A 144,179-nucleotide genomic window follows, 5' to 3' on the forward strand; every position below is an offset into this window, starting at 1 on the left:
TTTCTCTTGACTACTTTGTTGTACAAAAGCACTTTCAGTTTTATGAGGTATTGTTTGCCAATTGTGTACTTTAATTTCTGAGCAAATTGAGTCCTACTTACAAAGTACTTTTCTATACTTATGGCTTGTAAGATACTGACTATTATTTGTTCTAGAAGCTTCAGTGTTTTGAGTTTCACATAGAGATATTTGATTCATTTGGACTTATTTTTAGCAGAATTATAAATACTGTTATAACTTCATTCTTTTACATATTAGTATCTTGCCATTACCATTTGTTTTAGATGCTGTCTTTTCTCCACTATCTATTTTTCACTTCATTGTCAAATATCAGATGTCTATTTTTTTGTTTACTTATGTTTGTGTCTTCAGTTTTATTCCATTGATCTATTTGTCTGTTTCTATGCTAGTGTCGTGATATTTGTATTACTGTGGCTTTATCACCTACACTGAAATCCATTATGGTAATCCCTCCATCATTGCTTTTTTTCTGGATTGTTTTGGATATTGAGGTATTTTACTATTTATCAATTTTAGAGTACTATTTATGTGAAGAATATCCTAGAGATTTTGTTTGAGATTAAATAGAATCTGAAACGTGCTTTTAGTAGGATGGTCATTTTCACTCTCTTGATTCTATGAATCAATGACAGTAGGAGGATATTTCCATTTTCAAGGATCTTTATTAATATTTTGATGGGAGATTGAAAGCTGTCATTGTAATGGTCTTTTTCATAAATGTTTTAGGCTACTTTAAATGGGAATGTTTTATGCACTTTATTAATGTGTTTGTATATAGAAAGACTACTGATTTTATGTTAATTTAGTATTCTGCCAATTTGCTGAAGTTGTGTAGAATTCCCAAAATTTAAAAAGTCAATCTACTATCTGACCCAGCTGTACTACTCCTTGATGTACGTCCAATCCACTTGACAACCTAACCCACAGTCTGTCTCAGCCATGTTCATTGTTGCTGTATGCTCAACAACTAGGAAAATGAAGCAACCTAAATGCCCTTGAGCTGAGGAACAGATGATAAAATATGCTACACTTACACAATGAATTAACATTCGGTTATAAAAAATAAAATTGATAAATCTTCTGATAAATGTATGGAACTAGAGTATATTATGCTAAGTAAGATAACCTAGATCCAGTTATGCTCGCTCTTATTTTGAGGATGTTAGTTCTGAATCTTTACATATGAGCACATGAGTATATTATCTGGAGTATTGGAGTATCTATCTGGAGTATCCTCAGAAACTATGAAAGTAAAAAGTGACCATGGTGGATGGGATAGGGGAAAAGAAATTTAGAGAGTACATAAATATAAAAATATTTCCATTATTTACTCATTACTTAAAGAACTGCACAGTTTCTTTATCATATCTATTTCATCATGATCATCATCATCATCATCACCACTACCATCATCATCTTTAGATTTTAGGATTGTATGTGTGCTAACTTGGCCTTAAATTAGCTGCATTGCTAAGAATGCCACCATGCCTAGCTTATGAGGTGCCAGGGCTGAAATTTGGATTCATGTATGCTGTTATCAAGTACAATTCCAAATTAACTACTTCAGTTCCACATCTTTTCTTTTACTTTACATTTAGATATCTTTACTTCTAAAAGTAAACTGAGACCACCAATTTTTGGAAATAAATGAGACAAATTAACTAATGTTTCCAGAGTCAAATATCCTTAGTTCAATTCAGTTAAGAGAGCTGAAGTAAATGAGAGCATTCAGAATAAAAATGAATGGCTCATGCACTTAGTCCACTAGGCAGATTCATTTGTTTTTTTTTAATTTATTATATTTTATTCAGATTACATCCTGATTGTTGTCCCCTTTCTGGTACCATCCTATTCCCATCCTCCCTCTCTCTTCAACCCTATTTGCCTCCCCTAGACCTCAGAAAAAAGGGACCTCCTCCCTTACCATATGGCCAAAGCCTATCAGATATCATCTGGATACCCTGTGGCCACTTCCTCTGTATGACTGCCTGGCTTCCCCACCAAGGGGAAGTGATCAAATTGGGGGCACCAGAGTTTATGCCAGAAGCAGTCCCTGCTCTCCCCACAACAGTGGAGAATTAGCTATCTATTGGCTATATCTGAACAAGAGGTCAAAGTTACGGCATGTATTGTCCTTGTTTGGTGCAACAGCTGTGCAGGCCACAGTAAGATCAGATCTATGGACCTTGGTTATCTCCTTGTGGGGCTCCTGAACCCTCTGGGTCCTTCCATCTCCCCAATCTTCCATACCACTCTCATTGCTCTGTGCCCCCACCCCCACCTGCCACAGACCAGCATGGAGTCCCAGAATCTTTCCTGATCCTATGATGCATGGAGTCTCTCAGGTGACATCTATACTAATACCACTTATAAGTGAGTATATACAATGTGTCTTTTTCTGGGTCTGGGTTCCCTCCCTCAGGATGATAGTTTGTAGTTTCATCACTTTGCCTGCAAACTTCAAGACTATCTTGTTGTTAATAGCTCTGTAGTAATCCACAGTTTCTTTATCCATTATTCAGTTGAGGAACATCTAGGTTGTTTCCAGATTCTGGCTATTACGAATAAAGCTGCTATGAACAGAGTTAAGTCCATTTGCTTAGAATACCTTCTTCCAGACATTTACTCTCAGGTAATGTCTATTTTTGTGGCTGGTGTTTTTCTTTTATTCAACAGAATGTTGGTTTTTTTTCTGGCCCACCACTCCCTCTGAGACCTTGAGCTCAGAAGCTGTGCACCCCACCAGGCCTATGGCTAGTCTTGGCACCTAAACCTGTGCCTGCAGGGAACCAGGGACTTTCCTATGGATTAGCCTGGTGGCCCAAGGACAGACCCACCCATGCTCCACATAGTGTGAACCCCTCTTGCCTGGGTATCATGAGCATTGGTGTTTTGTAGTTCTTTGTTCAGTCCTTAGGTTACTGTACAGTCACTGCTTTCACAAGCCATCTTGGATCCTCTGAGAAAACTTTCTGGGAGATTCATTTTGACAGGAAAGAATGAGTTGTTTTTCAACAACAAAACTAATATGGTTTAGTAAGAAGAAAAAGAAGACCTTGAGAAAAGAACAGAGTATTTAGAGGATACTTTGACAAATAACTCAAGACATTTTCCAAGAATTGAAATGCTGCTAGCATGGTCAGAAAACAGAAATTGTGCAATGTCACAATAATCAGGAGACAGGAGGGAGTATCTTTTCAGAACTAAAGAATGTGCTTTCTCTCTGGCTTCTTGTCTAGGGAACACTGTACTTTTGCATCCTACAACCTCCCCCTCCTGTCAACACCTTTTATTCCACTGTCAGCAAATCTAAACCTCTTTCCATACCATAGTACTTTACAGATTATTCTTCTACACCTTGGTTTTTGCTTGTTTTCTACTTGAACTATCTATATAGTACATTTATTCCCTTCTCTTAAGGCCTTTCAACTTTGAATAAAAGATCAGCATGTGATGCAGTCTTTTGTTTCTGTTAATTTTCATTTACATTAATTATATGCCCTATTTTCTGCAATATTATCCTAATAAAGATTATAATATTTATTTATTTATTATTATGAACATGGATGTATTGGATGATAATTATTAATATCAAGCTTTTACTATGTTATTATGGATTTAAATCTAACCTAGCATAAAATAGAAACCATAAATGCATTTTAATTAAAACAGAGACAGCTCAACCTATACTACACTTAAGCATGAGTTTTTATCCAGAACACAGCTATTGGTGCTCACAACTACCTCCAACTCCATCTCTAAATGAATGTAACACCTCTGGGTTTCCCACTTATGTTATGTGCACTCAGGTACACATAAACCATCCTAAGACACACGTATAATGCACAAATGCACACATTTAAAACTAAATCCTAAAAATATCCAAAATACATAAAAGGGAGTTAAAAAAGAATGAAAATTGCATAGATTAAGTATGCAACTTCACTGTGGGCTAACTTGTTCAGGGAGTAAATGTTGAATGAAAATTCCTAATTGATATAAGATTCATGAGCACTTGAGGATCAACTTAAAAAGTCATTGTGCTTTTAATGGATGTATTATGTTTTAACATATTTAATCAAATATTTCTGCTAAATTTTGTTCATAAGAATGTCTGTAAATGTATTTCAACATGTAAGATATAGGTCCCTCCTCAAAACAATTGTACAAGATAGTCTGCTTTCATAAGAATGGATTACTGACTGTAAAAAAAAAAAAAAAACAAAAAAAAAACCTGCTTTCATAGTCACATTGTGTATTTATGAATGGTGTTAAATGAATATATCTAAAAATGATAGATCATAGTTATAAAATACTTACAACTTGACTAACTTTTAATATTTACTGTTAAAATTTGATGCACATATTTATATTTATTTGGTCAATATATTAAATGTTACTTTCCATAAATTTCTTTTTGTATTAGAGTTCCTTATTTTACTTAGCATTTTTTACATATAAAACTTCAATTATTCAATGGGTCTATTTTAGAATTTGAGAGAAATTTGGTGTTAGAGCAGAAGCAAAGCATAATTATCTCTATTTCATAATAGACTTGTGGGACAATTTAAACAGCTTTCATTTAAAGACTCATTTATTTCCCATAGGGATTTTTGAATTCCCAGCTTTTGCTACTAAAATGAAGATTAATGCAGTGGGCTACAAAGTCATGACTAGGATGAAATATTAAATGAATTATTTTTATTGGATCAGGATTCATACATAACGCTGGCCTGTTATTGTTCATAAACACATACAATGTGCACTGAATTGTTTCTTTCATTTTTTGTGATTTTTTTATTGCTTACATATGACTGCACAGTGAAATTTTACATTTGTAAAACTTACTTCATTACAGTTTACATGTATAAGCATTAGTAAAACACTGAGTCCCCTTGGAGGGAGTTTTAGGGTGGCACTACTCTAACAGTAATGAGGTCTAAAGGAAGATGGAGTAGAGGGAAAGAAGAGGAAAAGGAGGAAAGGGAAGAAAGGGAAGGTGAGAAAGAAATAATATGAAAGATCAGGTTCAGTGAAAGTTCGGTGAAACTATATAAGCACCTACAGATATGCAAGGATCACAAGCATAGGAGGAACATTTAAATCAACTGTTCAATCTCACAAAAAGGAATATAACCAACGGTATACAGCAATGAGAAAGATAAATGACTTGAATATCATGGACCTGCCAACATAGACCAATGCAATGAACCTCTGCAAGGCCTGAAGATTCAGTACCTGAACTAGCTACAGCACAGCCTTCACACTCGCCCATGTGCAGTCCCTGGGAATGGCGAAGAGTCAGACGGACAGACATCCACTGCTTGGGAACCCTTGTCAACAAGATCAGTTCATTCTATTGGCCCTAAGCCATCCAGAGGTGTACTGTGGTTTAAGAGTAATAGAACTCGAACCAAAAGTTCATAAAAACCAAGATGTAAGTATGGTAAAAGACTAAATTCAATGATTCTCCTTTGCATGAAAAGCATACCTTTTTTTATTGTGCATGCAGTTTATTTTTTAATGTATTCCTTTTTTTGAAAAATTTTTATTAATTTATTCATATAATAAGCATACCCTTTTAAATCACCAAGAAACAGAAATTTTTGTATAGCAAAGATTGTATTCTGTATGAGTGCAAGTGAATATATATCTTTTCTTTTACCATTAAATTATATACTTTCCATACAAAAGCACATAGTGTTGATTTATAAAATGGTATCCAGGTGGATTATGATTGTTTTTTAATGTTCCCCATCTAGATTTTAAATATTCTAATAAGTAAAATAATACACTTTCTTTTCAAAAGAAGAATAAAACAGTGAGATGAAAGCCAAACTCCCCTGGAGGAGTTTGACTTTCATCTCATTGTTTTAAATACCCGCACCTGAAGTAAGTTTCATTTCAAGCATGAGCAGTTTGGAACTTGAGGTGGTACTTGCTTAGTACCAACCACTCACGATGCTAACATGATGACATGACTTGCAGATCTGCTATTGAATCATTTCTATGTGCTTAAACAAATGTGTGCATCTCAAACATCTCCAAGCAAAAGTGTTGTAAAATGTTGATTCTTGAAAATGCACTGAAGTTCAACCAAGGCACAGTTTTGTTATGACATTTAAGTTAGTAAAGATAAGGAATGAGTCATGAGTCAAAATTCAAGCATTCCTTACATGTCGTGTACCTTTTGTTCCTGTTATATTGGCTTTATTTTCAAAATTGTAGTTTATAGTATTAGTTTCCTTCTAATGGTATTCTTGCATATACTATTCATTCAGTAATTGAGTTCTGAATTTCAAAAAAGTGGACAATAAAAAGGGGAAACAAAAATGAATAAAGTTTAACATGAACTGGTGGCACATGTTGCTTGGTGTGAGGGGAAGCTATGGTGATATCTTCAGCAGAGGACTGCTCTTCCAGTGGAAGCCGAACTGTCCCTCCATAGAGATGCACACAAGTTTTGGTTCACATCTTACAAATTAAAAGGTTCACTGGGGAAATTTTTTACAATGCAGACTTAAAACAATGTACAATATAAAATGTAAATTAATTCATTTAAAAACCTGAAATGTATAGACTCTGCAGAGGTGAAAAGGTGGCTGTTTTAAATGTCTTTCCTTTTTTATATTAATTAGATATTTCATTGAATTAATGGAGTCACAGCAAAATACAAGTATAGTTTCAAAGTGCAGCCTGTAAACTAACACATCATATGTGAAAAACACTGCACCTTTCATACTCCAAGAGTGAGCTCTAAAGGGCTCAAGGGCTCTTTCTACTTGAAACAGAAAACACAATATCATAAGACCAGTAAGGCCTGGCCTGTTTCCACATGGGAACCTAGGCATGAATACTATTCAGCAGACATTTTCTCTGGCTGTTACCCTAGAAATGCTAGGAATGCCTGATGGATGTTACTACGAAAAACTGATGAAATGTCTACACAGATCATCTGAAGCATGGGTGTAGAAAGCATGAGAAAATTTGCAACCTTAAAGGAAACAAAGGAAATTCATTGCCAAGCTGTTGTGGAGACACTTAAGAAATATAGTAGCCACTTCATATATTTTCGATCTCTTTTTAAAAGTTATGTTTTTGCAAAATTTAAAATATACTATTTAATGGCATAATGTGAAAGCAATACATGTTCAATTTATAAGCTAATAGTAACCTCAAAACAAATTAATGTGGCATAAGTCTATCTTCAGAATTACTGTAACTCAGAGTCCCTAAACTTGTAATACAACATGACAAGTGTTGGTTAGAGATAAATCCCATCACAGTTCAGGATTTGTCAGTAAGCATTATGCAAATCCTGAAAACTCATCTTGGCCTTGCTTTCAGACTTGAAGGCCTTTTTAAATGCTATAGTCTTCATAAGCCAGTCACTGTGCACACAGATCTGGAAATTTCATCTCATAGACAGGCACAGACTGGTGCTGGACATGGCCCAAAGTAATGGTTGGTGTTCCGCATGGACTGGGAGGAGGGCTTATGATGAGCTCCAATATTTGAGAAAGTCTATCATGAAGCAAATTTGCTTTGGATTCACACTGTGCCGCTATTTCTCCAAAAGGTGCTTTCTGCAACTTCTCAATTACAAGACAATCTCTCTTATGCTTTCCCTGTTCTTCCATTCCATTGATATCAGCTGCTTTCTTCAGTGCTTCACAGGTGATTTCTTCAGTGTTGCTGATCACATCGTCAAAAGGCGCACTGCTGGACACGATGTCCACCTGTATATATACAGTGTCCTCAATAGTTTTTCTTCTAGTAAGATGATCTTCATTTGTCACCTGTGGTACATAAAGAACTGACAGCCCTCCACACTGTGCCAACTTCCACCCAGGAACTCTGCAATGTTGTTGGTCAGAAAATATAAACATTTGTCATGCTCCTCTAAAGATTTTGGAAACATGCACTTATTTCTGAAGATAATGCTCTGGTAGAAAATAAGGCACTTCCATGGTTCAAGTTTCAATAACCTTGGTAACATGCTGGCAGAATGCTGGAAGGCTATCATTTGACTCACAAAGTTAAGATATGCTGCAAAAGTGCCATGACCCACAACGATGAAACATTGGCAGGTTAGCTTCACTGATAATTGCGCTATCCGGTAAAGCAATGGCCAATCAACTAAGGTCAATAACCACCACTTCATTGGCTAGCTCAATAGTTATAAGGGCCAGAGAAGTATAAAGGAGCTCATAGTTTTTCTGAATATTGATTTCCTCTTTGCAGCTCAGATATATGTGTCTATATAACAGTCGTCCATTATTTTTCATGAGGTTTGTTTCTTGCCTAAAAGTTTTCTCTTTTTTAATCTTCAAGTCAGCCACATCTCATATTATTCTGATGCCACGGAGCTTCATCCTATTGTCATGGTGATCCCTTAGGTTGTGCACTACTTACAAGACTAACTGCCAAGTCTCATCATCTTCCAGTAGGGATGGCAATAACAGAGGGTCCAGAAATGACCCAGGCAGTGCAGTAACATGCCATAACAATTGTCTTATCTCTCTATCCAGAAGTCATCATAAGCAAAGACTTCAGCAACATTATCTGAATCCTCCTGGCTCCCAAATCTCGTAGTTGATTATTATCCAAAGTATGAGTGGACATTCCAAAAACAGGCACTTTCCCATGATCTCTTGACCTCTGGTAGTCTGTTGTTACCTACCAAAAAAAAAGCCTATTGTCTGGATAGCAGCATTCTGCATAATCTTCTCATCGTTGTCTTAGGAGCTTAAGGTGACTCTGCCTACAAAGCCCCTCTGAGAGGTGTTGGCTTCCAATTCCACACTGCTTTCACATGGTGTAGAAAACTTCCAGCACTGTTAGCCCTATAGACACTTCAGCAGTAGTAGCTATAGTCTCTAACAGAACCTGAATGATACCTTCTTGAACTTGTGGAGAATACTTCTTATGAGCATCAGGGTGTCTAGGAATTTCCTGAATTACATGATGAGAATACTGAACCTGAATAGAACACATTATAATCTTAAAGCGGTGAACTGCAAATTCATTAGGATCCCACAGCTTGTGATGATCTAAATGCGCAAAAACTGGCCTAACAGCATTATTCACATTCCCAAAAGTTGCTCTGTCCAGCAGTTCTCTGAAACAGCTCTCAGCCAGCACCACGGTTTCTCTTTGTCAGCTGAATGAGGGAAAGAATGTGGGCCTAGGTGACTGTCAATTTCTTCTATCTTCTCCATGTTAATCAGAATGGATGAAACAAACTTGTCCGTACGCTGTGGCTCCTAAATGGTGGGAACCACACCTTGAGTCCTTCCCATTCCATCAATATGAATCTAAGTTTGTATTTCTGAATCACTATGGCAAGAATGACACCTGACACTGAATCAAGAGACAAAGAAGTCATGACGCCGATGATAGAACGCTGTGTCTTCTTCAATATTTGCAAATTTGACAAATGAATTTGTCCCAAGAACTTGAAGTTCTGGTTCCCCTCGTTCCTGGAGCTTCTCAATTGTTTCTTTGGCATTTTACTTTCATATTTATTGAACTTTTAATGGTTATATAGTACATTTATGTGTGTATGGTGTAACTATGCATGAGAGTGTGTGTGGTGTATGAGGATGTGTGAGGGAGGTGCATGTACCCATGAATGTGCGCAGAGACAACCAGAGGACATCAGGTGACCTGCTCTATAACTCTTGTACCTTTTGGATAAGGTATCATTGAACTCAGTTCTATATTGGTGGCCAGAAAACCCCAATGGTTCTTCTACTGTAATCCCTTGACATGCTTTAGTTATAGAGATCATGCCTAGCTTTTTATGTAGGTTGTGAGGATTTGAAATTAAGTCCCCATTCCTCTGAAGCAACTACCCACATAGCCATAGCTTCAAGTTTTAAAAGAAATAGGATGATTGATGTTTCTATTAGTGAACAGTAATTCCAAAGACTGAAATACTTGTAGATAATCTGTTGAGATTTTGAGGATGATAATTAAATGTATGATATGACAAAACACTCTCCATCCCAGTGAAGTACCCCTATGAACAGAGGAGAGGCACGGAACCACCAGCTGACATGGGACCCTCAAAACTGCCCAAGGATAAGCAAAAGCAAGAAAAGGCACATCCTGGAGGAAGGATATGGAAAGCCGTCCACTGAGGTCAGGAAGCACATCATGAAACATAATTTCCAGGGCCATCTGTGTCCTTATGCTTAAATTATGTCTTTAGAAAGGTTCACATAAATGCAATGTCACAGCTTAGGGACAGATAATTTTGTAAAATATGAAGCATTTCTATCTTGCAAATTATAAACTCATTCTCTATTGGATTACTTGTTCCACATTAGTTTCTTTTGAGAGTGATAAAAAGTCATATACATACGTAAAATCTTTACACGTTTAATTACTTTAAAATCAGTTGTCTGTACAGAAATGTAATGCTATGAACTATTAATAATGCCCTAACTGTGTGGAAATAAGATACAAGTCATTCCTTTAACAGAGTCCTGATAAAGTTAAAGGACTATCAAACAAATAGATAAAAATCAAGGTAGATGCAGGCAATGTTGGCAAAAATATTAACATCAACAACCACCAGAGAATTAAAGTCACTTTTTAATTTTGGTTCCAAGGGATTCTAATTATGAATTGCTGGTAAATTTCTACAATATATCTGTTTAAATCTGTCAGTAAACATTCTTCAATAAATATTTCTAAAGTCACTTATTTTGGGTTAAAGTTTCCTCAAAATAGGTCTTATATAAATGTGTCTTTCTATTTGCCCAGAAGAAGACTTGGGTTTATGAGCTTAATGACATGTTAGTGTTAGTCTAAAAGGCAATGACTAGCTATGTAGCACTACAGACCAGTCTAACCGCAGCAATGGAATACTAACAGTGCTCCAATTTTATTCATCAGTTAGCAGTCTGCTGAAGAAGTGTAACAACGTTAATATGTTTTGAATTTTTTCGAGAAATATAGGTATGTATTACAAAATAAAGTGATAATAGAGTATCATTTACCTGGTTGTATAACCCTTGAACTCTTCCTTGTCTGAGGCAGAAACCTGTAAATGAAAGTTAAGGAAGTAATTGACCAGTAACACCTGATGAGTCAGATGATTAACACAGGTTTATATGTAGCCAAGTGTTTTACTGGAGTCAATAACCCTACTTTTTCTAGAAATCAACTCACTTCTTTCCAAACTTAACACACATCACAACACACACACACACACACACACACACACACACAGAGTGAGAGAGAGTTTTCCTAACATGAATACAGCCTATTTCAAGGGGAAAAGATAATAGAGTTTAGTTATATTAAAAATATCTTAGTATAAAATATGTTGAGCAAATATATTTTTGTTTATTGTTAAACTATTATATTTATATACTTTATGTAGAACAAACAGTATTTTTTAGATCCATCATTGAAAAGACACAAACTACAAATAAACACAAAACAAAAAAGACTGGGTTATTTTTTAACAAATTTATTAATTTAAACTGTAATTGTAAAATGACAATTAAGGGTTATAGAAATATTTCAGTTTATAAAATTCTTGCTTGAGATCATTCCTCAGAGCCCACCTATAAAAGCTGGGTGTGATGACTTGTGATTGGAATCACAGGACTCAGAGGATGCTTGGGGCTCCCTGGACAGAGAGCACAAGACCGCAAACTGCGAGGTCAAACCTAATGAGAGACCATGTCTCCACAAACAAAGCAATAGGCATTTTAGGAACTACACTCAAAACTGCTAGCTTACACACACACATACACAAACACACACATACACACACACACACACACACACCACCTTTGGAATTGTAACTCTTTTTCACAGTCACAAAATTTAGATAGATGGAGTACCAATTTTTTGGAAATTTGGTTCTGTTCTAATCATTTTTTAATAACTGGTACTAGCCTCAAAAACTAATAAAAGGGAGAAAAATGACCACCAGGAGATACATATTTTACATTCCTAAAATATCTGTTAAATCAACTAAAAATACATTAGCAAATATGAGCAAAATTGTCTAACATGAACCCTTGTACAATGTTGAAAGAGAAGTACACATGAGGCATCAACATTAGAAAGCAGCATACCAGTCACCAGTTATGTGGTAGGAAAGACTGTGACCCATATAATTTTTCATTTTAATCATCATTAGGTATAGAATTCAGCATCAATAATAATTTTCATATTACTGTGCAATTACCAATGTTGAATTTTCATATTTTGAAAATATGTATTTCCCTAAAAGTAGTGAAAACAAGGATAGAACACATATTTTTAGACCCATGCTCAATGCAGCATTATTAAAACAACTAAGTGGCGGAGTTACCTCAAGAGACCACTGATAGATGAGTTGGCAAATAATATGATTCAGACTAAAAATGACATTCTGATACTTTGTAACCATGTGGATGTTCCTTAAGAATATGCGCTAAATGAAATAAGGATAACAAAAACAGAAACAAGAAAAAAAAAAAAGAATAAAAAAGGGGGAAACACTAAAGAGTAATTCAGAGAAGAAAAAAATAAAATGAGACCACCACAGAAGGTCAGATATTATTTACTAACTCTTATTAGTTTCATATTAAAATAAAATTACAAAAAAATCTTGGATAGTATTCAATAGAAAGTGAGTAAAGGGGAAGAGGAAAGTTGGTGTAAGCTTAACAGAGGCTCTCAAATAAAAGTAATATAAATTTTGTGAACATGGATGACAATTATTACATAATGACGTGAAAGCTGTTGCTACTACAATACTGATGAAATAAATATCAATATGGTAAATTTTGTTATATACATTCTGCTGAGCGGATGGTGGGAAGACACATGGGCAAGAAAGGACAAACTTAATAGCAAACAAAAATTTCAGATTCCTTTGTTACATATTAGGCAAAAAAACAAAACAAAACAAAACACTTCTCTCATCTTAATATAAATATCTATGTGTTTCTTTTTGTCTTGATTTTATTGTATTCTTTGAGATTACTTGCCGTCTTTCTAAAGGAGCTTGAGAATATTAAACTGCTTCTTGCCTCAGGTGTGGACTATCTCGTTCCAGTGGTTGTTCAAGTAACGAGACAGCCCATAACTAAAAAGCACGTGCAAGCCTAGCCTGGTGCTGCTGTTTTACAATCTCAGTTTCCCAAGAGACTGAAGCAGAGGGATCACAAGTTCAAGACCAGACTGGCCTACAAACAAATTCAAGACTGGTGTGGACCGTGTAGTGAGAACATGTCAAAGCACAGACGGACAGAGGGCTTATGTTAGAGCTCAGGGTCATGACTCCTGCCGATCATGTGCAAGGCCAATTATGTGCAAGGCCTTGTGTTCAAGCCTGAGTACTGAAAACACAAGGAAAAGGTAAAGTCTGTGTGGCTTCTTTCTACTACATGATTAATCTCTATAAGTAGGGATCTTGCTTTCTTCTTAAAATTTATGTTTTCTGATTTCCAAGAAGGTAATTTTATCTGAAAGTCTTTCAAAAATATATTAGATATCTTTTTATTTTATGATTTTAAAAACTGAAAATAAAAACATTGCATGATAGGAAAACCTTTTCTTATGGTGCATAATTTTTCCTATAAGATGAAAAATATCATCTATTTTTTTCACTCAAAATACATCTTATTTTCCTACATAACATGAACAACTACATCTAACTAACTAAACATGTGATGAAAATTGGGTTTATCGTTTTCCCACCAGATATAAACTATGTTTTTAATATTCCCTATTCCTTATTCATCTTTTATATAAACGCTCAATAGGGGTTTAAATACTTTCCCCCAAGCTTCTCTTTCATCTTGTTCCTAATTACCAAACCAAAGTGCACCAAACCTGTAGATATTTATGAACTTTTGAAATATTGTTTTCTTTAATTATGAGCCTTTCACAAAAAAAGTCCTGCCTAATGAAAGTTAAATCTGAATACTGAATTATATTAAAGAGGCACAATGAGGTAAGATAAATTTATTGAATATATACAGTATGACTTTGATAGCACCTGTATATGCAAGTCATCTGCTACTGTTAGTACAGATTCATAGTGGTCAGTCTTAAAAGAAGATTCCTACAATGCACAAATATTGTAGTGTGAAAAGTAGGACCCTATGACTTTGAATTTTCAAACCATATGCATTCAGATATTGTCAAAGACTAAATAAGAATCATTTAGCAATTCAGATGCACATTTTTTTCTGATATACATGGAACTCTAATTTGAATCTTAAAATGACTTCAGTGATCAGCAGCTTTGAGGCATGGTTGATCCCCTTTTAGGAGCTGGATTCATATTCGTACAATAAAAGTGATTTTAAGCAAAGTTGATAATGTAAATACACTTTATTTCATATGTTTGTGTTTTCATGATTTTAATGAATATAATATATTTATATTTTAAGTTGTTTTTATCAACAATGCAATCAAACTGTAGCTAAAACTGAGCAATGGAAGCTAATTTGAGATAGCTATGGTGTCATAGACTTGAAGTAATTAATTATTTTCAAACATTTAATTATATATGAAGGGTCTGGGACATAGGATAAAAATATGTATCTAACCTTGAATATTCAGAGGGCAGTATTCGTTAAGTGGGTACTTAAATGTGTTCAAAATGTCCGCTAACAAGTTGTAAAGACCTAAAATACGATAAACTCTGTAAGGTCAGACAGAGGAGAAAACTTAAAATACCTAAATGATCAGAGGGAGCCATGACTTAATGATTATTTGCAAGCTACGGCTTCAATCTCTCTTTTAGGATAAAGCAAAATGAACCTTCTCTTAATGTGATCAATTTTTTTTAATGATTGGAATTTTCCTCTTTTATTATTTTCTTTTTTTTCACTCTTTAAAAATATATTTTATTTTAATTTATTCATATTACATCTCAATTGTTATTTCATCCCTTGTATCCTCCCATTCCTCCCTCCCTCCCATTTTCCCCTTACTCCCCTCCCCTATGACTGTACTGAGGGGGACCTCCTCCTCCTGTATATGTTCCTAAGGTATCAAGTCTCTTCTTGGTAGTCTGCTATTCTTCCTCTGAGTGCCACCAGGTCTTCCCATCCAAGGGCCTTGGTCAAATATAGGGCACCAGAGTTCATGTGAAAGTCAGACCTCACTCTCCACTCAACTGTGGAGAATGTCCTGTCCATTAGCTAGATCTGGGTAGGGTTCGAAGTTTACTGCAACTGTACCACTCTTGTGAATACTTTTATTCCTATAAATAATTTAAACCATCGAGTAAGATCATAACCCTTATTATTTAATTGCCTCTGGAATTGCCTGCCCATGCACTGAAGTGTGCTTTATTAATCTCTTAGGCATCTTTCTTTTTTTTTTTAATTAATTTATTCTTGTTACATCTCAATGTTTATCCCATCCCTTGTATCCTCCCATTCCTCCCCCCCCCCATTTTCCCATTATTCCCCTCCCCTATGACTGTTCCTGAGGGGGATTACGTCCCCCTATATATTCTCGTAGGGTATCAAGTCTCTTCTTGGCTACTTGCTGTCCTTCCTCTGAATTATTTTCTTTCTTTAGATATACAATTATATTATTACACATATACACAATAAACTACCTACAGCAAGAAGAACCATGAAACAATAAGGAATTACATAAATGCCACACATAGTATTTTGGCTATTTGTATTTGGCAACCTTGAAGAAAACAGATTTCCTGTCTTGATGTGTCTAAAATTCTGAATGGAAATCAATATCTATTGTATCTCATATCTACCAACTTAAAAATCTGTCTAAACTTAAAAAAAACTTAACTTTTAAACAAATAAGTTTAATTGTAAAAAATAACTATCTTGTCTTCAATTCCATTAGAGACTTAAGAAGGAATAAAATTAATTATCTCAGTAGACAGAAAGTGAAATTTCCAAAAAGAGAGCATAAACAGAGACAATTTGCTGTCTGAACATTCACCCATAACATTGAAGCATCACCTTCAGCCTTGTGGCCCAACATATCTGATAGACATGTTTGAGAGTCAGGAACTATTGAGGAGTTAATTACAGTGTCCTGGCAGAGTTTGTCTGTCGATTCTGCCTGCATCCAAGCTTGCCCATGTTTAGGCAGAATTCTGTCTGTGTCAGAAACAAGGACATTTTGCCCCAAATGTGGCTTTTTTTGGCCACATTTGAAGTCATCATAAGGAGGTTCATAGATGCTCATCTTCTTTGAGGTAGGCTGGGTGTTACCAGGAGTTAACCTGTCTTATTATCAAGGAATCTTTAAAACAATAAAAACATTATTAAATGCCATATTCTGTATGTCTCTGAGGTTTTTGAAGACCTTATCTAATTGTTTTACCTTAACTTTCTATAAAATCATTTCTATCTGTTATACCTAGGATGTATATTCTTGTGATAAAAATAGACTAGTAATTGACACGACCATAATTTGATCAACTAGAAATTAACTTACATAATTTACTTATCCTAAATAGCCTGCAATAGCGGTTTCAAATTTTTGAAGTAAACCTTATATTATAGTTAAGTTGTATGGATACAATACTTCATATTAGAGTAGAAATATATATAATGTTTGTGAAAAATAATCTTAAATTTGAATTCTATACCAATGTATCAAAATTAAACTTGTTTTGTCTCAATATACAAAGTTCTATACCAGTGAATTAAAAATAATCTTGTGATTAACAATTAAGGCCATAAGTTGGAGAGTAGATTCACTAATCTACTTTTTGTCCTATTATTCCTATATATTTCTATATTCTCCCTTCTTTCTTTTTAACCCCTATCTCTAAACCTAAGGAAGAAAGATGAAGGAAAAGAGAGACATCCATGATTCCAACTTTGCTTTCTCTCTGAATAAGACCAATAATAACTTATAACTAACTCCCAATGAAAATAAACATCTATAGACCAAGAAAGCAATCTTCCCAACCCCTACTAAGGGAAATGGGTTGTCATTCCCTTAATGTTTCTTCTGGTTGGCTTGCAGCAAATAATACCTTTGTAAGGGCCCAAATACCATTGGAGAATTTGGTTAAACAATTAGGAACAGCATTTGTGTTTCTAAATGTCGAGAAATTCCAGAGTCAATAAAGTTCTGTGTGGGACAATCTGAATTGCTGGACGGATTGGGATCAGAAGCCTTCTTTGAAGCTGTCCTAGGAGCTGTCTTTTTTGATGAATAACAGCAACTGAAGCACTTGGTCCTAGGGAATAAAGGACATAGGATGTCACTGTCCAGCATGCTGAGAGGAATGAATACTGTCAGGTCAGATAAAGAGTCAATGTCCAGTTCTTTTGTTCTTTACTCACAAGCATTATACAGTCCTAAAATTATAAATATATGATGTGTACATGATTCACAGAACATTTAAGGCTGTTTCCCTACTCTTTCTATGAGCAGAATAAAGACATCTACAAATCTTCATTCATGCCATACGAAGAACGGCATCTAATAATAAATCACAGGAATATGATCAAATTTAAATAAAAAGCTTTTAGTGTTTATTGAACCTGAATTCAAAGCAGAATGAATATTGTCTTCATGAGGATGGAGTCATTTCCAGAAGGCTTTGGCAATGGATGTACAGGCTTATTCCAACAAATTCCCAGGTGCACATCATGGACCCTGTTGCTATGTCCACCAACTGCTAAGTTGTTTGTATTTACTACCTCAAGCATATGGGGCTATAAATAGGAAAGAGATAGAGGCATATATTTTCTCTTTCAGGTTTTCAATCAAGAAATACTTGCCAAACACTTGCAGACTAGATTCTGATCCCACACAGAACTCAAATGAATAACCACTTCAAGTCCAAGAAGGTCCATCTAAAATTCAAAAGAATGAATTATCAGACAGTTATTTGGATAAAGTATAATTTGACCTATGTAGCAAATCAGTAAGTCAATGTACACTTTATATTAAGCACATTACTATAAAAATATAAAAACCAATTTCAGAAACAATAAAAACTTGACATTTGACAAAATTTTGGTAGATAACCAGGATCACATTTGAACTGCGATTTAGTCTCTCTACCACATAACTTCAGTAACATAAGCTATTATATTGTAGAGTATTACTCTAGTTTCACTTACCGTTTGGTGGTATACATATAAATACAATACTTAGTTTCATACACATCAGAAATGATTATCAAGTTTCTTAGCAGCTCAATGGATTTCTTGTATGTGCATACTGTTCTAGACTCTAGATGAAAGTTGACACTAACATAGAACTCACCACATTGTACTTGGCACTGTAAGTGTAGCAGCATATTCACACCCAGGAAAGCCCTGGGGAAGCACCACGGCAGATCACTCTCTCAAGAAGATGCTTCAGATTGTAATAGAGAAAGAGTTTATATGATGACAATAAAGTAACAGAAAGACTGGCCCTGGGTGACCTGTACTCCCAAAACATATACAGCAAACCAACCAACCAAGCAAGAACAACAACGACAACAACAAAAAACCAAAAACCAAACCAAACCAAAACAAACAAACAAACAAAACACCATGGTACCAGATTACCAGTCTTCCTCCTTTGGGTTCCATATTCTTCCCTTGCCATTTTCCTTCCCCTTCCAATTCTACAATTCTGAGAATAGATTTAAAACCAAACAAAAGCAATGGTTTGTACTTCAAGTTACACCCTGCTGTGTCTATAATGTTTGAGAGTAAGCGTGTTAACCTTTGTTTAAAAGCATAATTATCTTTCATATATAACAAGAGGGCAAAATTAATAAATTCTCTTTAACAGGGAAAAGATAAATTTGCAGAGTCTCCTTGTCAAAATGAAAGATGAGTGTTATTCTATAGCTGTGCTTGCTACATTGTAATTACTTTCTCAGCAGTATATTAATTAGTCACCTCCAGTAGTCTAGAACTCTTTGATGCTAGGTAATGAGATTAATAAAAGATCTCTATCAGCCCTCCGGAAGCTCCCACAGGCATCAGGTACTATAACCTGTATTGCCTGTATATGGACATGAAAAGCCCTTTAGATGTCAGCAGCTGAGCCAAAACCCTGGCAAGCATTTCACAGTGCCTGATGCTTACAAGAGGAACATCTATGAGAGTAGCAAGGCTGTAAGCCAAGCCATCCCTGGAGAAAAACTTTATGAGAATTATCTGATGCCAGTTAATGCCTGAGGGTTGCAACTTCCAAGGGACAAACAGTCTTGAATATAGACGACATTAAGCAAAATGGCTATAGCATTTATTAAGAAGCAAGTATTGTAAAAGAGAAAACATCAGAACATTCTTTTCTGCAGACAGTCCTAAGTTTGTGAAAAGTAAACTGTTTTACATAGGGTGATATCATTGATTCATAGAAATATTAAATGAAAAATAAATTGGACTATGCACTGTATCTTCCTAAAATGTGTATATGGGGCAAAACTCTTATCCCACTACTTTTATCAATTTCAATATGCTTTCTAAATTTTTTGGTTTTTTTTCTTATATTGCTTTGTTTTTTGTGTTTTTAAATATTCTTTTATTTTATATATACATTTCTATTATTAAATATATTATAAAATAAACTGCATTCAGCAAGAAGAACCACAAGGACTTGGAAAATATATAAATGTTACATTCCTAGTGTTTGGCTGTTTGCAGTTGGCAACCTTGTAGAAAACATTGTTCCTATCTTGGTGAGTCTAAAATTGTGAATGTAAATCAATATCTAGCATATCTCCTCTCTATCAACTTAAGACATGTATCTAGAACTAGAAGCATCTTAATCCCTAAACAGCTAAGCTTAATTGTAAAACTAAACTATCTGGTCTTCAACTCTATCAGAGACTTGAGAAGGAATAAAATTAATTACCTGAGTAAACAAGAAATACAGATTAGCAGCTTCCAAAAAGGGGGAAAAAAGACAAACAGTTTACAGTTGTCCAAAATTCTCTATAATGTTGGAGCATCATCTTCAGCTTCTTGGCCCAGTATATCTGACATACATTTTCTTTATAAATGTTCCTTAGGAGGAATCTGATCATTGTCTGTTTCTTTGGAGAGTAATTATGCTCATTAGAATGCCAGAAGCCTAGTAACAATGCCTCCTCTCACACACACTCTCTGTAAGTAAAAAAAAGACTGTTGGAAACCAAGCCATAACATAGTGTTTCTGTTGTTTCAAGAGAACATCGCTAAGGAAGTATTTGTACCAGAGTAGAAGCTATTCTAATATACTTATGGATATTTTACCTATAAAAAAATTAACTCCATTCCAGTAGATGGAGGCTCAAATTTCTGCTTCTAGCTCTTATCCTCCACAGAATAATGTGGTGTCAAACAATTTCTTTTAAGACAACAAAAGAAAAAAATCAACAATTGTATGTTTCTTCTATTACTTCATTATTTTTACCACATTTTTCTTGGTAAAGTTGATTTTGTACCAAAAGAAGCACTTGGTATTTGCATAGCTACAGATAGAAATGTGTCCAGGAATGCTCTATGCAACCACTGATACTGCAGATAGGGAAACCTGCACAAAAGACTCCCCCAAAACAAGCCAAACCAGGCATGACTGGACTTTCTGGAAGCCTGGTGTCTGTGTCCCAGGAGAGACAACAGAAAGTGTGTCCCCAATCATAGGGAAGTACCATGACTAAGAGCACACTAGAAGTCCCATTAAGAGGTTCTTGAAGCCAATTTAATTATATCTGAATGGCATGTAAAATTTGTATTTGAATATAGCAGATCAATAAATATAAGGTATTTATGTCCCTTAATGTTCTAAAGTACTGGCATTATTCTTTATTATTACACATAAAAACAGAGTTGGACTAAGGGAGAGAGTAAGGCTTGTTTTTTAATCAGTGGTTCAAGATGTGAATTTCTAACTTGCCTTGACTCGGACTGGAGACTGCAAGCTGTAAGAAGCACTAGATGAAATGCGGTTCTGTGTGTTATGGAGTCAGTAACTTTGTGCATCAATAGTGCATTACTGTGAGTGCATATGTATAGCAATGTAGTTTGGGAGATACCACATTTAGAACGAGCTAGCCATGTTACTTTTCTTTTCCACTATAATCTCCTTTTAACACAATTAGCAACATCACCGCCATTCACTTATAAACTGATGAGATTCCGTTAGTAACCACACTTATGTCAGTTTTTCATACTTGACTTCTTCGGCTATTTTATACATACTCTGGTGCTTACGATTAAATTTGAATTAATGCGCTAAATTGAAACTGTTAAGCTACTATTCTATTGTAGGAGTATGCTTTGTTGCTGTATGAAGGAACCTAAGAGAAATTCTAAACCTTGGGCGTTAAAGTTCAGCCCCAGGTAGGGCAGCGTTTAGTTCCTGTGACACTGCTGAGATAGCGAGACTAAAACTGGGAGCACTGGCTCTTTTGCAATGATTTTGCTAATTCTCAGTATGACCTATGACCTCCGATGACACATACCTGCTTACCTTCTGATTGAGTATGCTCCAGAGTTTTTTTGTTCAAGTAACTAAATCTGTGCTATTCTTTAGTACTTTGCCTAGGACTATTTATGCATGATAGAAGCTTCAAGTATTATTTCAGAGCCGAGAAAAGGCCTCACTTTTAGTAACTCTCACTGTTAACTGTTGGTGTCTTACAATTAGATTTAATAATTTGCCCTTTAAAAAAATCCTCTGGTAAGTGAAGGCTTTCGTGGGACATGCCCCTTGGGCTAGTATGCAGATATAAGTGAGTATATACCATTTGATTCTTTCTGCTTCTGGGTTAACTCACTCATTATGATCATTTCTAGCTCAATCCATTTATCCACAAATTTCGGGAATTCCTTGTTTTTAATAGCTGAGTAGTATTCCATAGTGTATATGTACCACAGTTTCTTTATCCACTCTTCTACTGAGGGACACTTAGGCTGTTTCCATGTTCTGGCTATTATGAATAAGGCTGCTATGAACATGGTTGAGCAAATTTTCTTGTTGTGTGCTGGAGCATCTTCTGGGTATATTCCAAGGAACTGGGACAGAGGGGAAGGCATCCTATTGGGACTCTAAATGAGAGACGCATGGGAGAACAGCAAAATAAAAGGATCCAGAGGGTCCTAGAAATCTACAAGTAGAACAATATGATAGGCAGATTTGGGCCCAGGGGTCCCGCTCAAACTAAGGCACCAGCCAAGGACAATACAGGAGGTAAACTTTAAACCCCTACCCAGATCTAGCCAATGGTCAGAATATTCTCCACAGTTGAGTGGAGAGTGTGATACGACTTTCTCACGTACTCTGGTGCCTCGCATTTGACCATGTCCCCTGGAGGGGGAGACCTGGTGGCACTCAGAGGAAGGACAGCAAGTAGCCAAGAAGAGACTTGATACCCTATGAGAATATATAGGGGGACGTAATCCCCCTCAGGAACAGTCATAGGGGAGGGGAATAATGGGAAAATGGAGGGGGGGAGGAATGGGAGGATACAAGGGATGGGATAAACATTGAGATGTAACAAGAATTAATTAATAAAAAAAAAGAAAAATTATTAAAAATAAATAAATAAATAAATAAATAAATCGCATGGCTTCAAAAAAAAAATCCTCTGTATTCTAAAATCAGTGAAAAACAATGTCAACTGTCTACATTTATTTGAGCATATAGTGCTCTTTGTAATAGGAATATATATATATATATATATATATATATATATATATATATATATATGTATATATTGTACATTTTGAAGTGTCTAAATGCTGGCTGTCACTCTGAGGTGCTACAACAAAATTATTAGTAAGAGTGGCTAGTAGAGGGAAATTGAATGTTTGATGATTCACCTATAAGAAGATATTGAGGAGGGACCTTTTGTAACAGCCTTCCTCACCTGTCAGAAGGAGCATAGACACAAAATGATGGATCCATTTGACCACACACTTAGCCCTCTGAGACCATGAGAAAATCTGTTTCTCCTCAAACTTGATTGTGTTAGGAATTAATTTTTTCATAGTGATAGAAAGGTCACTATTCGGTATCCCTTAGAAAAGAGGTTCTCAACCTCCCTGGTGCTGTAAGAATTTAACATACTTTCTCATGTCTTAGTGACCCCCCTCAACCATAAAATTACTTTTGTTGCTACTTTATAACTGTAATGCTGTTACTGTTATGAATTGTAATGTAAATATTTGTGTTTTCCATGGTCTTGGGTGATCCCTTTGAAAGAGTCAGTGACCCATAGGTTGAGAACCACCGCCTTTGAATATCAGTATTCTAAAAATGAGGTTGAGGAATTATGATTTTAGGTTTTGTATTTTAGTGAAATGCAAATGAGATAGAGCATTAGACTGCATTTTACTATGTATATGTCTGACTTATTAAATAATATTCTAATATTAGAAAAGAGTAAAGTAAAAGAAATGAGAACAAACCCTTAGCCTAGTGGGTAGTTCTTCTGTCTGGGCATAGTCTAGAGAACATGGTGAAATCAGGGGAAGAACGGTTTTCTATAGCTGAGACTATGGATATCTGGAATCATATTTGAACAGATCATTAAAATACTGAAGCCAAGGAATTCAATGGGTTTTCTATGCCCTGCTTATTTCCCTTATTTTCCTGGGCACTAGAAATTTTATACATTTACTATGTAACTTATAAATTACAAAAGTTAAAATCAAGGACTCAGAAATCATTGTAGTTAGTCACAAATCTTGCAAGCTCGGTTTCTCTATTATTATGATTGTTGCCACAATTATTTCCTTAAATAATGTCCCAACAGCATAAACTTCCATTGGATTTTCTATTTTCATAGATGATATTTTGTATTAACTGAATTCTATTCTCTAACCAATCCTGATGTGTTGAAGGCAACCCCACCTCATTCTTCAAAGCACTGACTGTAATTGGAGGCAAATCATTCAAAGAATTACTACGTTTAAATGACTTCATGATAAGCAGCCATAATTCAATGCACTTTCTTATAAGAGGAGTTTGGGATCTGGACACAGAGCTAACTATACGAAAGTAAACCGAAGAGAGACCATTTGTCTGTGCTCTTTTGTTACCACAGCTCCAACACAAACTTTTATCCTGTTTCCTCAGACTGTTTCCCATTTGGTCCTCTAGATCTCATCCTTTCTCTATTCCTACACTGCTGGTGGCTTCTGAATCCTAATGGAACACATCTACTAACCAAAACCTTCTCTAGGTCTAAGCTGATGCCACTGCAACAAAACTTCAACAAAAGTATGGATGCATCCAGAGAATAGTTGCTAACCCAGGGTCTCTACAGTCAGGTCTCCGTTTTCCCCTTTGGTCTATATAGGTGAGATTCCTCGGGTGGTGTTTCTGCAAACCTTGATTGTATTTCAGCATGGTCTCTCTTCTGGTTGTCTTCAATGACTCCATTAGAGCTCCTCAGCTGCTCTTGCCAGGATGCAAAAAGCAGCAGGCTGGCATATGTGAAGAAACAAGACAAAATCAGAAAGCCAACATTACCTGGTTGAAACATGCCAGTTGCGATAGTGCATTGTCTCTTCTGTCCCTTTATCTGAAGTCTGAGAATGCCTTAAGTAGATTGCGTAATCAATGAGTAATTAGTGAACAGCTATCTTATAATACTTTCAAAGACGTTCATCTGCTAGAGTTGGTGCTTCTAATCTACTAAAAGTAATTATAGGTTGCTGAGGGGAATCAGAGAGGCAGAAGTAATGTTAGCATTTCTTAATTCACACGATCTCAAAATGTTTTCTCACTCAACTTCACCCCTGAAGTGCACTCCTTATCTCTTTCTTTAATGGGGAGTTTAAAAGCATTTGCAATGTTGAGAAATTTAGAAAAGTAAAATCTGGGGGTCAGTATACATAAATCATATTAAATTTATTAAGTTATTGCTTATACTGTGGTTTCATGAGGAAAATAGTAGAATATATCACAAATAGTATAAAAATAATTGCCAGAAATCATCAACACACACACACACACACACACACACACACACACTCACCAGATTAAACTTTATAAAGCTTCATTATCAGATTTCTAAAGTTATGCATTTTTCATTAACAGCTTGTCAATATAGTGCTCTAATAAAGTTTAAAATTGCACCTCTGCTGCCATCTAGAATCAGAGCGGGAGAACTGCATGCAGTCCTCTTGGTACTGGATGTATGAAAATGAAGTGACACAGAAAAAGATTAGCTGACAAAGTCAGATCTTATTAATTTTGAAACACTTCCCCAAAAATGTTTGTGGAAACCTTTAAAATCCATATAGTTACCAGGCAGCACAAATATACATATTTTATTATTTAACCTTTACTGAAAAAACAAAAGAAGAACATATATACATATAATAAAGCATTGTATTATTTCAGAACATTTTAAGCAGCACAGGAATTACTAAATTAGTATAATCAATTAAAGTTTATAGCACGTGTATTTACTCTTTTAACACTGATCTCTCCAATTAAAATGAATCTGCAGCCATTAATTTCCCTTTTATACTATATCCACTCCCACCTATTAACATATGCATAAATTCCCTTGGGAAACAGCAGTGAATCTGTTGCATGCCAAGGTCTGCAGAGACTCAATATGAGGTTCAAATCCTAGTTCTGACACATACAGGCCATATCAAGTTGAGCAAGCCGATCAGCCTCTCAATGTGTCATGTTTATCAGTGCTAACAAGGAGATACTAACACTGGCCAAGTGGTAGCTTTGTTTTGAAGGTTAAATTTGATAACATGATACTCGTGTTGGACACAATGTTCAGTACAGTCTGCTTAGCTGGACTCTTGTCTTTCTCTGCTCCAAAGACAGCAACATCAGTGAAAATCCACAAAGCTTACAGTCCTTCCCCAGACACCTAAAGAGATGTTCACTATTCACCTGGTATTATTTTTTGTTGTTCTGTTTCACTGAATAGAAAGCTAATACACATATAAAAGCCAAAATTCAAACACTGGATAAATATATACAGAGAGATATTATTTGTTCCCTGTATTTCCTCTCTTCTTCCTATAATAAAATCTACTGTCCAAATTACTATGCATACCACTCTCATTTTTCTTTTGGTGCACATACTATTGCCTAGATTTTATTATTTTTTTACACTAACAAGATCATCCTGTGCGTTTTCTTGTAAGCTGACACTTAACTGAAACTCCCTTACTGAATTCCACTCAGCTTGACTCATATTTCAGAGTGTTTCCACATCTGAGAATTCAATTTTGCTTGGGAAATATTGAAAAATAATGCAAAACATTGCAGAAGTTCTCTTAGAAAATAGAGATTGCTCCAGAGAAACCTCTATTTCTTTAGTCATTGACTTTCTTTGTCTTTCTCTGTCTCTCCTCCTGCCCTGTATACCTCAGGCTTATGCTGCCTCATGCCCCATCCATAAGTGTTGCCACTCTCCAGAAATTCTTCAGTTACTTTAAATAATTTTTCTTTCCATTGATTGATCACATAAGCTAGAGATTCCTTCTGGATTCTCTAAAATGAGAGAGAAGTGTTAAGGATCTAGGAAGATGGAGTTGTAAGTAATTCGGTTTTTTGTTTGTTTGTTTGTTTTAACTATACTACTTTTCAACAATCATTTTATTAAAAAAGAGAGAAAAAACCCTTTTCTAGCAAAAAAGAAGCTTAAATACCAATCCAATCACAAGCCTGCAGGCTTAGATTTTTCAAAAACCAACTTTATTTAGGGTTCCTAAATGCTTCTACCTCTCTTCCTACCCACCTGCAGAGATAGAAAGACGGTTAATAGGAAAAGGGTTGTGGGACTTTTTAAAAGTAGTTCCTTGGGGTGATTACACTCTTTGTTTGGGGGATACCAGCAATCCAATCAAATAGGAAACACCAAACGTCAAGGCAAACCAGCAGCAGAGGCAGGATCCAGCAGAAACAGCAAGAATGAATGAGCACAAGTCAGCGGAAGCAGCCCCGAGTACCAGGAGAAGCTCTCCATAACGTTCCTCTCTGTGAAGCGAAGTGTAGAAAAAGGAAGACCAACAAAGCAGGGTGTAGGGATGCAAAAGCATTGTCTCCCTGTCCTTTGTCTTCTATTTATCCATTCTCAGAGTCAAAAACCATGCCCCTTGCATGAGGCAGCTCCCAGCAAACATCATTTGTCCTTTCACAGGTCTGCTTCCTGCTAACAAAGGCCATGAGGCTGTCTTCAGGTGGAAAAACACTCCCACATCCCATACTTAGGACCAAAAAAAACCACATTCACATGACATAACTGAGTCTTCAGAGAAACCAGAAAGTTCCACTTACAAGCCCTTTCATCTACAATGGTGTCCTGCCTACAAGATATGTTAGCACAATGGCAGCACAAAGCTACCAATATTTGCTTTGACTAAAGGCTCACTCCACAAGATGGAACCCATATTTGACATTGCTTAAGTGACCAGGAACCTGAAACTAAATAGCCCAGGACCCAGAATAAAACCAAAACTATTGTCTTTGAGGAGCCAAAGGCTAGAAACCCCTGAGACCTAGGGTAGAACCAATGAGAACTATCAAACAAATAAATAAATAAACAAATAAAAATAAAATAAGTGAAAAGATTTGGAATGATATTCTGTACAAATGCCTTTCCCAGTTGTTATCAGAGAGGCTTCCTCTGACAGCATATGTGAGACGGTGCAGGCACCCATGGCCAGAAATTATGCAGAGAGAGTCTAAATTGGAGGCGTCCATCCACTGAGTCCCTCTCTTCTAATCCCTCCCTTCAGAAGAGGATGCAGAAAATTTGTATGTGCCAGAGGGGATGGTAGACACCAAGAAAATAAGGGCCTCTAAATAAATAGGATCTACGCAGATATGAACTCACCGAGACAGAGGCAACATGCTCAGGCCTTGCATGTGTCTGTATCAGATAGTGTCCTGAAACTCAAAGGAGAAATAGAAACATGCCTCTATCCCTAGCCCAGAAGCAATCTACAATTGATAACCACTTGCAAATGAAAATTTCTACAAGTGAGTCTTGCTGGAGGAACAAACTACTCTTAAGTGTAGGTTGTATGCCCAGAAGTTGGTGGCCAACCGAAAATGAACTAAAACACATCATTGAAGGTTCCTTATGTCAGAATATCCTGGCAAGGGTCTTCTCTTTAAAAAAAATCTTAATTTTATTATACATACTCCGCTTTTTATCCTACAGAACCTTCGTGTGTGTGTGTGTGTGTGTGTGTGTGTGTGTGTGTGTGTGTGTGTGTGTGTGTAATGGCTTCTAGCTTAATGTTTTATGGAATCCCTGAGTGTGCAAATGAGTGTGTCTTTAATTCTTAAAACTTCTCTTGGTCTATTTTCCTTCAGTTTGCTTCATCTAATTCTGGTGTTGAGGTTTTGTTTGATCTTATTTTACTATGACACAACAGAAATCTATTTGTTTATTAATGAGGTCCAGAAGGAGTGGATCAGGATAGGAGGGTATGTGGAAATAATCTGAGACTGCTCTGAAATCCGGATATATTATGTGCAAAAAAAAAAAAAAAAAAAAAAAAAACCCTCAAAAAACAAACAAACAAACAAAAACTATTGCCAATAAAGAAAAAAAAACAACATATAAAAAAGAAAGGAAATATTGCTTACGTGTCGTATTAATTGAATCTCAGGGGGATAAAAGGCCCCCTGTGATACCAGTCTCTGCTGAGTGTTGTCAAGCAAGCGTTGTCAGCTGTGTTCCTTACACTACATGTATTGATATATACAGAGCCTCTATTCAGTATCTAACTTACCTAAATTACAGGTGTTGATCATTTATATTCATAGAAAGGCATATAGGCAGTGTCTTTCTTTCTGTGTCTTAGACTAAATCATATGCCTTGATTTCAGTATAAACTGAGATTTACTAGACAATGCAAAAGAACACTTACCATCTAATATCTTGTAATTAAATTAATATATTTAAAGAAATAGTTCACATCATTGTATTACCGAGGTAGAGTAATAAGTATCTTATTTTAATGATTAGTATAGTCACCTTAGGAATTTATTATTTCTTTATGTTCTGGGTCATTTAAAATTCTACTAGCTATTTTGAAGTACATGATTAATTTTTATTAAGGACCATTATTACTCAACTTGTTAATATTGATAATTCTATCAAAACTTCAACCCTCTACATGTTAAGCGTCTTCTCTCTGCCCTTCCTCCACCACTCTTTCTGGCTTCATGCACAAAACTTGTCTTTTATTTTGTGAGATTAAAAACTATTAGCTTCAACATGTAAGTAAAAAGGGCAATATTTCTCTTTATGTAGCTGACTAATTTTCTGAAATGTTTTCTCTAATTACTAGTGGTCTCAAGCAACAATACTTCTTTGTAAGGCTAGATTCTACTCTATTCCTCATCTGTAGCTACTTATCTTTATTCATTTACCCATTATCCTCACGTAGGTTACTCTGACACACGGGCTGCTATAAACAGTGATGTAATAAGTGTGGAAGGAAAATATTTCCTTACACAGTGATTACTAAATCATTTGATAATTCTAACTTTTAAAATTTTTTATTTTTTTATTTACTTTTTTAAAGCAGATACTATATTTCTTTAATACAACCAGGGCCTATAATGACATTTTTTCTCATAACATAAAGTAGTTTTCTTTAACTTTTTTATTTTTATTTTTACATATATATTTATATTATTACATATATATTCAGTAAACTATATATAGCATGCAGAAATATGAAACAATCAGGAACTCTATAAATGTTGGCTATTTGTTTTGACAGCCTTGAAGAAACTCTTTCCTATCTTGGTGCATCTAAAATTCTGAGTGTAAATCATATCCATCATATCTTGTCATCATCAACTTAAAACAGTCTCAGAGACATGCAGAATATTATATTTTAAAATGGTATTATTATTATTATTATTATTATTATTATTATTATTATTATTATTATTATTATTATTATTATTATATCGAGACAGGGTTTCTCTGTGTAGCTGTGTCTGTCCTGGACTCGCTTTGTAGACCAGACTGGCCTCAAACTCACTTCGATCCACCTGCCTGGGCCTCCTGAGTGCTGGGATTAATTATTTTAAAGATTCACTGGCAATGAGACAGGTTAGCTCCTGGCAGCACCCAGTCTACCTCAAAGACGATGATGAGCATCAAAGAACCTCCTTATGGACATGGATTCAAATGTGGTAAAGAATCCACTGGGTAAAGTGTACCCATTTCTACCACAGACAGAATTCTGCCTGAAAGGGGCAAACTTGGATACAGGCAGAGTTGATGGCCAAACTCTGCCAAGACAGAGTTAACAAGTCCTCAATCATTCCTGCCTCACAAATATGTCTGTCATATATATTGAACCAGAAGGCTGAAGAAGAAGCTCCAACATACTAGAGAGTTTGGGATTACTATTCAGGTAGCAAACTGTCTCTGTCATCTTCTCATTTGGAAAGCTACTAACCTGCATTCCCAGCATACTCAGGTAATCAAGTTTACTCCTTCTCAAGTCTCTGAGGGAGTTGAAGACCAGGTAGCTTAGTTTTACAATGAAGCTTAGATAATTTATTTTCAAATAGTATCCACATTACTTTCCATCAGAGCTGGACTACTTTCCATTCCCAATAATGGTGTGTGAATTTGTTAGTTCTATCATTGCTTTATCCAAATACCTGACAAGAAGCAACTTTAGGAGGAAGTGTCTATTGGACAGTTTGGTTTGGATAGAGATGGTGACTACAGGGATGAGGTGGCAGTAAGCATATGGAACACCTCCTCATACTTCACTTTCAGTAATTAACAGAGAGGAGAAAGGAAGAGAGACAGATATAAAACCTCATGTTCCTAGTTACTTTATCCAAAGAAGTTCTGCCTCCTAGAGTTTCCGCTTCCTTACAAAAGGACACCAACAGCTATAAAGCCAGTACTTATCTGCATGAGCTGTGGGGAGAGGACATTTCACATTCAAACCACTACAGTATTCTAAATTCCATGTTCTCCCTAGTCTCATTGTAACATATGCTTTTGTCTGTTTTTTTTTTTTCATTTGCATTCTTGATTTTATTTTATTTTAGACAAAGTCTCATTGTAACTGCTGCTGTCTTGGAACTCAACTGTTAGACCAGGCTGGCCTTGAACTCACAGAGATCCATCTGTTTCTGCCTCTGAATACTGAGACTAAAAGGATGTGCCACTATGCCTGGCTCCTCTGTCTTATTAATTTATACCAGCAATTGTAATTGAAGAGAAGTAGTATCTCATGCTTATGATTATTATGTCCCTAATGATGGATGGTATTGCTTACTTTATCATTTCCTTGATATTTTAATTTACTAAAGTTCACATTCCTGAAGGTCGATGTTTCAGTAGGACCCTATACAATGTCTCTGCTGCTGCTCTTGTTGCATGCAGTACTACATGCTCATTTTCAGGAGCACAGGTTGAAATACCTTGACACCTCTGTGGTTCATGAAGGATTTTTTAAAAGAGGCACTTTCATATAATGTCAGAGGAAAACAAACCTCATTTTTAAATTGTATTTTTCTTTATATAAGTTTTTATTTTTGCTTGCATGCATGCCTGTGCATCACATATGTGCCTATTGCCAATGGAGGAAGGGATGTATCAGGTCTCTTGGGAGTAGAAATGCCAATGATTGTGAGCTGATACGTGAATACTGGAAATCAAACCTCTGTCCCATGGAAGATAAGCAAGTACTCTTAACTACTGAGCCATCTCTTAAGTCCTCCAACTGAACCCTGTTAAAGTGCATCTACTAAAAACTTTGAGAAATGAAACAAGAAAGGTGAGAGGGCAGATACAAATAAAAGAAAAACAAAATCCTATATACAGAAACAAGAACAAGAACAAAACACTGAATTACTAGACCAAGACTAGGTGGATTTAGAATACTTGAATTTAAAAGAAAATTTACACGAGAAATATCTAATGACAAATGATTTATGAACATTTATAAAAATATATCTTTCCTGAGGGGGATTTCCTCCCCCTGTATATGTTCATAGGGTATCAAGTCTCTTCTTGGTAACCTACTATCCTTCCTTTGAGTGCCACCAGGTCTCCCCCTCCAGGGAACATGGTCAAATATGACGCACCAGAGTACGTGTGAAAGTCATACCCCACTCTCCACTCAACTGTGGAGAATGTTCTGTCCATTGGCTAGATCTGGGTAAGGGTTTAATGTTTACTGCCTGTATTGTCCTTGGCTTGATACCCTATGGGCAATAAGCCAAAAAGAAATCTGTAGATCGGTCCAGTTTTACTGCCCAATCAGAAATATAAGTAAACAGAGATTCCTCCATTTTGTGGTTTTAGCTAACTTTTATCATGCTTCCTAGAAACTCTGAAACACCAAACATGACCTGATGTGTGAAACTGATATTCTTTCCACTAGTACCGTCAGGACAGTAACTTCTGGAGAAATGTTGAACTTCCCTGAGAATGTGTGTGTCTTGAGCCAATCCCTGCCTATCCACTGAATATTGGATTGCAAAAACATCACTTCTGCATGAATAGCATGGCTGCTCTGGCTCTGTGTTAATGATATAGCCAAACCTGGGGCTTTGGTATACACCCTTATAAGAGGCTCAGCTGTTTTCAGAGGCTGTACTGTTAAACAAATCTATGAATTTTCCTTCACCGTCCAACAGCCAAGGATTCCGTTAGCTAAACTAGGTGGGTGGCAAGGACAGTTTACTGATAGTCTCACTACCATCCTCACTCAGCAGCTGCTGCTTCTTATTATGATAAAGGACAGAAACAAGAGTCAGCAGAACTGATCAAGTGTCAAGCAACCTTCCCAGCACCATTGCCCTTAGAAACAATTAGTCCTGTTACCAGCTCTTGGACTGTTGCCAAGGAACTTGCTCTCTGTTATGACTAATGGAGATAATAACAGCTCTTTCTCTCTCTCTTTTTTTCCCAGAGGTTCTCCCCCGCCTGGTGCTTATTACATTACCTAAGTGGTGAATCTAGATTACAAAGTTGTCTATATACATTAAAATCACAGTCAAGGGCTGTCATGTAACTTCTTATTCTTTTTGACATTCCACACAATGTTAGGAGTGACTGAAGTCCTCATTCACTTTCCAGAATACACAAGGCTTGGTCTTGTGGTAATTAATCTTGTTTGTCAGCATGATAAGATCAGGGTGAGTGAGTCTTCTCTAGAAGGATTAGCTGAAGGGGGTGACCCCACCCCCCAGAATGAGCTACACCTGATGGCAGTCCCAACATGAGGATGTCTAAGGAAATGCAGGGTTGCTTTTGTCTGCCTTTCTCTGCTTCCTTCTATTGAGTGCATCCTCTCAAATGTGGACAGTTATGAACTACTACTAAATGGAGTTTCATTAAAAGTCACCTATTATTATTTAAAATATTCAAATAAAAAATAATACCAACAATTATCATATTTTATAAATAAACAAACAAACAAACCAGTGCACAGTCTTCGTATATATATAATCTTGACTCTACAGCTTGCATCTTTAGAAAGACTCAATCTGTTTGGCTCATTTTTTTAAAAATAGTTTAATACAGTGAAACAACAGCCTTTGAAGTTAGATGTGTGTTTTATTCCTGACTCTGCTACATCTTTGGCAAGTAAGCTTCCAGCAAGCTGCTTAGTATATGTCTCAAGATCAGGTTATGAGGTGTGAATAAGTATTTTCAAGATCAAAGAATGTATCCCGGATGTGAAATGAACACTCATGTTAATATGGAAGAGCTCGATCATTTTCCCATTTGCATGCTTTCTGCATTCGTTTTATATTGATGTCTAAGCTTCCATTCAGAAATAACCAAAATATCACTGCTATACTAAAAAATATCTCATGAATACCATATTCTTATCTTCTTGTGGTCATCATCCTTGAAAGGTCTTTTCTCTTCCTGGACTTTATACAGCATTCTCTGCTTTGTTTTTTGTTTATTTCTTAATGCTTGGATAGTTTTTTATTTCTACATTCCTTTTTATCACCCAAAATATAATGTGTGTGTTTCTTTTCATTTAGAAATTATGCTGGTAAAATTGTACTTAATTTAAAAAGACATGTCATGGAAAGAGTGGGTTTTTTCAGTAAGAGGTACTAGAAAAAAATGAATGTCAGTATGTAGAAAATTAAATTGGGACCTCATCTTATTTTCATTAAAAAGTCAAAAGAGTTAGTAGAAAAATCTAAAAAGTGAGTGTTCAAAAGTGTGACGGAATAGAGGATTCACTTACAACCATTAACCCTTACAGAAGACAGTATAGGTATTCCTCCAAAAGATAAAAATTAGAATCTCTATGTGATGCCTTAGTTCATTTCTTGATTATTGAGACAAAATACCTGACAAAAGCAATTTAAAATAAGGAACAGTTCATTCTGGCTCACAGTTCAGCGATACAATCCGCACTGCAGAGAAGGAGCATCCCTGGAACATAAGGCCAATGATCACATTGTATCAACAGTCAGAGCGACTGAGGAAAGGGAGTACTTGCCTGCTTTCTCCTTTCATATCGTCTAGGACCTGAACCTGTGGAGTGACAATGCCCATATCTAGGATTCCATTCTCTTTACAAAACACTCTGACCAAAAACAACTTCAGGAAGGGAATTGTTTGTTTGGCTTATGCATTCAGGTCATGGTTAATCATTCTACGGAAACTTTGGTGGTCTGGTTGAGAATGGTTCCCATATGATAACGTATTTCACTGTTTCCCATTTAGTGGATTGTTTAGGAAGGATTAGGAGGTGTAGCCTTGTTGGAGGAGGTCTCTCACTAAGGGTTGGTCTGAGGAGTTAAAGCTTCTAGGTCCAGCCCTGCTCTCTTTCTGTCTCCTGCATACAAATCTGAATATAATGTCTCAGCTGCTGCTCCATTGGCATCCTTGTTGGCTGCCATGGACCCTGCCTTGATGCTCAAGGACTAGCCCTAGGAAACTGTAAGCAAGAGGCTGGTCAATGCTTTCTTTATAAATAGCCTTGCTCATAGAAGAGTAACTAAAAAAGGAATTCAGAGAAGGAACTCAAGCAGCGAGCAAAAGTAGAAGTCATGAGGCAATCCTGCATACGATCTCACTCAGGGTCTTGATTAGACATGTTTTTTATACAGCTCAGGACCACCTGACCATGGAGAGATGCGTCCTGCTATGAACTTCCTACAGAAATTATTAATTAAGAGAGTTCTTGACAGACATGCCTACAGCTCCATCTGAACTAGGCAATTTCCCAATCAAGGCCTTGTTCTCAGATGCCCCTAAGCTGTGGTAAGTTGACATTTAAATATAACTATGTAGGAATCTATTGGCATCTTGTAACTGAATCACCTATTTGTTCTCCCTGATTTCTTGTTGCATATAATATTTGAATAGTAAGAGGACTGATTCTTCCCCATGTACTTACAATTCAGCAGAATGTAAAAGTAAATATATTTTTAGTCTTTTAATTAAATGAAAAACAGCTTATCAATATATAGGCTGCATTACAAAGGAATTTGATACAATAAGTAAAAGAACGGGCAAAACAATAGGATATATACTGGTTACTGGTTTCATTACACACAGGGTAGATATGCTAATTTTGAAAATGTTTAAATAAATATTTTACATACATGATATTGGTCACATTTTAATTGCTGTTATAAGGAAATCCATGACAGAAACAGAGTAAGGTGGGAATGGTTTGTTAGGGCTCATGGATTCAGAGTATTCAATTCATGTCATTGGGCAGGACACACAGGATCATAGCAGCCCACTTCATGGTGGAAACAAATAAAACACAAGGCATACATCAAAACTCCAGTGCAACTTATACCCCTAATACCATGACTCCAGTGACTCACTTCCTCCATGTCAGCTCCACTTCCTCTCTTTGCAATATGCTGATAATAGGATTTTTCAAGCCCACCATTAGTTTAATGAATTTATTGTCAGAACTCTCAAGATCCAATCATATCTGGAAATCCCAGCAGAGGCACAACCAACCCTTTGCTTCACTAACACCCTAGAAATCACTCAAATAATACATTAATGATGAAAACTAATGACTGCATGTTGAAATATGGAGCTTATTTTCTTCTTCATGAATATATAACCAATTTAGTAACTAAGCTCTAATATAGAAAATGTAGCAGGCATGGTTCTATTATTTATAAAATTAGCAAACACAGTGGACCTTATTCTATTATTTATAAAATTAGCTTGAGCAAACACAGTGGACCTTATTCTTAAGCTTTTTTTGTTTTTGCATAGATCTGCTCTTCTGGGGAAGCCAGTCTCAACTCACGTCATAAATCTTTAAAAATAACCCCTATGTGAGCAACATAAGTCTACAAATAGCCAGAAAGAACTGAGACTTGAAATACACTTGATTCCTTCTGTGAATCCACAGTTTTTAGGAGAGCCTGAATGCTGTTACGTGTCCAGCCAAGATGCCTCTGATTCTAATTCTAGGAAGCTGATGAAATCGCAACCTTTCTGCTTTCATCTGCCAAGATAGTCAAAGAGTTTGTTACATAAAGGAAAACAGAAACACAGAGACCTAAGAGAGCTACAGTAACAGTGATAAAGAAAAGTGGGAAAAAATTTAGAACACAGAGAATGGACTACAACACCTGTTAATATAGTTTAGAGTAAGTCAGCATTAGCTATATGTACGACTAGAAATGTTTATAGGTAAACAAATTAATTTTAGTATCTAAGTTAAAGAAAGTCAAAATATGAAGCCTGACATTTTAAACTAAACAAACAAAGAAACAAAAAACCAATTACACAAATTACTGACTCAGCATATTTTAACATTTTTATTGGTGCAAAATTTCCATCTTCATAAATAAGTGGCTCCAGTGGCGTAGAAAGGAACTTCATTAAAATGTGATAAGAATAATATATCAGATATCAAATTACAGCCATTGTAAAATCAATGTATATTATTTAACAATGAAGTTTGGTTATGGCCTTAGTCACAGAACATTTTCAAAGACATAGTAACATGATGTAGTTGTATGTTTTTAGATAAAACCTCCTGGATATTAAATGACAAAACTGCTGTCATGTGTTAAAGTTATAGAAAATTTAGTGTTTAATGGTTATGATGCAAACATTTAGGTTCTATCAGAACATATATGGTAACTTGACAATAAAACTATAAAATGATTCATAAAACTTTAAATGGGGTAACTTCTAATGAGGACTGGAATAATCAGTTCATAAATTTTATGGTTCTGCAATTAAGTTTTGGTTGATAGAGCACTGAGTTTAAATCTAGGGGCTCATGACATCTGATAAATGAGAAATGCAACTAGCATTGGTAAAGCAAATTCTTTCTAACATAAACAAACATAAAACACTCATGTTCAAAGTTATTTCATCATATCTTGATATTGAATAGTTTATATCCTAAGAAACTTAATATTAATTCTCATATTATTATATATTATATATAATATATATTTGTTACTTTTGACATCGTAACTCTTCATTTTTGGATAGACAGTAAGCTAATTCACCAGAGAAAATGGCTACTATTTTTACATATATAGGTGCTCATGACTTGTTCATATTTAGTGAGAAAATTTAAAGTAGCACTTGATTAAGTATTCAGCTTGATGATTTTGCCAGAACATAGAAACAGCCTAAGAGTCCTTCAGTAAAAGAATGGATAAAGAAACTGTGGTACATATACACTATGGAATACTACTCAGCTATTAAAAACAAGGAATTCCCGAAATTTGTGGACAAATGGATTGAGCTAGAAATGATCATAATGAGTGAATTAACCCAGAAGCAGAAAGACTCAATTGGTATATACTCACTTATATCTGCATACCAGCCCAAGGGGCATGTCCCACGAAATCCTTCACTTACCGGGAAATTGGGACAGAGGGGAGGACAACCTATTGGGACTCTAGATGAGAGAAGCATGGGAGAATAGCAAAGTAGAAGGATCCAGAAGGTCCTAGAAACCTACAAGTAGAACATTATGATAGGCAGATTTGGGCCAAGGAGTCCTGCTCAAACTAAGGCACCAGCCAAGGACAATACAGGCAGTAAACTTTAAACCCCCTACCCAGATCTAGCCAATGGACAGAACATTCTCCACAGTTGAGTGGAGAGTGGGGTATGACTTTAACACGAACTCTGGTGCCTCATATTTGACCATGTCCCCTGGAGGGGGAGACCTCGTGGCACTCAGAGGAAGGACAGCAAGTAGCCAAGAAGAGACTTGATACCCTATGAGAATATATAGGGGGACGTAATCCCCCTCAGGAACAGTCATAGGGGAGGGGAATAATGGGAAAATGGGGGGGGGAGGAATGGGAGGATACAAGGGATGGGATAAACATTGAGATGTAACAAGAATAAATTAATAAAAAAAAAAAAAAAAAAAAAAAAAAAAAAATTTTACATGTACATTTATATTATCACACACACACACACACACACACACACACACACACACACACACACATATATATATATATATGATAAATTATCCATAGCAATAAGAACCATGACCCAATCAGGAATTATATAAATGTTACATTTTTACTGTTTTGGCTATTTGTGTTTGACAGCCTTGAAGAAAACATCTTTCCAAAGATATCTTGGTGCATCTAAATTTCTGAATATAAATCAATATCTATTAGTGCTTCTCTGCCATTTGATATTCTTCTATTGAAAATTCTCTGTTTAGCTCTGTGCCCCATTTTTTTACTTGGATTATTTGGGTTTTGCTGTTTACTTTTTTGAGTTCTTTATACATTTTGGATATTAACCTTTTATCTTATGTAGGATTAGTGAGGATCTTTTCCCAGCCTGTATATTGCTGTCTCATTCTATTGAGTTTCTTTTGTCTTACAGAAGCTTTTCAATTACAAGAAGGCCTATTTATTAATTATTGTTGGTTGTGTGATTAACCTTTAACAACTGAGTCATCTCTCCAGCTCCCAGATAATAATTATTGATCTTAGGGCTTGTGCTGATGGTCTTCTGTTCAGGAAGTTGTCTCCTGTGTATATGAGTTCAAGCATCTTCCCCACTTTCTCTTCTAATAGATTTAGTGTGTTTGATTTTATGTTGAGGACTTTGATCCAATTTTTATAAAGCTTTATAAAGAGTTTTATAAAGATTGATAAATATAGATCAATTTGCATTTTATATGTAAATATCCAGTTAGATCAGCACCATTTGTTGAAGATGCTGTCTTTTTTTTTTTTTTTTTCATTGTTTGGATTTGGCTCATTTGTCAAAAATTAAATGTCCGTAGGTGTGTGGGTATATTTCTCGTCTTCAATTTGAAGCCACTGATGCACCAGTCTGTTTCTCTAGCAGTACCATGCAGTTTTTATTACTTTTACTCTGCAGTATAGCTTGAAGTCATGGATGGAGTTACCTCCAGATGTTCTTTGATTATATTAGATTGTTTTTCACTATTCTTGTTTTTTTTGTTTGTTTGTTTTTGTTTTTGCTTGTTTGTTTGTTTGGTTTGTTCATTTGTTTTGTTTGTTTGTTTGTTTGTTTGCCTTTCCACATGAAGTTTAAATTGTTCTTTCAAGGTCTGTAAAATATTGTGTTGATATTTTGATGGGGATTGTGGTAATTTGTAAATCTCTTTTGGTAATATGGCCATTTTTACTATGTTAATCCTACCAATCCATGAGCATGGGAAAGCTTTCCATCTTCTGATATGTTCTTCTTTCTTAAGAGAATTGAAAGTTCTTGCCATACAGGTCTTTGACTTGCTTCATTAGAATTACACCAAGATACTTTATATTATTTGTGGCTGTTGTGAAGGGTGTGTTTTCCCTAACTTATTTCTCAGCCTGTTTGTCATTTGTATACAGTATGTCTACTGATTTTTTTTTAATTAGGTTTAAATTTAAACCAGTTTGCTGAAGTTGTTTATGAGCTGTAGGAGGTCTCTGGTGGAATTTTTGGCATGGCTTATATATACTATCATATCATCTACAAATAGGGATAGTTTGACTTATTCCTTTCTGATTTGTATCCCTTGATCTCTATCAGTTGTGTTATTGCTTTAGCTAGAAATTCTTAGTACTATATTGAAGAGATACAGAGAGAGTGAGCAGCCTTGTCTTGTCCCTGATTTTGGTATACTGATAAATTAGTAACAGTCATCACAAACACTCTTGTTCACACACAAGAGCTTCTTTGTCAGCAAGTGCAAATGTACAGATACCACAGCAGCCTCATTTAAGTCCAGAGTACTTTCCTTCATCTCTTGGAAGCTGTTGTTTTATGAAAGTGAGGCTTTTTTCCCTTTGAGCAACATCTGCCCATTTCCTTCTCATAGCCACTGTCTTAGTCCTGGTTTCTACTTTCAGCTAGCTTGAGTCTATATGTAACTCAGGTTTTTTTTTTTTAATTTTTTAATAATTTATTTTTGTTACATCTCAATGGTTATTGCATCCCTTGTATCCTCCCATTCTTCCCTCCCTCCCATTTTCCCCTTACTCCCCTCCCCTATGACTGGTCCTGAGGGGGATTACCTGCCCCTGTATATGCTCATAGGGTATCAAGTCTCTTCTTGGTAACCTGCTGTCCTTCCTCTGAGTTCCACCAGGTCTCCCCCTCCAGGGGACATGGTCAAATGTGAGGCACCAGAATTCGTGTTAAAGTCATACCCCACTCTCCACTCAACTGTGGAGAATGTTCTGACCATTGGCTAGATCTGGGTAGGGCTTTAAAGTTTACGGCCTCTATTGTCCTTGGCTGGTGCCTTAGTTTGAGCGGGACCCCTGGGCCCAAATCTGCTTATCATAATGTTCTACTTGTAGGTTTCTAGGACCCTCTGGATCCTTCTACTTTGCTATTCTCCCATGTTTCTCTCATCTAGAGTCCTAATAGGATGTCCTCTCCTCTGTCCCAGTTTCCTGGTAAGTGAAGGCTTTCGTGGGACATGCCCCTTGGGCTAGTATGCAGATATAAGTGAGTATATCCCATTTGAGTCTTTCTGCTTCTGGGTTAACTCACTCATTATGATCATTTCTAGCTCAATCCATTTGTCCACAAATTTTGGGAATTCCTTGTTTTTAATAGCTGACTACTAAGGATATACGATATTTGTCTTTTTCTACTTAATTTATTTCATCTAGCATAACAATTTCAGAAAACAATGTGTCTATATCTCTGAGATCTTACCTTTATTTCATTTGATTGTATAGTAGATAATGGAGTTGTGAGCCTATAGGACAACTCTGTTATTAATGTTTGAGAATGTCCCCTATGATGATTACTGGATGTACATCAATAGTAAACCAGCATTTCTATACTCGATGCAATGCATGCTATTCAATTTTTTCTGTGATAAGACGCATTTTAACTCATGCAAGACACCATCACATTGTGTTTCCTTTTGCATTTTCCAGATGACTAGTAAACTAAGCTTCTTGCATATATGTACGTCTTGATTTGAGAAATCTCTGTGTGAGTTACAGCATAATTTTTACTTTGATTTTTGGATTTTGTTCCTTATTTCTCTATTATATGGTATACGTTAGCTATGTCACATATATGATTTTCAGATAAGCTCTTCTAGTTCATGCATTTGTGCCTTTAAGTAAATGATAGACAAGCTATAATCTGTAGAGACATAGAAGATAGGTATAAAGTAAGGACTAGAGTGTGAGTACAGTTAGATTTCCTTAAGAGAGGGAAATGGAATAGTTATGGATAAATTGGGGCTGGAATAGGATGATCAAGAGGAAAGGAGGATGAGAGAGAGAGAGTATTGAGGCTGTAATATTTGTGAAAACAGCTAATACTAAGGACCATTTGAGAGGTACTGTAAAGGCAATTTATGCATCTATATGAATATATGTATACATATGAATATATATGTGTGTGTGCAATCTAAACAAGATCACTAAATAATGGGGGACACAAGGCTTCCACCAGACTTCTTTTGTCCATCAAATGAAGATTCCAGGACCAGAATTGAATTACATATACATGTTGACCAAATGGGTCCCATGGCAATCCCATACAACTCAAGCTGTTGCCCAGACTATAGAGGAAACTCTCCAAAAACTGACAACAAACACTCAATACTAAAGATAACGTATAAATAACTCATTAAATATGGAAAAGTCAAGCCAGTGCTTATATAGAAGCTTCATCCCTAATGCTATAGGGGCTTGGTATAGGATGAAACTATGAACGCTAACAAAAAGGAAATGTAAACACCAATTTAGCCATAATTCATTTGATCTACAATTGTGTCCTGTCTGCAAGATAAGCAAAAGCAATGGTGGCACAACATGAGAGTAATTAATATCTGATTTGACTTAAGGATCATTACACATGGCGATAGAACCCATATCCAACACTGCATGAGTGAAAAAGGACCAGAAATTAGACATCCCATGGGTAAATTCAAATATTATTGTTCTAAGTAAAATAATGTAGCAATCAAATGACTCCTAATGCCATTCTGCTATGCTCATAGATCAGTGCCTTGCTCATTCATCATCGGAGAAGTGTCCTCCTGCAGCAAACGGAAACAAATGCAGAGACCCACAGCCAGAAATTAATCAGAGAGTGAGAGACATTACAACATTCAGCCCTATCTCTATCAAACCCCTCCCATCATATATCAGGGAACCCCTTCAGAAGAGGAGGCAGAAATATTGTAAAAGTCAATGGGCATGGGGCACACAAAGAAAACAAGGCCCTCTAAGTCAAAGCTAATATGAACTCACTGACACTCAGGCAGCACGCACATGCCTTGCATGGGGCTGCATCAGGTCCTCTACGTATATTTATAGCTTAGGGTTTATTATTTTTATGAGTTCCTGAGTGTGCAAATGAATGTGTCTCTGGATTTTGTGTTTGAACCTTTTTTGGGATCCTTTCCTTCGGTTTGGTTTGTACAACTCCAATGTGATGGTTTTTATTTTATCTTATTATATTTTATTTTGTTATATTTTATTATTGTCCATTAGAAGCCTCTTTTTTTTTTTCTTAAAGAAAAACGGACAAAAATGAATCCTGAGATAAAAATATTTGAGAAGTAACTGCTAGGTTAGTGGGAGAAGAAACAACAATTAAATTTTCTTAAATAAATAACTATATTCAGTGGAAGGGGAAAGCATACACACTAGAAAATAAACAAAAATCTTATTATAAGAGTGGGAGACACATAGCTTCTAATGATACTTTTGATTTCATTTTCAGTTCACCATGTAGTGCTGGGCATGTCACTTAAGATTCCCTTTAAAATGAATACACTGGCTTACTTCTCTTTTCATTCTTTTACCCTGAGGTGATGTCTGTTCTTGATGCTAAAATGAGTTTCTTGGGTGTAGCAGAAGGAAGGATCCTATTTCTGCATCCATTCTGTTAGTCTGTATATTTTTATTAGGAAATTGAGACCATTGATGTTGAAAGCTATCAATGAGCAGTATTTATTGATTCCTGTTGTTTTGTCCTTGAGCTTTTTTGTGTTTGTCTGTTTGTTTGTTTTTGCTGTTGTTATTTTTCTTTGTTTCTTCTTTTTATTTGCTGGCCTGAGAGTAAGTGTTTCCTAGGTGAGGTTAACCTGTCAGATTGAAGTTTTCCTTCTAGAGTATTCTGGAAGGCTGGACATATATAATATGGCTAATATTTTGGAATGTATTTTCCCATCTATTGTAATTGAATAATTACATTATTTCCTCTTTTATAGAGGCAGTATAAATCCATAAGCTTGTCAGTGTCAAACAGTCTACCCATGTTGAGATTGCCAGAATATATGTATGATAATAACATATTTGTCTTATAACAAGATGGATTTTAACCCAACCTGAAGAGTGGCCAGGAAATTAACACAGAAATATTAGCTGTGTGCATGTGTATTTATATTATACCTATAAAGACAAGATGAATGACAGGAAAGATATGCCCATCTTTGCACTGACAACATAGGCAGTATTATGAAAGCTTTAAAAATCCAGAAGATATTTATAATCATCTTTTTCACCATCTGTCTCACAAGTGTCAGGTTTGCTTAAGTATCTGCCATTCTCAGCTGGTGATAGGCTGCTGTGATCCATCTGTATATATGCCACATGCCAGTTGCTTGACTGATACTAATTTGATCAGTTCAGTGGCTAAAAATACCCAAATATACGGGCTTCTAGGTATTTCTCACTGTTATTTGCACCTATGAGCTTAAAGATGACTCTGTTCTCAATGATGCACATCAGGTTGATCCTCAAAACAGGCACTTACATTTAGGCCATTTTGCTGTACCTCCAAATGATATGGATTGATTATTGAGGGGACATAATTCTTAACTGACTTTTACTTACATTTGAGGATTTGGATATAAGGAAATTTTTTGTTTAAGTAGAATAATGAGTAACTTCCTTTAGCAAGCCTCAAAGCGTATCAAAACCAGTAATGATGAAAGATAAACTGAAGAATGAGAACTTAATAGCATACATAGTAAATAGATGATGTACACATAAAAATCTAAAATAATGCTTTCTGTGGAAAGAGAGGAATTGGAATAATCTTCCATCTTAGGACTTACAGCTCACTTATAAAGATTAAATTTAAGATTTTGTTTGCAAAAATAGTAACAATATGCTTTCATTTGAATGATCACATTGCTGTCTTTTCTCAAAGTACAGTAGACATATGATATTATGCAAGGCTACTCTAAGTCATTGCTTCATCCATTATTAATGCAAAGGGAATAACAGATTAATTTTGGTTTCTTTCACTACAATTAAATAATTGCATATTATGTAATAATCAGAACCAGAAGGCTGTTCGTTACTATATTGTATGTAGATATAATGTTAAGCCAATAAACTTTTCTTTTTTTCACATATACATTTTATTTTTTCCTTTTTTTATTAATAATTTATTCATATTACATCTCAGTTGTTAGCCCATCCCTTGTATCCTCCCATTCCTCCCTCCCTCCCGCTTCCCCCCCATTCCCCTCCCCTATGTCTGTGACTGAGGGGGACCTCCTCCCCCTGTATATGCTCATAGGGTATTGAGTCTCTCCTTGGTGACCTATTATCCTTCCTCTGAGTGTCACCAGGCGTCCCCAGCCAAGGGACGTGGTCAAATATGGGACACCAGAGTTTGTGTGAAAGTCAGATCTCCTTCTCCACATAACAGTGGAGAATGTCCTGTCCATCGGCTCGTCTGGGTAGGAGTTTGAAGTTTACTGCCTATATTTTCCTTGGCTGGTGCCATAGTTTGAGGAGGACCTCAGGGCCCAGACCCGCCTATAGTTTTCCAAGACCCTCTGGATCCTTCTATTTCCTCAAAGATCAATAACTCAACTGACACCACATACTGGCGAGGATGTGGAGAAAGAAGAACACTCCTTCATTGCTGGTGGGAATGCAAACTAGTACAACCACTTTGGAAATCTATCTGGCGCTTTCTCGGAAAAATGGGAATAGGGCTTCCTCAAGACCCAGATATTCCACTCCTTGGAATATACCCAGAAGATGCACTACCACACAACAGGGACATTTGCTCAACCATGTTCATAGCTGCCTTATTCATAACAGCCAGAACATGGAAACAGCCTATGTGTCCCTCAGTAGAAGAATGGATAAAGAAACTGTGGTACATTTACACTATGGAATACTACTCAGCTATTAAAAACAAGGAATTTCCAAAATTTGTGGACAAATGGATTGAACTAGAAATTATCATAATGAGTGAGTTTACCCAGAAAGAAAAAGAGTTAAATGGTATATACTCACGTATATAGAGACACTAGTCCAAGGGGTACATCCCCATGAAAAACTTTACCTACCAGAAGAGTGGGTCAGAGAGGAGGACATCCTATTGAGACTTTAGGTGTGAGAAGCCTGGGAGAATAAGCCAATAAACTTTTCAGTAAATAGTTGCAGGTCACAAGAATGATATTTGTTAAAAAGTACTTCCAGAAAATCAAAGATAATGAATCTTTAATGTTCTCATTGTTAAATTAGAAAGACTGTGTAGCCTTAGTGGGATGAGTAGCCAGAAGGCAACAAGAGGGTTGGCCAGGTATAAACATCCTCATTTGTCTCCACTTTGGTTCAATTCATCAGTAGTTTTCAGTGAAGAGCAAACAACTATTTTTGTACAAAGATGAATGTAAGACAATATTTGATCACCCCCTTTTCTGTTTTGAATGCTAGCATAATGGATTGCTTGACTCTTACATGCTGCATTGCAATTATACAAACTGAAAAAATGATTCTTGAGATTGGCTTCAGGTGCTGCACCTCACATGTAAAAGAGAAACTCAGAGAACAGCCAAATTGTTAGAACATCTTAAATCCAGGTCGCTCCTGCACACTCTCACTCTCAAATGAAGACACATTCTTTGCGGCATGATTTTATTTATCTAAACACTAAACATATACTTTAATTAAAAAAAATGAAGCCAATTTAAAGATACATTTCTAAAATACCAAGACTTCTAACATTTTTTCACAAAGGAACATTTATTGCATAGTGGTGCTAAAACAGGGAATTTTAAAGTGTTTTAGTAAAGACCAAAAAGAGAGGCAACTGACAGATACGGCACATCAGCAGCACAAAAAAAAAACATTTTTTATATTTTTAAGATAATTTAGGATAAGACTAGCATACAGACGCACATAACCCCACACTAAAATATTGTTCATATACGTAATGTGATATTCCTCTTATCTGATTCTGTATACATGACTACATATGTGAAATACACTATTATGTGGGTGTATTTGTGTTTCTTTAAACATGCTAAGAAAAATGCTGAGATATAGATGCCTATGAAATACATCATTGTCTGGACCCTATGAAATATAATGGTGTAATATAGAAAACATTTTGGCAATATGAATTAGGGAAGTAATTTTAAACTATAACATGTTTCTTATTTACCTGTATTATTTTTCCTTCTGAGGCTTCCAGTAAGTATATAATGTTTCTATTTGCAAACTAAGTAAAATGTTATGCTGGTAAAGTTTAAGATGAAACTACTAATTTTTTACAACAATTACCTTATATAAAACACTATTTTTCACATAGGGAAGTAAATGAAAGGTGAAAAGGAGGAACTGTTCTTTTTTCCTTGTCTTTCCATTACTTTAAATACTCTCAATAATATTCAGTGAGCATCTGTGGAGGTCTTAGCATATTCTGAAGTTTAGCAATACTTGTGAAAGACTAACAGACTAAAACACAGATTAGAGATGTTTCTTAGGCCAGTTAACTGTGTCCTATCTGGATGCCACATTTGGACTGTATAGACTAAGATAGCAATAATTCTGCTCACAGACATTCGTGAAATTTTTCATAGATGCCCACAACATTTGGTTTCTGAGTGTAGAACATCCAACAATAAGACATTCAAGAAACCATGAGGACCTTTTTACTTCTTGTTTCTTTCTTTTTCTTCTGTTCTTTAAATAAATCCCTTGGTAGATAAATAGAGCGATTACTAAGTGATTGTTTAAAAGTCATGAAAATTTTCTTTGTAGTATGCCTCAACCATATTTATCTAAAATAACAGTTGTGTCTGCTGACAAATGCACCATTTTTAGGCCGCCTTTGTGTTTTTGCCAAAGGCTAAGTGTATTTTAGTAAAATATTTGAACAAGGGCTAAAGATAATAAATTACTCATTGCTAAGTTTTGCTTTTATTCACAGTTTAAAAATCTTTCAAAATCCTCATCTATTTAGTAAACATTTAAAATTGAGTTGGTGAAATAGAATCCCCTTCTCTAAGATGTGATGCCCCACATCGAAGAGTATAAGACATATTTCAAAGAACTGATAGATTCAGCAATGCTGAGCTTAGGATTTCTGAATGAAGCTGCTTTGTACTAAGTTATTTGGGGTGGTGCACTGCAACAGAGCAGTGTGAGCAGAGATCTAAGAGAACTGAGAACATACGCTCTAACTCCATCTGAACAAAGCCAGTGTGAGAAAGGGCAAAACAAATGTCAAGTCCTGAGTCTGGAGAGCTCTCTCTGTGTTCAGATAGAGTGAGAGGCCATCACGGAGCACAAAGGGTGAGGATGAATCTTCAGGAGAGAAATATCAAAGACACAGCTGCTGAGGATGACGTTCCAACCGTTGCTTAGTTTACGGTTGTTATAAGCACTTTGACTTTACATAGATTGGAATAGCAAATGACTAGTGTTTTGGACAGTGGATGGCAGGGTGGGTCTATGTGGAATGAACTGATCAGAATGATGTTCTAAAAATACTGTATTTATAGACACTGAATGGTCAGCTAAAACCCACAGTTTTAGAGATAATGTTTATGAACAAGAGATCGGAACTATCTTGGCAGTTAAAGGATGATGTAGAAACTATCAAGTAGATATTATTTTAAGGTTAACAATATGATAAACGCTGAACAATGTAGAATTTTGGGTTTTCTCCATATCTAGACGGCAATGTTGCATGGATACCATAGCATGTTTGTTTCACTTAAGCAGAGTTGGAAATGCAGAGTAACTTACCATCATACAATTTTTGCAAAGGGCAAATAAATAATAAAAAATAAAGAGACTGACTTCAAATAACTCTCATCCATTCTCAAAGCTGGAAAGAGAATACAAATGTATCGGAGATTATGCCATTTAACAGTTAAAGAATAACCACATTTTCTTTGAGATGAGAGGCCATATGTACTGTTCACTCTAAATACATATATTCAGTATTTTACATTAACTGCCAAACAGTATAAAGCATAATTTTTTAAAAGAAAAGATTATTGGAAAGGAAAAGCAGAAATGTTTTCATTTTTATACATTAAAATTGTTCATGAAAAAAAGCTATAGTATAACAATTCTATTTACATTAATAAATATATTTGTACATATTTTTTGTTTTTTTTTATTAATTTATTCTTGTTACATCTCAATGTTTATCCCCTCCCTTGTATCGTCCCATTCTTCCCTCCCTCCCATTTTCCCCTTATTCCCCTCCCCTATGACTGTTCCTGAGGGGAATTACCTCCTCCTGTATATGCTCATAGGGTATCAAGTCTCTTCTTGGTAACCTGCTGTCCTTCCTCTGAGTGCCACCAGGTCCAGCCCTCCAGGGGACATGGTCAAATGTGAGGCACCAGAGTATGTGAGAAAGTCATATCACGCTCTCCACTCAACTGTGGAGAATGTTCTGACCATTGGCTAGATCTGGGTAGGGGTTTATATTTGTACATCTTTAAGATAAAAGACCAATATAATAACTTCTGTATAATAAAATGGAATACAAATAGAACAAGTATAATTAATATTAATAGCTTAAAATTAGACATGCTTAAAATAGCTTAAAATTAGTAACAAATATAAGGAAATCTAGTTCAGTACCACTATAGCAAAAAAATACCAATGCCGTTGAGATAAAAGAAAAATAACCAAATATACAGAAAATTATGTAATATTATGATTACAAAAGTCAAATTACACCTCATGAATATGGCAGAAGTTGTTAATTTTTCATTTTCTAAGATTTATTTATTTATAAATTAGCACCTATATAAGTTTAACTTAAGTTACACTCATTTTTTAAATTATTTTGTTTTTTATTCACTTTACAATCTGCTCATAGACACCCTCACTCTCTTCCTCCTCGTCCCACCCTCCCTACCTCTTTCTCCACACCCATTCCTCAAAAAAGCAGAGCCCCCCTTAATAGTCCACTCCAGCTCATCAAATCACATCAGGACTGAAACTTCCTTTCCTGCTATGGCTTTGTGAGGCAACCCCACTAGGGGAGAATGAACAAAAAGCAGGAACTGTTTCCATGTCAGAGACAGTCCCTGCTAGCTTACTAGGGGACCCACAAGAAGCCTCTGCTCCCCATCTGCTGCCCTAGGTCCAGGCTACTTATGGTCCTTAATTGGTGTTTCAGTCTCCACAACCCCTCTGGTCCCTGATTGGTAGACTCTGTTGGACTCCTTGTGGAGCTCCTCTCACCTCTCAGTTCCTCTATTTCCCCTCTTTTTCGCAAGACTACCTACACCTTGCCCAATGTTTAGCTATGAACCTCCACATATATTTTAATTTGCTGATAGTGTAGACTCTCAGAAGACACCTAAGCTAGTCTCCTGTCTGAAAACATAACAGAATATATTTAATAGTGCCAGGGGTTGGCTCTCTCTCATGGGATAGGTCTCAGGTTGTGCCAGGCATTGGTTGGATTTTTCTTCAGTCTCTGCTCTAACATTATCCCTGAACATCTTATAGGCAGGGCAAATTTTGGGTTGAAGATTTTGTGGGTAGAATGGTGTTCACCTCCATCCACTGTCTAGTTGAAGTGGTATCCTCTTCAGTCTCATGGCCTCTTCTATTGAGAATCTCAGCTAAAGTCACCTCCAAGAAGCGTACCATATCCTATGTCTGCAGGTTGTCAGAGATGCCACAGCCAATGGTCTCTCTTCTCTTTGCAGGCTCTCTGTACTTCTGTGCCCTCAACACACACACACAAGGTCTGATCTCCATCCTCATTTACCTCTGCGTTCCTTCTCCTACCTCTTTCTCCCTCTTCAGCCACTTATGCTTTCTTTTTCATTTCCCTTTCTAAGTGAGATTTAATTATCCTCCCTCGTAACTAACCTCCTTGTTATTTACCTTCTTTAGGTCTGTGAATTGTAGTATGCTTATCCTGCACTATATGACTAAAATCTGCTTATAAGTCAGTACATACCATATGTGTCTTTCTGTGTCTGGTTACCCAACTCAGATATCATTTCTAATTCTATCCATTTACCTGCAAATTATGTGATTTCCTTTTTCTTTTATTAGTAGAGTAGTATTCCATTGTGTCAATGCACCCCAGTTTCTTTATCCACTGTTTGGTTGAGGGACATTTAGGTTATTTCCAGATTCTGGCTATTACAAATAAAGCTGCTATGAACATAGTTGAGCAAGTGTTCTTTTTGCATTGTGGAGCACCTTTTGGGTGTATACTCTGGAGTGGTATAGCTGGATCTTAAGGTAGAGCTAGTCCCAATTTTCTGAGAAAGTCCCAAATTGATTTCCAAAGTGGTTGTACAAGTTTGCACTCCCATCAGCAATGGAGGAGTATTCCCCTTTTTCCATGTCCTCTTCAGCATGTGCCATCTCTGACTTCAACCTATGTTTTAGAACAACAATAATAAAACCTGCATGGTAGTGTCATAGAAATAGAGTGGTTGACCAATGGAATCAAACTGAAGGTCCAGACATAAACCAACACACCTACGGCCACTTGGTTTTAACAAAGGTGCCCAAATTATACAATGGAAAAAAGAAAGTGTCTTCAACAAATGGTGCTGGTCTAACTGGATGTCTAAAGTTATATTTCTTTGAAGAATGTTACAGATGAATTCTAAATTCATATTGAAAATCAATGAGAAGATATTCTTTGAGAAAAGAATAAAATAAAATCAAAATATTTGGTGATTAATTTTAAACTTTATTGTGTGATGACACTAATGTTAGCAGTCTGTAGACAGGTGAGCAGACTATAGACTAGAGCATCTATAGGCAAGATGCGTTCATGCCTGATCAAGGAGTGAATTCAATCAATAGGAACACAAGATTCTTTTATATGTAAAACTACAAGGAGGTTAACTATATCCACATTGTTTTGCAATGTAAAAACCACTCATTGCCTTAACCTTCCCATCATCCCACATCGTGATTCTGTGCCCATTAATACACCTGCACCCATGTCCAATCCATTGAACTCTAATTCAATATTCTACCTCTGCAACTTAGATAATGAATTTTCTGAATATTTAATATAAATAAAGTGTCTCCTTCTGTGTCATTGATATTCATTCCTTCTCTCCCTCCTTCTTGGCTCAGTTACACAGAAGCACATTTCAATGATAGCATGCCATCTTAATCTGAGGCCCTACCATGTTTAATATTTCTGACTTACAATGTCTACAACCTTGAACCCAAGTAAAAATAACTCTGTACTTTATGACAAGTGCATTTCAGCTTTTTAATATACATTTGAGTCACGGTGTATGATTAAATGTTTAAAGAAATTCCATTTATTTTCTACAGGAATTCATCATTTGATCTTCCACTAGCAATAACAGAGGTACCATTTTTTTTTATGTCCAATAGTATCTACTACTTGCTAGGTTTTTGTTATTTTTTATTGTTAATTTTTACAATTATATTTTTTTGTTGTTGTTGTTCATTTGTTTCCTTGATTTTTTTTAAACTCTTGATATTTTTGGCTTCAGTTCCAGGGTGCTAGGATTACAGACATGTTCCAGCATATATCTTTTATTTTTATTTGATTCTTAATGAAGATTAAACTAGTGCTTTAAATGTGCTAAGCAAATGGTCTTTTAACTGAACTATAAAGGAAGCTCCCGTTTCTGCCTTTAGTATCAGCCATCTTACTTGTCATATTGGCTATTTGAGAGAGAGAGAGAGAGAGAGAGAGAGAGAGAGAGAGAGAGAGAGAGAGAGAGAGAGAGAGAGAGAGAGAGAGACTGAACATTGTTAGCTTGTTTGTTTGTAGTTCCATGCCCATGCATGTTCTTATATTCTGTTGCATTCCTGTTCTTAGTTACTTTTCTGTTACTTTATAGAATACTCTGGCAAAGAACAATTTAGGGGAGAAAAGATTTGTTTTCTTTACAGCTCAAGAGGGGATTAAATAAATCAATATATGGAGAGTACGGCAGCAAGAGCCTGGGCTAGACAAGCAGTCAGGAAGCAAACTTACCACATTTCATACATGCATAATATTTCGGTCTGAGAGTCCTGATCAGAATTGTTTTCTCTGCCAGTTAAAATATTAACAGGCAGGACAATTCTCAAGCAGAACAGGTAGCAGTAGACAAATCACAAACACAGCAAACAGGGACTGCCAGAATCAGCAGTTGAAGAAAGGCTTTTCTTAGGAGTAAGGAACCACACAGAGTGGGCACAAAGAGATTGTACAAAGGAGACTCAGTAAGCCACATCCTGGCTTCTCTTTGAAAGCTGGTAGTTAAAAATCTTTAAAGGGTTTTCTTCTACCTATTTAGGTTTGGTCAGTTTGAAGAAAGACAGAATGGCTCTTGGGCTCACAAGAATTGTGCAAACATGTCATGATCTGTCTTTGAACTGGTTTAGCCAACCCATTATCCAGTAGAGCTGGCCATAATGACTGGAGAAAAAGCTCACAAAGCCTTTGTTTTAAGCTGCCAGGCTTTTGTGTCAGGTCAGAAGAATGAGGAAGAATCCCATGGGAGTCAACCAACTGTCATCTCACAGTCTTCACCCAGAAACTAATGAAAACAAATACAAAGACCTACAACCAAACATTAAGTGAAGCTTGGGGAATCTTCTGGAAGAGGGAGAAGAAGGATTGAAGGAGCCAAAGGGGTCAAGGACATGACAAAAAAACCCACATGACAACTAAGCTGGGCCCATAGGGGTTCAGGAGGACTGAACTACCAACAGAGATCATGCATGGGACTTTGGCCCTCTGCAAAGTTGTAGCAGTTGTGCAGCTGGGTCTTCATATAGGTCTCTGAATCAAGGCTTCTGGGGACTATATATTCAAATACATGAGTCTCGGAATGAGACAATCTCTTTGCTTTTTGCCATTGTTTACACTAAGCTACTTGGCCCTTGAGCCCTTGGAGATCTACAGTCACTGCTTCCTGTTTTGGCACCGGAACTCTGAGCTTAAAGATGTGCTTAGCAGTGTTCACAGCTTTACATGGGATCAGGGACTCCAAACTCAGAGTCCTCATCATCATGCATTGTAAAAATTTACCCATCGAGATATCTCTCTGATCTTATTCTTTTGATCAGAATTATCCAATTTTCCCAGCACTATTACTGAGAAGTTTTCCTTATTATTTAGTGAGTGATCAGCAACCTATGCCAAAATTCTTCGCCTTTCTGAATTTTTGAAATTATAATGTCATTACACATTCCTTCCTTTCATTTCCTTTTTGAAACCATCCCATATACCCTTCCTGGCTCATCTTCAAATTCTCTGCTTCTTAAAATAAACATTATTTGTCATTTCATGAATATATTTTTTATCATAAAATTAGAGTTATTTTCTGTTTACCTATTCTATCCCATTGGTCTTTGTGTCAGTTTTTATTCCACTAACCACATTTTCTCAATTATTTACACTTTGATGTATATTAGACTCCCTTTTCTCTAAGGTAGGAATGAATTGCGAAGTCATCCATTCTATTTAACATCACACTCTATATACTCTAATAAGGCAAGAAAATCAAAGCTCCAAGAGTATGAAAAGACCAAGTAAAGTCTTCCTATGGTAAGTGGGAACATATAGAAAGAAGCAGTGAGGTTAGTTGGTAGGGATAATTTTAGTTTTCAGTTTTATATTAGCCCCTGTGTGGCTAACAGTAGTCATCATTGGAATCCCAGCCAAGTTTCCTAATTTCGGGAACTAGTGTAATTTTTGAAAGTCCTCTGCTTTGTTTTCCAAGAACTAATGTGCTTTAGGAGAAACACATCTTCTAATTGACAATTTTGGCAAGAAATAATATTAATATTGTTAATCTTTCTAAATTGAAATGTTATATTATTCAAATGCCATCTCCTGAAGCCCACTGATAGTTTTTAATGCTTGACTATCCATCACAGTCTAGAACTATTTGTGAATATTTTAATATTTTTAAAAATGGTCTCTGTTGTGGACTATTATGACATGAAATCAGTAAATGCCCTACTTATGAAAGCCAAAGCAAGAAAATCAGACAGTGAAATGCAAATAGTTCCATATTTATACCCTTCACAAAACTCAAGTCCAAGTGAGTTAAAGACTTCACCATAACACCAAACACCCTAAACCTGTTAGAAGAAAAAGTGGGAAAGAACCTTGAATTCATTGACACAGAAGACAATTTCCTGAACAGAACACCAATAGCTCAGGCAGTAAGATCAACAATTGATTAATGGGACCTCAAGAAACTGAAAATCTTCTGTAAGGCAAAGGGCCCTGTCAACAGAACAGAATGGCAGCCTGCAGACTGAGAACAGATCTTCAACAACCATACACCCCCACAAAGGGCTAATCTCCAAAATACAAAAAGAATTTAAGAAATTAAACATCACCAAACCAAATAATCAATAAAAAATGGAGTACAGAGATAAACAGATAATTTTCAGTGAAGCAACATTGAAAGGTTGAAAAACACTTAAAGAAATGTTCAATGTCCTTATTCATCAGGAAAATGGTAAATCAAAAGAACTCTGAGATTCCATTTTACACCTATCAGAATGGCTATGGTCAAAAACTCAAGGAGCAAGACATGCTGGTAAGGATGTGGAGAAAGGGAAACACTTTTTCATTGCTGGTGGCAGTGAAGATTTATGAATCCACTTTGGAAATCAGTCTGGTGTTTTCTCAGAAAATTGGGGATAGTGCTATCTCAAGACCCAGCTATACCACTCCTGGGCATATATCTGAAAGATGCTCTCCCAATATCTAAATGGAAAATGAGTCTATGTGTTTTGAGAAAATGTCCCTATGTTATTTCATGTATTCCCAGGTTTACACATCAACTCTTTGTACTCTCCAATGGGAAATGTTGAGAAGATTTGTACAAGAAAGCAATCATGAAAAAAAGATACATCTCCCAAACAGGACAGACTCACTTAAATTCCAATATTATGAAAATGTTAAAAGGTTCTCAGAACATGTTTGTTTATGTTGCTGGGATATAAAGTTAGCATTATTCCTCATCGGTGCGTATGTATTTAGATTCCAAGGAATAACTACACTGTATCTGAAGAGAGAAGAACCTCATCTATCAAGATGACTGCTCTGCAATATTGGTGTTTCTTCTCATAATGTACTACACCTGGCATACAGAAAACAATCAACAGTTGTCACTCTGCATTGTTGGGGCTACTAAACAATGATATTATTTAGCTGCTGCTGTTGGTATTAATGCTAAACCAGATGCTGTGAACTCAACCTCCATTTTCTGGTCTTCTGATAACAAAGTGTTACCCAGATAATGTTAGGCAACAAGCAATCTCATTTGCATTTCTCAAAATAAAAAACAAATGTGTAGCCTAACATTCAACTTGAAGATTCTTCAAAATATACTTCAAAATATTTTTATTTAAAAATAAGCAAAGAAACAAAGAACCAAACAAAACAAAACCAAGCATACCCAGTGTGGTATGGATGCGCCACCAGAAGAGATTGGTATCCTACAAAATCAAGTTAATTGTCTTTCTCTTTGTAAACTACTGTTGACAAATGAACAAATGTGGGTGGAGACCTGAACACAGTATTTAATAAGAGGGAGGTCATTAGGATTTGGCAAGAGTGTCTGGGGTGGGAGTAAGAATAATAGCAGAGTAGAGATTGGGCAGTAGGGTCAGTATCAGCAGAGAGACTTCCCCAGGCAAGTTCATAGCTGAGCAGGGATAGTGAGTTCTACTGGTCCTAGTGCTCCATACCATGCAGCCTACCAGAGTGCTAGCACTGTCAAGGTCTTAATTTTCTTGACATGTGACAATTTAAAAGTGATTTATCAATTAATAACAATATTTTGCATTAAGATTTAGATGGACTGCGCATTGGCTTGCTGTATTTTTATGCTAATGAAGAACTGTTAGATTTAAAATGAGAGCTGGGTGATTTACATTTCGATTGACTATGAGAATTTAAGGTTTATTGCTTGGAGAAAGCCATAATTCTCATATATTATGATTGACTGCTCTCTCTTTATGAGGATATAATTTGATTTTAGCCAGGTCTTACAATGGACTTTAGCTTTTTCTCTTTAATATTTTAATGTAATGTTTATTTTGGTCTTTGCATAAATTATGTGCCAGAATGGCTTTCCCAAACCACACAGCTGCTCTCCAATTCCTGTGAATTTTGGTTAATGCACCATTGGCCTGGTCCATCTTGTGCCTGCCCATGTATTAATACACAGCTGTGCACAGCTCAAAATTCTCTCAAGCATAAAATAAATAAGTTCCAGTGACTTAGAACCTTCTGCTTCAATTGATACAAGAGGATTTTCTTGTTTTGTTTTTCACTTTTAACTAGGGTTTTTCTTGTTATCTCATAATATTTCAAATAATCAAAATATGAAAAATCTTAAAGAACTTCTTTTTCTATTTTCTAAAATAGTTTCACCATTATTTTTAAGGAAAAAAAAAGCATTGTTAGTAAGTAATGAATCACTGGAATCCATTTCCATTTCACATTCAATATTTTATTGAACTTATTCTAAAAATTGGGGTTATTATATTTAGTTAAATATGAATTTTCTCAGTGAACACTTTAGAGCCATAAAATATAATACTACATTTGCATGATGCTCCTTATTAAATTTTATACAGATAAACACATATATATATATAAAAGTTAATTGTGAATACCACTGGCTTTCGTATTTTTACATATATAAGGAGTTAAGTATTACCTTGCCTGAACAATTTATCAACATATGAATTGCTGCTTTGGTTTTCTTTGTCATTTTTTTCTTTTTGAATTGAGAAATAATGTTTTATATTATATTTTGATGACGCTTTACCTCTTCCTCAATTCTTCCTATCTCTGCCCACCTCCCCATCCACCCAATCCCAAAACCTCTCTTTCTCTCTTAGAAAAACAAACAGGCAAAACTTACACATGTCTTTAGGCATGTGAAATTTATGATAAGGTTTGTTGCTTCAGACTCAAAGCCAGAATTAGCGGTGGGCAATCAGTGGTTCTAGCTTGTACATTTTTATATTCTTGGTAACTTTATGAGACTATATTAGCTGAGAAATGAGGCTGCTTAAGACTTTCAGGAATAAATAAATTTCTTGTTCACAACTCCTTTCACTTCCACAAGTTGGTGGGAAATATATTTTAAACAATTAAAAGAGCTGACCTCTAGGGATGGAAGGTACCAACCCTAAAGAAAGATCATGAGACAGCAGGAAGTGAAGCACAGTAGCAATCTTAGGCAATCAGCATGTGAGTGTGACAGCTCTTTCTATAAACCTGGAGTATGTAAAGGAGTCCCAACCATAACAGGCTTAATTTCCATTCCCCGTAATGACCAAGTCTGATGCAATCAAGTCATCAAAAGATAAATTTTATGTTATTTACTATATAAAGTGCATCTAACTTTTAAGCAAAATGTTGATAACTTACTAACCCAAAAAATCAACTTGTACCATAAAACCATTCATTGAATGGATCAAATATTTCATTCACATCACATATCCTTCACAATAATCATATAATCTAGAAAAGAGCACTCTTCACTTTATGAACCAGATATGTCTACCCACATGCTAAATTGTTTGCCTAAAATGTTAAAGAATTAGATTCAAATTATGTTTGATTCCAATATCTCCGTAATCTACGATTCAGTTTCAAGAATGCCTGTATTTTAAAGTATAACCAGTCATGCTTGTCGTCATAAAAGCTTGTTTGAAATAATAGTCATTTGTTCTTATTTGAATGTTCCCCCTCTAATTACCTTAGGGGGAGCCATAGATTTTCTCAGGTTTTGTTTTGGTTGTTTGTGATTTTACAACACATGCTTTGAACAAATGAAACTCCAATTTAGAACTGAGGATTCCGTGTAATTCAGTTAATGATATTAGGTGTTGGTTTTCTCTTTAAATATTATCCTTTTTATCTATGTTCTTTAAAAATGTGCTCATTACCTTCTAATTCATGAAGAGAACTATAATTTTTAAGCACTATGATACTATTCCAACTGTGCTTGGAAAGCAACATTAAGATTCTCATACATAAGCTCATTGTCTACCTCTTCATAAGAACCAGTTTGACTGGAAAAGATTGAATTTGAACCTGAACTTGATCAGTAAGAAAAAGATAATCATCCAAAATCATACAATATTCTGGGGTATAAGCACATACTGGAACAGAGAAAAAGCATTGATAGAAACCTACAGTTTCTTATTAAGGATTATATTTTATTGCTGCTGCTTTCATTATTATAACTGTATGCTGATTTCTCCCATATGGTAGGAAGCATGTCCACTGTACTCTATATATTGGAGACAGAGTTGCCTATCCTGGAATTATCTATGTAGACCACATGCTAGATTTGAACTCAGTGATCCATCTGCCTTTGCCTTCCTAATTCTGGGCTTAAGGGCATAAAACTCTCTGTATACCTTTATGTTTTATTTACTCTTTGAAATTTATGTTTATATAATGCTTAATTATATCCAACTAGCCCTACCTCTTTCCAATTATCTCCAATGCCTTAACTCTATCTATCTCCCTCCCAACTTCATGTTCTTTTTAATTAAGTTGTTATTAATAAACCCTGATCACCATGATTGTTGCTTATATGCATGTGAGTATGGAGCAATACACCAAGGCATGGCTACCCTACCAGTCAAAAAGTCCTGTGGAAGAAGAAGAATTCAGCAAACATAAAAGCCTGAGTCTTTTCATCAATTTCCAATGTTGAAAAAAAGGAAGAGAGAGGGTGGATGGATGAAAAGAAATAGGTGGCTCTGTTTCATTATAAGCACACAAATATCTTAAATATGAATGTCAAATTTTAACAGATATCTCAGATAGATAAGAGACTGAATTTTGTTATATTAAGGATTAATCCTTCCTATAAAAATTAAATATGAAAAGCAAACTTGACATAAACCAAGAGAAATGCCCAGAGAAGGTATTATCTCTTTTTCTTCATTTTTGCAATTTTTATTATATTTCTTTTTTTACATATAAATTTATATTATTACACACAAATAAAATAAAATACATACAGCAAGAAGAACATGGTAACCATTTATGATTTGTGCATAAACATGATGAGTGTTATAAAAGACTGAATATAAAAGAGTAGTTTTCCTTGTAGAAAATAATAACCAAGTAAATTTAATCCAGTAAATGTGAAGTCTGAGTACATTTAAATGTCAAGTAGTTAAAAAATAGATATATAGATAAATAGATTAAATAATAGTGGCTATTCACCAGCTTTGCAGTAAGAGTACACTGTCTTAATATTTTGATCGAGTTTAACCTGGCAATAGTAGTACTGTATTATAGGTTTAAGCTGAATTTTCTTTCTTGATTACTATAAATCAATGTATTGTGTTCCTAATAAACAGATGTAGTGACTACTGAGGAACATCTAATTCTTTTGTTTACTCTGTCTTTTTCTTGAGTATTTATTTTGTACTTAGGACAAACTTATAGTAGTGAGCTATATTCCTAACAAGAGAAATATTGCATAAAGTGTTGATTTATAGTATATATTGGATGTATAATTTGAGAGTAATAATCAAGTTTATATTCATTTGACTTGGGATTTAAACACATTACATATAAAATTGTATGAGAACATGGGTTTTTTTATACAATAACTATATTGTTTTATAAAGGTTAAAGATAGAAACATTCTACTGTATAATAAAAAAATATATTTTTCTATTGATTTTATATATGGTCAAGGCACATAAAACTAACAAGAAAAACATCTACCTTCCAATGTAGTTAATGTCATTAAATTTAACACAACTCAAAATGTGTTTAAAACATATTATAATAGAGCAGTGAGTCATGTTTATATAACTTTTCCTATTCGTTTTCTTGAGCCATTGTGAAGACTTCTACCAAGTGCTCATCTATGCATCACTTCATTTCCTTAGAATGTTAGCCACTAACTGACTAACTCCTAAGGCCACGTTAGAAGTGATTGAACACTATACATAGTTTTGTTACAGTACTAATCAATTCCTTGTTTGTGTGTGTGTGTGTGTGTGTGTGTGTGTGTGTGTGTGTGTGTGCATACGCTGAACATGAATAAAATAGTTTTATTCCTCTCCCCTATGACTGTGACTGAGGGGAATTACCTCCCCCTGTATATGCTCATAGGGTATCAAGTCTCTTCTTGGTAACCTGCTGTCCTTCCTCTGAGTGCCACCAGGTCTCCCCCTCCAGGGGACATGGTCAAATGTGAGGCACCAGAGTACGTGAGAAAGTCATATCCCACTCTCCACTCAACTGTGGAGAATGTCCTGTCCACTGGCTAGATCTGGGTAGGGGTTTGAAGTTTATAGCCTGTATTGTCCTTGGCTGGTGCCTTAGTTTGAGCGGGACCCCTGGGCCCAAATCTGCCTATCATAATGTTCTTCTTGTAGGTTTCTAGGACCCTCTGGATCCTTCTACTTTGCTATTCTCCCATGCAGAGTAAGGGGAAAATGGGAGGGAGGGAAGAATGGGAGGATACAAAGGTTGGGATAACCATTGAGATGTAACAAGAATAAATTAATAAAAATAAATAAATTAAATTAAATACTTTTATTCTATTCATCCTTACATTTCCAATAACTTTTCATGGGTGTTTTCTGGCATGAACTTGCAGTTGGGCTAGAAACAGAACAATGCAACTTATGTGCAATCACAAACATCTTCAGGTGTGTAAGTCCAGGAGCGGCAAGTGTACATGGCTTGAATGCAGCACATCAGAGGAGGACAACATTTTCAAAATTAGAAGCTGAATATTCATGAAAAGTGTGTGTGACCTGCATAACACCTGATTCATGTTCAGACACCCTTATCTGAGAAGAAAAGGCAGTTTCAACTCACGCTTCCCTTGCCAACACCTAACGAGAGAAACAAAGACAATGGTGATTAGTGTTGAAACAATTGCATATGATACATGGCACTGTTTCTCTCCTGACACTTCAAGTGTCCTCACTTGAGGAAATTAGGATGTAAAATTCATTCTGAGTGTAGGCCTCTCATTCCAATCATTTTATATGAAAGACAGAGAAAGCAGAGTGAGAAGGGGTGAAACAGATTCTCCTACACAGCCACACATTTCTTTGCATCTATTAATGGACAGAAATGTTGATTAAAACAATGAAACATTCAATTTTCAAAATAAATATTTATGCTAAATAACATAAGTATGTAGTTTCAAGAGTATATGTGTATCTACATGCATATGAGTGCATATACAAAGAATAAAATAATTTTTACATTTATGTGATATAAACAAAAATTATAAATTATTATCAAATAGGATTGTATTCTGACTTCTATAGAAGGAAAATAAACTCTTTAAAGATAACTTTTATTTACCTGATATAATTGACATCTCTGAGCCTTACTGCCTTCATCTGATAAACTAGGCCTAGTCCTGGGTGCTTCTTGCTTCTGGACAATCTAATCTAGGCCTAGAATGTTTTCAGCCTCTGAGACTCACTACTGAACAAAGTCATCCTTTGCTGTTCTTTCTGAAACCTGGCTGGCTAGCTAAACTCAGCTGTTCTAACTTAAACTCCTTTCCAAGTCGACTGACTCACACTGGCTTCTTTCATCTTCTGACTGAATTGCTCTATTTAACCTCTAACTAACCCTGGCAATCTGTTCCAATTTTTTTTTTTTTTTTTGCTCCCTTTCATTCTGTGGCTTGTTTTATATTCCCCCTATGTCCAGCTTGTTCTGTCTCTGCAACCTGTCTCTGTACAACTGTCCCAGTAAAACTCTCTCCTCCCTCCATCTCTGCCTCTGGGTTGTTCTATCAATTGCCTCTTTCTCCTTTCTGTTTCATGAGAGCTGTGTATCTCAATTAGCCATCACCTTCAAACATGGGTGCTTCCTTCTACAAACTAACTTTACTTTCATTGTTTGGGATTAATACAATGTAACATTCAATTTTCAAATGGCTATTTATGCTAAATATAATAAATATGCCAGTTGGTTTCTGAGGTTCCCAGTAGAGGGGAGGTAATAGCCTGAAGCAACCTTGTTTCTGAGATCAGAGTGCCAGGAGCTATGTAGATGCTGATTGATCTTGGAACATCTGAGCCCTCAAAGGGCCACTGGAGGATTTTTAAGTGGAGGTGCATGGATAAATAGCATCAGAAGGTTTTTTGTTGTTTTGGGTTTATGTTGTTGTTTCCTTTCTTTTCTTTCTTTCTTTCTTTCTTTTTTCTTACTCTTTTCCACTCATCTCCTCCCATCTTCATAGTTCTAGGAGGTACCTCATCTTCCCCACTATCCACTGCAGATCCAACAGTTGCCTGGCCAATCAGTCCTATGCTGATGGCCATTGTCAAAGTACAGGACAGCTAGAATGATCCTGTTAGTGGTGAGATGGATATCTTCTATCACTTAGCCTGGGCTGAAGGTTGCAACAGCAGCCAAGCTTCACCTCCACTGGCATCTCCCCACAGCCCTAACTCTCCTAACTCCAGGCAGAGTCAGCAAGTCCAAAGCAGGACCCTGTAGGAGCTAATACCTGCAGGGTCCAAGCACAGGGTCAGTAGCCCATAAGCAGGATTTCCACTGCTGGCATCTGACTGATTGCCCCCTCCTACTATCCTCTAACTACAGGCTATTTGTATTTTATCTTACTATCAAACAAAACATTAAAAAAAAGTACTACTCACCACTGCATTATATTTTCATAGTTTGATATTTGCTACTGCTTCTATTTAAATTTTTTTAAATGTCATTTTATGTGGAATTACATACTCTCAAATGCATGAGAAACTAAAAGTTCTATTATCCTCCTACAGCCAAAAGTGAGAAGGGAGACGCCCAAAAGAGCTAAAAAGTGTTTTTAAAACCATCCTGTATAGTAATTTTGATTTCTAAAGTTGACCTGGAACGCTGGTCTCTGTAATCTGTCTAATGTTTAAGTCTATTAATGTTAAGCCATTAAGCCAAGGGAAAAAAACCATTATGAATGATAACTCCCAAATCAGGCTGTGACCGTCTACACCTCAGTGGATTTAGTAACTTGATCTTTGCTCATTATGGAGTAACCTCAGAATCTCTGCATCATTTAATTCTTTAAAGTTTAATTAAAAGCAGTAGGAAAAGCCAAAAATAATGAAGATTAAAAATCTTGTTATGGTCTATAATGTAGTGAATACCCATTTGAGAGAATCTGGAGATTTTGGCTCAAATGTTAATATGACTCGTGAAAATTTACTTACTCTATACTATCATTTTGCAGAGAGAAACTATGCTAATCTGTTGTTTGGTTGTGCTAGAAATCTCAGGAATAAGCATCAGAAAAATTGCATATCAGGGAAGCAATGTTCTTTTATCCTCTTCTCTCCCTCACCATGGCTGTAGTTCGGCTTGATAAATTGACTCTACTGTGCTGTCAGATACATAATTGTGCAATGTGGTTTTCACAGAATGATACAGGCACTTCAGTAATGTATCCAAGATGAGAGAATGCAACTGTCAGTGAGTTGGAGCATAGATTAACCTTGAAGAAATCTATATAATACAGAAATTGTGGGCTGAGTTTATAGATCAGTAGAACTCTTACTCAGCATGTTGGAGGCCTTTGGTTCCATCTCTGGGGCTGATAAAAACAGACAGAATTGTTTATTTGTAAAGTAAAGCTGTAACTTCAATAGATAGCCAGACATTCATAAAAATTTATACATAAGAGGTACTCTAATATTCTATATATGACATACATTCAATAAATATTTCCCCAATCGAAAGATGAACGTATGAGTACATGAATGGGGAAAGTATTGTGGAAGATAGGAAATAAATTTTAATAATAATTAATATTATTCCAGAAAACAATCTGATTGCAACTCCACTATTTTCATCATTTTTATTGATAAATATAGTATGGTTTAATCATTACTTGGGATATATATATAAATATGTAATCATATGCATTAAAATAGATTAAATGATTTTTCTGAAACCAAATATAGTTGTAAACTATAACAATAAATCTCCTTCACTCATCAGAATTATTTGGAGGATGTGCTTTTGTTATGGAGACAAAGTCTCACTAAGTACCTATAGCAGTCCTATTAATAACAGGATAGACAATAACTTTAGGAGATCTACCTGCATCTGAGCATTCCTATTAAATGAACCATCACTATACCCAGCCCACATACGGAGAAAATTTTAAGAGTCAAATGCTTCCTGGAGTTTGTAAACTGAAGACAGGAATGAGAGAGTCAAACTATACAACTTATGGTTAAATGCGTTCTTCAGATTATGTCCTGTACTTTCCTCACAAGTCCATAGAACACCTCCTTCCTGTTCTATTTTCCTAATCCTTGTGTCATTTGCGCTCTCTCAACCAACCCACCCACCACAAAAGTTGAGGTTTATTTTGTTTATACATTAGATTTACTGCTTTGTATATCATCAAACACAAATTCTGGTTTAATTTTACAAGCAATACATAGATTTGCTTGTTTTATAAGATCAATATTTCTTATCATAGTGTGTCCCTCCCTCAGACTCACATTAATCCAGGTAGCACTGTCAAGCTGAAGCCCAAGAACTTCTGCCTTTCCTTCAGCCCCCCCTTCCTGACACTGACACAGAGGACTCTGTGTTCTAGCTATTCTCCTGTGGACATCCCAACTCTCTTTCCTTTGCATGTCATCGTGTCATGTGTCCTTTTTCCCTCATCTCCAATTTCTGACGAGTCCAGTGAGATTTACTCAAAAACAGTTCCTGCCAGCTCCTCTTCCCATTCCTGGCCATTCTTTTTTACTCTTTGTTGCTGAAGCCCTCTGCTGTCCAGGTAGTTATGGAATTGAAGTATCTTCAATGCCAAGAATATTTGCATGTAATCTGAGCTTATTAGATGAATTAATGCTCAAAATCTGATACACATGGTTCTTTCTCCTCACATTCTTCTTATTGAAATTTTTCTTTCTCTCCTATGCTCTGCTTTTTATTTTCATGTCCTACAAGCTCATTCACACACAAACACACACAGACACACACACACAGACACACACATACCACACACACACACTTCACACACACACACACACACACACACACACACACTACACCTTCATACATGCAACCTTTTAAATTAAGAATATGATGTGCATAAGAGTAACCAACTTATCCTTCTAAATCTGCTCTACCACAAGACTTACCAATCTCAGCAGATTTTATTACTACCTCTACTTGGGTAAGAGTGAGGCCCAGATGGCCTATGAGCCCGTATATACTCCCACTGCATGTGTTTGATGTAATTATGAAACTAAGCAGCTAATGAAGTCCTAATGCTCTTGAACATCTCACCTCTTGCTGTCTTTTTTTTCCTCTGCTTGGGCTACATAATGGTTTCCATAGTACTGACTATTAGCAATACTTTCTGACATTGATGATGAGATACCAGAATATTCCAGAGAGAGTTGTGGATGCCAGAGGAGGTAAATATCTTTAGGAAATGAAAAATAATAAATAAACACACACATGCATATATACATACATACATACATACATACATACATACATACATACATACATACATACGCACATACTTTAAAGGTCAATCCATTTTGTTAAAAGTCTGATAAATATTAGCATAGTATTTGCTTGCAACAAACCATGATTTCTACCCTGAAATAGTAGTCACCCATGTTGGGGAAATAGCTAAAAAGCATATTGCACAGGCACACTCACAGTTAGGAAGCCACAAGACAACTCCACGAAGCAGGATTATAGTCTGGGATGGAAAAAAGTAAAGAACTTATTAAAGACAAGGAGAATATTAAGCTTTTAGTTTAGAGTGGCATAATACAAACTGACCTTCCCAGTCAGAAGAAAATAAAAGAAGATCATATTACCAATTTGGTAAGCCAGAATTTGTGAAATATTGCGGCTCTCCAAAGTATGAGTGTCAAAAGATCAAAACAGCAAACTGGTTGCGGCCGTACTTAGAAACTATAAGAGTTGCTCACTACCTGAGGCTTAGAACTGGACCACTGTCCTTTGAATTACAAGATACAACCAAAAGACTTCACACATTGGATGTTGTGTGTTGTACATGTCTTAGACTGAGCATCACCAAATCAGCTCAATGAATTGATAATGTGAAAGCATGTCTTCTGCTCTGTCACAGAATATCATGAGCACAAGAAGGAAATATTAAGACCCAGAGCCAGACATCCAGACAGAAGGAGATCTTATGAGGGCACAAATCAAAGATGTTGCAAAACTTGTTCAATTGTCAGAAATTTTCATAGAATAAAACAACTTGTACCATTTGTTGGGATTGTGATCTATAAATCAGGTATTTGTTAGTCTCCTACAATTGATGTCAGGATACACAGAGTTCCCACATGCCTCACTCCTCCTTAACAACCATAATCTTCTCCTTATAAGCATCTTTGTCCATGGAACATTGTTTAGAGCTGATGAATCTATACCAACACAGGAAACACTCTCATTAAAATTCTGTCTTGGTATTATACACGGTATGTATTTTGAGAAATGTATAACAATATTAAAATATCATACAAAATGTATTTTTGTCCTGCAGCCCATTTCTATTCTGTTTATTCTTGCCCATTTTCTCACAAATATCTGACACTGTCTTTAATGTTCTGTCTCTACATGAGTTGCAATCATATAGTACATGGCACTTTTCAGATTCATGCTTTAGTAGTTATAGTATTCACTTAAATTTCCTCTGTATAAGTTTCTTTATTGTCAGGCCTTTATTTTGTACTAAGTCAGTTAATGTTTAGATGGACCACAGTCACTTAACCACTGATGTGTGCAGAATTTCTCTTTTTGATTCCAAGGTCTGACAATGATGAATAAATTGTTGTAAACACCTCCATGCTAATTTGTTGTATAGACACAGTTTTAAAATTCTTCTTATCAATTCCTGAATGTGTGGTTGAAATCTAGCTTTTAAAGAGTATGCCAAACTATTGTTTAAGGCAGCTGTGTCTTTGTGTTGGCACTGTTAACAAATTGAGATCTTATTTATATGCATTCTAGTCATGATTTGTTATTCACAACACTCAGGATTATGTTGCCCAAATGGACGTGTGGTGGTATCTCATTGTTGTTTCAATGCACCTTTCTTGATTATGAATGATATGAAATAGCTTGCCACATTTTTATTTACATACAAAATATTGTGGACTAAAATAAACACCTATAAATAAACTATCACACACACACACACACACACACACTTCTTATAAATATATAAAAGGGAAAGATAACATAATGAATAAAAATGTTCTTCTAGCATAATTATGCTGGACAATTAACCAGCCACCAACAGACAATGAAAATCAGGCACAGACTTTGCTTTATACACAAATGAACTCACAGTGATCTGCAGATCTAGACATATAACTCAAGATCTACATGTATGAGTCAAAAGTATAAGCTTCCTAGCAAATAACACAGGAACAGTCTAAACAACCTAGAGCTGAGTCCTGACATTTTAAATATGCTATTATTGGCAAAACTATGAAAAGTAATTGAAATAATGACTTTTCTGAAAAGTAAATTTTTCTTCAGTGAAAAGGGCACTTTTTACCACAGTTAATATATGAAACAAAACAGGAGAAAATATTTGCTAAACATGATAGTCATAAAAGACTTAACAAACACATACAAACAACTGTTACAATAAGAGAAAGTGAAGAACCTGTTTTCTTTTCTTTTTTTTTCTTTTTTTTTTGTTCATATTTGTTGTTGTTGATCATATGGGATCATACTATATACATATAACCCTGCACGTAGACTGTGTCTTACCAGGCTGGATTTGAACAATGCCTCTTGACTACTGGAATTACATGTGTGTGTGTGTGTGTGTGTTACTATGTCTAGCTAAAAATCTAATTTTAAGATGAGTCAAAAGACACTTTTAAAAAATCAACTGAGGTATAGACTTAGGCACACACAGAAACACTCATGCATCCTCTTCCATCACCACAGCTGCTCTCATGTATGCCAGCTCTGGCTCTGTCCTTCCAACAAGGATGCTGTGATCCTGTCTGTCTGTTATCAAGCATAACCATCACTGCCAAATGTTGTTTGTGTAGGAAGTTTGTCCCCATCTGCTGAGATGGAATTCCACTTTATGGAATTCTTATTGATTCTTGGCAACATTACTAGAGCTGCCCTTTCCTTCCTTGATGTCATGAAATGGAGTTTTTATTTAGACAAAACCCATACTTTACTCAGACACTCCTTCATATGGTTCTTGATTCTGAATCTTATACTGCTCCATCACAAAAAAAGCTGACTCACCCCGGACCACTAGAAATCTGCAGTGTGACAGGGGTAATGAAAGTCTCCACACTACCTGTGACACAGATCTAGTAACAGAAGAGAGACACTCCAGCTTCAGCTGCTGATATTGTCTCAGACCCAGGCCTCTTGATTGTGCATGAAGGCACTGCGTCCAATCGCCTGACATTTTGAAGGGAAACACTCAGCTGTAGCCTCAGCTTTGGCCAAGAGCTTAAAAGAGGCTCTGAACCAGACGGTGTCCCTCACTGGGCAGGTTATTGTAGCATAGACTGCTGCTGTTCAGGCCATCGGTGCACTCTCCAACATACTCAATTCACCCATAGATTGAGGTGTAAAGTCAAGCACACAGTGGAAGGTGCATTGAAAGAAAAAGAAGGATGAAGCTTGCCAGTGCTCTTCTCAAAGTTACAGAACAGTTAGATAAGATTAAAAAATATATAAACCTCATGTAATTGCTACAGAAGGGAAACCTTAGGTTTTTTTTTTTTCTTGATCTGGATAATAATGTGGTCAAAAGGTCCAAGATGCTTAGTTGGAGGCTAAGGTGATATCTCCAGATCATGAATTTGTGGGATGAAATTAAAAAATAGCTGGGAAATATCACTTCAGCTTTAACAATGAGAAGGAAATAGATGAGAATGTATGACCTGCCCAACAAACTTTCTAACGATGGCCTGATTGCTCACCCTTATAAGTAGCAACAACCAGCTCCACAGAGAGCTAGTGCAACAGAAAGCCACTGAGAAACAGCACTTGGAAAGGTAAAAGCTAGAGGAAAAGTGAGCAATTGAGTGCCGTGGAGGTGAAACACAGGCTGAACAAGTCAAAAAGGTTGAGGGAGTCAGAGATGCCATGGATAATCAAGTGTGGGGAAGGCAGTTGAGGCCATCAGAGTCATCTGGTGACTTAATAGATTTGCCCAGGCTTTAACAGTAGCCCTTGCTCTAAAGTTCTTGACATTGAGGGTATACAATGAGAAGACCCTAAGAGCCTGTTTCTACACTATGAAAATCTAGCCTGAAGGATAGCAATGGCTGTTGAAAGCAGCAATGCCATGTACCAAGACCTCCTCTCCTAAGCAGTCTCGACTTCAGTTCCCACCTAAGCAACTGAAGGCAACAGAAAAGCTCTCCTGTGAGGATTAAAACATATTTAAATGACTCTTATATGCCTCCTATTGCACTGTGCATGGTAACCTGGAAATTGCAGCAAAGTCTGTCAATCAGCTAAAAGGATGGGGGCAGAAGAGTGGCACAGCACTGGCTGAAGGAGGCCCTGAAGAAACTTAGAAATTAAACAACTACTGGAGAGCCTGATAGCCTATGGCAGCACCATAGGAATAGGTACCAACCACTCAAATGTAGCAAGAATATGGCCTAGGAAGAATTGTGTAATATCATCTCATATCAAAGGAAATCAGCATTGATATCTGCAGGCTTTGCAGCAATGGTCTCATAATTGTCTAGAAGTAAGCAGGTTTAAGTCCTATTCAAGATGTTAACACTTGTTGCCTTTACATCTCTTGCACTGCTATCATACCCGTGAACTCCAGGAGGCTTTATTTGCCAGTTGTTTAACATTTCCTGTTTTTCAGGTCTTATTGATCAGGCTCCTGAGCCACTTATAATACTTGTGATCCTTACTATTGATTCTGCCCTTGGAGCAAACTGAATAAACTATGAAAATAAATTAATTTTAGATTCTTTACCCACATATATTTTAGATTGAACTTATTGCCCTCCCTCATCCTTCTAGTCTCCCATTCTCACCAGTTTTCTCTCATTATTGTTCTGTGCTGCTTAGATAGTTTTCCTTCTCCTGTAATGTCATATGTGATTTCATCTATAAGTCTCAGAACAAATGAGAGAAAAGAGTATGCCCTTCTGAGAGTGGCCTGTTTCATTAATGTGATACGAAATACTGCTTTTAATGTCCTTGTAAAGGCAAGACAGATGTGATTTCCTGTGGTCACAAAGAAGGAATTAAACCTGAATTAAAACAAGGTTGGAAGGTATTGGAATAAAAGAGTGGATTGTTATGGACACAAGTAAGAATGTGTACAAGAACAGGAAAGATTCTCCCACAGACCTTCCATGGTAAGTCCACTCTTGTTTTGTGCATTCATTTTCTTATAGTGATAAAATCCATCAGCTTTGGACTTTCAAACACATATCTTCACAATATCACATTTAAAAGGTATGTATGCATGCATTTCTTTATTCTTAATTTAATATGAGGAGGGTCGTACATATTCTACAGCAAGGATATGGACATCAAGGACACAGTTCATAACTTGATAATCCTTTGATCTTTTTTGAGGCAGTCTTTCTTTTAAAATATATTTTATCTATTCTTTGAGAATTTTAGAAATATAATCAAAGTATTTTGATCAAATCTATCCTACACTTCCTGCAACTTTTTCTTGACACACCCAAACATTTTTCCCTCCAACCTAATCTATTTTAACTTATTCTAGTCAGTGCTTCTAATATGTGTATAGGTATGGGGCCATCTCCTACATCATGGATAAGCTGGTAGAGGCCATATACCTGAAGAAATGTGATTCTTCTTCTTCTTCTGGAAGTTATCATCTACCCAGGCATCTCCTAGGTTGGGGCCCTTCATGAGCCACACCTCCATCCATGCTTAAAATTTGGCTTTATTTAGTGCAAGCACCTACTGCCACTGTGAGTTCATGTGTGTGTGTGTGTGTGTGTGTGTGTGTGTGTGTGTGTGTGTGTATGCGTGTGTGTGTCAGGCTTGCTGTGCTCAGAAAACACTGATTTGCATCAATTCTCCCAACCTCAGGCTCTTACAAACCTTCTTCCCTATCTCTTTTACAACCCTTGAACCTTGGTCATAGAAACTGTGATACAGATGCCTCATTTAGAGCTAAATGCTCTACTGTCATTTCTCTTCACTTTAACTAGTTATGGGTTGTTAATAAATCACTCCACCCACGAAAAATAAGTTTTTTGTAATAATAGGATAAAGCAACTAATACATTGGTATAAAGACAAATAATTAAGACAACATTTTGATATTTTGTCCATTTAACAAATTAATGCAATTTGGTTAACTCCTAAGGTCTATTAATTACCTCTGCTACCATAGGTTCCTGGCAGTTTCTGTGAGTTCTGTTCTGTGGAATGGGAGAAATCTAATCACAAAACAATTGGTTACAACAATTTGTTACACCTATTCAATTGGGCATACCTTTACAGGTCCGTCATTATTGTAGCTTGTAGAGTTTATAGCTGGGCAATACATTTCTCCCACAGCAGCTTATATAGCATTGTACAGAACTATAGAAACTAGATAGTAGTGGGAGATTTCCAGGTCTATACCAGCTGTATTTCATCATATCATGTTACTCAACTATGTGGTATTACTACCAAGTACTGGTGAGTTGGCAGGAACAATGGCAATATTCTGTAGTGTTTTGGTAATCCATGAAACCTTCTCTTCTGACCAAGTAATGTAAAGCCAGTGTTCCACACCTGGCAATAGTCATTATATTTAATAACCTCTGGTATCTACATAGGGTGTTCTCTGTCTCTCATCTCTCTTCTCTCTGTCCTGCATGTGTGTGTGTGTGTGTGTGTGTGTGTGTGTGTGTGTGTGTGCGTATGTGTGTGTGTGTGTTTCTGTCTGCTTGTGTCTGTGTGTCCTTTATCCAGATCCCATATCACTGTAAGAGTGGTAGGATTAGACATACGTGTCCTCAGTTACAGCTTTTAATGTGAGTTCTAGGGCTCAAACTCCAGTTATTTTTAATCCCTTGAGTCATCTCCCATTATTGGGGTGATGTTGACTTATTTACTATCAAGATCTAAGTATGTTGTTATTTTGTATAACAGTCATTTAAAAAAAAGTAATGCACGTGAGGCTTAAACACGATTATCATGTTCTTTCTTTATTTTCATCATTTATATCTAATTGTTTCTTCTCTACATACACAACACTATGAATTGTTTATGTAAAATTTTGTTGCAAACATCTTTAATGTGAAATTAGTCTCTATACTTTATTCAATCTACAGTATTCAAGGAGAAAAGAAGAAAGACAAAGCGAAAGGGGTGTGCTTTACTCAGCATCAACCATCCCATAAAAAAAAGGAGCAAAAGACAGTACATATTTTTAACAAATAAAATTGTTTTCTCCACTTTCTAAATTTTTTTCAGGTTAAAAAAAAGTTGGTGTTTTAATACAATGAAAATGAATTTTTACCAAGGTTTCATTCTTTATGTCATATATGCATAACTTTCCCCAGAGATACTTGAATTTTTGGTCATATACTGTGACAACTTGGAAGTCAGTGATGACAAATAGGTATAGCAGGGTCCCTGATATTTGACCATAGTTTATTTCTCCAGCACACATTCACTGAAATGTTTTCAGATAAGTGTGCTCATGTCACCATTTCTGTTCAACAAATGTACCAGATATGACAAATTTCAGTTTTTGCTTGAGTCAGTAATATTTCCAAGGACTGTTCTCAAGTCACTCATCATTGCAACCAGCTTTTGGAGGCTATGAGAGCACATAGCCCCCGCAGCATGGTGCAGTATCAAAGAACTTGACTGTGGGATGTCTATGTAATGTCTATATTGTGAGATAGTCAAATCCTTGTTCAAAACTATCAAGGTTTTTACTAAATTTATTGCAACGCGCTTTAGCTTAATATGGCAAGTGTATCAAATTACTTCTTTTTTATTTATATTCTTCCTGGTCCTACCCTCCTTCCCTCTCCTCTTCCCCCTCCTCTATTCCTCAGAAAAAGGGCCCTACCCAGATCTACGCAATGGACAGGGCATTCTTCGCAGTTGATTGGAGAGTGGAGTCTAACTTTCACACGAACTCTGGTGCCCCATATTTGACCACGTCCCCTGGATGGGGAACCTGGTGGCACTCAGAGGAAGGATAGCAGGCTACCAAGAAGAGACTTGATACCCTATGAGCATATACAGGGGGAGGAGGTCCCCCTCAGTCACAGTCATAGGGGAGAGAAGTAAGGGGAAAATGGGAGGGAAGGAGGAATCGGAGGATACAAGGGATGGGATAACAATTGAGATGTAGTATGAATAAATTAATAAAACATATTTAAAAAAAAGGGAACACCAGTTTCCATCCACCCCAGCTCATCATCTCATCAAGATGGAATATGTCCTCTTCCCCATGGCCTGTAGGCAGTTCTACCTCAAGGAAGTGATGAAAATGCAGGCAGCAGAGTCCATGTCAGAGGCAGCCCCTGTTCCCCTTACGCGAGGATCAGTGTGAACCCTGACAGCATGCTCATCAGCTACATCTGTGTAGGGGCCCTAGGGCCAGTCCATGCGTTGTCCGTGATTGGTGCTTTGGTCTCAGGAAGCCTCTCTCAGACCTGGTTAGTTGGCTTTGTTGTTCTTCTTATGGAGCTCCTGTCACCTCCAGGTGCTTTTCTCCTTCCTCCCACTTTTTCACAAGACTCTCTATCCATCACACATTGTTTAGCTGTGAGACTCAGAATCTGTTTCTAGGCACTACTAGCCTCTCAGAGGACAACTGATAGACTCCTGTCTGAAAGCATAGCATAGTATCATTAATAATGTCAGGGGTTGGTTCTCTCCTACGCATTGGGTCTCAGGTTGGGCCATACATTACTTAGACATTGCCTCAATCTCTGCACTTTGTGATGTCTTTATCCCTGCACATATATAGGCAGGGTAAATGTTGGATCAAAGATTTTGTTGGTGGGTTGGTGTTCCCCTCCTTCTACTAGGAATCTTGGCTAGTTAGAAGATGCCCTCTTCAGCTTCTATGACCTCTGTTACTGGGTGTCTCTCCTTGAGCCCCTCTCATATCCTCTCAGGAGCCTGCCCTGACTTGGTCTCCAGCTTGTCACAGAGATGCCCCCTTCCACAGTTTCTCTTTTCTCTGCCTGTCTTCTGTCCTCCTGCCCCTGCTTTCCCCGGGTCTGATCTACACCCTCATATCTCTCCTTGCTCCCTCTCCTACCTTGTTACCTTACCTCAATGACCATCTCTGTCTACTCTGTTTCCCCTTGGGAGCGAAATTTGAGCATCCTCCCTTGGATCCTCTTGGTGTCTTATCTTCTTTGAGTCTCTGCATTGTAATATGTTTATCCTGCACTATATTAGCTAAAGTCCACCTACAAGTGAGTAAATACCCTATGTGTCTTTCTGGGTCTGGGTTACCTCACTCAGAATAATCTTACCTAATTCTATCCATTTGCCTGCAAATTGCATGATTTCCTTGTTATAAATAGCTGAGTAGTATTCTATAGTGTAAATGTGCCACTTCTACTTTATCCATTCTTCAGTTGAAGAATGTAGATTGTTTCCAGATTCTGGCTATTACGAATAAAGCTGCTATGAACATAGTTTAGCAAGTGTACTTGTACCCATGAGTAGTACAGCTGAGTTTTGGGGTAGTGCTATTCCCAAATTTCTGAGAAAGTGCTAGGTTGAGTTCCAAAGTGGAGGTTGTACAAGTTTGCACTCCCACCAGCAATAAAGAAGTGTTCCCCTTTCTCCACATCCTCGCCAGCATGTGCTGTCACTTAATATTTTTAGCTTAGCCATTCTGGCAGGTGTAAGATGAAAACTCAGGGTCATTGATTTGCATTTCTCTAATGTCTAAGGATGGTAAACATTTTTTAAGTGCTTCTCTGCCATTCAAGATCCACTGTTGAGTGGAGAAGGAGATCTGACTTTCACACAAACTCTGGTTCCCCGTCTCTGACCACGTCCCCTGGATGGGGAGGCATGGTGGGTCTCAGAGAAAGGGTAGCAAGTTACCAAGAAGAGACTCGATACCCTAAGAGCATATATGGGGGGGGTCCTCCTCAGTTACAGACATAGGGGAGGTGAGTAGGGGGGTGAAGCAGGATGGAGGGAAGAATGAGAGGATACAAGGGATGGGCTAACAATTGAGAGGTAATATGAATAAATTAATAAAAAAGATTTTTTTGTTGAGCATTCTGCGTTTAGCTCTTTTTCCTATTTTTTAAATTGGGCTATTTTGTTTGTTGATGTTTAATTTTTTGAGTTTGTTTTTCATATTTTGTATATTAGCCATCTGTCATGTGTGGGGGAGGTAAAGATCTCACTTTCCTTTCTAATAGATTTGATGTATCTGGTTTTATGTTGAGATCTTTGATCTACTTAGACTTAAGTTTTGTGCAGTGTGATGAATATGGATCTATTCACATTTTTCAACATGTAGAATTCCAGTTAGACCAGCATCATTTGTTGAAGATGCTGTCTTTTTCCCATTGTATGGTTTTAGCTATTTTGTAAAATCATGGTCAATAGGAGTGTTGGTTTATTTCTGAGTCTTTTATTCAATTCGATTGATTGAGCAGTCTATTTATATACCAGTACCACGCACTTTTTATTTCTATTGCTCTACAAGATAGCTTGAAGGCAGATATGGAGATACCTCCGTAAGGTCTATTTTTGTACAGGGTTCTCTAACGTATTCTGGGTATTTATTTCCAGATGATTAGAATTTTCCTTTTAAGGTTTGTAAAGAACTGTGTTGAATTATGATGGTAATTGAATTGAATCTGTTCATTGTTTATTGTAGGAAGGTCATACATCTTTCCATCTTCTGATATCTTCTTCAGTTTCCTTCTCCAAAGATGTGAACTTCTTGTCATACAGGTCTTTGACTGCTTGGTGGGAGTTACACTAAGATGCTTTATATTATTTGTAGCTATTGTGAAGGGTGTTAGTGTTCATATAAATAACTTAATCTATTAAATTTAATTTGTTTAGTAATTTTCTATGAAAGAATTCAAATTTCAGAATAATATGTCCCATTAATCCTCCTTTAAATTGGACACAATTAGAAATAAAAAGAAGCAATTGATTTTTACGAGGAAAGTACTTATGCTGGGTGTCACAGCCCATGTGTGTTATCACAGCACTTGGAAAAACAGAGGCAGGAGGACTAAGAGTCCAATTTTTATCTCAGTTCCTTGATAAATTCAAGAACAGCATGGAGTATAAATCCTGTCTCATAAAAACAACAGACAAAAATTTAAAAATAAGAGGACATATTTATATGCCATATATATAAATTTAGAAAATTTTTTCTTCTCTATGATTTTTTTTTAATTATCAGAGAATTCCATTCAATATGTCTTGGTCATTTTCATTCCTGAATACCCCCAGTCCTTCCCCATTCTGGGCCAAGTTTTAATTTGTATATAAGTTGGTTATTTGTTCATGGTTTTTTTTTTAAGTTATTTTCATTTTACTTTTTTTCTAATAAAAATTTAATTATTTTATTTGCCCCTTCTTTTACCCTTTCCTGTGATGCTGCATCTTCCATTCAATTTTCTTTAAATGTTATTGTGTCACCTTTCCATTCTGTTTTCTCCTTTTTCACACTGAGAGGTTTATTGGTGTTCGTGTTTAGGCAGCCACATTGTTTGTGTATCATGTGTGGAGCTTCATTGATATTTTTAGGAGACACAATCTCAGAGCAGATTTCATGTTCCTCTGATCCTTACAATCATTCTGCCTCCTTTTCTGTGATGTTCTCTGAGCTTTCATTGTAGGAGTTGCATTGTAGATATATCCATTGGAACTAGGACCTTCAGATCAGTAGTTCTGTTCATTTACATGAGTTATCATTTTTCTGTAGTTGCAGTTATCATTTTTTGTCTGTTGCAGAGAGAACCTTCTCTTTGATCAGGGAATGAAAGATACACTTAGCTGTGGTTATAAAAATAAATATTTAGAATGCAGTTATAAATATGCTAGCTCAGAAAAGTGCAGCTAGTTGGCTCTCCTCTAAGAGCCTCAACTTGGAGCTCCCTAGGTAGTGTCTACCCAGTGGTAGTGGTAGTAGCAGACAGGTTTTTCCTCCTGAGAAAGGCTAAATTCAATTAGAAGCAGACAGCTTTTGATTATCACCAAGATATGAGTGCCACTGTTGCAATATTAGGTATATTTTGCACTGCAGTTCACTGTTGTAGTTCATAGGTGTCACACCTGGGTATGACTATTGTTCACTTCTCTCTCTTGTCAATATGTACACCACCTTGCATACATACATACATATATATATATATATGCACATCTATATATATATATATATATGTATGTATGTATGTATGTATGTATGTATGTATCAGGCCAGATCCAGTTTGGATCCTTCACGTCTTTGCCCTACATGTATGGTGTCTTCAGCTACCTTTTCTGAAAGGCACCAATGGCAATACCAATAAACTATGTTGTTTTGGGAATCTCTCAGACTCTTGAGGGAGCATCGTCAACCCAAGTGACATGACTTCAATTAAACTCTATATATGCTTCTGTGTATGATGTGTCATTTTACATAATAAACAGTTAATTCGCTCTTTATTCCATCTCTAGTGTTATATTTTCTATCTCCTTGTGTATTCTTTTCTGTCTTGGTCACTGTTCTGCTGCAGTGAAAAGACACGATGACCAAGATAATTCTTATAAGAGCAACCATTTAATTGGAGTGTCACTTACAGTTTCAGAGGCTTAGTCCGTTATCGTGGTGGGAACATGATGCAGGAGCAATAGCTGATAGCTATGTTCTGATCTGCTGGCCAAGAGGGACACCTGGCCTGGTATGGCCTTATGAGACCTCAAAACCCATCCCTACTACACACTTCCTCCAACAAGGCCATACCTTGCAATCCTTACACTCTTTTGAAATAGTTGTATATGTTGGTGGCAAAGCATGCAACTATATAAACTTATGCTATGTGTGGCTATTCTTATTCGACCTGTGCAACCTTTAGCCACCAATTACAGTGCCTCTACCCTGTGGTCTTCTCATTTCCCCATTCATATCTTCTGTATTCCACTCTTCCTCTCTTCTACATTATCTCTTGTCAGCTGTTTCATCTTCAGGCATTTACAATCTTTCTGTCCCCACTTCAGCCATGTTTCTGGAGCCCTAAGTATAGGGATTGTGTTATAAATATATTAATTGAGATTGCGTGCCCTATGGATGGCCAATGTCTCCATTTTGAGAAGTTGTGATTTTCTGCGTCTCACAACAGAAACAAAAGCTTCCTTGATAACATATGAGAGTGCCCTTGTCTCAGGATTTAAGGACGCGTGTATAGAATGTAGTTACAGTTTATTCTTGTCTACCAAACTGGCAGGTAAAGGATCTTCATTAGGTTTGGCAGCTTCACGAGGCACATGTGGTTGCCTAAATATACAGTATAATATCTCATATTATTAGACTTTAACTCAATCATGAGTGTTGGAAACCCCCAGAATCTAAGTGAATTATTAAATCTAACAGAGTATCTTGTTATGCTAGCTCTTCACTGTTGTGGTGTGTGGGAGTTATTGCTGGAGAGAACTGCCTCTTGTTTTTCCCAGTGGGGAGCTTGCATGGTTCTTTTGAAAATTCTGAGTGGTAATCCAACTGAGGAAGCTTACATGTTAGGTCCAGACCAATCCTCCATGTCCTGTGTCCAAAATGTGTGGTTTCTTCAGCAAGAGGGTTTTATTTACTTTCTCTGAGACACCAAAGGAAACAGTTATGATCTTAACTATTTGAAGGGTCTCTTAGATTGCTCTGACCAAAAACTGAAAAAAGGGCTCCTATGAATGCCCCCAAGGCTTTTGTTGGATAGATACTATTTGTGTATTTTAGGAGGAGCATTGTAACCCCACTTTAAGTAACGTGTGTGTGTGTGTGTGTGTGTATAATATCTAACTTTAAGTAGACACAATATAATTTTCTATAGCTTTTCAACATCTTTATTATTATTTATTGTTATTCCTTCTCTCTCACTTTGTATTGCCATCACTTCTCCATCACCAGGTATGTTTTCCACACCATTTTTTTCCTGTTTCACACATTATAGCAACTATGTACACAATTCCCTTCTCTATTGTGCTGTCTAACGATAGTTCATTTTACATTTCCGGATGTCAGCAATTACTACAATTTATATACTTGCATCTAACAATTTAGGGCTAGAATCTAAAAATAAGAGACATTATATGGCATTTGGCTTTTGGGTGTGTGTTACCTCACTCAGTATAATATTTCATTTCCAATGCATTTACTTTTAAATTTCATGGATTTCACACACTAGAGACACTTGACTAAAAATGGTCACTGTGGCTTTGTGCATAATACCTAGGAAGTAAAACTACTTCAATGTCCTTCAACTGGGTGATGGATAATGTGTTACATATACTACTCAGCTGTAAAAATATTAAAATTACGAATTTTATATTATTATTCTCTCAATAAAAGTAGTAACACGCATATACACATAAAATGACCATTTGATGAAATATTGCAAGTTACAAAATCTTATTTTCTTCAAATGGAAAATTCTGTAAAAATTTATGGAAATGTTTATTTATAAAAAATATTTTCACTGTATTTCTAGGACAGAAAAGCATGATTTTTAGTAAAGTCATACATGATCATGGTTAGTAATGCACAAGATATTAAGAAAACCCCTTCCCAGATCTAGCCAATGGTCAGAATATTCTCCACAGTTGAGTGGAGAGTGTGATACGACTTTCTCACATACTCTGGTGCCTCACATTTGACCATGTCCCCTGGAGGGGGAGACCTGGTGGCACTCAGAGGAAGGACAGCAAGTAGCCAAGAAGAGACTTGATACCCTATGAGAATATATAGGGGGACGTAATCCCCCTCAGGAACAGTCATAGGGGAGGGGAATAATGGGAAAATGGGGGGGGGAGGAATGGGAGGATACAAGGGATGGGATAAACATTGAGATGTAACAAGAATAAATTAATAAAAAAAAAAAATAAAATAAAAAAAAAAATAAAAAATAAAAAATAAAAAAAAAAAAAAAAAAAAAAAAAAAAAAAAAAAAAAAGAAAATATCTAATACATCTAAACTATTATATCAGGTCAATTAGTTAAATCAGCTGCAAAGTATACTGTCATTTCAACATGTGTTGAGATTGACTTTATAAAGAGTAGTATGCATTAGTTTTACATCTCTTCTGAGAAATACATAATCTGTAATTTCTGGTTTCAAGAATTCCTTCTAAGAGATGTTCTCAAAGGAATTTTCAACCAGTCGTGAAACTTAATAGACTTCTCCAGAGAGGCTTATCACAATCACACCACTTGAAAATTTGTCATTATTCAAGTCTTTAATGATAAAATAGAATGCACATCATTGAAACAGAAAATAACAAGCAGCAATCCCTTAGGACCCTGAACTATTGGGATCTTACAGGAGAAGAAATTAATGATCCCTAGGCATGCAACAATCCTCAAAGTTATATGTACAGGAAGATATAATATAATTATAACAGAGCTACTTAAAGATAATGACTGCAGGGGAAGGTCAACTGTATAGAAAGGAAAGTTAAAACATTATTTTGGAATCAAGAGATATTTTTAGAATGTCTTATATGAAAAACATATCTAAAATATCTCTCCTTAGAGATTGACTGAAAAATTGGCCCATGAGCTTATTGGTAGTATATTTGCACCAACATCCCACCTAGTTCATTCTGAAAAGTACACTTGACAATATTTCAAAGACAGAATTTATTTATTTTAATAACTGTAATTAATTCAAGGGCAAAACTGAAACAGATATTAATAGATAAAATAGTTTATGCAAATCGAAACAAATCGAGGTGAGAAGAAGATATCTTCTTGATTCCCTTCATCTTGTATTTAAAAGTAACAAATTTAGTGTCATTTAGTAGAAATCATTACTAGCAGTAAAGATCATACATAATTTTCACTTTTGTATGACACTCTTTCATCCATTCAGTTTAATTATCTACAACCCTTGAGTGGCATTTTTAATCCTCTGTGGCTCATTGAAAAACTGTGTAAAATAAAACTAAGTGTTATATTCATTAAGATGTCAGAAATATTTTCAAGTCCAAACAGCCAGGTATATTTTCAACATAAAATAATAACAAAATAATATATTAACTAACAGGAGGGTTAGCAACCATTTAAAGAGCAATTGTCTTAAATTATTCAAGTTCATTGTGCATTGCATCTTAAGAAGAAAAAGTATTTTTAAGTTCATTTATGGGGAACAAGAATATAAACTTGGGAAATGTAAGGAGCTTATTTCATGTTTTACACATAACATAGCTGTAATTGTTTCGACAGGACACATCAAATGTCATTAACGTTGACAGAATATAACATTGAGTTTTCCAATATGTGGTAGTGACTCTCTTCTGCTTCCGTCTTCACAGGAATTTCAAGAATACAGGAATAGAGGGCTTCATTTTGTTGTCATGATATGATTTATCTATCTTAACTTTTAGCCAAGATCTTAAGTATCAATCTCATATTTATTAATCACCACGCTCTCTACTCCAGTGTCCTCACTGGAGCTGTAAGCATCATTCTCAGCATTCATGTATGAGCCAAGTAGATGAATAGCTCTCCTCGGCAGCGATGTCCATCAGTTTGTGAGGAAAAAGATAGCATTGGTCCAAACAGTAACATACCGAACTAAGCCAACAACCCCTGCCCAAAACATGGCAGATTGGCATTATTGACATTCCTTCTGCCAGAGGAATAGCCTGTTTTATCAGTTACCATTTGTTCTAGAAACATTTTTCCATCTAACTAAGTTGAATTTTGAAATAATTACAGAAAGTTTAGTGGCACCATTGTGGTCCATAAATAGGACAAACATGACAGGGGAAAAAGGCTATCACAACTCTGGAAATTTTAATAATGGAAGATTAAATCATATATTCTTCAAACAATATAGAAATACTTTCAAGATACTATAAAGCTAAACAAAATCTAGGAAAGACATTTCTTAAACAAATTTAAAAAGAAACAAATGTTTGTTATAGAGTAGAAAAAATTACTAATCAGAGAATGTCTTGACTCCTTTTAGTTTAAATGAAACCTAGACACAAGCTAGAGTTATCTGAGATGAATGAACTTTAATTGAGAAAAATGCCTCTAAAAGCTTTGGCTGTAGGCAAGCAAGCTTGAAGGGCATTTTATTACTTAGCTATTGATCTGGAAAAGATCACCTCATTGTAGGTGGTGCCACCGCTGGGCAGGTTGTCATGGGGTATATAGGAAAGCAGGCGGAGGGATCAATGAGGAGCGAGCCAAGTGCCAGCTGTATCCATGGAGAATTCCATGGCTTTGAATCAGCCACTGCCTTCATGTTTCTTCCTTGATTTCCTTCAATAATTGACATTTTCCTGGACATGTAGACAAGACAAACCCTTTTTATACTTGTTTTCTGGTGATGGCATTTCATTTCACTATTCCTAAGTAAGACAAGAAGGAAATAAAAATGTCTTATTGAATTATATTAAATTTCAAAAATTATCTAGTTTCCATTGAGGAAAGAAACAACAAGCTTGGGACTGTGGCATTTGTGTGTAATCCCAGCACTCTGAGACAGAGGCAAGTGGATCTCTGTGAGTTTGAGTCCAGGCTGGTCTGCAAAGGGAGTTTAGCACTCACCAAGACTACACAGAGAAACACTGTCTAGAAAAACCAAAAATAAAATAATAAAAATAAAAATTAAATTAAATTTTAAAACAAACCAAAAAAAACTCACCCCAAAATAGAAAATAACAAAAGATTAAAATATATTTACACTTCATGTACGTATAAAGGATCCATATAAAGAATTCATTGAGACACACAGAACAACAATGAAAGAAAGTCAATCAAATTTGAAAACAATCCAAATATTTAAGTAGATAAAAAAAAAAAAAAAACTGCAGAGAGTCAAAGAAATCATGAGCAAAAACTACTAATAAATGACTGACACTCCAGACCTCAAGACACATTATAAAGCTATTGTAATAAAAACAATATGGTACAGGCAGAAAAACAGGGATAAAAACCAATGGAATAAAGTGAGAGACAAAAATGTAAATAGCTGTAACTTCAGTCATCCGATATTTGAAAAAAGAGGTCAAATGCACTGGAGCAATGACGGTATCTTCAAAATATCATCCTGGGAAACCTGGATTTGCAGAAGAATACAATTAGAAACATATTTATCACCAAACCTAACTCCAAATGGATCAAAGTCCTCAATTTGAAAATTGAAACAGTAAAACCACTAGAAAAAAATTATATAAGATATAGTGTAAGAAAAGAGTTTATAATGAGAACTTTATTTCCTCTGGAATTTAGGCCAACAATTGGCAGGCAGGACCACATAAAACTGAAAAACTCCTCTAAGAAAGCAATCATGTTAAGAACAGACCCACAGAATGAGAGAGATTTTTGGCAGCTCCACATCTGAAAGAGGATTAAAATCCGGAATATATAAAACATACTCAGTGTTTTGTAGTATAATGTATTACACAGAATATACAAAAATTCTAATAAAAAAAACCCAAAGTGTCAGGGAGCCAACTGGCCCAATTAAAACATGAAGTGGGGATATAAACTGAAAGTCTGTAAAGACCAGAAGGCCATCAGGCTTCTTGAATCCTGAGTTGTGTAGTGCCAATAATGGGTAATGAGAACTGAACTTGGTCCTCTATAAGAGCATCAAGTGTTCTTAACTGCTTAGCCATCTCTCTATCCACTGTAAAATAAGTTTCATCTGGGTTAGACCATGATGATTTTAAGACGTCAGAAAAGATTTTCTTTTCAAAAGTCACAAAATGTAACTCAACAGCAGACCCTTTCTTTCCTTGCATAGCCAGCTTTCATATGGGACCCAGAATCACCATTCCAGAGACAGTACCACCCAAAATGGTCTGGACCTTCCCCCATTGATCACTAAGAAAATACCCTTACAGGCTTCCCTTACAGCTGTATCTCATGGAGGCATATCCTCAACTGAGGATCCTTCCTCTTTGATGACTCTAGATAAGACAAGTTTATGTCATGCCTCATCATAGAAGTTTTTCTATATAGCAAATGGAGTCCTGTACAGAACACCAAAACTAGACATAATTGGAATGTTGGGTTTCCAGCCCAATAGTCACATCTCCAGTATCTGTGGTTAAGGAGCATCACAAAAGAGGTAGCAGCAAAACTGTTAAGAGTCAGAGTACCAGGAAATCTGCTGTGTGCCTACCTTCTTAGAAAAGTCCTGCATGAAGAAGCCTAAGCAATCACAATATCACAATGTCAATACATATGCTAAAGTGAAAGTAAGAAAATTTTCATGAAGTTTCCACCTCTAGACAAACAAATACAGGCAACTAATGACTCCTGAGAGAGGGAGCAATTAGTCTTTGCCAGTGATGAAGTCCTTGATTGGTTTTATCAAATATAACGCTGTCAAATACCAAACCATATACTGACAAGCATATAAATGGATTTGTGCATAAACACATATACATACACTCAAAACTATATATATATATATATATATATATATATATATATATATATATATATATATATAGTTATATATATATAGTTATATATAGAGAGAGAGAGAGAGCATGCATATTTACATAAGCATATATATGTATATACATTGTATATGTATGTATATATATAATAAAAAGTTTATCATTTGAAGGGTAGGACATGGACAAAGATGAATAAAGAAAAGGTAATCACAGAAGAGATGTAATTATTTTACAATTAAAAATGTAAAAAAAAATAAAATTTTTGGTTGTGAGCCTAGCATTTAACGACTGAGCCAACGTACTAAAATAGCCATCTTATCAAAATCAATCTACAGATTAAATGCAATTCCCATTAAAATACCTACACAATTATTTACAGGCCTTGAAAGATCAATCCTCAACTTCATATGAAAAAAAAAAAAAAACAGTATAACTAAATCAGTCTTGTGGAATAAATGATCATCAAGAGGAATCTTCATCCCTGATCTCAAGCTGTACTATAGAACAACAGTAATAATAACTGCATGGTCCTGACATAGAAATAGGCTGTTTGATCAATGGATTTGAATCAAAGACCCAGAAATAAACCCACACACCTATGGACACTTGATTTTTGACAAAAAATCCAAATCCATACAATAGAGGAAAAAAGCATCTTCAACAAATGGCGCTGGACTAACTGTATATCTACATGTAGAAAAATGCAAATAGACCAATGTTTATCACCCTGAACAAAACTAAAGTTCAAATGGCTTAAAGACCTCAACATAAAGGAACACACACTAAATCTCTTAGAAGAAGAAATGGGGAAGAGCCTTGAACTCTTTGGCATAGGAGACACTTGCTGAGCAGAACAACAATTTTTTTTCTTTCTTTCTTTTTTTTTTTTTTTTGTTAATTTATTCTTGTTACATCTCAATTGTTATCCCATCCCTTGTATCCTCCCATTCTTCCCTCCCTCCCATTTTCCCCTTATTCCCCTCCCCTATGACTGTTCCTGAGGGGGATTACCTCCCCCTGTATAGAGCAGAACAACAATTACTCAGAGACTAACAACTAATAAATGGGACATCATAAAACTGAAAAATCTTCTGTAAGGCAAAGGACACTGTCAACAGAGCAAAACAATACTTTACAGACTTGGAGAAGATCTTCACCAACCCTACATCTGACAATGTTGTAAAATCAAAATATATAAAGAACTCACAACTTGAGAAGTTAAACACCACCAAAGCAAATAAACCAGTTAAAAGAGAATTCTCAGCAGAGGAACAATAGCAGAAAAGTGATCAATTTTATAAGTCCTCCAATAACTAAATATATTCACATTTATTGATTACTACTGAATACTGTGTATTTGTAGAGGACATTATAAAAATATCAACATAAGTATATACAACATTAAAACACACAAGGTTGTCCACAAATTTTGGAAATTCCTTGTATTTAGTAGCTGAATAGTATTCCATAGTGTAAATGTAGCACAGTTTCTTTATGCATTCCTCTACTGAGGGATACTTAGGCTGTTTCCATGTTCTGGCTATTATGAATAAGGCAGCTATGAACATGGTTGAGCATATGTCTCTGTTGTGTAGTGGAGCATCTTCTGGGTATATTCCAAGGAGTGGAATAGCTGGGTCTTGAGGAAGCCCTATTCCCAGTTTTCTAAGATAGCACCAGATAGATTTCCAAAGTGGCTGTACTAGTTCGCATTCCCACCAGCAATGAAGGAGTGTTCCACTCTCCCCACATCCTCGCCAGCATGTGGTATCACTTGAGCTTTCTTTTTTTTTTTTTTTTTTTTAGCCATTCTGATAGGTGTAAGATGGAATCTCAGTTTCATTTTGATTTGCATTTCTCTGATGACTAACGATGCTGAGCATTGATTAAGTGTTTCTCAGCCATTTGATATTCCTCTGCGGAAAATTCTCTGTTTAAGTCTGAGCATCATTTCTCAATTGGGTTATTTGGTTTGGTGGTGTTTAATTTCTTGAGTTCTTTATATATTTTGGATACTAGACTTTTGTCAGATGTAGGGTTGGTGAAGATCTTTTCGCAGTCTGTAGGGTTTCACTTTGTTGACAGTGTCTCCTGCCTTACAGAACCTTCTCGGCCTCATGAGGTCCCATTTATTAATTGTTGACCTTAAGGCCTGGGCTGTTGGTGTTCTGTTCAGGAAGCTGAACTATAAATTATCATAATGAGTGAGGTCACCCAGAGGCAAAAAGAATCAAATGGTATATACCCACTTATATCGAGATACTAGTCCAAGGGGCATGTCCCATGAAAGTCTTCATGTACAGGAAAATGGGTCAGAAGGGAGGACATCCTATTGGGACTTTAGGTAACAGAAGCATGGGAGAATCGGGAAATAGAAGGATCCAGAGGGTCCTAGAAACCTAGAAGACGAACATTATGATGCACAGATCTGGGTCCAGGGGTCCCCTCAGACTATGTTACCAGCCAAGGACAATATAGGCAGTAAACTTCAAACTCCTACCCAGATATAGCTGACGGACAATACATTCTCCACCATTGAGTGGAAAGTGGGGGCAGACTTTCATGCGAACTCTGGTGCCCCATTTTGACCACGTTCCCTTGATGGGTAGGCCTGGTGGTACTCAAAGGAAGGATAGCAGATTGCCAAGAAGAGACTTGATACCCTATGAGCATATACAGGGGGAAGAGGTCCCCCTCAGTCATAGACACAGGGAAAGGGAGTAGGGGGAAAGCGGGAGGGAGGGAGGAATGGGAGGATACAAAGGATGGGCTAACAATTGAGATGTAATATGAATAAATTAATAAAATATTTTTTAAAAACACAAGCTTTCAAATTACAAACTTAAACAATTAATATGGAATAAATAAAAATAGTATAATGGCAGTTACAATCCTGAGGTATTCATGATGATAATAGAAGCCTATAGAATAATTACTAAATTAGAAATTCACCATTAAATGCATATAATAGTCTAACATTGCCGTATGTTCTCATAATAGAGTCTCCTTAAAATATAATATCACATACATTTTAAGAAAAACCCCTATTCCTAATGCTATATTAATACCAAGTAGTTGTTTTTACCTCCACAAAAAATTGTTTTTAATACATATAATTATACACTGTATTTCAATCATTTCCATTAAGCATTTTCTCTCTCCATTCTTCCTGTATGCACACCTATATATCAAGAGGTGTTCTTACAGTTTGGCATGCATTTCCAAACAATCATGACATTATTCTGGTAAAGAGACATATTGACATTTTATCTGAGGGCATCAAATTATATGTCCTAAGAACACAGAGTGCTGTGGGTATTTTCAAGATGACATATGTTAGAATATCTAATAGGATGAAGGGTAAGACTTGAGAGAGGCTCATTTACTCATTCACACACACAGGATTAGCCATCAGAAGCAGGGTTTGCCTCCGACTGCTAACATGTCACACATCAATTTCCTCAACCAAAAATGAATGATTGAATTCAATTCAGTGACATTATCTTGCACTTCTAAGGAAGGAAATGTAATAGTAATATAACAATAAGATATACAGAAAGAAACTTTTGATTTCCACTGTATAAGCTCTGCATGGAAGCCAACAGCAATTTGAAAACACAAAGATTATTGTTTGTATTTCCTTTTACTTAACAGTTTTTATTTGAAATGATTATTTTTTTTAAAATGCCAACTGTGCTTTTTAACAGAAAAATATATATTAAATTTTAGTCACTATTGTTCATTAAATATATTTTAACAATAGCAAACTCTAGTTCCATCATGAGATTAAATAATGTGACTAGCACTCAATTGGCATGGTACCTAAGTAATAGCCTGCTGTGTCTTGACTAGTTTTTTTTTTTTCAGAGAGTATTTTAAATCCATAACACAATGAAATATTCTGTAGGTCTGTATAGAGAGAGAGTGAGCGAGCAAGGGAGAGAGACAGAGACACAGAGAGAAATATTGCCTTGATTAATATTATTTGTACTTATCAAGGTGTGAATTCCTTTCACTGTTTTACATTCAATTGTTTAGAATAAAGAAAGCGACTACGTTCTTCTTTTTATAGGAGGAAAGAAAGCACATCGTGTATTAGGACAGTTTCAAAAGCACAGGTTTTACATTTTAAAATAAGATGGCTAAAAGACCACCATCCTATACACACAAAGTTCAGAGTTCACAATACGGAATTTAGACCAGGTGTAGCAGCAAAGCATCAAATACATATCACTTTTACTCCTGGCAATAAATAGGTGTGGAGAAGGAGCCCTTCTTAACTAAAGCCAAATTCTACCATCAACAAGAAATTACTGGAGCACTTCTTAACTAAATCCAAATTCTACCACCAACAAAGACGTTACTTTTCAGGAATGAAAAGAAACTTTAGGATTAATGAAGTCAAATATATTCAATAGTTTTAACCATCTGCTAAACTTGCAATTCTTTTCTGTAATGCACCTGATAGTTTTATTTTCCCCAAAATATCACTAGATGCTGACATGCCATCATTTGAAATACATTTCTAGAATTTCTTTCACTAGCAGCCATCATCACATTCTGAGAACAAGGAACAGATGTCTGTCCCTTCTTTCCTCCTTTATTATCTGTCAGCTAGGCTTTTTTGTAAGGTCTACTTGTAGAGGTTTTCAACATGGGGAAGCCAAATCCTCAAGCTATAAACTCCTGTGAATTCATAGAATGAACCTGCCCAGTGAACTATTCCTAAGTTAAGGGTGAGGTGTGGAGTTCATTGGGTTAGTAAAGTCTGGTTCTTTTTACAAATGCCTATATACTAGCTGATTTTCAGCTTGCAGGAATTAGGCTTCAAAATGACTTTATGTATTTTGATTTGAAACAAACCATTAAATCATATAAGATTTCCACATAAAAAACAAATGTCTAAAGGAAAATAGGGTATTTAATTTTCTTTAAAGAGGAAAGGAATCTGGATTAATTTTAGAAAGTTATCTGGAGTCTAAAATTTATTCTTTATCCATATGTTGTTTTTCTGTGTACCTTTTTTCCAACGTAGCTATAGTGAAACTTTATAAGCTACATATATGTAAATATACACTCATATTCAAAAGAAATAAAACAAGTTTAACCTAGTAAGCAATATGTGCTTTAAGGAGAAACTCTAGGGACAATATATTTTCAAATTAACGTATTAGAATGTAATCACGTTATTCAATAATCAGCACTAAACATTTTTTCAGTCCTACTCAAGCGTTTCTAATTTGATATTAGTATAGTTACTTTAGAAATGCGTGAATACAACACATTCATCCACAAAATCTTAAAGTAACATGACTCATATTGAAACTGACCAAACCTAAGACTACTAGGAACAGAAGAAGACTTCCAGCTCTGAGAAATATTTTCAACAAAAGCATAGAAATGGAAAGAACCTAAATATAGAGTCATTAAATAAATAATAGAAGTTTTAATTTGACAAAAGACAGTATATTCAGTAAAAATGACTTTATGGATCTATATTGAGTAGTCAAGTTTTATGACATAAAATATGTGGAGCATATTTATTTTGTATGTTAATATATGAGCATAATAAATACAGAGGTTAAGTTATATGCTAATAGCTACAATCTAAAAAACTGAATATATCTTTTCTCAGTCAGTACTCACTAGAGATAAGAAGAATTAATAAGGTGTGTGTGTGTGTGTGTGTGTGTGTGTGTGTGTGTGTGTGTGTGTGTCCACTCTCTGGTGACTGTGTCTGTATCAAGGAAAAGCAGGGTGAATAGAATTTCAAGGTTGTGGCATTTGTGATTTGGGGAGCGGGTTCTACCAATGTGAACAATAAAGGGAATGGTATCTGAGAGAAATACAGCCAGCTGAAATCCTCAGGAATGACCACGTTTGTTCATTCACAAGCAGAATTTCTTTTCTTTCCTCTAGGAAAATCAATCAAAAAGTTTAACTTCTTCTAATTGAACAAATTGGAACCTCCAAACTTAAAATAATCGGGTTAAGGATTTTGATGACATATTCACAGTTCTTTACCATAGGATATAAACTAATTACCCATTAAATAACTGAAGAGAAGAAGCAAGCTAGAGAAGATTGAAACAAACCATTGGAACCATATGATTCAAAGCAAATAATAGCCACATGAGTGAGTAAAGAGTTTGATGTCTAGATAGATCAATAAACAAAATATCAAATGATATACCCCAAAGTTAGTAAAGCAATACACTTATGAGAACATTAACTTTTGTCACATGGTGGAAAAATCATTGCGCTTCAACATCTAAACATCTGGAAATTGACTTAACAACCTAGAGAAATTAGCTGGAAAGGTGTCGTACAGATGAACTAAGCATGTCAAAAATACAAATATAACAGGAGAACACTTGGTGAAAATAATTGTGCCTTTAGAAATCTAGCATTTCCTACGTAAAATGTGAACTGTAATCTAAAAGAAAACATGTTTGCCTTTAGTAGTCATTCTTAAAAAACCAAGTCTATGGAGAATTCTCAACAGAGGAATCTCTAATGGCAGAGAAACACTTAAAGAAATGTTCAATGTCCTTAGTCATCAGGGAAAGGCAAATCAAAATGACTAAGATCAAAAACTCAAGTGACAGGACATGTTGCAAGAATGTGGAGCAAGGAGTACACTCCTCCGTTGTTGATGGGAGTGCACAAACTTACAAGCACTTTGGAAATCAATCTGGCACTTACTCAGAAAAGTGGGAATAGTTTTCCCTTAAGACCCAGGTTTGAGCAGGGTGTGGTAGTATACGCCTTTAATCCCAGCACTCGGGAGGCAGAGGCAGGTGGATCTCTGTGAGTCTGAGGCCAGCTTGGTTTACAAAGTGAGTCCAGGACAGCCAAGGCTACACAGAGATACCCTGTCTCAAAAAAGAAAAAAAAATCCCGAAAAAAAAAGAGTCAGGTTTGATTTTTCACTACCTACTCTGAGCAACAGTGGTCTAATCAGGAGAAACCTTTGGAAGGTACTTCCACAGGGATAGTTAAGACTCCAACTTTAGGTCAATATTTTGTTTCAGGACCATTAGAAATAATTTGTAGGCAATTTTTTCAATATATCATTTACCATTACACGGAAGATATTTTGCTGGTTGGCTCTGATGCACATAGTTTAGAGAAAATGTTTAAGGAAACACATAGAATTCTGCCATGCTGGAGGTTACAGATTGCTCCAGAAAAAAAAAATTAACAAAGAGGAGATTCAGTTAGATACTTTGGCTATAAAATAAGTCAAAGTCCATACCCTCAGTTAAAAATAAGAACTGTATGCAATCCTTATGGTAGTATTAGATTTTCCTTAATTTCTTAATATAATTTCTGACTCTCAATATGCTTAAGAGTTGTTTTGCATATAGAAACCACTGAATTTACTCCTGATAATTCAGAATTAATTTTAATGGTTTTGCAGTTGCCATCGGAAGTAAAAACTATCCATTACATGTTGCTCGCATTCAGTCTTCGATGGTTTTGCCATGTCTATTGGTACATGGAAATGAAAAATTGACCAATTACAAACAGGAAATGTGTTAGAAGCCTCATATTTTCACGAAAAAAATTATCTTAACAGTAAAGGTTTAAAGAATCTCTATTGCTTGGCAAAAGGCCAAAGGAAAAATATGTCCTACATGTTCTCTGAAAAACCAGTCCCATTATCTGCTGGAATTAACTGTAGGGGTACCAAAAGAAATGAAATCTGGCAGATGGATGTGTTTCATTTTGAGGAATTCAGAAACAAAGGCATATACACCATACCTTTGATACATACTCAGGGTTTCAATGGAAAACTGCTTTAAGTTCTAAAAGGCTGATTGTGTAATTATAAATTTATTGGAAATAATGGGAATTATGGGGACACTGACACAAGTTAAGACTGATAATACTCCCTCATCTGTAACCAGTAAGATGAATAAATTCTTTGCATATTATAATATAAAACATATTACTGGTATACCACACAATCCTACAGGATGAGCAGTTGTAGAAAGAGCTAATCATACCATAAAAGAGATACTTATTAAACAACAAGGAAGACTCCCGACAGGCTAAATAATGTTTTGCTAACCTTAATTTTCTTAATGTTAGTGAAAAAGGAACAACAGCAACTGAAAGATATTAGGTTACAGAAAAAATTGAGGAAATAGGTCAACTACATAGTAAGGATGTGTTGACATTAAGAATGAAACCTGTAATAGTTTTGACATGAGCATGTGGTTTTGCTTATGTACCTATATGGAATAGAAAAAAAAATATGGTTACCAACTAAATTTATAAAGATTAGATCTTACAAGGCAAGACCTCCTATTAGCAGAGACTTGAATGTCCTTGCATAGCAAGTGACTCTTACAGGGTACCTGGTCCTCATGACATCCCATTCCTTCATCTAGCGTGGATGGAGATTTATATTACAGTACAAATAGACTTATAAGGTTGATAGATGCTTTTCACATGCTTAAACACAGAGCAGAAATTATCTTTAGCTGATTTGTTAACCTTGAACAAATCAGAACAAAAGACTGGGTAATAATAAAGACAAAACAAGTAGTCCTGGTGTTTCAGCCTTACAGACTGCCTCAGTTACTGTTTCCTCAAGAATTTGCATGCAGAGCAACTTCAAAAGAGCTAACCCAAATGAATGATTTCACAGAACTGCACAGAAAAAGATACAGCTAGCTTTCCTGAGACTTGGCCAATATCCCAGTTTTTACATGGTACCCAGACAAAAAGAAGTAATTTTAAGAACATAAAGAGATGGATGGATTTTTTTTTTTGTCTTTGGTTGTTTGTTGGGTTGTGACTATTTGTTGTTGTCTAGTGAAGTTGGTTATAAGTTATTATTGGTTATATTCAGGGAGAAACCAAGGAAACAGATAGATTCAGGGGTCTCTTTCTCCTCTCTATTCTTTATCTCTTAGCTTTCTCTCTTATCTAGTGACCTGGAAAAGGAAGGAAAAAGGGAATGATAAAAATGGAGGGGGATATAGGATGAAAGATAGAATTTACTAGTATTACATATTTTACATTGGTATGGACTATAGTATATTGATAGAAATATAAGGCTATTATATTTAACTATTTTTTAATAGCAGCTCATTTAAAATGTGACGTAAAGTTCTAATTACTACAATGCTTAGTTCTTTAGGGACTAAAACAGTTTTTATCTTGATAAATGTAAGTTATAATAAGAAAGTGATTTAGGTACAGAACATTGGACACTAGGCTAGGAGTCACTAGGATAGGATGGATAGTGCAATAATTTCTCCAAGATTGCCAAATACATATGCACTATACATTCTAAATGTAATTGTTACCCATAATTCTCATAACTATTCTTATTGTATATAATTTATTAATATTAGATAAAAAGCCATTTTTTAAACAGAAAAGAGAACATGTAGTGGAAGTTTTGGTTATGTTATATAAATATGTTTTTGTTTTTATCCCAAGTATGGTATGTGAAATTGCCTTTACTTTATCCACAGCTGATAATAGCATCAGGAGCTATGTCTGCTGTAAACTACCTATGTGGAAGGCGTGGTATTTACCAGCTGGAAAAAAAGCTTTTGTGGACTCTCAGAGGTTATGAGAAGGAACAAAGGGAGAGAGTGTGAGAGAGAACAGTCTCCTTGAGACTCTCCTAGGGAGAAAAGCTTTGGAGAATACTTCCAGAAAGCTGCTGTTGATTCATTCTACTGTTGTTGTTTCTGTTTGCTGCTGCTCTTTGCTCTTTGTGTTTGATGCTGCTGTTTGCTATTTAGCTGGACTGATGAAAATCTGACAACCAAGAGTGGAATCACTCCAAGGAACTGATTCTAAAACGATTTAAATCCCCTATTCCTACTAACCTTTTTTCTCTTCTACCTAGGGTCGATGGTTTAGAAAGGAGATAGAGGCATTAAGGAATAACCCAAATAAAGTAGGTTTTACAAAATCAAAGCCTACATGACACCAACCCACCCATAACACTTTCAACTTAAACTTTTTCTCGCCTATGAAGAGTAGTGGTAATGATAGAGCAGAGGTTGATGGAATGGCAAGCCATCAACTGGCCCAACTTCAGACCCTTACCATGGGAGACAGCCAACCCCTGTCACTTTAATGATACTCTACTATGCTTGCAGACAGGATCCTAGCATAACTGTCTTCTGAGTGGCTTCATCCAGCAGCTGATGGAAACATATGCAGTAGCCCACAGTCAAACAATAGGCAGACCTTGGGGAGTTTTGCGGAAGAGTGAGAGGAAGAATCGGGGAAGGCAGAAGGGTAAAGGGCACCACAAGTAGACCTACAGAGTAAACTAACTTTGGCCCATAGGGACTCTCAGAGACTGGACAACCAACCAAAGAGCAAGCATGGGCTGGACACAGACCCTCTACACACATGGAGCAAATGTGCAAAATGTTCAAAATGTGGGGCCTATAACAATGGGAGTAGGGGCTGTCTCTGACTGATTCTGTTGCCTTCCTCCTAGGTGGCCTGCCTTCTCAGGGACCAGTGGGAGAAAATACATTTAGTCCTGCTGTGACTTGAGGTGCCTGGGTGGGTTAATTCCCCTTGTGGGACCTCCTTTTCTCTGTGACAAAGGAGATGAAGGATTGAGAGAAAGAGGGCATGAAGGCAGAACTGGGAGGAAAGGAGTAAGGGGGCTGTAATTAGACTATAAAGCGATTAAATAAATGAATGCATGAAAAAAGAAGTAATTAAAATAACAAAAGATAGCAAATTCAGTGTTGTGTATGTGTGTATCTCTATTGATGTTTCCTAAATTCATCCATAGTGGTTAATTATAGCTTATAGATTGTAACATATTATATAACATCTATGTATTATATAGTAGAATATATTATATGTTATATATCATAAAACATAAGTGTTATATTTCCTATATACATTTCATCTATATATACATAATGTATCATCATATTAAATATTATATAACACCTTGATGTGTTCAGAGGGTTTCCAAACATTTAATCTAAATGTTTGGATGATAAAATTATTTAAATTGGCGGAATGAATAAACTGCTTATATTAGTTGGGTTGCCACATTTAATCATCTGAAACTCTGTGTACACTTTTCTAGGGACCTGAAAGAAGACTGCTGCATTGGGGCTTTCAAATGAGGTGTCAGGTCTTCCTTACAGCATAGTATGACCTTTAATCGGTCAAAAAGACACTCAGAAAGTTTTGGATTCATCACACTCCATGACTGTGTGGCTCTCACTCAATTACTTATAGTAAACTCTCTCTCTCTCTCTCTCTCTCTCTCTCTCTCTCTCTCTCTCTCTCTCTCTCTCTCTCTCTCTCACACACACACACACACACACACACACACACACACACACACACACAAACACACACACACTTTTCATTCAATGAGAGAGAGAGAGAGAGAGAGAGAGAGAGAGAGAGAGAGAGAGAGAATGAAATGATTATTCACCATTTCCCTGGCTCCTTCTCTTTTCCTTCAGGACTGTAGTTCCTACATTTTCAATAAAGTATGTTAGACTATCACTAGGATGTTCAATTCTCAGATAAAAGTTTATTACATAAGAGAAATTCAAGATTGATTAGAGCTTTATTAAAGCACCAGCTTTAGAATGGTGATTACATCGGCTTCTGAAGATGTCAGGTTTTAGTTAGGAAATGGAATGAATAATTTAACTAAAATGCATGTCATGCTCAGTAATACTGTAGTCAATCAACTTCTCTTCTTGCAGCCTCTGTTTCTATTTTCATCATTGTAATCTTGCAAATTGTTTTTTTTTTCTTTTGTCGTTTTAATGAATGCAGACATCAAGATTTCCATTTTAATGCAAGTTTAATAAGAAATTCATTTTATTTTCTGGTCACCATGATAGTTAAAATGTTGACACTTTACAGAATGATTCTTTTAAGTTATGTAAATCAGCTTACAAAGTATGTACGTGAATTCCCAGCTTAGTTATGTCCAGTAAATGGTGGTGTCTGGGCCTCCCACCTGATTCACTGTGTTTAAATTCAGTCTGCTCTAGTTAGTTTTTCACAATACTAGAACAGTGAATTTTACCATATATTACACTGTTGATATAAAGCATGTCAGGAACTCCCTATATACCTAGGCTGACTATAAACTCGTAATTCTTTTACTTCATGCTTCCCAAACATTGGGATCATTGACTTAGCATTACGCACATGGGATGGAATTCTATTTATAGGTCTAATTGTTTTCATTAAATATGTTTCCAGACTTTTGTTCTGACACACAATCTATTTCAGTTGCTGAAGCTAGCTTAGAATTTCAGATTCTCCTACCCTAGCCTCTTAAGTACCTGAATTGCAGACCTGAACCTTTAGACCCAACTATATTTACGTATTCTAGTTGAAATACGAATAAATCCATGAATGACAAAGATTAATCCTCTGATAACATTAATGGCTGTTGATTAGAAAGGGGATTCAAATGTGTAGTTTAGATCAGGAGATGAAATTATTGTATGAAAAACTTTAAAAAAAGTATACTAGAAAAAGCATTATCTTATGCAATTAAGTTAAACCAATTTTATAAATGTTAAATATTAATTCTGTAAAATATGGGTGGTGTAAGTGCTCAATGCTGATGGTTTGCTTCTCTTAGGATTTGGTCTTTCTCTGTCAATCATCTTATGCAAGTAAAAGTTATGATAACAGCTGACCATGGTGGTGCACCTGTAATCCCAGTGCTCAGAAGGCAGAGGTAGGCAGATTGCTGTGAGTTTGAGGTGAGCCTGATCTACAAAAAGAGTCTAGGACAGCTACACATAGAAACCCTGTGTCAAAAAAGCAACAAACAAACAAAAAACCAAAGGCAACTGCAAAAAGAGTTAAGGAAATATAGACATTTTAATTGCCAGACATTGTCTACAGTAATGGAATTACTCCTGGATATGTAAGGCACAGTTGTAGCTTTCATTCTTATGGACATCCTGTGAGGCTCATCAGATACATTTACATATTTCAGAAAAAAATCCTGATTCTCCATATGTATCTACACATGATCTCTGAAGTATCTGAGTGGCCATGTCTTGTCTTAGGCAGACAAGAATACAAACTGTGTACACAGAATGGCAAGACAGGGACCTCTTACTGGTCTAATTTTATTTTCCCATAAACCTGTGAACTAAAGGGTTAATCCCTGGAATCTTAGAATGTGAACTGTTTTTTTTTTGTTTGTTTGTTTGTTTGTTTGTTTTTTGGTTTTTTTTGTTTTTTGTTTTTTTTTTTTTTTTGAAAGAGGACATTTATATGTGAGATTAAGGTAAAATGAGGCAGCTGAGACAGATCTAATTCCATATGGCTCATTCCTACACATAGTAGAAATTTGGGTGTGCCAAAAGACACCAGGGGTGTTTGCAGAGAGGAAAACCTTGTGATGATGGCCAGAAGGCCATTGAACATGCCAAGAGACAGGCATATCTGAAGTAAATAAAGAAACAAACACATAAATAAAAGTCCACACATCACCATCTTTATCTGACAGTTTTCAGAACTATGGGGAAATGTTTCGGTCATTTAGCAGACTGTCTTTGCTGTTTATAAAGGCAGTCACGGTAAACTGTTAAGACTATGCTAAAGGCAGATGAATAGAACTGCCCCTCATGGCCAGAGGAGCAAACTGATCTCACAGTCTCCATTAGAAAGCCTTCTGTAAGGTGGTACTGAGAATAAAACTTCAGAAAAAATATTAGGCTGTGGCAAAAATATTTTAAAGTTTCAATTGTGAAACGTTTGTAGAAGGAATCTCTAGTGTGTTGTATGGATGCAACACCTGCCGATTAATAAAACCTATGTCCTATTGATGAAGCAAGAAAATGTTGAGCAGACAATAATGTCTATTTGACACATGCACCTTGCACAACACATGCATATGTTAATTACAGAGCTGTATATCACTTTAAGTTTATATGGTCACAGAACAAAAAACCAAACGCCAATAATATGGAGATGGCTTCACAAGACTCATCCACCAGGAGGCTCAGACACTGAAACGTTTGTTCCAGCATCCCACACAATCCAGCATCAGACTGCTTCAGTTGCTGTTTCATCAAAACTTGCTTCCAAGACAATTTCAAAGCAGCTAGCTCAAATCGTCTAGAATCACAGACTGGTCCAAACAGTCCTTTATTTAAGCTGGCATTTCTCAGCATTTAGAAACTGGGCAACAAATGTTATAGGTAGCTTTCTCAACCATTTTCCAAATTCCCTTTCTTCTAAGCTGCCAAATGTACATGGAATGGACACTGTGCATATAAATCTTACCTTCTATGAATATTTCATAATTATTATTGAATGTAAGTTTACTGTTTAAATAAAATGAGCCTTTTATTGCACTAAAAGGGGGAATTATAGAGGGAATCTCTTGTTTATTGTATAGATGCGATACCTATCTATTAAAAACAAAACAAAACTATGGCCTATGGCTTAGACAGGAAATAGGTGGGACTTCTAGCTGGTAGAAGTGATTCAGGGATTGAGTCAGGCAAGCAAGATTTCAGACAGTAAGATGTAAGGAAGACATTATACATGATACCTGAGTTCAGGTAACCAGCCACATGGCAGTATAAATGGGTTTTTAAGTCATTAGCTACTCACACAAGATCCTAGCTATATATCCTAGGTGTTTGTAAAATAATAATTGAGTGCCATATGTCATGTCGGAGCTAAGAATAAAAGGAAAAACCTCATCCTACAACCTGTATCAAAAAACGGGTTAAAGAAAATAATTTTCAAATAGGTACTCATATGCTAAACACTCAGTTAACTTAAATTATTTCAATATGTTTAAAGTGCTGATTTTTATCAATACTTTACTCAAGTTATGACTCTTAGAAGAGACCCTATTACTGTCACTTTATAAGACCAGCATACTTTCTACCTACATTCTAAAATCCATTACTATACCTGAAGATGTGTATAACTCTTATCACCAAAGAAGCTTGGTGTCTATAGACACCATTAACTGAAAACCAGCTCAACTGAACACAGGCCACAAGAGATTGTATGGACTCAGCCCCCAAAAGCTACATCTATAATACAGCTCCTGCACCTAAGCCTCATGGATGGGATGGCAATAAGCTTCCAAGTATTAAAGAGAAGAAAGTCAAATTGCAAGAGGCAAATGACCAGGAAATCAGTTGGGAGAACATCTATCCTCGGCAGAAATGAAAGATTAAGCAAGACCTAAATAATTCCCATATTAATATTAGATATGCTAACACAAAATGTAAAAATCTCAGAGTCTTACACTAGAAAAAGAACTACAGGTTACCAGAGTGAAAATTAGCCTTTCCCAGTGATGAGCTCCCTAACTGATCTTCCAATACTAAGTGTTCAGTCCTGAAGTCATATAAACATTAGCAACACAAAATCAAACTTACTAGGTTCTGTTTACATATTTGTGATTATGTGTAGAGCAATAATAAAGAAAAAGAGTCCATTGGAATGAGAGGGTATGGCATACGAAGGGTTAAAGGGAGGGACTAGTAGGAGGAAAAAAAAGAATAAAAAAATATAAATATATATTTTTTTAAATATTGAAAAAATAAATTTATTTTCTAAATGTAGGTTATTTCTTCCTTTAAGAATTAGCATTTATCTAACTATACTTTTTATAGCTTTTCTTTTCATTTTATTTTTATCAAGTAGTTAGCACACACATACATATATATGTATATATACACATATATTATTATACATGTTTGAAATTTTTCATATTTCTTACTCCATGTTTCTATTTAATTTTGTGTGTAAGAGAGAAAGAGAGAGAGAGAGAGAGAGAGAGATAAGACAGAGACAGAGAGGCAAAGAGACAGAGAGAGACAGAGAGGCAGAGAGAGGAAACAGTGAGACAGAGACTGAACCTAATGTGGGCTTTTGAAATCTCAGTGCCCATTCTAAGCAATATACCTCCCTGCAAGAGGACATTCTAATTCTTCCCAATAGTCTACCATCTTGGAACAAGATTAAATATATGAGCCTATGAGGGATATTCTTATTTAAATCGCCATATAGGTCAATGCTCAGGAGTCATTTCTTATCTACTGCAGTAGAATTAGAATCATACTCAGGTTGTTAGGGTTAAGCAGGAAACACCTTCACTCACTGAGCTATCTACACATCCCATATTTTTTTTCATGCTTCAAGGGGCTTATTTTCCATCTCTTCCATCTAGAGTCTATACTTTTACTCTTTTATCAAACTTAGACACTAATAAACACATCAGTTATCTACAAGATATAGCTTTATTGAGCTGTTGCATGCCAACTAAAATGCATTTGCTTCATCATCTTGCCATGCTAGTTATAGGTTTCTTCTTTCTTTAACAGGTACCAAGGAATTTGTTTAATCTGGAACTGATAGTACATTAGCATACTAATTTTTAAAAGCTATAATTGAAAAATAATCATTTCTTAAGTGTAAAACTTTATGAAGTTTAAATTAGACCACAGAGAAATGGTTCAGCAGTTAAGAACTGGCTGCTCTTCCAGAGAACCCAAAGTCAATATCCAAAACTACCTGTATTCCACAGCCATATGCTGCTCCAGACTTTGGGGATCTAGAATCCCCTTCAGGCCTCTGTTACCACCGGGTACACATCATTGCAGACATACATGTAGACATAAAATAAATAATAAATTTATTTCATGTTAAAAATCATTGTATGTTATAATTTATAATGAAGCTTAAGAGATTGAATATGTATTGTGCATTTCATGAGTCTAAAGTTTCATATCTCTTAGGTTTTTCTGGAAAATCATTAGTCTTCCCTCTTTACTGACCTGAAGTTGACCTCTTTTGTGCAGCCAGGCTCTAATCTGATAGCAATAGGGTGACTCCCTGCATCAGGTCCGGTAACATTTTGATGCTTTGTTCAATAGCTTTGAATTAGCATTTATCTCTTGGCACTATTCTGGTATTTAGAGGACTAATAAATCTCTGTCTCCCGTCCAACAACTCTAAAGGCCAGTACTCACTGAAGGACCACAGGAGTCAGCAAATGATAATCAAAATGTCAGCTGTGATGCCAGTAGCCGTACTGGACTAAATGGCTTTTGGGTTTAGATAGCACAGGAAAATTTAGCATTGACCATAATGCCTTGAAGAGAACCAGCCAGAGCATTTCATTTCAGCCAGGTGACCAGTGCTCAGGAATGGATAAAGGAGACCAAAACATTTGTCTTCTGTGTTGAAACTCACCTAGGACTATAGATAGAGCATGAAATGAGGAGGCAGAAAAATAAAAGCAAGAACACAGTTCCACTGAAACTCCAAGCAACAGGAAAACATTAACACTTCATTTATTTCTTGAAAAGCACTGGTCAAAGTGCAGCATGAGTGTCCATGCCAGAAACACCACAGATACAAGGCTGAGAGAGGAGAACCCTGAGTCTGAGGCCACCTTGCGCTACATAATGAGACCCTGACAGAAAAAGAAAGAGAAAAAAAGAAAGAGACAGAGAGAAAGAGACTGGAAGATAGACAGAAAGAGATAAAACAGAAATTGAAAAAAGCTGTGCTTTTCATCTTTATACCTTCTATACCAATTATTCACTGAGGATTTTGCTAAGACAACAATTTATAATTATATTTTCTTATGGCTAATACAAAAATGACCATTCAAGAATTTTATAAGTTTTAAATGAAAAAATATAAAGACTATATTAATTGAAAGCTATATAATGAACTTCAGTTAATGGAAGATAAAATATTTACTTGCATTTCACAGGTGATGTGTAAGAATTTCCCTTCTGTCACCACCCTTTGTTCTTCCCCAAATTTTAAACTATCTGAAATATTTCTTTTTGAGGTTGTCATCTGTCATACAATTAGTGAGGTTAAAAATAAGGAGCTGAATGGTGAATAATTTAGGAAATAGTCCAATACAAGCATGTAAAGGATTAGAAAATCTTCACTTCTCTGGCACTGAGAATTGAAGTGTGCTCCCTAGGTAAATCGCCCAAATGCCTGGAGTTAAATGGATGCCCTCCAAGTCTACTGAGGAGCTTCCCAAGATCAAGCATGCTGTCCTTTGCCCCTCTCCAAAAACACTAATCCCTAGAATGCCTCCATGTAGTTGACCCAAAGCCAAAGCAATCACTGACAGTTAATTGGAATCAAAGCTCTTCATAGTTGGTTTTTCTTCTTTAAGCAATTTATGCCATTATTTTAAAATACCACCCAATCAATAAAGGACCTTAAAGAAGGGAGTCATTTATTTCAGCTGTGTGAACTTTTTTTTTTTTAAGAATCAAACAGGCAACCATGCTGGCCAAAGAACCAGGTAGGCTGGCTGCAAATCTTTACCTCTCCTTTCCTCTCTAAATCCTCTCCCCTAGTCTCATGCCTAGTTCTGCAGCAGACTACCTTTTGTGGCCTCTCTTCACTCTCTAACTCTATTCCTCGGGAAATAAGCAGATCCTGATAGAACATCCTCCTTCCTCTGTACCCCTTCAGCTGCCCAACACTTCTGACCCATCCCCATCTCTTAATGTCAAGTCCCATTTTCTAGAAATCCATTGTATCTGGAGCACCTAGTGGCCTTTTCTGGCAGGATATAAGAATCATTTCTTTGTCAGGTAATACACAGCCACCACAGTCTCCTAAGGACCAGAAAGTGGAACAGAACTAGAAAAGCAAAGAAAACACCAACCAAGGACAAGATAAGACGACAGCACCTAGAATTAGAACCACACCAAAACAAAATGCTAGGGTAAAAATATAGTAGCACCCAAGACAATATGGTCCTAGAACTCAGCAGTCCCACTACAGTAGGCACTTAGAAATGAAATATAGTTGTCTTACAAGACAAAGTCTTTAAAATAGCTGTTATATATATTATAGAGGCCCTTAAAGATGAAATAAATGGATACCTTTAAAATTCTATGAAAAAACAAACAAACTATGGAAGGAAATGAATAAAACCGGTCAGGATGTTAACATGAAAGTAGAATCAATATAAAGAAAAATAAAATAAAATACAAACTGAGGGAAATCTTGAAATGAAAAATCTAGAAACTCAAATGGGAACCTGAGAGGCAAGTTTAATCAACAGAAAACAAGAGTTGAAAAGACAATCTCAGTCATTGAAGATAAGATAGAAGAAATGGATGCCTCAATCAAGAAAATGTTAAATCAGGAAACATCTCCAAATGCAAATCATCCAGGAAATACAGGAAACAAGGAAAAGACCAAATCTATGAATTATAGGAATCTATGCATGAGAAGAAGGAGAAGAAACCAGATCAAAGACACAGAAGAATATTTTTATATCTATAATTTCCATGTATATATGCTTTCCTGAATGACTATTTGATATTGGATAACCAAAGAGACATGGAGGGTCTCTGCTTCTAGTAAGAAAATAAAGGGAGACATGTCATACCATCAAGCAGTAAATATAGGCTTTGTTCAACATTTATAATTTCAGAGTATACATGTATATCTGGTGAGAAAATATTCTTGGCAAGACATAACTGATTTTTGGAGTTTTTCTGCTCTAATGATTTCACTTTATCATTACCTTTGCATTTCCATAAAAGTGATGTATATTACATTCTAAATAACAGTCAAGGATGGATACTAGTGGGCATGACTTGGTTGTGTTTTTGCAATAGTTGATAAATATTTTACCAGATTTGAAGGAGAAAAAAGAGGTGTAGAGACAAAAACCTTTCTGCGTTGAACTGGGGTGAGTGTCCTAATGTTCAGACATCTTTTCAACTCCAGCTGCAGGTGATTAGCAGCCTCCCTGAAGGGAGGTAAGTGGAATACCAGCTTCACATTAAATGAGGTTAACTCACAGGTGGACATTCATAGAGTAAAATTTCACACGAATTTAAATTTAGAATGCTACATAGATGAGACTACCTTTTCTTAAGAAAATGTTTAAATTGGTACTGAATGCATTGAAACTACATTTCAGGTTAAAATCTGAAATTGCATAGCATGTGTAATTCCTTAAATTTAAATATTAATATCCTATAAATTACTGCCGAACCTTGCATTAACGCCTAATAAAACCCCAAAAGTTTTGTCTTAAATCAAAAAGTTGCTGTAAATTATTTTAGATTTAGTACTTTTCTCAAACATATTTCAAAAAGGAGAACTCAGTTTTGCTACACATTTCTACAGCTATGGTTTTAAATGATGTAAAGAGTATGGGAAATAATGGAAATCCAGCAATCTTGTTAGAAAATTAAACCTTTCTGTGTAAAATATGAATTAAAAAAGCATTGTTTGGCAGCATTAGTTTCAACTTTTAATTTGGATGGAAAAATTATAAAGTGCTCATTATATTAAAGAGGAGACGACCTGAAGGAGTTGGGCAAAGGGCAATGTTACTAAGAAAGAGAGAGAAAGGCGATTACATTAATTTTAATGGCACAAGAGAAGTATTCAATATGCTTTATGACAGCAGAAAAGATTGATTTTTCTTGTACATTGTGCTAAACCTGCAGTGTCCTAAACTGCATTTTACCCGAAATCTAATACCTATAATTTATCGTATCTCATATTCTCAATGTTAAAAAAGGAAAAAAGTAGAAGTCTGAGAGCTTAAACTATAATAAACTGTAGATTCATTGCTAAAGCACAACTGCAGTCCTAAATATTCCTTTTAATTTTAAAGTGCACTTAACAAAAATTAAAACGTACAGGGATTGCCATAAAATAGTGACAGAACACTATGCTTTCTGTGTTCTATAAGAAATTTTTGACTTTTCTAAATTTGAAAGGAGAACTGAAGGGTTTCAAACTTAAACTGAAGACATGCTGTGCTTACAGAAAAAAAAAAAAAAACTCTCCAGTCCCTTTGAGACATTTTACTAACTACCAATGTACATAGATCAAATTTTCTTTAGACACACTTCCAGATCTGAAGCTAATATCACAATATTGTTCCAGCCCTTATTTGCAGCCTACAGTCAGCATCACACCAAATGGATTTTCCCTTCTCTGCACCAGTTTCTTGAACAGTACAAATATATTTCCTCTCAGAAAAAATGTTTTGCTAATTTCACTAAAAAATTCAATGAAATTTTTAATATGAAAAATGTAAGAATGCTTCCTGGGAATGACTTATGTCATTTGATTTTCTTCATGTTTGCTTACAATAAGCCATACATATTGAGTAGCTACTGAAAGGTATTAAAGGTGAATTATAAAAAGTATCTATTGTCTGGATGAAATATATCTTTAGAAAAGAATATTAATGTTGGTTCGATGTAAATTTGGACTATGAGAAATAGAATACCCTCAAAAGATAACAAAGAGATGAAAGGTGGAAGCAGTGTAATCTAAGGACACTGGTGGAATACTTGGAGACAAACTTCCTGAAGAACAAATAACTCTGGTGGAGTTGGGAAGTGTGAACTGAGTACTCTGTACTCAACTAACTTTTATCCAATGCTATCATAAAACTCTAGGTATTTGAAGAGTGGGGACTGACTTTCACATGAACTCTGGTGTCCCATATTTGACCACATCCCCTTGATGGGGAGGCCCGGTGGCACTCAGGGGAAGGATAGCAGGCTACCAAGAAGAGACTTCATACCCTATGATTATATACAGGGGGAAGAGGTCCCCCTCAGTCACAGTCATAGGGGAGTGGAATAGGGTGAAAGTGGAAGGGAGGGAAAATTGGGATGATAGAAGGGATGGGATAACCATTGAGATGTAATGTGAATGAACTAATAAAAAAATACATTTTAAAAAACGAATGAAACTCTAGGTAGATGACAATATGTACTCAAGATAAAGGGATAGAGGCTGTGATAGGGTAAATGGTCCCTAGTTGGAAAAGAATATTTAACAACCAGGTTGTTAGATGAGTGTCAGTTTCTTAATATGTATGTATGTATGTATGTATGTATGTATGTATGTATGTATGTATGTTCTCCCAATCACTGAGAATCTTCAAAGACAAAATAAGTGCCCAGGAGAGTAAAATAACTCCCGAAACACCACTACAGATAATATCTCATTTGTTCTTTATTCTTGGAAACTTGGTAGCACTTTTTCAAAATTGCTTTACCTTATTAAAAGAAAAGAGCATAAATAAGCCAGAGGTAAATACTGAAGCTGAAAGATCTCAAGTTTGAAATCATCCTGATCTTCACAGTGAATTCTGTGCTAGATTGAGATTCATAGGAAGAAACTGCTATCTCATGAAAAAATATGCCTAATTATAAAGTGTTTTAAAAGTTTATCATAGGCCATGTCAAATAGAAATATGAAATATTATAAATACATAATATTTACTCAGACATTTTTGTGTCCAATGAGCCGAGTATTTCACATATTTTGCTAGTCGTTGGAATAAAATAGAGTACAAGATAAAGTCCTGAGTATTATAGATATTATCCTGCACTGGAGGTTCCAGCTTGATCGTACTAAGTACAAAAGGAAATTGTGCTCAGTCTCACTATACATATAAATGTGTGTTAGCAGATCTCTGAAGTATGTATTTCCTGAAGATATACAATCTGAATAGAGGCTTATGGTATTAATCATACTTAGCTAGATAAAAGAGATGGAACATTTGGGGAAATGGCTGTGCCGTGGTATTATAGACAGAGGAAACAGCCTTCATGGGCACAGGGATAAAAATAAATGAAAACAAACACCTCATCTCCTTGATGAAATAAAAGAAAGGCAGAAGAAGAAATGGGAACTACATTTCTCTTGATGTCATGTATTCCAGTGCTCAACACAAAAGATGCTAAATAAGACATGTGTGTATTATATAAAAATGTATCATATGCATGCCTTAGTTTTCTACTGCTGTGAAGACACATCACATCAATGGTGATAAAACAAAAGCATTTAATTGGGGACAGCTTGTAGTTTCAGTGGTTTAGTTCATTGTCCTCATGTCAGGAAGCATGGTGGGTGGCATGCAGGCAGACATGGTAGCTTAGAGTTCTACATCTGGATCCAAAGGCAGCAAGAAGACTGGACCTGGCTTGGGCATTTGAAATACCAAAGATCATCCTCAGTGACACACTTCCTCTACCATAGCCACACCAGATTCCACAAGGCCTCAACTTCTAATCCCTCTGAAGCAGTGCCACTCCCTAATGATCACGCACTCAAATACATGAGCCTATAGAGGCCTCTCCTGTTCAAACCACAACAGTGCACATTGAATGGAGTGTTGGTGACAATGAGAGTTACACACAAGGTTTAGGCAGGGACTATATTGCATCGTGTTATCATATTTTGCTTGGCTTTGAGAGAACATATAACACAAGAAAATACTTTAAAAATATAACCAGGCAAGGGTTTTCATGATGTAAGAAAGACAGCCTGTATTGTTATCACTTTAAAATATATCAGTACAGATTTGTAAAAGGTACTTCAGCATCCATCATTACTCCCAGTATCAGAATATATATATTTCTAATACCTGCCCGATTATTAGAAATAAATCCATAAAATTGCTTTTATCTCCTGACGAGTAGGGATTAAGTGTTTTGTTATTTTCAGTTGTTTTCATTTTAGATATTTACCTGTTAATTTTTGAATATTAAAAATAAAAATATTTGGTTGGGATTCAAATATTTTATGAGATACATATCCTTGTTTCAGTTTATTTTTAAAACTGAGGTTCAGGTTTGGATATATAACTCAGTTGATAGAACTTTGCACATGTAGGGCCTCAGTTTAATCTCAAGTAACACACACACGCGTGCACACACACACACACACACACACACACACACACACACACAGATGTCTAGGATCATTAAAAACTGAAACACCCTTTTTAAATGATTAAATTCTGTTAAGGAATAAAGTGAAGAGATATGTCACTATTCGTGCTCAATACCATGGAAATGACTGAGCATTTAAAGGACACGAGGTTATCACTTCAAGCACAAAGAGACACCATTTACCAAATGATACCCTTGTGACTCGAAGAGTTAATTTACCTCACATGGGTGAACAATTTTCTTACAGGGAGTAGTTTTCCCCTTTCATATCTGTGATGGTATTTGAATAAATGACAGAGTAAAATAAATGGACAGAAGTAATCTGTCTTCAGTGTATTGATTATAATTAATATTAATCTCAGTGATTGCCACTGATGAAGACAGATTTATCCCAGCTAAAATGGTGGAGTCTTTACTTTCAGAGTTAACTTCTTATTTTCTTTTTACATATTTATTAGTCTTTCACAAAGTACCCGATTAATCTTCAGAGTCAAATTAGGAAACCCATCAAACATTTGTCTCATCAAGTGCAAGCACTGGCAATTCTACAATAGAGCAATGCATTGCCAAATTTATTCTGGAATCAAAATCAACATTTGTGTCGACTCAATTTAACCAAGCATGTTTTATATTTGATTGATATACATCATTTTCATGGCACATACTTAGGTGAAATACTTTTACTAGTTGACAACTCAGAGGATACAAGCAATGATAATATTTTCTTTGGTCTTCCAGGGAAACTACAGATAAAGAGAGAGTCCTGTCTGGTAGAGTGAAGCTAGCAGAAACAATTTATGTAACAGTTTGAAAGACGGCACCAATCTCACACTGCATCTGATGAGCAGGAAAACCAGGACTGCACAGTGACCTAACAACCAAACTGAGAGCAACAAAATAGCAGTGCTGCTGATTACCAGTGAGAGGGCTCCACATTATGTGGGGCACAGGTGTATCTGACCTCTAGCCACCCAGCTAACCCACAGAAAAAATCCTGGGTGACAGCCCACATTAGCTGCTCTCTTGGGAAGAACTGTGGGATATCAGTGCAGCTTCAGGCTCTCACCAAGACAGGGAGCAGACAGACAGAGCTGAGTTCCGGCACTAGACACAATCCATATTATCTGTGCTCCAAGAAAGAGTGAGGGGACACCAAAGCACCTTTGAGCTCTGATCTTTCTCAGACCCCAGCTACATGCTGGCCTAGCCCAGTCGGGTCACAGAGCAGATAAGCATAGGCCTGCCATCTCAAGAGGGCCGGTGGAACTTCTGAGCAGCGTGGAATTCCAATTTCTCACAGCCTCCTCAGCTGTTTACCAGCCAGACCCATCTGTAACAAGAAGCATACCTTGTGACAGATAGAACTGAATACAGGTGGCAGCTACATCCCCATTACCCACCATCCTACAAGCAACTTCCAGCCTTGGTCTGTCTCCACCCATACGCCTAAAGCCAACTGCTCAGACACAACTAAGACACAAAGCAAACAGGCTGAGCACAGACCTGCTTGGGCCACAATCCGAATTAGCTGCTATTCTGTGAGCAACTTGGGGCCTGGGTCAATTGATGCCCTCCTGCCTGAAGCATAATGCTCTGACACACCTAAGACACAAAGCAAAAAGGATGACCAGAGACTGGATCAGACCACAATCCTCATTAGGTGCTCTCCTGCTAGCAGCTCCTGGCTCTGATCTCACCCTGCCCACCTATAGCCTATTGGCCTGATCCAGCTAGGTCACAGAGCAGAGACCTGTGTGGGCAACACCCCACATTAGCTGCTGTTTCTGGAGCAGCTTTGAGCACTAATCTCTCTCCATCAGCCAGCAGCTTACCAGCATAGCCCAACTGGGGCACATAGGAGATAAGCAGAGCTCTGTCAGATCAAGAAGGCCTATAGAACATACTATCAGCTTGGGCTCAGGTTCCCCTAAGCCTCCCAGCTGCTTACCATACTGACCCATCTGCTATACAGAACAGATAGACAGAGCTGAGTCTGGCACAAACCAAGACTCATAATTTGTTGCCATTTCAAAAATATCTGTGGAGTACCCAAGCAGCTTCAAGCTTGAGTCTCTCACAGACCCCCACCCAGGTGGCTTACTGACATAGCTCATCTGGAACACAGCAGATAAACAGAGCCCTGCTATCTCAAGAAGGACTATAGGGCACCTTAGCATTTGGGGCTTGGAAATCTATAAGCCCATACCTCTCCTGCCTGCCCCAACTGGAATACATCAGGGAATCCAGCTGACCTGATACGGGTGCAGGCTCTAACATTCACTGTGTAACATCCTAAGGAGGCCTCTGGGGAGCCCTATCAAACAACCTTCGACTTGGAGCCATCCTTACTTGCTCCCAACCTGCCTGGTCAACGTGGGACACAGACAGCGACTTTAGGCCTGCTAAAACCAGAGACAACCAGATGCCCAGAGGAAAGCGCAAGAAGGCTATCAACAAAAGTCAGAGCTGTATAACAACACCGGAAATGAGTGATTCTAACACAGCAAACCCTGGAGATAGGAACACCCACTAAGTGCAAGAGAAGGCTTTAAATCGGAGGTGATGAAAATGATAGAAGCTTTGAAAGAGGAAAATAAATCATTCAAAGAAACATAAAAGATACATTCAAAAAGAAACACAGGAAGACACATTCAAACAGATGAAGGAATTTAATAACTCCTATAAAAAAATTAGAGGAAAATTCAATCAAACAGGAGAAAGAAATGACTAAGACTGTTCATGACCTAGAGAGCAAATTAGAAGCAACAAAGAAAAGAGAAGCTGAGGCAATCTTAGAGTTGGGAAACATAGAGAAGAGAACAGGAATATACAGCCACACCAACAGAATGCAAGAGATGGAAGGGTGTGGAAGATATGATCAAAGTTATGGATACATCAATCAAAGAAAACATTAAAACTAAAAAGTTCCTGACACAGAACATCCAAGAAATCTGGGAAACCATAAAAGGAGCAAATCTAAGATTAAAAGTAATAGAAAAAGGAGAAGACTCCAAGCTCCAAGGCCCAGAAAACATTTTTAACAAAATCATAGAAGAAACCTTCCCCAACCTAAAGAAAAATATCCATAGACATACAAGTAGCCTACAGAACTCCAAATAGATTAGACCAGAAAAGACAGCTCACGAGACAGCACATGCTCGCAAAGAGTGTAGAAAGGGGAACACTCCTCCATTGCTGGTGGGAGTGTAAACTTGTACAGTCACTTTGGAAATCAATCTGGTGCTTTCTCAGGAAATTGGGAATAACTCTACCTCAGGACCCATCTATACCACTCCTGTGAATATACCTGAAAGATGCTCCACCATACAACAAGGACATTTGATCAATTATGTTCACAGTAGCCAAAATCTGGAAACAACCTAGATGCCCCTCAACCAAAGAATGGATAAATAAACTGTGGTACATTTACACAATGGAATACTATCCAGCTATTAAAAATTAGGAAATCTTGAAATTTGCAGGCAAATTGATGGAACCTGAAAAGATCATCTCAAATGAGGTAACATAGACCCAGAAAGATACACATGGTATATACTCACTCATAAGCGGATATTAGCTGCATAATACAGGATAACTACACTACAACACAGAGACTGAAACATCAACCAAGGACCATGTGTGATATAGATGTAACCCTTTTCTCAGATGTAACAGTACAGTCTCCTGGTGGATCCCAAAATGTGGAGGGTAGGGGCTACTTTGGACATGCACTCTGGCCACCGAACTTAGATCACTTCGCCTTGGCAGGATGGCCTTGCCAGGCTACATAAGAAGAGGTTACAGGTCATACAGATGAGACTTGATAGGCTGATGTCAGATGTTAGGGGAGGAGGGCTCCCTTTCTGAGGACTAGGGGAAGGAGGGAGAGGATGAGGGAGGGAGGAGGAAATGAAGGAAGGAATGAAAGAGGGAATGAGGGACGGGGATACAATCGGGATGTGAAGAATTTAAACTGCAGAACAAGCAGGTAACTTATATTACTAATCCCACTATATGGAAATAGCTCTGAGACTGGCTGAGACATGAATGCCTAGGCATAGACAATGCTTCTTTTTGGCTGCAGAACCCCTATGAATTACTATTAGGTATCATTCTTCATATAGCATGAATGAAGATTTACGGATGCCTTTTATGTTCATACAAAGAACAGGAAACCAGCTTTAATTATTCTGTGCATCTTGCACACCTAACACACTTATAATTTTAGAACTGTATAATGCTTATGAGAAATTATATGCTTTCAGAACAAAAGAACTACACACTGACATTGGATCAGATCTGACAGGATGCATTCCTCTCAGCATGCTGGAGACTGAAATCCTGTATCCTTCATGTTCCAGCACCAAGTGCTTCAATTGCTGTTCCTCCTCAGAACAAGAGAACTCCAAGGACAATTTCAAAGAAAGCTTCCAATCCCATTTGGTCCAGCATTTCAGACTGTTCCACACTGGACCCTAATTAAGCCTAAAATTTCTTAACATTTAGACACTAGAAAATAAATGCTATTCCTAGCTTGTTTATCTAGCTCCCCAACTTTATTTGGGCCCCTACAAAGGTATTATTTGTACTAAGTCAGCCAGAAGAAACCTTAAGAGAACAATGCCCCATTTCCTTTAAAGGAGGATCAGATAGGTTTTTGGTTGCTTTTTTGGGCTATAGATGGTTATTATCAATGGGAGTTGGTTACTAGTTATTATTGGACTTATTTAGAAATAAAACAAGGTTAGACACAGTGATGTCTTTCTTTTCATTTATCTAACATTCTTTGGTTTGGAGATAGGGGTTGAAAGGAAGGAAGCAGGAATATAGAAATATATAGTGAAGATAGACCAAAAAGTAGATTAGTGTATCTGCTCCTCAGCTCAGTCCCTCCATTGTCACTCACAAGGTTATTTTACATTCACTGGTATAGAATTTTGTATGTAGATGCAAAGTAAGTTTAATTCTAGATACAGTGGTATAAAATTCAAATGTAAGATTACTCTTCACACATTATATATGTTAACTGCCAGGTTACTCCTAGCAACATTCACCCTACCTCAAAGAGGATGAAGAACATCAAAAAAACTCCTTATGGAGACAGCTTGATATGTGTCAAACAAGACACTGGGCAAAATGTCCTCCTTTCTATTACCGACAGAAATCTGCCTAAAAAAGGGCAAGCTTGGATACAGGCAGAGTCAGTGGCCAAACTCTGCCAAGACAGGGTAAGCAAGTCTTCAATAGTTCCTGCCTCACAAATGTCTGGCAGATATATTGGGACAGAAGGCTGAAGAAGATGCTCCAACATAATAGAGATTTTGGGTGACTATTCAGCTAGCAAACTCTCTCTGTCATCTTCTCATTTGGAAACCTACCCACCTGCACTCCTGACATACTCAGGTAATCAATTTCATTCCTCTTCAAATCTCTGATGGAGGTAGGACCAGGTAGCTTAGTTTTACAGTAAAACTTAATTGTTAGGGGTTAAGAATTTTTAAGTTTAGATAGATGATTTAAGTTGATCATGACAAGATGTAATAATGATTTACATTTAGAATTTTAGATGCATCAAGATAAGAAAGATGTTTTCTTCAAGTCTGTCAAATACAAATAGCCAAAACACTACGAATGTAACATTTACATAATTTCTGGATTGGGTCATGGTTCTTGCTATAGGTAGTTTTTGTATATATGTGTAATAATATAAATACTTGTGTAAAAAAATAAAATTAAAAAGAATAAGTAGACTGGCTTTCCATTCTCAGTGGTGTTTCTTTTTTAAAGATTTTTTTTTTTACTTTTTTATAGTGTTCTTCCTGCATGTGTGACTACATTGCAGAAGAGTGCACCAAATCTCATTATAAATGGTTATGAGCCACCATGTGGTTGCTGGGAATTGAACTTAGGACCTTTGGAAGAACAGACAGTACTCTTAATCTCTGAGCCATACTGACTTTCTAAAATGTAAAATGGTTTCAGGGTCAAGAAAACTGAAAATCTGTAAGAGTCAGGCATGTCTGAGACATATGACTGTGCCTGCTAAGAAGGTAGAGAACATGAGAGTCATCATCCTGAGGCTGCCACTATATCTATTTTGCCATCAGGATCTCCTAAAAAGCCAGAAGGACTTGGGAAGTTACAGGACATGCATGTTTACTGGTGTCTGCTGCATTTGAATGTTATTCCTACTCCTGACCTGGCCTAATTCATTCAGTTGAGCCCAATATTCCATGTGAGTCTTTTGAACATAAAATTATGGACTTGGTGCAATGGGATTTGATGATGAAAGATTTATTCTACCCAATAAGACAGGCCTGCACTAAGCAGGAATGGTATTGAAGTTTCTGGCAACAGAACTGACTGCCTCTTTACACGGCCGTCAAGTTTCTAAAAGAGTTGCCTTACTATGGAGGGCTCCTATTTACATGAGCTCTGGTTTGTTTGCTTATTTTTTCTGCTTGTTTGTGCATAGGAGAGCAGGCTTCAGTTCATACAGTGTTCAAACTGGCTTGCATGCAGATCTCTGAGGAATGGGAAAAGAAAAATAATTGTGAAGCCTTGCTCACTATTTCTTCTGTGATTCAGTCTACATTATTTGTACAGACACACCTTTATTCCTGGAACCATCCATAATCTCTTCCCTTAAACTTCTCCTTAACCAACTGTTCAATTGGAACCCTAGCAGCAGCTATAATTGTTTCAGCAAGCTAAGTTTCTGAGCTTGAACATGGCAAGCTGTTTTCAGAAGGACTCATAGTGCTTAAAATTTATAACATGCTCCATGGAATTTGTCTCCTCTTCTCCATGATGCCACAGAGAACTGGAAAAGCCCATTTGCTGCTTCAAGTAAAAGTGAATTGGATACAAGTAATGTGATAGAAAATTTCATACAAGAGTAACATAGTAGAAAGAAAAAGTTATGTCGACAGTGTTTTCCAAATAAAAATACATTCAAGCAATAAAGGAAGTTAAAGGGACTAAGAAAAGTAAGACATCATCATAAAATTATAGTTGCCCAGTAAATTATGACGTGATCTTTATATATGACATGGAGAACCTACTAGAGTAGACTCAGAATATGGCAAGGAATAGAGTAGTGTGTACTATAAAAGATGAACCATGGTTTAACATTCTTCAGGACACATATCTCAGTATGAGGACTGATGAGCCAATATACACATTCATGAGCTGCCAAGAAAAATGGCAGTGTCATCCAGGACATTGTCATCTTATCCCTGATTCTGTGTAATCAATTCTCTAAGACCATGACCTATAAAAATTTAGTTTTATGATGCCAAGTTTATGATATATATTCTATTTCTGGTTATGAATTCCAGTTTATTCATGTTACCAGGAACACTTGAACTACTGTGAAGAGTACAGAGGAACACAGAGAAATTATTTCTAAAGGGACAGTCAGATTAATATAAGATGATTAATCAGTGCTCTTATGAGGTTGATGGTATTGTCATATTGCATAGTTATTACAATTCAAACATGGTGACTTTCACTTAGAAAGTATGAATAAGGCTACAGTTCAAGGGTCATCTTTATGCTGTAACAGTCATTTACTTTTTTGCATGTATCATTTTTTCTACCATTAATTTCACTTACCATTTCAGAAATCTTAGTTCTCTTAGTAGTTCTGGTCAATTTAAATTTATAATCATGGTGTGCTATGAGGAAATTTGTGTGACGTTTTCTTATATCCAAAGCACTTATAACCAGAGATATTATTATTAGAGCTTAGAAAAATACCTAATGATGGGAAAACTGATGCACCATATATAGTTTTCCTATGTTTGAATCATTGTATTCTAATAAGCTAAATATCATTACTGTGATATTTAGTATTATTTGTATTTTAATCCATATTGTTCATTATATATGGTTCACTATGGAAATCCCACTTTGACACAGAACAATATATTTTGAGTTTGGACTTAATTTTTTATTAATTTATTCTTATTACATCTCAGTGGTTATCCCATCCCTTGTATCCTCTCATTCTTCCCTCCCTCCCATTTTCCCATTCTTCCCCTCCCCTATGACTGTTCCTGAGGGGGATTACCTCACCCTGTATATGCTCATAGGGTATCAAGTCTCTTCTTGGTAACCTGTTGTCCTTCCTCTGAGTGCCACCAGGTCTCCCCCTCCAGGGGACATGGTCAAATATGAGGCACCAGAGTACGTGAGAAAGTCATATCCCACTCTCCACTCAACTGTGGAGAATGTTCTGACCATTGGCTAGATCTGGGTAGGGGTTTAAAGTTTACCTCCTGTATTGTCCTTGGCTGGTGTCTTAGTTTGAGCAGGAGCCCTGGGCCCAAATCTGCCTATCATAATGTTCTACCTGTAGGTTTCTAGGACCCTCTGGATCCTTCTACTTTGCTATTCTCCCATGATTCTCTCATCTAGAGTCCCAATAGGATGTCCTCCCCTCTGTCCCAGTTTCCTGGTAAGTGAAGGCTTTCGTGGGACATGCCCCGTGGGCTAGAGTCCAGATATAAGTGAGTATATCCCATTTGAGTCTTTCTGCTTCTGGGTTAACTCACTCATTATGATCATTTCTAGCTCAATCCATTTATCCACAAATTTCGGGAATTCCTTGTTTTTAATAGCTGAGTAGTATTCCATAGTGTATATATACCACAGTTTCTTTAGCCATTCTTCTACTGAGGGACACTTAGGCTGTTTCCGTGTTCTGGCTGTTATGAATAAGGCTGCTATGAACATGGTTGAGTAAATTTTCTTGCTGTGTGCTGGAGCATCTTCTGGGTATATTCCAAGGAGTTGAATAGCTGGGTCTTGAGGAAGCCCTATTCCCAGTTTTCTGAGATAGCACCAGATAGATTTCCAAAGTGTCTGTAATAGTTTGCATTCCCACCAGCAATGAAGGAGTGTTCCTCTCTCCCCACATCCTCGCCAGCATTTGGTGTCACTTGAATTTTTGATCTCAGCCATTTTGATGGGTGTAAGATGGAATCTCAGAATTGTTTTGATTTGCATTTCCCTGATGACTAAGGAGGTTGAGCATTTCTTTAAGTGTTTCTCAGCCATTTGATATTCCTCTGTTGAGCATTCTGTTTAATTTGAAGCCCCATTTCTCAATTGGGTTATTTGGTTTGGTAGACTTATTTTTTCACAGAGTTGTAAGAATGATAATGTATGGATGTGAACTGTGTTGTCACTGTCATAAGCAGCCATATGTACCTTCCTATGACCCCCAACTTGGCTCTACAAACTACTAGAAATCTTAAGCATCCCAAAATAACAAAGGAATTCATTACTCTTTCGTATGTAAGTTCTCTTGGTCATGGTGCTTTATCACAGCAATTGATGAATAACTAATACATGGACATAAGAATATAACTATAGTATTGTTACCATAAATAACTAAAGTCATTCTCCAATGTCACACTACATAAAAGCTTTATAATTGTCTTCTTTACAGTTTCACATTCACTCTAATGAACATCTGAAACAGGGTTTGCAAATTTTATTTCACAGTGATGCCACAGGAATCCTTAGAGCTAGTAAAAACCACTCTATTCTTAATCTCGCCCTCAATTTATATTTTTTTTATTGTACAGAGCCAGATACTCTGTAGAATATGTCATAATGCTATCTTTCCATTTGTTTTCTTCTAGTGTCACTTAACTTGGCTCTCATCACCCATCATTCTCCTTTTATTTCCTGTAAATATAAATTGGCTTTCTTCCCCCAGATTCCTTATATGGGCTAAAAGTACTTCACAGACATTACTCCTAAAATCCCTGTATCACATCAAGGACAAACACTGTCCTAGTTTCTGTTGATGTTCAATGATTTTTTTATTCTGGGTCCAGATCTTCTAAATTTTCCCTCAATTTTTCCCCTGGTGATTTCTTCTCTTGATGATTCCTATTGATTTGGGTCTCTTAAGTATAGGAAACAGTTTTGCTTAATATCTTCAATTCTTCAAGAGTTTATCTATATTCCACCAGCAAAAAAAAGCTTCTCAGATAGAAGTACTTGGGTCCCATGAAGAGCAGCTGGTAGGAAAAGAGTGCTCTCTCTATTTCCAATACTTCCTCGTGGTTTTTACTCATTTTCCACTTGTGTTTCCTTCACTTATATGAAAACCATAATGAAATTATTGAGGTTTACAATTCAACGTGCTTAGTCATTTGCATTTATTATCATTTTGATGCCAAATAAAATCATCCTAGGCAAATGTGAGCTTTTCAACTTGGTACTGCCATTCTTTTACTGAAATCCTCGCAAGCTCGTATGGTTTGAATATGTATTGTCACACGGGTGTGGCTTTTAGATGTTTTCTAGGTAGACCTATGAGCATATAAAGGGGGAAGAGGTCCCCCTTAGTCACAGTCATAGGGGAGGGGAGTAAGGGGAAAATGGGAGGGAGAGAGGAATGGGGAGGATACAAGGGATGAGATAAACATTGAGATGTAATATGAATAAATTAATAAAATAAAAATAAATAAATAAAATAAAAATGAAAAAAGTATAGAATATATATATATATATATATCCTTAAAAGCATTTTACTCAGCAATAGCATCCTAATGAAGCATGACAGACCTCACTCTACTAAACAAATCCAGTCAGTCATAACAAATACATTTTTTAAAATCATTTTATAATTTTTAAAGAAATTCTAGTGAACCATATAATGCAAAATGTTATGAGTCATGCCAGAGAAATATCATTTCACTCTTTTAGGGGACAGAAGCAAAAGGATTCCAAATGTGAAACTAGCCTGAGCTATGTAGTGAGTTGCATCTTGGACTGGGCTACACATCATTACTCTGTCTTAATTTAAAAAGAAGAAGAAGAAGAAGAAGAAGAAGAAGAAGAAGAAGAAGAAGAAGAAGAAGAAGAAGAAGAAGAAGAAATTCTCAAAGAAGTAAATTCACATGTGTAAGGACAAGGCTCAAGGCTGTGGACAAAGTGCCAAAGGTCAATGAACACTGTGAACCGCTAGAAAAACCATGTATCTAGTTCACTATTTGCCCTGAGTATCTTGCAAGATTTTCTCTTGTTATTAAAGGATGACCTCATGAAAATACCCAAGTCCTCTGTCTGTCCCATACAGAAGAATTGTCTTGTACTTTTTTTGGAAATCAAACTTTTGTCAAGGGCTAGTGTTTTTTTCTTTTATACCCCATCCCTGGGAGGTGGATGGCAGTGCCTCTGAGGAGGGTCCCCATGCCCTACCGGCATCCTGTGTGTAAACACGTGTGCATTACAGGCATGCTATTCCCTCTCATAAGCTTCTTGGCTTAGCTTGTTTGCCAGATAAGATAGGAGGGGCTAATTTACTTTCTTCCTTTTTGACACACACTCAATGGATCCCAAATAAAGAATCATACAGACTAGGTAGTAACTTTTCATCACTAAGCAATTTGAGTTAAATTTCCAATATTTCCTCTACCTTTTTTTTCCCTTCCCTTCCTCATCGTTTGGGGCTCATGGCTAACATAAGTGCCCATGGGGATATGTGGAGAGCAAGTGAGAGAGCAGGAACATGAGTGGAATTTTCCAAATTATGGTGGCATATTGGCTTTTGTTCACAATCAAACCGTAGAGGCAGAAGTGATTTGACATCTGGAAGAGGGTTCGGCTTTCAAGGCTTGAGCCACACACCTTTCAGCTTCCTTGAACGCTGTGTATCTGGCACTCCACATTGCATCTATCTGTTTCCAACTGATAGCTTTGGTTGTCAGTAGACCATAAATTCAACCAATTTTAACTAAAGAGCTATGGACAGAGATATTGTTCTGTGACCTCAGGGTAATAACAGTAGTGAGAAATCTTGGGGAGTGTCCCTGTGCCAAAGCTTAGACAAGCCCTGAAACAACCAGGGGTGAATACCAGGTTTCTCTATACTTGTTAGCTAAGAATTCTGAAACAGTGAGTAAAATGCATGCACAAGTCTGCATAGAGATAATTTACAACAAGCAGACAGATGTAGAGTGACCCAGCCCCCCCCAACATAATATTACAAACCAGCCACATATAGAAGAGGGTATAAGAGTGCCCTTTAAACGTGAAACAGCGGTTCATGTGCTTTGGAAGAAAGTAGTATTGTTCTCCACAGCACGGACTCCTACAATGAGAAAAGCATACACAATTCTGGTATATAACACTGATAGTTTCTATAAAAATTGTCCAAAACAATTTCTAATTTGTTGACTGAACAACACTTAATGCATCCCTTATGCTAGTCCATGTGGAATGAAAAACAAATATTCCCAGAATACATCTGATATCATTCAGAAATGTATGTGATATAAGAGAAGAGACAACTCCTTCCTGTGTTAAGAATAGAGAGGTCTGATGATCCCTTGCTGTTAGGCAGCACAAGGGTCCAGCAGTTGAGAATTAATGTCTTTTCCCATTAACATGTGCTGCTTTTTCATGAGAAAGCACACTTATTCATGATATACTTTCAGGTTTTCACATCACTGTAGTTCTACCTTGAAAAATTGCCTTTAATATTTTTAGATATTTAAGCACCCTTAATGAACTTTTTATCTTTTAATATGGTTTTTAAAGGGGCTGATATGTAGATATGTGATGATATATGCACACATGTACATACATGCATATAAATATATCTATACACATATAAGATAAAATTACTAAATGTTTAGATATAACCAATATTAATATTTTGTAATATATATACGTGGTTTTTGTTAACTAGTGTTTTCCCCTTGAGACAGTCACAGAATTATAGTAAGTACTTTCTCAGAGACATAGTAATCACATTTTGTTTTTCTTATTAAACAATGTGAAAACCTGACTCAAGTTCAATCACTGGCATATAAAAAAGAAAATTACTTTCTAGATATCAGTCTCACTTTCATCCTTCAAATAACAGCCTGACATTAGATGCTGGTAGTTTAGCAGAACTTCTGCAGCCTGAGGCTGCTTTATAGCAGCCTGCTTTATTGATCCAGATCACATTCAGTTATTTGTCAGGGTCTTTTCTAAAAATTTAACTTGCTTTTGTTCAGGGATAGAAGAAAGAAGAAGAAAGACTTACTGTTGCCTCATAGCAAGATAAATGCAAGCTCTGCCATTGTCAGGGACCTCAGACTTTCACCATCATCAGTCCTCATATTTCAGACAGAGAAATTCTCAGAATTACTTGGCGATGCATTATAAAAACAGTATGTTTGGATAGTTGATTAGATGGTCTCTAGATTCCTATAGATAAAATATGCTATCAAGTATGGGATTTAAGGAGCATTTCTGAATATCCGTACGTAAGCTTCTAGTTGCTCATTTATAAAGTCAGTACAGTAATACTTTTCTCCTCTGTAATAATGTTATTCTGAGAAGACACAAGTGCTTGTATAGGCTAAAATAGTCTCTTACTCTGTAGCACAGGGTAGTCTGGAACTCATTGTGTATCCCAGAATGACCTCAGACACAGAATGATCCTCCTGCCTCAGCCTTCTCCATGCATAACATAATTTGTTATTCATTAGCATTTGAAGTTGAGATGTTTACATTCTTAGTTGGGAGTTAAATAACTCTTAGTGCTTCCACAGAAAGTCAGCTGTAAGGAGACAAAAAGCTGTAATGTATTGTTGCTCACCTGAAAACTTGTAGGACACACATCTCAACACTCAAATTCTAATGTACAAAAGTTGATTACATAGATGTAACAAATTCTAAGTGTGCTCTCTACTTAAGTATCGTTGATCTGGTAACTGTAAAGGAGGCATTTGAATTAAGAAATGTTAACAGACATTAGTCATTTGCTTTGTATTCTCTGACACATATTAATGGAGGAGCAAAATATCTCTAGCTTCAATATAACTTAATAGCATTCTCTGTTACAAGACAATCTTTACTGCATCAAGGTCATGAGTTTTTACATGAGGGTGCATAAAATTGTTGGGTCCTGACAATGAGATCATGACTATATCTTCACCTCTACATACATTTACCTTCCTTCTTTGAGACCCCATAACTACACAAATATGCACCTAGGGATATATTAAATGTTAATTTCTGATTTTATAGACCAAATATGAACAAAAGTGTCTAACTGTCTCAAGGGATTAACTGCTAAATATATATATACATATATATATTTATATGAAAAAAATATATGGAAAATATAAATGAAAATATATATAGAATATATGGGAATATATTATGAAAATATATATGAAAACATATGTATGAAAATATATATGGAATATATAATAAAAATATAAAATAATTGTATATATATATATATGAAAATTATATATGGAAATATAGTATGGCAAAAAAGAACATCCTGTGAAAATAATTTATATGAGATGAAATTGATAACTTGTTTAACTATTATGGGTCTAATTGTCTTTAAAAATAAATATAATTATATATATATTTCTCATTTTTTTCTAGATCTCTAATCCTGTTATCATTGGTGTCTCTGCTGGAGTGGTCAATTGCTAAAATGAAAGAGTTTTTTTTTTTATAATTTAGGTATTTTTTAAAAAATTAAATTCTTAAGACTTTTATTTTAATCCAATTCTGAAAGTTTAGAGTAATTTTTATGTGAAAATTAAGTTCAGTGGTGTTAAAGTAAAATGGAGACGCATTCTTCTATTTTCTAACTAAATCTTTATATCATATTTAATCGTTTTTTGTTGTTGTTGTATCCTATAAAGTAAGAGGTATTAAAACTAATTATATTGTCCACATAAAATAACTCTATAATTTACTTTCTACCAAGAGACTATTAGAATATCTGGCCTCAAAGATTCTGTTAATACAATTTTGAAATTTAATTTTGATGTATTGATTTTTTCCTAGGGGATAAGATGTATTTCTAATGGAAAATATGATTTATAGTTTATACGTTACTAACAGGGAAAGCCTAGAGGTAATTTTAATAAAAATAACATTGGGTATAAGAGAAAATGAAAAGCAGAATTAACTTTGGCTGATAATCTTGCCTTTTATTAGAATAAGGCACTTAAGGTCATTTTGTCAGCCTGTCGGTACTTAAGGGAAGTAGATAGTGACTCACTTTAACTTAGGGCACTGTAGATTAAGGACATTCTTCCACCCTAGAAAATTATTCAGTTCACTCAGTAAGTGGATTTCTTTAACAAAGACTCTGGCATTATAGGAAAGATAAATGAGCTTTTCAAACGATCTTTTACAAGACAATATAACTAGTCATTAGAAAATAAAGGAAGGTCTATAAATTAGTTTATCTCCCTTAAGTGACATTGACACCAGTACTTGCCAATGCTCAAAGACACAGATTACTCCTTATGTGCCACATACACCTCATTTCTCTGCATGATGTCACACAAAGTCACATTTGTGTTTCCTCCATCATTCTCTTCAGGCAAAAAGCAGTAATGAAAACATAGTGGGCACTAAGTAGTTTGCTTGGAATTGACCAAAAGTATATCTTTGAAGAGATTTCATTTACATCACAACTTCTCACAATATTTTCTAAGCTTTAACTTAAAATTTTACTTAGTCTATCAACAGCAGTGTATATACTTATGAATATATGTGAATATATTTATATAGTATGTATGTATATATAACATTTATTTTCCAGTTTCACTGCAGCCTACTATTCTTCTATTTTATAAGCCCAATTCAAATTGCCTTCTCTATACATCTTCTAACAAATGTGGATCTTTTTATTTTTATTTATATTGGCTTTATATTTTTGTTAAAAAGAATCCTCCCAGAATCTCTGATTTTTCAGTGTCATCTTACTTACTAATTTCTAATGATTATAACTTTGTGTAGTTTCTTTCTGAATATATGTCTTCATCATAATCCTACCCAGAGGCCAGTGGTTGTCATTATTCTCTTCATATTACTTTGTTGGGCCTGGCATCTAATAGCTACTTAAAAATGATTCTTGAGATCATGAAGATTATAAGTCACAACATTACATTATTTATAACATAACATAGGCAGTACTTATCACTCAATTTCAAAAAATCCCAGGAAGCTAGCAATATAATCCAGAAAGAACAAACACAGTCTCTTGAACTCGGCTACAGCACTAGAACCTGAACTAACCTTGACAGTGTGCTCCCTGGAGATTTCAACGTGGAAGCACAGATTCTGTGCTGATAATGCTGCTTTTCATCTGTGTTGCTCCAGAGAGGAAGGCACACCTATATTGATGACATCCAAATTTTGACTTTATTAAGGGCTTCCTCAGTATTTACAACATCTTTGAAACCTATTGGGAATTGTTTTAAAAAATAAAGAAAAAAAGTAGAAGAAAAGAAGAAGAAGAGGAGGAGGAGGTGGAGGAAGAAGGAGGAGGAGGAGGAGAAGAGGAGGAGAGAGGGAAGGAGGAGGAAAAGAAGAAGAAGAAGAAGAAGAAGAAGAAGAAGAAGAAGAAGAAGAAGAAGAAGAAGAAGGGTAAATTTGCAATTAACCCTTACTTATAGCTTTGCTTCCAATTTTGTCTTTGTCTCATGGACAATCTTTTTAGTTCCATCTCTAAAATATCCCATAAGTATCTTAGAAGCTAACGCTATAATTTGCAAAACAGAAAGTGATTAAAAACAACGATGAAGAAGAAGAAGGAGAAGAAGAAGAAGAAAAGAAGAAGAAGAAGAAGAAGAAGAAGAAGAAGAAGAAGAGAACAAGCAGCTGTTCATGGTTTTCTTAAACTAGTTAGCAGATGAATTTGTATACCTTTATCATTTATAATATATAAATAAGGCATTCATGTGAAAGTGGTAGAGATAATTGCCTGTTTTATTACACAGAAAATAACATTATGTTATACAATTTTTATAAGCTGAAAGAAATCCAGTGGATATTTGACTGAACACAACTATTTTAAAGTAAGATCTAAGAACTACTTTTTACAACATAAAAGATCAAATTAATTTTAACTAACCTGTTAGAAATTGTGTTTGTCTCAATTGTGTAAAACCTCATCTTCAAATTAAACTTTTTCTCTCCTATAATATATATATAAACTCCATCCTTGCAATCTTTCTAATGACCCACTTATTCTGTTTACAGGGTATAAGCCATCCCTGCTTCTGAATTTCTAAAGACAGCTCATTATATTGCCTCAGAGGTGATTTCTTCACACAGAATCCAACAACTGATAAAAACACTGTCAGATACCCTCATCTTGACTTGTATATAAATTTGCAATTAACCCTTACTCATAGCTTTGCTTCTAATTTTGTCTTTGTCTCATGGACAATCTTTTTAGTTCCATCTCTAAAATATCCCATACGTATCTTAGAAGCCAAGGCTATAATTTGCAAAACAGAAAGTGTTTAAAAATTAATTAAAATGTGCAAATTGTTTTTCCAAACTACTTTTAATTGATGTGTGTTAATTTCTATGTGAGTATAGAGTATAAACTGGTGACATTGTTTAAACAATATCACAGATGCAATAACTATGAGAGATTAGATATCTAAAAGAATATCCTAATACTTTTGTATACTTAGAATTTGCATTTCAGAAGAATGGTTTTATCCTGTGTATCTTTCTTGGCCAAGACTTAGATAGAACATAACCCTGTTTTTTATGTGTGCTTTTCACATTACCAAGTCATAATAAAATTTTAAAAACTGAGTGAGACCAGGAGGAATAAAGGCAATCACTTTACCATTCCATCTCCACACAGAAGCAAGTAGAGAGTGTTGGGATTCTGTCAAATTCACCATCACTCAGCTTGCACCAGGAGACAATCTCTCCCTAAGCTCTCTTTAGAACCACCTGCATCTACATAACTGGTGGTATACAAAACCCAAACTAAAGTGCAGAATCGCTTATTCAGAAAGCAAAAAAAAAGCTATTTTCCTTTATCTATGTGTTTTATCTTTTGCTGGTAGGTTTTTATTTGTTTGCTATCTCCTTGGGTGCAAAGGACCTAACATATGTGGTCAGAACATTCTTGCTATCAATGTTCCACCCAGAGACGTGTGTCTACAGTGTTGGTCCCGAGTTTAGCAGTCCTCTGTCTAGCCTTCCTGATACCCCAAACTAAACCTCCAAAGAAGGTGGGTGATTGGTAGCATTTGTCACTGAGCAGCATCTGGAAGTGGGCATCTGAGAAACCATGCCGAGAAGTCAAGATGCATTAGTGGGCAGCTTCACATTTCAGGAGAAATTCTGGTTCCCTAACACGTGCTCAGTTGTCTCACTCAAGGTAGACTCAAAGATACAGTTAACCTATACCAAGACAGTATGAATTCCAGGTCTGGAGCAATGAGACTGCTGTCTGCAAGCCCATTAATCAGCTCAGACTGCGATATTGTGGGAAACTCTGGAGGAAAAGCTGCAGAGAGGTAAATAGGAAGGATTGAAATTGCTAGCTGTGAAATTAGTAGTTTTTCCCCTAGATTTGTACTGGCTTTACAAGCTAATATGATATAGTCATCTGTCTCATATTAACAGCAATAAACCACACCCCTCTCACTTATAGATAGGAAAGACATTAAGTAATGCAATTGGAGAGTGTCCCCTGAATGAGTGGTTGAGGCAGTGTACACTGGCTCTTTCAGAATGATCATAAATAGTTCCTAAGAGCTTTGGTGCTCAAAATTGCCATCTTTAACCATTATTAATTTTCCACCCTTATCGTGACTGGGAGACCTATTCCTGGTCATCAGTACTGATCTTTAGAAAATTATCCTTCAAATGAACTGATTGTTAACAGTGAACCTGTTGGGAAAAGTTATTTCCAGATAAATTGGCGTAAGTGTTTGCTTACAGTATCTACCTGCCTATAAAAGACACAGTCCTTTCATGAAGTTAAGCTTTTTAGTTTCAATGGTTCCAAGAAAAGAGGCTTTGCAGATAGATATATGTATTTCCCCTTTCCCTAATATGAGAAGCAGTCTGTCTTATGAGTCATTACTGTTTGCCATATCTGGAAAAGCCATCAGCGCTGACATAGGGACTTTTATCTATGTTATTTTTCTCATTAGCAGCATTCAGTTCCTTGAGGGGAAAGTTATTCTCATATTTATTGCTGAATCCCTTGAATTTCACAACCCTGGTTACATCAAAAGCTGAATAAATATTAGTTGATTGGATGAATGTTGACTTTAGAGATTTGCCTGTGAATGAGCAGGTATGGGAAGCTGATGAGATTTTGGAGAAAAATAGTACCAAAAATATTCATTGCAGAATTAAATTTGTCCTAACCACAAGAACAGCATCTGGCATCTCTCAGTCTTTCCTCTTTCTTCTCACCTGGCACAAGAATAGAGAGGAGATTGTGATTAGGTTTTCATCAGCCCAGCTTCATGTTCTTTGCAGCCATTTCGACTCCACAACAGCCACAATTCCTGGATGGTCTCTGTAGCCTCAGCTGTGGCACCCTCCACTTTGAATGTTGCTTTCCATGGCATCAGGCTAGCTTGCAAAGGGGCACTTCAAACACCAGTGAAGCTGCCATAATATCTGCCACCACCTGATGGTATGGATCTTTCCCAAGAATGCTCATCAGTTTTATGCCACGTTTTCCATAAAAGATCAGAACAGAATAATAGAATCTGATAGCAGAGGTGGCTCTTGCTGCATGACCCAAGTATTCTCAATCTGTTCCACTTTGCTTTGGCATTAGCTTATTCCTGGAGAAAAACGTATTCTTAGAAGAATATCCGCAACCTTAGTTGTGATTATCACATGTTTTTGACTGTTCTGGTTGAAGTTTCAGGGGAGGAGATACAGTGGCCCTCACATACTAAAATATCAACTGCTCCTTTAGTTTTTTAGTTTCTGTGACTTCACAGTTATTCCCATATATGCATCTAGTCTCTAATATAATCAATACAATAAAGTCAGAAAATTGACTCATTCTATTTCTGAGAAATAAAAAGAAATTTTCAATCCCTAAAATTATCAAAAAGCCAGTAAAAATCTTCATTTATAGATACCAATACAATGAATAAAAAAGATGCATTCAATTAAAAATAAAATGAATTATAAAAAAATTTTAATGAAATAGTTTAAAATAAGGAGAATTTATTTTGAACTTTTTAAATTTAATGCTCATAAAAATTGTCTTTTAAGAATAAAATTATTTTTTGCACATTAGCCAGATATGAGACTAGTTCCTCACATGTGTGTCTTTTTGGAAAAGGTGACATGTTTGAGCATCTTTTAAGACATATGTGATAAAGGAGAACATGTATTATTCCTCTCTTATGAGTGAATTTCTAATAAGAGAGGCTCTTTCTAGAAGTTTTTTAGTGTCTCTCCTACTCAACTTTCTTATTCCAGGAACATGACTCAGTGGGACCTTGAAAGAGTAACCTGGGCAAGTATCATGTGGAAATACACCTTTGCGGGTGGCAACTCTATTCCAGAGAGAAATAGTAGCATCAGGGGAGTAAAGACTCTGCTTTGTCACTGCCAGTACTGCGTCCAATCTTTAAGAAGAATCTGGTCCTCCACTACTGTAGCTTTTATTTCAGGAGAAAGTTTAAGTCAGCCTTATGTCAATATTCTTATAAACACTGTCAATTAGCAAATATTGCTAAAATCACATCCCCCAATCTCCAGTAGTAAATAGGATGGGTGGGTTTTTCAACCCATTGCTCTTTTATTTCTCAAATTGTTCTGAACCAGCACAAGGATTGGGGTCATTATTTTGGAAAGCAGCCCTCTACAACTCTCAATTTAATGAACATAAGAACTGATTCCCAACAAACATTACAGTATTTTATTGAATTTCTTCTGTTTTCCAACAGATGAAGTGAAATGATTTGTTCTTTCAAAAACATCAGTGGTATTCCTTTTATCTATTTCATTAACTATCATTTAAAATCAGAAATTATTTTTGGAGATTTTAACAAATTTTTATAGTACTTCTCTTCATTGATAGAATATTCTCAGAGATTTTTGCAGATAAGATTGCAATGTGATGTTCTAAAAGATAAAAAAAGGGGCTGTGTACAACTCTTTTGGTTGTTTGGCATATAAAAGAGTTAAAGAGTATATATTGCCTAGTACAACAGTGGATATTATTGCTCTTCTAACAGATAAGTGGCTGTCTGAAAGTCTAGGATATCCCTCTTAAATTTCATGATATTGATACCTTTACTTTCTAATAGATTAAAAGCAAACTCGAATGCATGGAAATTCAAATAGATAAACAGACTGTTAAAGAACTAGTTCAAGTCTATTTAAAGCCTGAATGACCCTAGTTGAACCATTAATTGGTACATTTTCATCTTCAGAGAAAATGAATTATATTCTATGGCAGTACTTTGAACTTCTACGGCACAGGGTATCTAGGGAGGATCTTTAGAAAGGCCCAAAGAATAGGAAAAGTCTTAACAGAATGCAGGGCATGTTCTAGAGGTCAGGTAACAAATTCTTTTCATTTCACTAAAGCAAGTGATAAGTAAATATGTAAGTAACATGCTGAATTTCTGGGACACTAGGCAAAAGAGCTTTATCTGTTGTGACAGACAACGGGAAGAGTAGGAAACACAATGGCTTTGAATGGATATCTTCCATGAGCCCAGGCTGTGCCAGACACAGTGAAATGATTATGCTTTTAGCTCTGCTGGCACTGTACCAGAGAGATATGTTAAGTTCTATTTTAGAAAGAGAAACAGAGAAGCACAGAGGAACGTGGCGACATTTAGAGGTAGGAACCGGATGATAGCTCAAGGTCATTCTCAGTTGCACAGTGATTTCCTGGCCAACCTCAAAAACACACAAATACATACAGACACAAACAGAGAGAGAGAGAGAGAGAGAGAGAGAGAGAGAGAGAGAGAGAGACAGAGACAGAGACAGAGACAGAGACAGAGACAGAGAGACAGAGAGAGAGAGAGAGAGAGAGAGACAGAGACAGAGAGAGAGAGACAGAGACAGACAGAGAGACAGAGACAGAGACAGAGACAGACAGACAGACATACAGAGACAAAGACAGAGTGAGAGACACAGAGACAGAAACAGACAGAGAGAGACAAACAGAGACAGATAAAGAGACAGACAGAGACAGAGAAACTAAGAGAGACAGAGAGACTAAGAAAGACAGAGAGAACCACAATACAGAAATGTAATTGTAGTGTAATTAACGAGTCACTGCAATTCAAGTAAGTAGTAGTTGATAGAAATTAGGTTTAAATATGCTTTGGCTGCCCTATTTAAAATGGTCCAATTAGAAGAAAAGTTAGTGAGATTGACTTAGTTTTTCACATTTACATTCACAATAACAACATGTTACCAGGCAAAATTATTTTTACTGGTAGAATTTAGACCTTTAAGAATGTTCAAGTTTTACAATACTATTCATAGTAGCAAAAGAAGGCATGAAGTCCTGCAAACCTTGAACCCACACATACCTCAGGAGATTCATTTTCTGTTCCCTGCCAGAAACAAGAAGTTAGAGGAACTAAGTCTACACCTTGCTCCAGGCATTATGTGCCTCTATGGAATCCTTATCTCAATTACCACTGATTGTAGAATGAATTTATATATGGAGAACCCTGGCTATATGCTTTAGTTCATGGACTAGACTGTCAGAATAAAGCTCAAATATTTTATTGGAAACTGTGAGAAGCTGCTATCTAAAATGTTTCCCTAGGCTGTGAACATATAGCCTTTTGCTTTTTTTTTTTTCTTCAGCCATTATATTATGGAGAACTAAGCCAGAGAATGATGCTAACTCCTACTTCACTCAATCTAGATCTTAGCCTGCCTACAGAACCATTAATCACTTACACCCTTAGATCTCTTAGTCAACTCATTGCTTAAACAACTTAGTGCTGGTTGGGATGGCTTAAGCCTACAATCCTAATACTTGTGGTGCTAAGGCTGAAAGTTTAGCAGGTTTTAGGCCACCATAGGCCACTCCTATGAACTCAAGGCCAATGTGGGTTACAGAATCAATCAATTACAGGTTTGGAAAATAGCTCAGTAGTTAAAGTGCTTGCTTTGCATGCATATGGACTAGAGTTGATCTGCCAGAACTCACTTAAAATGCCAAGCATGGTGCCATGTGTTTATAATCCAGGTGCTGATGAAGTGAAGCCAGGTAGGTGCTTAAAGCTTGCTAAACAGCTATCACAAGCAGATTGTCAAGGTCTAATCACAAGACAAAGACAATGTCTTAAAATAATTACAATTTTTTTTTTCTGCTCATTTGGTGTGTAGGTAGTTTGATGTCTCCTTCCATTTTTGCATACTAGGCATATCTTTACAAGAACCTAGGATTGATTCCTTCAAAATATAGAATAAATAGAATAATCCTTTTGTCTCTCAATATTTGTAGGAGGAAAGGTAAAGAAACCCAGACCAGTGAATTTGTGTCTTTCCCCAATGTCAAAGTACACTGAATAACAAGAAGTTCACAATGTATGATGGTTTTAGTGGCAGCTGCTTGCCAGATGTTGCCACTTTCTTTGGTCATCTTGACTGAGGAGAATACAAGCTCTTTCACTCCAACCTTAATTGCTAATATTAGGTCTGAGATCACTGCATACCGAGTCAGAAGGAGGAGGTGAAAACGAGGATAGTAGGTTCAGGCTGACAGCAGCTGACTATGCAACATCAACAGTGGGGGCCAAGCTGAAGTCTCTGAGACAATCAGAGCTTTTCTACACACACAGTATTCAGATAACAGGTTGGGAAGGTCTGTCACCATGATAATGATAATTATATATATTTTATGGTATCTAAGTGAGTGAGTTACAGAATTTTTATTCCATAATATTCAGAAAATTCTTGGTCATGGTCTTTCTTATATGATGTTAGCAGCCTCAACCACATGTCCCACGACTCACCGTTCATCTCAGTAAAGTTAGAGAATCATTCCCTTTCTGCTCTCAGGGATAAGTCACCTATCCTCCTATGTTGTGTGGGTGTCAAAAGACAGATGATGGCATTCTTGTGTGCACAGTGATCCACCATCCTCAAAACAGAGTCCAAACTGCTTGTAAAGGGACCTCACTCAAGGAAAGACATAGTCTATTTTAAAAACTAAAACAACAATGTTTTACCGAATACGAGGCACCTTAGAGTAGAAAACAACAGCCCAAGCTCATCAAAAGGCACTTCTTACCATAAAGATGAAGAAAGTGTATTCGTCTCTCAGATTAGACTAGTTATCACCCACAGATATTCTGTGGCACTCATCTTTTACCCTCCAGCACCAACTCTAAAATCATGCCTGATCTGTTTTGCCTAAACTGTGTCAAACTTTTATGTGCTTTCTCTTCTCTGTTGCAATAGCATTAACTAAGCTCTTCCTTGCCCACTTAACTTGGTGCAGTTTTTTCACTGACACCAATCATTGAGGTCAGCAAGTATGTTTGATGGTCACACAAATTTTAATGAACCCATAGCCTATGACCCTTTGGATTGAGCAGTTCTGGGAGATTTGATAACAGTTTGTTGTTGTTGTTGTTGTCTTTGGTTTGCTTTGGTTTTTGGTGGGTTTTTTTGTTTGTTTTGTTTTGGGGATAATTGATAATGTTGGCTATTTTGTGCATGTTTAGTGGGGTTCTACTAGAAAGCAGCATACTTACTTTGAACTTAAAAACAGAAATAATGAAATATGAAATTTCTGAGAGATCTCTCCTGCCTGAGGGCTGCAATTCAAGGTTATTCATGACCATTAATTTGGAGACCTAGAGACAGGATAGCTAACTTTCCGGAGCAAAAATCAGATGTATGTGAGGTTGGTGGGTGAGAGAGAGAACAAGAGATGGGCCTCACTCTGTGAGGATACTGACCCTTAGGCATTTCCTGAACCTTTAAAGTGTGATTTTGGCTGACAAAGAAATAATCATTCCAGCTGAAGTGAAGCCTGGGGCTGAAGGACTGGTTATCTATGTCTATTCTACTTGAAGCTCTGTTTCTAAGCCAGAAACTATGTATTGGTCAGATATGGAAACTCCATAATAAATTTTGATCTGAAAAAAATCTTGAACTTCTGTCATTTCAGTTTCTAATGTCCTTGCACTTAGGCTTGAGCACAATACTAAACAATTATTGAGTTTGTATACTCACAGCGCTATTTTTATTTTAACTCACATAATTGCAGCTAGATTGTACTGTGTTAATTATGCATTATAAAACCCAGACCATGCTATCCCTCAATGAAGGATCTGAATATTAGTGTATTAAGTGTTCTGTGTTTAATTATATACCCAAGTCATTTATTCAGATATAATCTATTATGGGTGGAAAGTATATAATCTTCTTGATGATTTGCTTGATGAATGTATTTGTCTTTTTAATGAGCTTCTTTGTTGAGGTGGTTAGAATGATTAATGTGCTGGAACACATCATCAGGAACCTTGAAAACCAAAAGTCAATATTTGGGAAAAATCCTTACATAGTGAAATGTAGTGCTTAAAACTGCAGAAATCTCCATGGGATACTAAGCCAGCTGATTAGCAGACATGTTTGACATGTTGTTATTTAAACTAGATTAAAAGTGGGTAAGTGGTGAAGGGGAGGCAGGGATGGGGAGGAGCCCAGAAAAGCAATTACAACACAAGACTATATAAGCTCTATTGTTTCCAAATAGAATTGGTAGTTCAGATCACTTGTGTGCTGCCTGTAGGGCTACAGAAATATAGAAAAGAGCTATTATTTGATCAAGGAAAATATTTAAGAATAAGTGTGTATTCCATGGCATAACTGTAATTAGCTTTCATTTGTAATCAATAGTCTGACCTCAAGTATGGCATACTATATTTTGTGTGTTCCACAGATGACATATGCTTATTCTAGAATATAATCATCACATATCTTAAGAAATTACAGGAAAGAGAATTCATAAAACAGAAAAGCAATAAGGCACAGTGAGAAATTCATATTAAAAATGAGATTAAATACTGTTTGCCAGTTGCTTTGCAGATTTCTCCTGAGAGCAAAATAACTCTGTGTAGTTCCCCCCAAATTGACTAGACATCACTCAGATTCACTTTTGCCAACCTTTTATTTCCCTTTCTACCTTTTCTTTTCTTCTATTGCTAAGTTAGAACCAAATAATTCTTCCATAAATAACATTCTTATGAAAAGAGGAAAATATTATAAAGATAAATTGCATTCATATGATAGTGAAATCAACTTCCTATACATTTACACCTTTATTTAGTCCTCGGGCAGTAAAAGGAATTGCAAATCCATGAATAAGATACATGATCATAAATATGTAGATAAATAGATGAACCCTTCTAAACCCAGGTATATAAGAGTTACAATGTATCTTTTTTTTTTTTTCTACATCTTTTTTTAGTAAACTCTGTCATGCTACTTGACTTTTGTTTCAATAGTGGTTTCATTTGTGGCAGCTTGGATAGATGGGCTTTGGCTTAGCTACTTCTCAAGGGCCATCATTTGAGTAAGGTATAAATGTGAGACTATGAATGCGTGAGCCATACTCCCTGTACTTATGGGTTTGGGCACTAATTAGCCACGACCAAAGATGAAGGAGTTAACACTGTGCCTCAAGTTCTGTGATATAGTAGCATTTGGGTCATGGCAAAGCTAAAAGCCACTAGAAAGTGCATCCAATAATTAAACAACAAAGTTAGGTTTTTATATTCTTTCTGGTACTGACATGGAGACGTTTTGCCCCACCTGGTGAAATCCAGATGTGCTTGAAACCCTGAGGAAGGAGAGATTTATGTTTAATGGGTTTCATACGGAGGGTAGTTGGAATGGAGCACCCATGTTCTCTGTACTGAGTGTTGCCAAAATAAAAATACATTCTGATGCTTGGGGATGGAAATCAACATAAGGTTGCAGTTGCCCCTGGAGAAGCAGCAGTTCTCTCAATCAAGCTGGAGACAAAGTATTTGTTAATCATTATGAGACTATGTCTGTTTCATTTGTTGTTCAGATGTAGCTTTGCAAATATCCTCATAGTCATTCACAATGCTCATTAAATGAATGCTGACAATATGTGAAAATATCAAGGCTTTGCCAACAACTTAACCAGCTGTAAATGAAGGCTGCCATGGGGCTTTCTTTTTATTTATTTATTTTATTCTGTATCTTTCATTCTTCTAACTTCCATTTTCTTTCACTCTTCCTTCCCATTCTCTCTTTAAACCAAGAACAGGCTGAAAAGTTATTAATCAAAAGAATATATATATGTACATACACACACATGCAGATACATAGTCTCTAAGTTAAATTGACTTTTAGTTTATGTTTTCTGTTCTATTATACAATAACCTATCATCTACGAAGATAACCACATGTTAACTATAAGGACATTTTAACAGGACTCATTAGTCAACTTCACTATAGGTCTTCACCAGAAATTATTATTGTTTCAGGTAATACACAGAAACTAAAAGCCTAGATGGATAGAGTTGGATCAAAAAACACATCATAAGATCCACATGGCTCTTCATCAATTGACCACATTTTTAGCCTGTTTTTGTTGTTGGTTTTGTGTGTGTGTGTCTGTTTGTGTGTGTGTGTGTGTGTGTGTGTGTGTGTCTGTGTGTGTGTGTACTGGTTTACGTAGTAGCTTCGAAAATGTTTACTAGAGCAAACTGTCTTCCTCTGCTATAGAAAATGACAACAAGCTTTTACAATATTTCCCATTGCTATATGAACAATATTTAAAATGGTTTGTAAGTCTCTAGAAAACTGCTGTTGTTCATAATATTATTGCATGAGTTTGGTAATTTGAAGGAACATTTTCTTTCTTTCACTTTACATCCCGATTGTAGCCTCCTTGCTCCCTTCAACACACAACCATTTCTAGCATGTCAAGTCCCATCAGGACTGAGTTCTTCCTCATCCACTGAGGCCAGGCAAGGCAGCCCCATTAGTGTGAGGTGATCTAAAGCAGGCAACAGAATCCACGTGCTAGACATCACCAGCTCAACTTAGTAGGGAAACTATATGAAGATCAAACTGCCCATTGGTTGCATATGTGTAGGGGGTCTTAGTCCAGTCCATGCATGCTCTTTGGTTGGTGCTTCCATCTCTGTAAGCCTCATTGGATCTAGATTTGTTGACTCTCACTTATAAGCAGATATTAGGCATATATTACAGGATAACTATACTACATATCATGGACCCAAAGAAGCTAGGTAACAAAGATGGCTCAAGGTAGGCACTCTTTGAATCTCACATAGATGAGGAAATAGAATTGACAGTGGAAGAGGAAGTAGAGAGGGAACTAGATAGGAGAGGTGTGTGGAGGAAAACAACTAGGGGGGTCAGATGTGGGGAGTGTGGGGAGGCCAGGAAAGAAAGGGGAAAATGAAGGTAGGGACATCGCTGAGAAAAGCTGGAGACCTGCAACAGCTAGAGCAGGCTACAGGGAGGATAAGAGCATATCTCTAGCTGAGCCTCCTAGCAGCAGGGGAATCGAGAATGAGGAAGCCACCTTCTAGCCAGGCAGGACCTATAGTGATGGGAGGGGAACACCAATCCACCTACAAAAGCCTCGAACCAAAATTTACCCTGCCTACAAGATGTGCAGAGATAAAGATAGAGACAGAGGGAATGACCAACCAATGCCTGGCTCAAACTGAGACCCACCCCATAGGAGAAAGCCAACCCCCTGTCCCCACTAAGGTTGCTCTGCTGTGTTTACAGACAGGAGTCTAACTTAAGCTTTCTCTGAGAGCCTTGCCTGTAGCAGCTGTTCAAATCATACTGAGACTCATAGACAAGCATTAGGCAGAGCTCTGGGAGTCCTGTGGAAAAGTGGGAGGAGAGAATAGAAAGACTCAGAGGGGACAAGAATGCTGCAAGAAGGAATTTTAGATAGCTTTAACATCTGGAGTCTAAGGATACATATCTACAGTACCTTTTCGATAGTGCTATCTTCAGGCAATGCAGAGCATCACACAGCAAGTACTGGGCATTCTCTAATGTCTCTGCTTTTTTTTGGTTATTTACCAGAATAAAGACGTGGAACCTGCACTCAGTGATTGCTTTATCAAATCTTAATCACATCCCAAAGCCCCAACCTAACACTAAATGTGAATTAAGATTCCACTTTCTTATTAAGATAAGAATGACATTTCAATACATAAAGCTTTGAGAGAAACATTATGCAAACTGACGCACACTTTGTTCCCTGAGAAACAGTTCTGTGGGAAGGAGAAAGTATTAGGGACTTATCTATCAGCTAAGGCAACAAAAGAGATGGAATGTTTGGGGAAAGAAAGAAAGAAAGAAAGAAAGAATATCTGAGTGAAGATACTCTTATCTTCAAAGCATCAGACTGAGTGATGTGTGAAAGGGTCATCCTCACCGTTTTCTGTTCCTGTCAACAGAGCTTTCTTCTCACATGAAGTCCAAATGTCAAAGTCTGTTTGTCTTTCTTTCTTGTCCTTTCACTGCTTTCCTCCCTTCTTGCTATTTCTTTCTTGTTTCAGAATCATCCATTCAGGATGGCCTCGAATTTTATCTTCTGCTATATCACATTCCTAAGTGCTGGGATTACAAGGATATGCCACTCTCCCAGTTTTCATTTTTCATTTTTAATAAGATTGAAAGTTGATATAATGATTTAAAAATATAAGTACTTAGATAAACATGAAGGGAAGTAATTAACCCTATGAACAACATAAAGTAGATGATTTTTTGATCAATAGGACCATGAGTAAGCTGACACAGCAGCCGTGGATAGAATTATATCTGTACCTATGATCTTGGGGAAAAGAAAGCTCACAAAAAGTCCTATTTTTTTTTTCCTGAACTAGTGGTTGAAAGAATTTAACAATGGAACTATAGAAAAATGTATTGAATATAATTTATCCTATCAAACTGAGCATAAAAGAATACGAATTACAATTTGTAATGTGAGAAAAAGAGAAAAATGTGGAAGAATATTTGAAAACCAATATTTCAGTACCTTGATTAAAATTGCCAAAATTTGTTCCGTCATTAAAGACAAGTATCTTGAGTCAACTATGTATTGTCAAAGAAGGCTTTTATAGGCCATGATCATGGATGATAAATTTCATTATTAGTCTATCTCTGTTAGAAATATATAGCTATAAGAGCCTAAGCCAAGCCTACATATGAAAGTCTATGAAGACAAAAACATGCAGAGTTTTTATTTACCAAATAATCTGATGGTATCCCAAGCCATGTCTGTATTACCTGCCACACTAAAACATATGAAGGATTTTTTACAGTTTGACTGAAGGAAGAAGCTGAAAACAGAAAGATACCTCTTTTCTCACTATGACTAGAAAGAGGCTTTAATTTCTTAAGGAACTGTATTTCAAGGAAATGTCCCAAAGTCACTGAGGAAGATTTTGAACCTTGCAAACTGTCTAGAGACTTTAAAAAATGTTTATACCTCAAAACAGGAGAAAAAAAAACATAATTACAGGCTTTCTTAAGTCAACATTTTAAGAAAAGGGAACTCAGTAACCAGGTTAGAATATGTCAAATACATTTATGCAACCAAAGAGAATGTTAATGGCTGCTCTCTGTCTACCTACCAGGACATACCAGTCTCCCACAGGAATACAGCTTGTCATCTCCCAGTTGTTTGGAAGTTTCATATTACAGAAAGAAAGGACAGGTTTCATTAATGGGAAAAATGTGCAAAAAATCAGTATCTTGAAGTATAGAATACAAATTGTTACCAATATCAATAACTTCTACTCATACCAGTCAGGTGTCAGGTTCTCAGGAATGTTATGCTCAGTGATTACTCTGTGATAAAGTTCTTCCTTGGGAGCTGAAAGTTGGTGTTCTCTCTCTCCCTCTCAGTCTCTTAACATTTATGAAACTATCTTAGAAACCTGCTTCTGCTTTTCCTTTTTCTTTTTTCGGCTTTAATTATTTATTTATTCACTGTAAAAGATGGCTGGGTGTGGTGGTACACACTCCTTGTCTCAGCACTCAGGGGACATTGTGAATTCAATGTCAGGATGCTCCATGTGAAGAGTTTCTGGCCAGATATGGTTATATGATTAGACTCTTTAGAGAACAAACAAGTAAATATCACAAATAATAGCAAAAAGATCTCTAATTCTCTTGAAAACTGTGTTTCTGCCTTTTTTTCAGTCCAAGGTCTCTATTTAATTAACTTAAAAAGTGAGAAACAGGGGCCCTAGATATGTGCAAGAAAACAATCTTTCTTAGATACGCCAACGTCAATGCCACTGTACATACGACCTCAGAGTAGTTGACATTGCATGCGTAAGACCTTAGCAAGAGTAAGACAGACAAAAACTCAGCGTGATTCAGCAGTGATTCACTAACTCACATTTCTATCCAAGGAACTTTTGTCAATCAACAGCTATTGGAAGAGGTAGGGTCAGTGTTTTACAGAAATTCGGGAACTGAGAACCTACCCATTCTCTTCCGATGGTCTCATACCCACATACATTCATGCAATACGAAATAGAATCATATTTTTAAAAGTTATTTTACACATAAATATAATATATTACATCCAGCAATAAGAACCATGAAACAAACAGGAATTATATAAATGTTATATTCATAGTGTTTTGGTTATTTGTATTTGGCACCCTTAAAGAAAACATCTCTCCTATCTTGGTGATTCTAAAATTCTGAATGTAAATTAATATCTATCATATCTCATCTCTGTCTGCTTAAAACATCTATCTAGACCTAAAACCATCTTAACTCTTACACATCTAAGATTAATTGTAAGACTAAACTATCTGGTTTTTCAACCCAATCAGAGACTTGAGAAGCAATAAAACTTAATTTTTATCTGAGTAAACCAGAAGGGCAGGTTAGCAGCTTCCAAGTTGAAAAAATAACAGAGACAGTCATCCAAAACTCTCTATAATCATTATGCAACTTTTGCCTTATGTATTATATGTTATATGTTGGTAAAGTATATATTGTATGCTAGTAGAAATTTAAGATCATTTTGTTCAATGTTTATGTAATATATTTTTTAAGAGAAGTATGCCTTTATTCCCGTGTTTCTCAAATTAAGCTGGCTGAATTGGTTGCTTTGAGAGGTGATCAGTCAAAGAGACCAAATCCCAGATCCCCATCTGATTCCTCAGGCTCTTCCTTGGCTTCAGCCTTGGCTGGGGCTTCAGCAGCAGGAGCAGCCGAGGTGGCTGCAGCCACAGGGGCAGCGACCACAAATGCAGATGGATCCGCCAAAAAGGCCTTGACCTTCTCAGCAAGAGGGAAGGTATAGTCAGTCTCCACAGACAAAGCCAGGACCCTCTTGTACCCATTGATGATAGAGTGTGGCACCGAGGCAACAGTTGGGTAACCAATCTGCAGACAGACACTGGCAACATTTCGGACACCCTCTAGGAAACGAGAGTGCAGAGTCTGCTCAGTGATGTCAAGCACTTCCGGGTTATAAATGCTGCCATTGTCAAACACCTGGAGAAGGGTGAGATGCTGAGCATGTTCAACAGTGTGGCCTCGCTGGCTCCTACTTTGTCTCCAGTTTTTATCAGCTGCACATCACTCAGAATTTCAATGGTTCCTCTGGAGATTTTAGTGGTGATGCCCAAAGCCTGGAAGAACGATGTCTTCTCAGGCCCCAGACCCGTGTTCCGGGCTGGCACAGTGACCTCACAGGGGGCGATGGCACCACCATGGGCAGCCGCGGGCACCTTATTGGCCAGCAGCATGTCTCTAATCTCAGTGAGGTCCTCCTTGGTGAACACAAAGCCCACATTCCCCCGGATGTGAGGCAGCAGCTTCGCCAGAGCGGGGTTGTTTTCCAGGTGGCCCCTGATGGCCTTGCGCATCATGGTGTTCTTGCCCATCAGCACCACAGCCTTCCCTCGCAGGGACATGCAGATCTGCTGCATTTGTTTGGAGCCCACATTGTCTGCTCCCACAATGAAACATTTTGGGTAATCATCCAAAAGTTGGATGATCTTAAGGAAGTAGTTGGACTTCCAGGTCACCCTGTCTTCCCTGGGCATCACGGCGGTGCGTCAGGGATTGCCACGCAGGGTTTAAAGACGATGTCACTCTAATGAGGACACCTGGAGAGAGCTTATTTAATATATTATTCATATGCCATTCATTTGAAAAGATAATGTTTTGGGAAAACTAACTATTAATAAGCTGTTCAAGAAGATAGGAGATAAAAGTTGGTATTTAGTTACCTATAAATCTTATTGGTCATAGAACAGGTTTGTTTAGTTTCTTGTATATGTCTTCAAAGGAATAGATTGATAAATATAAGAATAGATAGAAAATTAATCTTCAAACTCTTCAGAGATCCACAAAATATGACATTTAATGATGGAGACCTTTCCTGACAGACATCCACTCCTGGCTGCATCCCCATATACATCATTGAGGATGAGGGCATCAAGAGACAGGATAGTGACTGGACTAAAGGCCTGTTCTTATCTATACCGCTGATGACAGACTGACTGTCCACTATGATCAACATTGATACTGAGAAGTTGACTGTCCCACTTTGCAGAGACTAGGTAGAGCAGATGGTCAAAATTCCTGGTCCACAAAACAATTTGTTAGATGTTTTGGGCGAATAAGGCTGAAGACTGATTGCTCCAATGATAGAAAAAAATCCAGTGACTGTCTAAGTGGTCCGCTCCCTCTGTCCTATCCACACATGAAAGTTGCCCACCAACATTTCCTTTACAGTAGACAAAATTTCCTTCTTGGGTCTCTGATGAGATTGAAGACTACAGAGCCACAATATTACTAAAAGATTTACTTTAAGAATTAAAAACACATTTTTGAATAGATAATTACAATTTCTAATAAAGAGACTTTTTAAAACTTTAAACAATAAAAAAAAAGGACTCTGTTTGATAGGTTAGTGAAATACTTTCTCCAAGATTATTAAATACAAAAGGACTGGGTTATGTATTTGATACCTGATACTTCTGTACATATGTATATTTGTATAAATAGTTCTTAATTATTTTATAAAAGTAAAAGGAGGATGTATGGAAAGATTGTAGGCATTATCCCAGGTGAAGACAGTCTTGATGGGTCTTGCCTTGGGCTCTGCTATTTGGAAACACCACAGATACACCACTGAAATTGACATTGTTAAAGACTTAAAAGAACCATCCCGAGCATGAAATTCAAGAAACAGACCAGAGACTCTAAGCAGGCATTTGTGTTTCTAATTGAACATTGATGAGAAGAGGGATCCTGGAGCAAGACCAGTCATTGTGGCCTAAAGAGAGATGCAGGGAAAAAAGAGTAAAAAGACTACAAGTTCAAAACATGAACACACATGGATCAGAGAAAGGGCCAATGTACAGGCCGGTCCAACACACACGCCAGAAACACCTAGGGATCCATCCCATGGAAGGTTTATTCTTGTTCCCTTTATCCATTTTTCCCTCTTGTATAGGATAGTTGGGTTGTATAATAAAGTCTAATTGTTAAGAAACAGAGCCAACAGACATATTTGTGAGGACAGAAATATTAAGGACTTGCTTACCCTGTCTTGGAAGAGTTTGGCCTTTGACTCTGCCAGCATCCCAGCTTGCCCATTTTTAGGCAGAACTCTGTCTGTGGGAGAAACAAGGACATTTTGCCCAGTGGTGGCTTGTTTGTCACATCTGAAGCCATCTCCATAAGAAGGTTCTTTGATGCACATTATATTCTTTGAGGAAGCTAGGTGTAGCCAGGAGTTAATGTGTCTTATTGTCAAAGAATCTTTAAGTAAAGGCTCCAATATAATAGACAGTTTTGAGTCACTATTCAGGTAGCAAACTTCCTCTGTCATCTTCTCATTTAGAAAGCTACTAACCTGCACTCCCAGCATACTCAGGTAATCAGGTTTATCCCCTCTCGTGTCTCAGATGGATTTGAAGACCAAGTAGCTTAGTTTTATTGTATATATGTGGATATTTATGTATATGTGTATGTAGTTATTGTATATATGTATAATAATATAAATGTATATGTAAAAAATGGAAAATGTTTTAAAAATAAAATAAAATAAAAAAGACTCTTTAAGATAATAAAAAATTTTAAATGCCATATTCTGTAAGTTTCTGAGGCTTTTGAAGACCTTATCTTACTATTTTACCATATATATCTATAGAATCATTTCTGTCTGTTAAAGCTAGGATGTATAATCTTGTGATAAAAATAGACTAGTAATTGACATGACCATGATTTAATTAACTGAAAATTACCTTGTATTACTTAATTATTCTAAACATCAAGCAATAGCACTTTCAAAGTATTAGAAATAAACCTTGTGTTGTATGTGTA

The 144,179-nt window shown here is 36.3% G+C and overlaps 2 pseudogenes; both read right to left on the reverse strand.

Moving 5' to 3' along the window:
* Positions 1–7,409: 7,409 nt before the first annotated feature.
* LOC127191086 (protein EFR3 homolog A-like) lies at positions 7,410–62,952 on the reverse strand (annotated as a pseudogene).
* A 77,990-nt stretch (positions 62,953–140,942) lies between these two features.
* On the reverse strand, positions 140,943–141,957 carry LOC127190995 (60S acidic ribosomal protein P0-like; annotated as a pseudogene).
* Between the last annotated feature and the right edge of the window lie 2,222 nt (positions 141,958–144,179).

The sequence above is a fragment of the Acomys russatus genome, chromosome 6, assembly GCF_903995435.1.
Source record: "Acomys russatus chromosome 6, mAcoRus1.1, whole genome shotgun sequence".
Lineage (NCBI taxonomy): Eukaryota > Metazoa > Chordata > Mammalia > Rodentia > Muridae > Acomys > Acomys russatus.